The sequence below is a fragment of the Durio zibethinus genome, chromosome 27 (assembly GCF_047325235.1).
Source record: "Durio zibethinus cultivar Kanyao isolate XHJ-2024 chromosome 27, ASM4732523v1, whole genome shotgun sequence".
Classification (NCBI taxonomy): Eukaryota; Viridiplantae; Streptophyta; class Magnoliopsida; order Malvales; family Malvaceae; genus Durio; species Durio zibethinus.
Genome location: NC_143188.1, coordinates 14,480,294 through 14,602,189, shown reverse-complemented (window position 1 = coordinate 14,602,189; position 121,896 = coordinate 14,480,294). Strand labels below are relative to the sequence as shown.

Sequence of the window (121,896 nt, the reverse complement as noted above, 5' to 3'; positions counted from 1 at the left end):
TATTATCAATAATTTTTTTAATGAACAATATGTAAATTTAATATAAATTTACTTTAAAATTTACAAGATATTCTAATTAAAATAATTATAATTTTAACAAATATTTTTTTATTTTTTTTAAATAATAAATAATAAATAATTAAATATGAATAAAAAATAAAATTTAAATCATAAAAAAATTTATTAATATATAAATTGAGTAATAATAATAATAATTTAATTTTTAATACATAATTGTTCAAAAATGGGTTCGAATTCCCCTCCCAAAACCAATATAACTTGGCAATAATGATGGTGCTAAGTAGGGAATAGGCGGTGCGGTCCAACCAGAAGGACAGCTGTTGCTTAGCTAATAATATTTATATATAAAAAATAATAAAGCAAACAACCTACACTGCACCGCAGTTTTTGCCTACCTTGGAAACTTTTTCTTTCTCCTGTCTAAATTTTCCTTTCGTGAATTCTTGTTTCCATGGGTGAGCGCGTTTCATTATTGTTTTTTTTTTTTTAAGTTTTATTTTTATTATATTAATATAATCAATTGAATAATTAATTAATATAATTAAATAATTAAATTTAAATAAAGTAAGACTTACACTTAAAAATTTAAGATTTTGGAATTTCTTTTTTATTTTTCCTTTTAATTGATACATTAATATTTATTTGACTTTATGGATATGAATGAAATAATATATTCAAGATTTTCATCTATTCAAATTGATTTGTTTTTAATTTAGAGTTTCATTCTATTGATTTATAAATTATTCTTAAAGTATGATTTTAAATTTAAATTTAAAATTTAATATTTATAACTTTTTTATTATTAAATTATAATTAAAAAATGATCATCTCTAAATTAAAAGAAATCAATCTCTTACAAAAACCCATAATCCTATTTAAAAGAAAATCAGGCCCACTTGTCATCATATGAATACTTCTTTTGATTACTACTACTTGTTTCTTGCATTGCCATAATGAATAATGGAGAATTTCAGGCTTTTAACATACTTTTTCTGTGCTCATAACTTGGTCAAGTTATATAATCATGTTTCACATTTAAAGTTAAGGTTGACAACCCAATTCAAGTCCAGCGGGTTCTAATTCGACTTGATCTCGTAGGGTCAATTTTTTTAAATCTAGTTTTGGATTAGATTTGATTTTTAGGCAAACTCGACCTGACCCGATATTATATTAAAAATTATTTTTTTAATTTATATATAATTATATAATTATATTTTTAAAAATAATATTTTATTAATTTCGGATCGGGTTGAGTTCGGATATAAAAAATAAAAAAAATTTCGAGTCAATTTCAGGTTTGATGATTATGAAGTCGGGTCGCATTCAAGACGAACAAAAACTCATCTTGACCCGACTTGTTACCAACCCTATTTAAAGTAACTTTCAAAACCCTAAGTTCATGTTCCCGAATTTTGTTTAATTACATACTAATTTATTTTATTTGTTGATTATTTTCTTGATATATATATATATAATTGCTTGGATGTGATTGTAAATTTTTTTTATAAATATAATTCATCAAAGAAAAAAATTTCAAAATACGTAAAATAAGACAACATTTAAATTTTTAATTTAATAGTTAATGCATATCTTTTTATTAAAAAAAAAAAAAGAGTTTGACATGTAAAACTCACACAAAATTTATGTTGTACTTAACAATTTATTGCCATAATTATTCGTATGAATAATCATTCTTTTTCAATTTTTGATTGAATGCAAATTTTTTGAAATAATATTACCCTTTTTTTAATAAGTTTAGTAAAAAATTAAAGAAATCGAATCAATTTTAGATTTTAAATATGCAAATTTGGTACAGTAAATTCAAATATAAATATTGGATCATGGCAATGAATTATTTAATTCAAATTAAATTTAAAAATTTAAAGTAAATTAGCTTAAAAGAGAATATTGTAAATATTTAATTTTATTCGGGTTAATTCAAATTTGTTTGATTTTCATACATGATTTGAACATTTCGATTTAAATTAGTTTAAGTGTTCTAATTCAACTCATTCATATTTTGGTCTGGATTATTCATTTTCGAATCATTTTTGTATTGGTCAAAGCCTAGTCCAATTGAATTTTGATCAATTTAAAATTAAGTCATATGGGCTTAAAAGCCCAATATTGAATTTAAAGCCCAAATTTTGAAAATTTGCAAGAAGAAGCCAAATCCTCCAATTTACTTATGAGGAAAAATAAACTTTACACCAAGCTTTTGCCGGATGTTTTCAGATAAAAAAAGAGATTCGAACAGAAGGAAGAGATCACAAAAAAAAAAAATCCAACAACCAAATGAAACCACCATCACTTCCACCAGAAAAAAAAGATCTAGTACACCTCTGTCTAATTTACATAACATTGCCTTCACAAAAAATTCAAGACCATCCGGCCATCATCAAACTTCGCTTCTCCATCATCAGAGCAAAAAAACCATAAGCCGTTCAATTCATTGTCTTCTTTTTCATTTTTAATAGGAAACACCAATTTTCAAAAGACTCTAAAGTCACATTTGTTTGGATAATTTATTATTTGTGACTATGAAAATTTTATTTTGTGGAGCAATTTGTTGATCATTTTAAAAAATTTTGAATAACCAATTGTGTATTTTTGTGAAAAAAAAAATCATGTTTAGGTGTAAAAAAAAAAAAAGATTGTGAAAACCTTTAAATTGATTTAGATTTAAGAAAGAAAAATGTTTTGATTAAAGAATTAAGAAAAAGCAAAAGTTAAATGAAAAAGATTTTTAAGAGAAACATAGTATTTTGTCTTCTTGGGTTTGCAAACGAATCCATAATGCATGTTGCATATTATATGTTTAAAATGAAAATAAAATAAAAAAAAAACATGTTGAGAAATAAAAGAAAAAAAAATCAAAAGAGCCTGTTTCAAAAGAAAAAAAAACAGAAATTGGCGAAAAAATAAGATGAAAACAAGTGAAGAGATAGGAAAAGGGTAAGTTGGAATCTTTTTAGAAAGAAGTTAGAAGACTTGATTTGATAAGTAATATGGAATGAACAAAATTAGGAAGGAACAATTTTGAAAAAGGATATTTTTAGCATTTGCATCTTTTGACACACATCTGCATCACCATTATTACACATTAGTGTTTGCATCCATGTTGGGGGCATATACATCATGAAAGTTTTTATATTTACATTAGCATTTTTGAAATGAAATTTTATAATTGTAGGCAACAGTCACATTATTGAAAAAACAATTGAATTTGCAACTTTGCGTTTTGTATTTTTTGGGTATCAGTAACATGCATGAATATTGGCATTTGCATTTGTAAGAGGCTTTTGCATTATGAAAACAAAGTTTGCTAGAAGATTTTTTAATTGTGTCTTATTGGGTATGGTTGCACCATGTAAAATAAATTTGTATTTGTATCATTGTAGGGGCATCTGCATGAAAACAACATTAGCATCCTAATAATTGGAATAAGTTTTGCATTTACATCTTTGTTAAGCATTTTTGTTAGGTACATTTGCATTATGAAAAAGATATTTACATCTTAATCACAAGAAAAGAATTTTGCATCTTTGATCATTTGTATTGGTATAGAAATATTTACATTTTTACCATTTATTTTGGGATCAAACATTTGCTTCATAATTGCATTTGTCAAATTTGCAAATAGTGAGAAAAAAAAAAAAGCAATGTGGTGGTTTTTTTTTTTTTTTAGTTGTGAAAAAAATAAAAGTAAAAAAAAAATTATCGAGGAAAAAGTTAGCTAAGAAAAAAAAAAGAGAAAAAAAGTCTAAAAGAAAAGAACAAAAGAGAAATAGTAAAAAAAAAAAAAGCAAAAAAGATAAAAGGAAGTCTATTTTGAGTAAAAAGGGAGAAAAATAAGAAAAAGAGAAATAGTTTAATGAGAGACAAAAATAATGAAAGAGTTTGAAGAGCTGAAAAAGAATATGTAAAAACAAAAAATATTGTTAAAAATGAATGAAAAAGATAAGATATGATATAAGATAAAATTTAAGCCTAGATTAGCTGACACCTTAAGCCCAAAATAATTATCATCCAAGTCCAGATTTAGTTAACATTTTAAACTCAGATTAACTGACATTCAAGCCCGGATTAACTGGCACTCAAATTTTTAGCCTAGTTTAGCACTTTAAGCCTAAATCAGCTGACACTTTAAAACTAAATTAGCTGGCGTTCAAGCTTAGAGTAGTTAGCACTCAAAATTTAACTTAAGTTTAGTTGGTACTTTAAACCCAGATTAGTTGACACCGATAAGATTTAAGCTCAAATTAACTGGCTCTCAAGCTTTAAGCCCAAATTAACTAACACTCAAGCTCAGACTAGCTGACACCAAAGCCCAGACTAGCTGGCACCCAAGCTCAAATTAGCTGGCACCCAAACTTTAAATCCAATTTAGCTAGCATTTTAAATCCATATCAGTTGGCACCGATAACCCAGATTAGCTAGCACCTAAGCACAGATTTAGCTAATACTTTAAGCTTAAATTAGCTAGCACCGATAAGATTTAACCTAATTTAGTTAGTACCTAGATTTTAAACCCAATAAAATTGGCATCAGTTAAGAAAAATATTGTGACTAAGTTTTTTTTTTTTTTTTAAATTACTTGATGGTGATATCAGAATTCCCTTCGATGGTGATATTCGAAATAATTTGCATCTTTACTCGGTGGTGAGATTTGAGTATTCATGTTTGCATATCATTAAAGTTTTCTCAGTGGTGATATCCAAGTAATCATGTTTGATTATCATTTGCATATTCACTTAGTAGTGATATCTAAGTTCTCTTCAGTGGTGATACCCGAAATTTAAGAAGTTTTAAAATTTTAAATGTTTCATTTTTCTTAACAGGCAAAATTTTCAGAAAATGATCCATAAGTCCTCCGGGTAAAATGTTTAAATTTTAAAGTTTTAAGACCTCTTTTTAGAAGACCATTTATAGGTGTTGAGATTTGTAAGACCTACAGGTGTTATATCTAAGTCTTTTGGGTAAGATTTGTAATTTTTTGGATAGAACATTTTAATTTTAAAGTTGTGGAGCCTGTATCTAGAGAAGCATTTCTAAAATTGACACAAAAAAATATAAAAAAAATACTAAAACACTAAAAAAAAAAACTTTTTCAAGAAACCTCGAGTTGGCTTCAGACAAAATTATTGTCTATGTCTTTACCTTAATTCTGATTCTTAATAATATGCAAAGAGGGATAATTGTAAACACCTAATTTTATTTGGGTCAATTTGAGATTGTTTGATTTTCATGCATGATTTGAACATTTCAATTTAAACTAGTTTAAGTGTTTTAATTGGATTTATTTAGATTTTGGTCTGGATTATTTGTTTTTGGATCATTTTTGTATGGGCCAAAGCCCAGTCCAATTTAATTTTGATCAATTTGAAATTAGGCCATATGGGTTTAAAAACCCAAGATTGAATTTAAAGCACAAAATTTGAAAATTCAACATTTGATTTTAAGGTCCAAATTTATTTATTTATTTTTTAATTTAATTATTTTTATTAATTGATAAATTAAAAAAAAAAAAGAAAAAAGTCTGAAACTAGTCTGCCATGGCAGCCAGCTTTCCCTGCTCTCAATTACATACACCATTTCCAATTTTTTTCATTTTTACCCTTTGACCCATTTATACGAATTGTTCAACATTTTAATGTCCTAAAAAATTAAGCATGAAGCCAATCATTGCCACTTGCAGGAAGAAGCCAAAGCCTCCAATTTACTTTTGAGGAAAAATTTTACAACAAGCTTTTACTAGGTGTTTTTGGATTAAAAAAAAAAGGGATTAGAATATAAAGGGGAGAGCAAAAAGAAAAAAACCCAACAGCTAAATGAACCCACCATCACTTTCACCAAAAAAAAAAGACCTAGTCTACTTCTACCTAATTTTCATAACACTACCTTTACAAAAAACATGAAACCATTCGACCATCATAAAAGCTCACTTCCGTATTGCTAGATTGAAAAAACCAGAAAATCAATACCCAAACTGTGACCCATGGCTTTCAATAGCCCACATCTTACCCATATCAACCTCAGACCACCACCGTGAGTTGTCCAACCCATCACAAAAAAAAAAAAAAAAACCAAAATCCACCAACATTAGCCTAAATCTCACCACTAAGCCATCCTTGAAAAAAAAATCAAAAAATCCCTTTCAACCTTTGTTCCAAAGATCACATAAAAAAATAAAAATTATCACAGTCTTTACAAATTGTGAGGAACGTAGCAACAAAAAAAAAGGTTAGAAGAAAAGATGATAGAGTTTCGATTGATGCTATGTTCATAAGAATTTAAGGCTTCAAATCTTGAAGAAAGAAAGAAGAAAAAGCCACTAAAAATGACGAAATAGAAGGTGATAGTGGAAGGGTATTTAGGGTTTCATAGCTTCTACATAGTTTTGGGTCTTAAAATTTGAGGATAAAAAAGGCCAAAGAAGGAGGAAGGGCACTATGGAATATCGAAGCTAATGAAAGGTAGGAGACAGTTGTTTTTGTGGTTGGAACTACCAACTTTAGGTTTATATTTAGGAGAATCTGATGATATTTTGGTGAAACTGAGGCTAGAATGTGAAAATGAGGGTTAAAAAAAAGCTCGGAGCTACTTTCTAAAAGCCAAATGATGCTAGTTGATGGCAAAATACGACAAACGATGATAGTGGCATAAAGATGTTAGAATCTGAGCTACTCTTTTTTAAGGGTAAGGTTTAGTTTGTAAGGAGAAGAAAAAATATATATATTTTTAACAAAGGTATAGGAAATAACTTTTTAAAAAATAAGATTTTGTAGTTAGGATTTAAAAAAAAAAATCAGGTCAACTTGACTCAATTACTGCTAGACCAACCCAGTTGCCCATATGACCCAACCTAGATCTTTTTTTAGGCCATGAAGCTTTAGTTCTTTGCCTTAGTGGATAATTGATCTTGGGACTTGGCATTTAGATCTATTAGGTATAATCTTTTTTGTTTGAGTTTTTTATTACATGTTTTGCTTGTTTATCCTTCTTTTATACATGCATGTATATATATATATATACACACACACATGTATGTGTGTGGTGAAGAAATGTATACTTCAAAGAATTAAAGATTGTGGATGGTTGTGTTAATGTTATATTTTTATATATAATTTTTTTTCAATGAAATAATTATTATTTGGAATAAAAATTAAGGTATTATCTCCTAAAAAAAAAATTGGAAACATTACCTAGATGTTAGAGGGAATCCAAATCATGTTTTTAAAAATTTAGTTTCGCGTAGATATTGAAAAATTAAAGAATTAAAAATTAATTAAAAAAAGAAAAAAAAAGGAAAATTTTCCTTTCGAGATAAATAATAAATAAAGTTGATTTCATTTTTAATTTTTAATTTTTATTTTGAAAAAAAATGAAAGCACATAATATAGGATTAGATATGCATAAGATGGATTAAATTGGTTGTTTCAATTTTTAGTTTGCATTTGCATAATTATTTGCTTCATGTTGCATTAATATAAAACTGTTAAGGAAAACAGGAAATTGTGAAAATTGAATTTATTTTGAAAGTGTGTATAGATGTTAGGGATGATTAAAAAAGTTTAGGTTATCAATAATTTTTATTTTTCTCAACAAAATATATATATATAAAAAAAAACCCTAAACTCTAAAACCTTAAATCTGAAAACCATAACATTGAAACTCTAAAACCTTAAATCCTAAAACCTTAAACCTTGAAACTACAAACCCTTAAATCTTAAAACCCTAAACCTTAAAATCCTAAAACCTTAAAATAAGACCCTAAATCCTAAAAACTCACCAATACCCTAAGTATAATCCAAATCCTAAAACCAATCCACAATTCCAAATTATCTAGACCCTAAAACTATTCAAACCTTAAAAAGCATAGCCTATACCCACACTCAAAACCATCCCAAAATTCTTAGGATTCATATGAAATTCTCATATGAAATAATCTATTCTCAAATGCCTCCGAAGGGATGGGCTATTTAGGAAATGTTATTTCATCAAGCTTTTCATACAATTCCCAAATCCAATAATAATAAGATTAAACAAAAGAGTAAAAAATTAAAAATGAAATTTTAAATATAAATAGTCACATTTAAACTCTACCTAAAAATTGAAAAGTATGGGTGATTTTATTATATTTAAAGACCCAATTTTAAAATTATATCTTATCATCATGCATGGCATCCATTAGCATATATACATCTATTTATTATTGTGTACTCATTCTATATGTTTATGCCCTTTTAATTATTATTTGCTAGCTAATTGTAATATTATTGGCTTTTTTACATAAAAATATTTTTTTAAAAAAATGTGTTATTTAAAATGTAAAATTTTGAAATAAAACTAAAATAATATTTTAAGAAAAATAATTCTTGGTAATCTGCCTAGATGTTGAAGAGTCATAAATAATTATCATTTGCAAAGAATGTTATTTTCATTTTTAAGAAATGTCGTGGTGAATTTTAGGTAAAAAGAGTTATTTTTAAAGTTTTACCTAATTATTGGAGGATTTTAAGGTATTTTTTTACCTAAAGATTTTTACGATATTTCTAAATAAAAATTTTCAATAAAATTGATTTTTTTTAGAAAATGATCAAGGGAAGTATTATTAAATTTCAAATTAAAATCATTCTTATTAAAAAATTATAGATAATGCATTATTAATTGGTACCATTTTTAAACAGGCGTTGTAAGGGTGCTAATCTTTTCTCATATGTAACTATACTTTCAAACCCGACTTTGTTTTCAAAGATCAAAATATCTTTTTGATAAACCTTAAATTTTTTTTTTGTTTTTATTAAAAAGATAAACTTTTTAGGTGACCAATCACACTTAATAAAAAAAATTTGGTGACAACTCCTTATTTTTTTTATTTTCAAAATGTTTATGTCTAACAATCAAGTTTTTGGACGGATACATTATGACAAATATAAATGAAATATTGATCTTTTATACATGGTTAGATTATTTTATAAATTTCATGTCATGTAAAAGAAATAAGCCAAAATGATTGAGGGAGGACTTTATTTTTGTATTATAACTAAAACGAGTTAATTTTTTTAAAAAAAATCTTTTTATTATTTCAATTGTGTGATGTCTCAAATAATTAGTGCATGGTTTTTTTATTCGAATTAAAATAATAATAAGAAAACATATTGTGGATCCAAAACTAAATTGGTAAATTATTATAGACCAAAATTTATTAGTATTAGCCTACTAACTAGTATAATTCTTTACTAAATTTTATATTTGATACATTGTTAATGTTAAAATGTTACACATAATTAATAAAACAAATAATAACACCACATTAAAAAATTAATTTTAACTACATTTTTAAAATTAAGTGTATTTACTTTTTAAAAATTTAAATGTATTTAAAATTAATTTTTTAATGAAGTATTATTGTGTGATTCACTAATGAATATAATGCGCAATATGTAACATTACATTGCACAATTGTGTATCATATAAAAATCTTTATTTTTTTACTACATAAAAACTAGACATGATAATTTAAAATACGTCACGATAACACTATATAAATATGATAAAAAAAATACGAAAATGACATGATTTAAAATTTTAATAATATTATATATGAATTTAATAAAATAAAAAATATTTTATGTTTTAATGTAAATATAAATTATGATATGTAATTTTTATATAAAACAAAAACGATTACACAAATTTCATTATTTTTTATGAAACAAATATAGATATAGCAGGGTCTAATGGAAACATAAGTTGAACTTTATTTGCAACCTTGAGCAACATCAGCCATGAAAGCCTTAAGGTTCGTGTCCAAGGATCCACCTTCCTTGGCAGCCTCCATTGCCAAATCTTTCCATTTTTCTACGTTCCTCCTAACTTCATTCGCTCTCTTTCCATCTCCCATCACTAAATCCAAACATCTATTAATCTCATCATATTCCACTATTCCTTCCTTGTTGGCCGTCACTCTCACCCCTGTCCTCCAAACATCTTCAATGAGCTTCGCATTCGTCCCTTGATCGGTCCATTGAGGGAAAGCCACCACCGGAATGCCCGCAACCAAGCTCTCCAATGTTGAGTTCCAACCACAATGCGTCACGAAGCACCCTAACGATGGATGAGACAAAACTTCCACTTGGGAACACCATGGAACTATCATCCCAAACTGTTCTAATTCTTCCTTATAATCTTCTTCTTTCTGATCTTCCTCTCCAGTTTGTTTCTGAGTATTTCTTATCACCCACAAAAATGGGCGGCCACTAGCCTTTAAAGCTCGAGCGATTTCCTCCTCTTGCTGCTTCGATAACACAGCAATGGTTCCAAATGACACATAAATAACAGTTGATTTTGGTTTTGAGTCTAGCCATTGGACATAATCTTTTGAACCCTGGAAAAGATCAGCTTTGAAGGAACTATCTGATGGATCTTTTTCATCAAGAAAAGAAGATGGGATCAAGGGTCCGATCCCAATCATCTTAAACATTTCAAGAGCCTTTAGTGCCTCGGGTTCCAAAGCATCAAAGGTATTAACAAGGATTTTAGCTTTGGTTTCTCCAGCAAGTACTTCCAATTGCTCTTTAAACAATGACAATGCCAAAGGGTAACCATTTGAAGGGTTTAAAAATGAGGGAAGGTCACGGCTGGAAAGTTGTGGCAGCCCTGGTAAGTCTATTAAACACTCCAAGGGAAGGTCACCAGCTTGGCCCTTAATAGTCTCCTCATATCCATTAAAGTAATAGTAGAAGATGTCCAGAACTGTGGCAGCTTGAATCCAAAGTATTGCAGATGGGATGTGATGTTCACGCGCTACGTCCATAGCCCAAGGAATGAGTAAAGAGTAGACAATGCAAGTGATTGGTTTGCCTTCATTGTCACTACTTACTATAAGGTCAGTGATGGTTTCTTTGCCTCGACGCTTGAATTCAAACATGAAATTGTCTCCGGGCTTGAATCCGTCATCATAGCCATCCGAAAAGGTTAAGAATGATAGGCCATGAGCGCTGGGGACTTTGGTCATACGGCGGCGGGCGGATAGACTGGTGATGAAGGTGACATGTGCACCACTACGAATAAGACGCTTGGCGAATTCGAGGGTAGGGTTTAAGTGGCCTTGTGCAGGGAAGGTTATTAGGAGGAAATGAGGTTGTGCCATGGTGGTGGTGGTGTTGATGGCGGCGCGAGTTAGCACTTGGGAAGAAAAGTTGGTTTGTGTGGAAATTTAAGTAAACGGGGAAAGCATGCTACAGGGTTTTATAAATTATTGGAACCGAAACCATGATGTTTGAGCTGACGATTTTGAAGGATGGAATTGAAGCATTCTATACGATATTTTTGTTTTTTACTTGATACTAAATGATCTATCGACCACAAATTTGTAAAAAAAAAAAAAAAAAAAAGAATTGCAGAATTTGTCTCTTGACGAATCAAATTAAAAGTACATTTTAGAACATATCTAAAACGTGCGTAACTTTCGAACCCTTCCCAGTCAAAGACGTGGTAAACAAGTAACAAGAATAAATCAAAGATCCAAAGCAAAATTCGAATAAGCTTAGTCGTATAAATCTTTGACAAAATGGCCTTAAATCATGTAAGCATGCTATATTACATCATAAAAAATACAAGGTGAAGTAACAAATAATCTAACCTTATGCGTCTTTGTTTTTATTTACTAACAAAGAATTCTTAGGCTCTTAGTACATTCCCTCTTTAAATGGATTTAAACAGATTTATTTATGTTGGATCTAATGAATTTATAAAAAATTATGTTTCCACAATCTTTCAATGAATTCAAACCCATGCTACAAATTGATTAGCTTTTTCCTTCCCAATACCAAGCAATTTTCACTCTCATTACACCCTTCATCTATGTATAAAAAAACCCAATTATTTGTTTCACTCTTGTTAATCTACAAAATATAGTATTTTCTGTTCTTTTTTGAGTAGATAAGAACAATTTAGGTATTCTAAATTTAATAAATTTAGGTAAAAATTAGATTTTGGATATATAGTTTTTATTGAAATTTAATTATTAATGATTTTCATTTCAAAAATTTTAATCAGAATTGTCAAAATGGGAATCATTTTGTAGATTCCTTGGCCAAAATGGGAGTTCATAGAAATAAAGGTTTTATAACATGGTTGTAGTTTTTCCCCAATAATAATATATATAACTCTTTTAATGTTAAAAAAATTATAACAAGAAAAATAATGCATTTCAATTATATATAAAGAAGAAAATGTGTCAAACATAGAATTGTTTCATATTGAAACCTAAGTTAAAGCAATATAAATTTATAATTCATAGTATGTTTTATAATGATGGTTTCAAAATTATGTTTTAACAAAAACAAAATTTGCTTTATTTAAATGTAAATATAATTAGAAATGGAATATACTTTGAATGTCACTATGTATAAAAAGGATATGGTTAAAACCTTGTGTGCTACGATGTTTCGACAAATAGTTTTGGCATGATTATTATGATGCTTGAATTTATAAGGCATATATTTTATGGTATTATGATTAAGTAATTGTTCATAATTAATAAAAAAATTAAGAATTGATTGTCTTAAAGGATAATCATTAAAATGCTTGAAATAATAAAATATGCATAACTAATTTGGTTTATAGTAGATGACTTTTTAACTATTATTATGAAAATATATGTGGGATGATTATTTAAATTAAATATGTAATATATATATTTTATTTTTAGATCATGAGACCGATTATACATATTAAGTGCTTAAGATTAAATAGAAGGAAAATGTTATAAAACATTTATTAGTGATAATCTTAAGAATAGCAATAATTGTTTTATGCATGACTTGATGTGCAATTATTTTTGAATTATTCAATTGCAGTAACATTGGTTAAAATAAGGTACATGGATCCAATAATGTGGAGTCTACTAAAATCACACCATTTTTGTGTGGCATAATGCTTGCTAAAAGATTAACCTAAAAAGGTTAATGATAAACTCTTGGTTAAAATAAGGTCATGAGATAAAGGAATTTATGACACTATGTCATGATTAAATATAGTTCCAAATTTAAAGAAAAAAGGTTGTTCTTATGAACTAAGAAATGAAATCTACGCTTTTGAAAGATTTGAGGACATGGATCCATTGTAAAGTTTTCAAAACATATAAACCAAGAATAAGTGCATTTGATTATGCAGAATAAGGCATATAGATTCAGTTTCTTGAATCTAAATGATTCAATTATAATCAACAAGGAAGGAATGTCAACATTTAAGGCAATTCCTCATGTTGAATTGCTCAAATAAGTTCATATGAACTTGAAAGGAATTCATCAAAATAAATAAATAAATAAATATATAAAGAACTTATTAAAAGAGTTATAAAGTAAAATATGGTTCAAGTTTCTTAACAAAAGAATAAGGGAATCACATAACTTAGATTTCATAAAGATTTTTGTTTAAAGAACAAGAGAGGTTGCAGATAAACCTATGCAATAATGTGTGTTATAAAATCTAATTATAAGAATTATTAAGAGAAATAAAATTTTAATATGTACTATTCAAGAAGAATGTTATAAATGATTTATCAATAATCATAGCAAATAGCATTTGTTATTATTATATGTTAGTAGACATAATCTCTTTGGTGCAAGCCAATATAATGATAATCACGGTAAGAATTATTATATGTTATTATTATTATATGTTATTAGACATAATTTCTTTGGTACAAGCCAATAAAGGTTGTAAATGAAATTTCATAGAATTGATAAGACTATGAACAAAGAATTTAGCCAAAAATGAATTGAGAATTTACATAATATGGAATAATTATATACATCATACTATAATGGCTACAAAAGGAATTTTTATTGCATTCATGACAATTCACCTAAGAAATGTAAAATTCACATATTTCTAAAAAAGGTGAAGTAATTTCAAAGGTGTACATGGAATACCCCTAAAAGGTTATGAATTCCAAGAATATGTATATTAGTTAAGTTCTTAATTGAACTTAAATTTTCAAAAAGTGATAATATTATTTGAAGTTTGGTATATGATATCATTTAAAATATGATATGTTTAAATGTGTCTATAGTAAGTTCAATAAGATGTCATCATTTGAAAATATGAAGATGACATAATAATTTTACTATGGACCAAAAACTTACTAAATTCCAAAAGGTTGTCTATGTAATCAAAAGTTTTGTACATATGATTTGGGAATAGAAGATTGTATTAGTTATTAATTTATTTTATTTGTTGATTTTTTTTTAGTTACATATGTACAAATCATAGTTACAATGGACCAATAAAGATTGACTTTTTTTAGATAAGTTTAGTAAAAAAAAAAGTTAAAGAGATTGAATCAATTATAGATTTAAATATACAAACTTGGAAAAGAAAATTCAAATATAAATATTGCGTCATGGGAATGAATCATTTTCTTCAAATTAAATTTAAAAATCTCAAGGAAATTAGCTTAAAGAGAATATAAAATGAAATACTCATCTTTTGTATATGGTTAGATTGTTTTATAAATTTCATGTCACGTAAAGGACATAAGCCAAAATGATTGAGGGAGGCCTTTATTTTTGTATTTTAATTTAAACAAATTAAGTTTTTTTTAATCCTTTTATATTTTTATTGTATGATGTCTCAAATAATTAGTGCGTGGTTTTTTTATTCGAATTAAAATAATAATAAAAACATATACAGTCGATCCAAAATTAAATTAGTAAATTATTATGAACCAAAATTTAATTCAAAAATTTATTAGTACCAGCATACGTATTTGTATTATTCTTTATTTGATTTTATATTCGATACATTATCAGTGTTAAGATATTACATATGATAATAAAACACATAATAACACCTCATTAAAAATTAATTTTAAATATATTTTTAAGATTAAATATATTTGCTTTTGGGGACCTTAAAATTTTAAATATATTTAAAATTATTTCTTTTAACGAGATATTATTGTGTGGTTTATTACTATGTATAATGCACAATGTATAATATTATACAACCGTACATCAAATATAAATCTTTATTTTTTACTATATACAGATAGGGACAAAGGCTTATAGGGCCTAGTAGAGGCTCAAGCCTCCCTTGAAAAAAAAAATTATGAAATTATAAGTATTCTAAACAAAGTCTAAAAAATTTGTGTCGTAACGATTTTGTATTTGTCTGATAAATTTGAAAACGAAATAAAGAAATAAAAAAATAACGGAATTGCCATCAATATTTTTTAGCTATGTGCAATTGGTTACCCATTAAAACATATCCTTTTAATAAAATCTTAAAATTAATTAAAATTTATTAGAAAGATAATGTTTTAATAAGTGACCAATCGCACCTAGCCAAAAAAGATTGCTGGTGACTTCTTTATTTTTTTTATTTTATTTCTAAATTCGTTAGGCAGACATGAAACCATTACGATAGCTTAGCGACTTCACTAGGAACACATTTTTTTCGAGAGTCAGACCAAAATTAACTATATGTTATCCTCAATTTTGCTTTAAATATTCGTAATCGGTATTTTTTTTCAGTTCGTAGATTTTGATTCTTTAAAAAAATAAAAAATAAAAATAAATCAAAAACCAAAAAAAAATTTCACACGCATTTCTTTAACTATGCCTTTTATGCTTTTTTTGTATCTATTACTCTCAATAAATTATGATACATTTGCACACACGATGCACTTCATACATGAGCTCTATATCTCGACTTCGTCCCTTATAGGAAGAAGTAGAGTACCTATGCCCTCGTGAGGTGATAACCTCCACAATAGCAAGTGAAATACTTCCACTCAGATTGAACTTTTTTTCGTTCATAACCTGTAATAGGTAAAGATTATGATGCCTTATTAGCCCAATATGGACGACAATGAGGAATAATTTGAGAACCTTTAGATGTATGTCAATCCAAATCAAACATGTAATAAGCTATAGGAAGTCAACCTTAAGTAGAGTTTTGCCAACCTTTTTATAGAAAGTACCTAAGTCCAAAACATGTAAGAATACAAAACAAAGCAAAACAAAACAATAAAAATAAAAAATATCATAAATTTTTTTTTTCAAATCACATCCTTACACTAACTAAATTTTATTTTCCTTTCTTTTTCTTTTTGCATAAATCATATCATACAGTTTTGCATCAAGGTATTTGCTCTATGACATCTTTTTCCTGAAAACTTCTTCATGGATCCTATAGAACTATAGATTTGCTCATCCTATTCTAGGATGATAAATCTTATATAACAAAAGTTGTACAAATCAATAAAAATTTCTAGTGCTAAAATTTACCCAAGAGCAAATATCTCCTACTTGCATTCATGCATCATGTGTACCATTTTTGTTTTTTTTCAAAAAAATCATAAAAAATAAAAAATAAAAATTTCAACTCATGACATTTTGATTTTTAAAAATTTATAGTAATAAAGGTTCAAGAATAGCTCGCCCATCAAAAATTTTGACTCAACCTACTCACCATTCATATAACACTAGAGTTCAAATAAGAATCATGGAATAAGAATGGCCTAGTTGATTTGAAATGATGGAGAAGGCTCAAGAAGAACTAAAAAGGGATCTTGTAAGATAATGGACATGCTCAAAAATCTTGACAAAGGAAAAACAGTGAAAAAAAATCTCAGCTTTCAAGAGTAATTACCAGACATGGTGAAACCTATTTACCCTCCAGGGTTTAAGTCATGACCAATCCAACCTTATTAAGAAACCATAGTGTAAATTATTTCTCTTAGAAGATATTCCAAACCTTATCCAAGAATGACATCCACAACTACTCTAAGACAGTTATAAAATTTTGCTAATCTTGTTATGATGAAAAAATCACCTGAGTCAATCTTGGTTCCTAACTTGAATGATTCCAAAAAAAGAGAAAAGCTTAGGATAAAGACACCTGAGAAAGTAAAAGATACCAGTGCCTAACAAAAGATAAAATTATTAAAAGAAAGACTTAGGGTCATGGACGAAATAAATTTTTATGACTCCACTGATGCAGCTGAGCTTTGTTTGATTCCAAATGTGGTCATTTCACCTAAATTCAAGGTCCTTGAATTTGAAAAATATGATGGCACCAAATGTCTAATAACTCATGTCATCATGTATTATCATAAGATAGTAGCACATGCTCATGATAAGAAGTTGTTGATGCATAAATTTCATAATAGCCTTACGAGTTCTGTAGCCAGATAATATATTCAACTAGATAGGACTCATAGTCATTCTTGACGAAAGCTCACAAGGGCATTTTTTATTCAATATCGAGATCTAGCTTCAAATCGTCTATCTTTACAAAACATAAAAAAGAATATAACAAAAAGCTTTAAAAAGTGAGATGGAGAAATATGGTCGCACAAGTACAACCTCATCTCATTAAAAAAAATACAACTTTCCTATTTGTGAAACCTTAAAAGTACTTTACTATGAGAGACTGATAGGTAATGCAATAAAAAACTTTACAAATATAGTGATACCATGTGAGATTATTGAAAAAATCATAAAAAATGATAAGCTCAATGCAAGAGAGACAAGCGAAGTAAAGAAAGGTAAAGCTCCAAAAAAAAAATAATAAAGCCCAAATAGTGAACTATATAAGGCAACAGTTCAAAGGTTTTATGTCATATCCCACATCAGTGTAACAAACCCATTACCCTCCCATAAATAATGTTACATCCATCAATTATCCATATCAGCCATATCAACCACTATAATAGCTAGCTTATCCATCCCATTTTTAGCCATCCTTTCAAACAACCACCTATTCATACAACTATCCTGCTGCACTTACCAGACCAAAATAGAGATCCAATCTAAGTAGTGGTCTAAGGGCCTTAAGAAATACCCAAAAAAAAAAATCACTTTTGACCCTATTCTTATATTTTACATAAAATTATTACCTCAATTTCTCCATAATCAACTTTTGGAGCCTATGCATCTTAAATTCCTTCAACCCTTTACCTAAAATAGTATGATCTAAATGCAAAATGTGATTACCATAAAAAAACTTAAGGTCATTCGATAGAGAACTATCTCGCACTGAAATACAAGATTAGAGATCTCATTAAAGCTGAAAAAATAAAATTTGAAACTAACAGTGATCATTATGTCGTTGAATACTCTCTACCTTATTATATTGAAAAAAAGGTCAACCAAGGGTGTTAAAAGCATTGGTATGAATAATTTGGATGCAACTGATAGATAAAAAATTGAAGAATGGTTCTGTGGCTTTTTTTGGGAAAATGATAGTTTGTTTAGTGTTGCAAAGAGGTGAATTGATTCAAAATAAAAAGTGTGCCCCTTTCTTTTCTTTTTTCACTTCTGTATTATACATGCATACGAACTTCATGACTTATATGAAAGTTGAATCTGAATGCTAATTGACAGAGTCTTTTGTTTGTCTGAAGTTTTTTTATAAAATAATAAAAACATTTTTTCCTTTCATAATAAAAAGTCTCAAAAAATTTAGTGATTGTTATTATGTATTTATCCGAATAAAATATTCTCGTATCCTTTTCATGCCTCAAAATCACTTGAAAAATCTTAATGCTCTAAAGGATACAAGTTTGAACTTTGTGATACCTTTTGTCAAGGCAACAAACACTAAAATGATCAATTTGGAAAAAACTTTTTAAGTTTCTTGAAAATTAGACAAATGTGATACTTTTTTTTATCTAGATATACGTGAGTTGATAGGTGTCAAGACTATGCTTCAAACAAAAAGTCATTTAGATAGCCACGAATACATAAATGCACCTTTTTTTTTTTATCTAGGGGAATATTGACAGAAGAGAATAATTTGCAATTACACCAAAATTACCTATTTCATGCCACTATCCAATTTGGTGATGATGTGCACAATCGAGACCTAAATAAACCCTTTCAACATTATTTTCATTCTCACATAAACTTTGTTGACTTACCAAGATCGGATAAAGATTGACTGTCATATGAGTTGTGAAAACAAAAAAAAAATATTGATGATTACATCACGCACTCTAGATATTCAAATGATCTCAAAAAGAGAAAATAAAAAAAAATAAAAAAAGTGATAAAAATAAAATTTTGATTTTTCAAAGAATCACTCTTTAGCACAAGTGACTAGATTTGAGATGACAAATGGCCATCTTTCTTCATTCTTTCACGAACAAGAAATCATCCATTTGCAACCCCTTTGAGTCTAGTGAATTTTTTCTAAATGAATTTTGATTAAAGATCATCTTCTGCATTATGAAAAAAATACAAAAAAAGATCTATTTGATGAAGTCATGCTTCGACAATAAAGAATGAATACCTTAAGTTGTATGAGTAAATGTCAAACAAATTAAGTTTTAGAAGTTTTAAACATATTCCAGTAAATATTGGAATATGCAATAAAAAGCAAATGTGGAAGTAACCAAAAAAAAGAAAAAAGGAAAGCAAAAAAAAGATGATTGAATGTTACAACTGAAAATAAAGGAGATGAATGCCCAAAAAAAAGTCCTTCAAATGATGTGAAATGATCCTTGGTTTGATCATCTTCAAATATATGTTTTAGGCTTATTTATCTATTTCTTCAAAACCTCAAATCTTGGCCTATGTTACATACCTTGCAAAGTTCATTTCGATCAAACATGGATACTTGAATTGAAGAATTATTCTTTGTAGAAACCTTATGATCAACTTCGCTTCGTCTATTTTCTTTGCAAAATTTTCTTTTTCATAAGAGTACTTGAGTGCAAGATGAAATCGTAAAAAAAAAAACAAAAAAAAAAGAAAAATCCAAAAATGGTCAGTGTAGAGCGAGAATGAGATTGCAACATGAAAACTCATTGCAAGCAATGATTGAGATATGTGCAATGGTTATCATAGAAAATCTTGGCCTTTTCCAATATGATCTTGAATTTATCATAGTTAATCTTGACATATATTAAAATACCACGTTGTGATATTAAAAAGGGTGTCAAATCTGATTTAACCATAAAAGAACCTTCCAAAGGAATTTGTTGTTGCACCTGGATAAAAATTTAATTTCTCATACCAATTTGTAAGGTCCATTTTACTAATGTAGACCTCAATTTGACAATTAATCATCTAAGCCATTTGAAAAGATAGAATTGCCATTCCATTCTGACATGTACATAATAATGATCAATTTTTTTTAAAGACTTATGAGTCACATTGTTTCATAAAAGTTGATTAAGACAATTTTTTGTGAGCATTTTATCATTAAATAAAATGTTTTTAGGGAAGAAAGAAAAAATTTTGAAAAAAAAAACTTTGAGAAAAATAAATGGCACTATGGGAAAAAATTTTTAATACAAAAGTATGTTTAACCAGTTGAGTTTCACTATAGTTCGATGGCTTATTTTCTTCAATTCACTTTCATCAAGTTCGAGTTGATCATATTCATGTTTGATTTGAAGATGAAAAAATGAAAAAAAGTTGAGAAATCTAAATTGGGAAGAAAAAAAGTAAAAATTGATGAAAAATAAGCAGCCAAAAAAGGATTTGGAATTGAAATGAGATGAAAGATTTGGGATTAAAACAAAAAAAACTTTAAAAATTTAAGAAAAAAAGATTTTGGGCAGTTGCATATCTTGACTTGGTTTTTTTTAAGAAAAGAAAATTTTGAGCATTTGAATCTTTTGACTTTGCATTTGCATCATTAGCTTGTCCATCATTAATAGGAATGTATACATTGGTATTTTTGGAAAAGACATTTGAATTTCATGTACATCATTTTAAGAAAAGACATTTGTATTTTATGTGCACTGTTTTAAGAAAAGATATTTGCATTTCATTTACATCATCATTTTAAGAGAAGACATTTGCATCATAGTGGTGTTCACCAATTTTGGAAACATTAAAAAAAAAAAGGGTAAAAACATATTCAAAAGATCAAGAATTTTTTAAGAATTTCAACGAGATGGCATAAGATGAGAGCTTTAAACCCAATCTAACCGGCAGAAAAATTGTTAACCTAGTGAAATTGACATCAGTCAAGAAAAATATTGTGATAAATTATTTTCAAAATATTCGATGGTGATATTCAAATACTAAAGTATGGAATTGCATTTCTCGGTGGTGATATCTTAGCATTAAAGTATGAATTTCATTTTCTTGATGGTGATATTCAAGACATTTTTAAAATAACTTGATAGTGATATCTGAGTTTAAAGTTTAAATTTGTATTCTTTCTCTATATTTGCATTTTCTTAGTAGTGATATCCGAGTATTAAAGTATGAATTTTATTTTTTTGATGATGATATTTGAGTTTTCTTCAGTGGCGATATTCGAAGTCATTTGTATTTTCTCGGTGGTGATATTCGAGCTTAAAGTTTGAATTCACATTTTTTTCTCTACATTTGTATTTTCTCGAAAGTGATATTCGAGTTTCCTTCAGTGGTAATATCCAAAGTTATTTGTATCTTTTCGGTAATGATATCCAAGTGCTAAAACTTGAAGTACATTTTCTTGATGATGATATTCAAGTTTTTTTCGATAGCGATATCATAAGTTATTTGCATATTCTCAGTGGTGATATTTGAGTGTTAAAGTTTGAATTACATTTTCTAAATGGTGATATTCGAGTTTCCTTCGGTGGTGATATCTGAAGTCATTTACATTTTTTCGGTGGTGATATCTGAGTTTAAAGTTTGAATTTGCATTTTTTTTCTACATTTGTATTTTCTCAATAATGATATTCGAGTTTTCTTCGATGGTGATATCCGAAGTCATTTGCATCTTTTCGATGATGATATTCGAGTAAAACTTAAAGTGCATTTTCTCAATGATGATATTCGAGTTTCTTTCGATAATGATATCCGAAGTCATTTTCTTATTGGTAGTGATATCCAAATGTTAAAGCTTCATTGCATTTTTTCAATAGTGATATTCGAGTTTCCTTCGATAGTGATATCCGAAGTAATTTGTATTTTCTCGATGGTGATGTCCAAGTATTAAAGCCAGAATTGTATCTTCTTGATGATGATATCCGAATGTCAAAGCTTGAATTACATTTTCTCGATGGTGATATTCGAGTTTTTTTTAGTGGCGATATTCAAAGTCATTTACATATTTTTAGTGGTGATATCTGAGATCATTTGTCATTTGATGGTGATATTCGAAATTATTTTTTTACTATGAATTTTTAAAGTTATTGAGCCTCTACTCAGATGAGCTTTTTTCAATACGAAAATTTTAAAGTTGTTAAGCTTCTGCTTAGAGAAACTTTTTTTCAAGATAAAATTTTTAAAATTGTTGAGCTTATACTTAGATGAGCTTTTTAAAGTTATTAAGCCTCTATTTAGAAGAGCCTTTTAAGTTTTCAAAAGTCATTGAGCTTTTATTGAGAAAAGCTCTTTTAAATTTAGAAAAAAAAAATTGAGCCTTTGCTTAGAGGAATTTTAAAAAATTTTCATAAAAAAAAACCTTTGGGTTCAATATTCTGTCTTTTGTATGTAATAAAATAGTTATCTTTTAGTCTTTATTTTAATCTTGATTATCAAAAATAGGTAAAAATGGGCAGTTATAGACACCTATTTTATTTTTTTTATTTTTTTTCTTTCTTCATTTTTTAGCACCATTTCTGCCAGTCGCCGGTAGCCACACTGCTAGCGACTCTGATAGCCAAAGGTAATCGCTCTGATAGTTAGAGGCTACCATAATCTTAGGCAACCAAAATCTCAAATTTTTTAAGATTTTGGTTTTCTTTTTTTGCTTTATTTATGGAGCCATCTGAATCTATCCAAAGAGGAAGAAAAACTAAAAAAAAGCTCTGCAAAAAAAAAAAGATAAAAAAATCTGCTAGATAAAAAAAAAAAGACCAAAAACACAACAAAAACAATCTCTGAAATGGAAACCAATAGTGCCAAAAAAATGAAAAACAAAAAAAAAAATTGACCATAACTTTGGGCCTCGATCTATGCAGTTTAAAGCCGTTTCTCACAAAACTAAGCTCAGATCTGTGTTTAGGGGTTTGAGAAGAAGGTTTTTTAAAGTTTTTGGATTTTTCAATAACCGACGACTGGTAACTAATGACTAATGATGGCGATCGATGAACGGCATGGGCACCAATGCCGAATTCTGGGTAGCTTGAATTTTTCGATGGTCTTTTGGTGCTTAAAGAGAAAAGATTTCTCTTAGAGAGAAAGGAAGCAGAAAAAAATGAATTGAAAAAAAATTTTTGGTTTATATAAACTACCTAAAGCTAAAATAATGCCGTTTGGAAAAAAAACCAAAATGATATCGTTTTGAACCCTGAGGATCAGCAAGCTGACTCATGACCCTACCCGAGATCTGCACAATCGACCTACGATCCGTTCCCCTTTAACTGGTATCCGGTCCAATTAAATAGCTGACCTGTCTATACCAAACCAGTAGCTCGTTCAGACCGACGTTGACCAGTTCAATTTAGGTAAAAAAAATTTTAAATTTTTTCAATTTTTTAAAATATTATTTTTATTATTTTAAATTTTGTTATTAATATTTATGCATGTTTAAATTTGTTAGAATAAATTTTTGTTGTAATAAATAATTAATCAATAAATAAGTAAGTAATGAAATACATAATTAAAATTTTTGATAATTTTATTAAAATTTGGAATAAACCTTATAATATATATTGAAAAAAATTAATATAAATAATAAAAATTAGTAAAAATGTAAGAAAAAAAAATTTATCCGACGATAAGATTTAAAAGTATTTCGAGTAGTGATATCTACGAAATCTCTAGATGATAATTTTTTTTAAATTTCCATCGACATATTGGAGTATTTATAAAACGTTTTCAATACAATAATTTTTTTTCTTTTTTTGGCTATAAAGTAATAAATAATAATTAACTAATTTGTTAAAAATAAAAATGAAAAAAGAATGAGGAAAAAAATTTATCCGAAGATAGGATTCTTAAAGTATTTCGAGTAGTGATATTTTACGAAATCCTTAAGTGAGAAGATTTTTTTAAATATTACTAGTGTATTGAAATATTTATAAAAATCTTCAACATGATAAAATTTTCTCTTTTCTTCAATCAAACAATACAAATAATAATTCAATAAATAAAATCAATAAAATTTCTAAAGAAGAGAATAAATTGTGTGCATCAACATATTAACATTTTGCATTGCATGCACGATATAATTTTTTATGAAAAGTAAATCTGAGCCTCCGAAAATAAGATTATAAGGTATTCTGAGAAGCGATGCCTAAGAAATATCTAGATGAGAAATAATTTTTTTAATGTTACCAACGTATTTGAACATTTTAAGAATTATTTCAATAAAAATGTTCTAATTTATTTTTCTTGAATAGAAATAGAACAATAAATAATAAAATAATAAAATTTTAATAAGAAAAATCAATGAAATTATTTTTCAAATACCGAAAATAAGACTATTTTAACAAGATTAATGAATAACATGTAATTAATTGATATCGTTTTAAATAAGCAATGTTGGAGTGCTAATTTTTTTAACACATAACCGATTTTCGAATCTATATTGTTTCATAGACCTTAAAATTATTTTTCTAATAAATTTTAATTAATTTTAAAATTTTATTAAAAAAATATGTTGTAATAGGCAATTAATTGTATCTAATAAAAAAATATTGATGATAATTTTTTTTTTTAAATTCATCGGACAGACACAACTATTTCGATAATTGATTTAGTTTATTTGTTGTTGAGGCTATCACTATTGCTAAGAGAGCATTATGAGTAATAAATATTTTGAATATTCGTCTGAATAGTCAAATAGAAGATCAATAGTTTAATGATAGCTTAATTATGTATATTGAAATAAATATTGTCAAAAGTATTGATAACCAAATTATTGTACAATGTTTTCTAAATATGAAACTGCGTCAAAGACAATTATAAAATTTTGATTAATTATAATTGAATGTAAAATTTTAATTTTTTAATAATATTTATTACTATTGTTTTTTTATTTTTAATATATTTCAACTAAGTTGTGGGATTTGAAGTCAATGAGGAAAGCAAGCTATGGGGTTTTATAAATGATTGGAATTGAAACTATGACGTTTGAGCTGACGATTTTTGAGGATGGAATTTGTCTTACCTACTCAGTTCGATTTTGATTAAAGATATTGGAAATCACAAGTGCTGTTCCATGACTGCAGGCTCTTGGGGGAGGCTGACTTGGTACTTTGTAGCAGACAAAAAGAAACTTAGTATGTTTGAATGTCATTGCATGGTAGCTGCAAAGTTGGGATTCTCTTCTAATTTTTTTTTCCAGAAAATAAAAGTTAAGAACAGGGGATTCGAATCAACTCTTTATTGTAGAGATTTGTTATTCAACCAATTGCATGCATCAAATTTTGTTCTAAATAGGAGAATTTCTATATCTATATTTATTTATTTCTTATATAATATGTATAAAATATAAAAATTATCATATTAATTTTTATTAATATATTTAACACAAAACATAATTTTTAATTTTTATTAAATTATATATAATTTTTATTAAAATTTTACATTATCTCGTTTCATTTTTTTATATTATTTTTTAATCATTTTATTTTATTATATTTAAAATTATCAAATCTATTTTATTCTTTTTATGATGTTATCTATAAGTGATTCCTTGTTATGCTAATCTTGAATTTACAATCCTTTTCTGAAATCAGATATCTTTGTTTTTTGTTGAACACTAAAAAATTTATTTACCCCAAATTTGTAAAAAAAAAAAAAACTAATTGCAGAATTTGTCTCTTGGCAAATCAAATTAAAAGTACATTTTAGAACTTATCCAAAACGTGTCTAACTTTTGAGCCCTGTCCAGTCCAAAAGCCAACGCGATTGAGAACATTTATATGAACGAGCTGATCAAAACGAGCAAGAATTAATATAATGGTAAAGTTCCAAATATCGAAAGATCAGTAAAATATTACACAGACGTGATAAACAAGGAACAATAATAAATCATAGATACAAAGCAAAATCCGAATAGCTTAGTCATGTAAATCTTTGACAAAATGGCCTTAAATCACGTAAGCATTCTATTTTTTTTTTGTTTGGGACTCTCCATATCCGATAACTACTTTGAATTTTGATTATTTTAGAGTTGAGCTAGATTGAACCTCATAAAATAAATAAGTTCTCACAACGTTTATTTTCTTCATTCATAATATTTAAAATCAAGATCTTACTTAAAAAGATCCGAGCTCCTTACCATTCGGATCAATGTGTTGTTAGTAAGCATGCTATTATAGCATAAAAAATAGGAGGTGAAGTAACAAATGATCTAACCCTATGTGTCTTTTTTTTTATTTTTTATTTTTTCGATTTAGTAAGAAGGAATTTTACAATCAGTTCTGCTCTAGCTTCCTTTGAAAAGGCCAAGAAGGGACTGCCAGAGGAGCTAAAGTCAGCTAGGAAGCTGTTTGCCACCTTAAGTCTGAAGGAAGGTTGGGTATCAAAAACACACTAACTTGGAACAAGGCATGCATGATGAGGAATATTTGGTCTATTTTCTCAAAAGCAGGATCTATATGGATAGCTTGGATTGAAGCCTATGTCTTGAAAGGCAAAAGTATATGGCAAGTTGAACCACAGCAGGGTAACAGTTGGGGCTGAAGGAAACTACTTCAACTCCGAACTATTGCACACCAATTAATAAAATAGGAAAATGGTATTGAGGTGTGGCCTGTCCTTAGCAATGGCTATTCTATTGCAACAGTTTGAAATGAGATAAGGTCTAAGCAATGAAAGGTTGAGTGGCATAGACTAATCTAGTTTCATTATCATATCTTGAAACACTTAATGATTGCATGGATGACTATACTAAATAAGCTTCCAACAAAAGATAGATTGAGGAATTGGAGAATGGAGGTGGATGAAAGATACTGCCTATGTCAACATGGGAGGGAATCTAGAGACCACCTATTTTTTGGTTGTGAATATGCAAAAATAGTGTGGAGAAGGGTATTATAATCATGCAAGATTGACAAAGTAGTCGGGGAGTGGATTGAAAAATTGAAATGGGCAGTGACAAAGATAAAAGGCAAGGCACTGATATCAGTAGTATTGTGCATTACTTGAAATGCTCATATATATTATATATGAAGAGAAAAGAACCACAGATTATTCAAGAATAAAGAAGGAACATAAGAACAAGTGTATGAGCTGATTAAGGAAAATGTTAGGACTCAATTACATGGATTGTATTCGATTGCTGCTAACTCAGTCAACAAGATTTTGTGTGATGCGTGAAATATAAATAAAGCTATATTGCATAATAGTTAGAATATGATTTGATTGCATATATGGAGTATATGTATTGTAGCAATTTTATTACTTCTTTTTTATAAATAAAATACAACTTATTCAAAAAAAAAAAAAAAAGAATTTTTAGATTTTACTCCATACATCTCCTTCTTAAACCGGTTTAAGTATGTTTATTTACGTCGGACCTAATAAATTTATGAAAAATTACTTTTCTTCAACCTTTCAACGAATTCGAACCCCATACAATAAATTGATTAACTTTTTCCTTCCCAATACAAAGCAATTTCCCCGCTCATTATCTATGTATAGAAAACCTAATTATTTGTTTCACTCTTGTAGTTAATCTATATAATCTAGTATTTTCAGTTCTTTTTTGAGTAGATAAGAATAATTTAGGTAATCTAAATTAAATAAATTTAAGTAAAAAATTAGATTTTGGACATATAATTTTAATGAAATTTAATTATTCATGATTTTCAATTAAAAAATTTTAATCAAAATTGTCAAAATTGACCCCGAATCCAAAATTTTCACTCAATCCGCCTGAATCCTTATGTGAAACAATAGGAAATTAATGAATTTACACGTTACTTACCAATTTTAATGCACTTTTATGATTATCTCTAACTTTCTTCATAACTTTTTATTTTCTCTAAGTACCTTTTTTTTTTTTTTTTAGCGCAAAGAGTTTTAAGTTTTGTTAGTTTATTTTTTTTGGTCAATTGAAATAGATTTATTTACGAGATCGAGTGGGTGTTGCTCCTTCTCGTGTTGGGTCTTGGACAAAGATTTTCAAGCCCAAATTCTAGATATAATTAAATTATTAATAAATTTTTTAATTAAAATTTTTATTTTAAAATATTAAAATATTAATATTTTAATATATTTTTGAAAGGGAAACGATAAACGTACCCCAACATAAATTTTTTAATTTCACATTTTTTTAATTATTGATTTTAATAAATACAATGGATTTTTTATTTTTTTTATTCGTTTCTTTCGTCCTTTAAATTTATTGAAATTAATGATAAAATTATATGTAAAATTAAAAAGTTTTATATTAATGTATATTGATCCTACCCCTTTTTGAAAAATTCAAATATTTTAAACCCAACAAGCCAAATTAATCCTTAATCAAAACCTTTTAAAAAATTGATGGAACTTAGACTCTATCTATAAACGCCTTTACAATCAACATATCTCATTTATTTAAAAAAAAAAATTGAAATAGTTATTGTATGAAATTTACAACCTTAAACAAAATGGTTATTCCAAGAAAGGATAGAATAAGGTCTATTATCTAATATATAAATTATATTTATAAAGCATAACCTCGTTAAGATTAGAATTAATAATTTAAAATATGATATAATGATATGATATAAAAAATTTTAAATAAAAAAATAATATAATATAATTTAAAATTTTAATAAAAATTATATATGAACTTAATAAAATAAAAAATATATTTTATATTTTTATATCAATATAAATTATAATACGTAATTTTTTTTATAAAATATAATATATTTTATATAAAATATAATAAAAATATATAAATTATTAATATTTTATACAATTAAAATAAAAATCTAATTAATATCTTACAATTGCCGTAAGACAAAGTAAATATTTTTCATTTCGGGTAGCACAAACACTAAGCACGTAATTGTCGGTATGGGTTTGGTCGTCGTCAAAGGTGGTCATAGTTTGTAAAAACGACAGCAACCAACTTCATAGAGAATGCAAAAGCAAAAGCAAAAACGAAAGCGTAAAGAGGAGAGCAAAGATTGAGATTGCCGATTTCATCGTATTTGGAGAACGTATCTATCTGACAGCGGCTCGTGATTGGACAAAGACAATGTTAGTTAACAAATGACTTTTGATTTAGATGTTCAGTCAGGGTTACGTTTCCCATTGTCTGTTGAAATTGATGGGTCACAGTTACGTGAATTTATAGTTTTCTCAAAATTGAAAGAGCATACACGTGCAACCATGGTTTAAATCACCTGCATGTAGTTGTAGTATGTCTGTTTATAATGTGGTACAATCTGCTGTACAAGTTGTACATTCATCATATAGATTTTGGAGCCGAGGAAGTGCATTTGTAAAAATTTACATGTTATCGAGTAGTAATTGGTTTAATGGAATTAAAGATTTAAAAGATGCAAAAAATAATGACATATTTATTTATTATTTAATTATTTTTAATTATTAAATTTATAAATAAAAATTTTAATTTTAGTCAAAGAGATTTATTAAATAGATCTCTTTGATAAATAGAGTAACGCTATTTTTCTATATTGAATCGTTTTATTTTCAAAATTTTAATTTTATATTAATATTAATATGACAAAAAAAAATTGAAATAAAATGAATCAAAGTTACAAATTGAATTAAAGAAAAATTGAATTCACTTAACTAGATTACAATTTGACATGAAAGGAAAGAACTAAAGGTTAACGACAAGTATATAAATATATATTTGTTTAATTTAAAATTTATTTGTTGATTTGGATATAACATAAAAGAATTTAATTAACCTCTAATTTCTTAAAGCATTTCATTTAGTGGTTGGTAAAATTTGAATACCAAAATTTTTTAGCTTATTAAGTAGTTTCTACAAAGAGCAATGCTACTTCATTCTCTTTCTTTTTATTCCCCAATTGCATGGCTATACATGGAATTCAAGAACTCTTAGACTTGTTCTATACCAATTAATATTATCACCAAATCATAGCCACCATCGATACTTTTTTCCTTTTAACAAAGAATTGTTCTATAACAATTATTATTATCACATCACCATTAATACTTTTTTTACAAAGGGTTGTTCTATATCAATTAATATCATTACCAAATCAAATTTAAAATTAAAAAAATAGATGATAACTCTTAAAAATAATAGTATAAATCAACTGAAATTTTTTATCTAAATGCTTTGAATGTTATAGAAGAATTTGGCTAGATAGAACCCTATATAAAGCAACCTCTTATAATTCCCATTCATGGAGTGGTTAGAAAAGGAAAATTTACAAAAAGGATAGTGGCAGGTGATAACATGGACACAAGGGTTAAAGGATAAGCCGTAACCATCCTGTAGAGTCCACAACTGTTCCGTACACTCTCTCCTAAGACCCACCATGGAAAGCGAAACATGCATTATAAAAGAACAAAGCCTTTTCCTTTTCATTTTTTTGCTAACCCATTTTGGTCCTTTTCATTATTGTCACTTAATGTATACTCACTTCGTCAATGTCAGTCTTATCTTTGTTGGTTTTGATTTTCTTTGTAGAAAAGCCATTCATATGGTTTAAAGTGTCACTATCTCTGAATTTTCTCATCTCTGAACACTCTCCAGTATTCTGAATTTTGCTTCATCTTCTTAATCCTTTTAGTTATGGATAATCAAGATCGGGGAAGAAATCATTCCTCAGGTTTTTCTTTTTCTTTTTTTTTTCTCTTTTCTTGTGCATGATTTGGTTTTTATTTTCATGGCTTCGTCATCATTTTTTTAGTTGTTTGGTTTTTCCACTCTTTCTTGGTTAGCCATTTCCCTGGGAAAAAAATAGTTCTGGTTTTTCTTGTTTCTTGAAAAAAACTGTAACTTTTTTCTTCCTTCTGTGTTTAATTTCATTTTATTTCACTTGGGAAATTATTTTTGTTTATATAGTTTTTTTCTTGGTTCTAAAGTAACAATTTTTTTTTTTCATTTTCTTCTGGTTTTCTATTTTGGTTCTAATTTTACACTTTTCTAAAATTTATTATTTCTTCACGTTATGGAAAAAAATTGTCCTTATTTACTATGTTTTCTTCAGTTTTGTATTTTTAAAACTGGTTAATCGGATTTCCTTGATTTTGCAGGGGATGAGAGACATGGAGTTCATTTGTGTCACAAATGTGGATGGCCGTTTCCAAACCCACATCCTAGTGCAAAACACAGGCGTGCTCACAAGAAGATCTGTGGAACCATTGAAGGTTACAAGCTAGTTGACTCAGGGGATATCACCCATACAACTGCTTCTGATGATGAACCATTTTCTGATGAGGATCACAAAACCCCAAGTAAGTAAACATGTTGCATTTCCTAATTATAGTATCTTTCTATAAATATGGGCTAGTTGGGGGGTAATTTGTTGAATTTTAAATAGCATGGGGTAATCATAAGAGTGTTTGTTGAACTAATTAGCTAATGTGTTAATTTTGGTGAATCTGGTTACTCAAGTTCCAAAAGTTATGGAAAGTGATAGTTTGGTGACATGTATTGGTGTAATTGGTGCAATGTCCAATAGATCTGAAGGTGAGTTCTTTTCAGATGTTGCAATGGAATTTCAACGTAGTGGAATCGGTCTGGAAAAGCAGGACAGTTTGCATATTGCCAACAAAGTAGACAAGATTGCTGAGAAGGATCCTACTGTCACCATTTCTTTTACAGATTGTGAAGATACCAGTAAGTTTTTTATTACACAACAATACATTGATGTCGGTTGTTTCGAGTGTGGCATGTGTGCATGTTGATGCCCCAATTAATGGTTTGTCTGACAAATTGAACTATCCCTATATATAAATGATGGAGGTTAGTGCTTACTTCAAGATGACTGAAGTTTCAAAACTGATATTGTTTTTGAACTTTCATCTCTCTGCAAAATGATAGTTCCATGTCTGATTTGTAGATAGCAAGTTACCGATTAGTTCTTGTCTCAAAAGTCTGTAGCAGATGCATGTGTCACGGTCTTGGAGAAGAGCTAAAAATCTAACATCAACTGTGTATTAGAGTTGGTCTTGAGATATAAGGGTTCACACATTTTTCTCCTTATAAGGCGCCTTTTGTAAGATAAAATCATGAGTTCAAGGGGTCGGCACGAGCCTAGAGATTGAGTTTCAACCCGTGACAAGTGGTATCAGAGCCAACTCTGGGGGTACAAACGATGTACCACTGAGGACGGTGGGCCTCCGTTGGAATGGGTGAGGATGTCACTGTCTTGGAGTAGAGCCAGGAATCCCACATCGGCTGTGAATTAGAATTGGTCTTGAGATATAAGAGTTCACACATTCTTTGTTTTGTGAGACACCTTTTGTAAGACAAAACTGTAAGGTCAGAGAGGCTAGAGCGGATAATATCTCATAAAGATGTGAACCATAATAGTTAGATTGATCTAGGACATTGGATGAGTGCATGCCTAGATCCTAAAAACGCACGAGCCTAGAGGTTGAGTCTCGGTCTGTGACACATGCAATGTATGTTCTTTTTACTTTACTAGGTTCTTCTGTTGACTTACTAGTTGCTAGAATTTGAAACATGACACAGTCACATAATTGCCTTGTGTTCCCAAATTCGCTGTGTTGCTCCAAAATGTTCATAAACTTTTAAAATTTAAGATATAAATAACTTAATATTCATAATTTATATTGTTCAGTTCTCTTCTGGTTTTGGATGCTCCTGAACCAATCAGAAGGGGAATTTTTATCTATTTATTTACTTACTATTATTGATTTGAACCTAATCCAAACATATGCTAATGATATCTAAACAGCACTTTAGGATGTATTACATCATACAAGATGAACCAAATAATTCTGCTTTGGGTCACATGTCATGTCATTTGACAGGTGATTGATTTTTCAGGATTCAAGTAACCTATAATTGCAATTTTCTTTTTCATCAACAAATATCAAGTAACTACATCAAACCAAGCAGAAGCTTATAATTCAGTTTGGATTGCAATTTTATCTGAACCAGTTTACATCCTACTTCCCATGAAGTTTTGTATTAGAATTTACTGCTTTGAGTGCTTCAAGGATTTTATATAAACTTCCAACCTGTATCTAAACTCTAGTGTCTATAATAAGTTAAACTTGCCGAACCATAGCACAGATAAAAATACATGCAAATTGCCGTTCCTGTCATTTAAATTTAGAATAAAAGAAATGAAACTCTCACTATATTCACAGTGCTTTTCAGGTGGATAGCATTGATTGAGGTGCTAATTGGTATACTTTCTAGCATAACTGTTGATTTAATTTTAACATTATTTTTTGACAATTTTAACAATTTGGTTTCATTTACTTATGCAGATATCCTTCAACCATCACGGAATTCAGCTGACAGAATCCAAAAGCAAAATCCTGTTCTGCAAAGTATGCCTATTCTGTCAATGGGCGCACCAGAGCACCAAGATGTTGGCTTGAGCTATAGTAAAGATTCCGAGGATAGAAATAGTTCTGCTAGTGATGTGGTCCTAATTGAAACACTAGTAGGTGTCTCTGAAGAGAGTAGGGAAGTTAGTGCTGGTGCTGGGGTAGCAGAATGCTCTGTTGGGCAACTGACTGATGCCAATGAAAATGAAGAAGGTAAGTTAAATAAAAACCTATCAGGTGGCTTGATTCTGCCTAGTGGACATGCTGATGGAATAACTAAAACAGTGTCTATTTCAGAAAAGAGACTGGACGTAACTTCAGATATGGTTTTGACTGATGATATGGTTCAATTGAAGGAAGAGTTTAATGGGAGGATGGCTTCTAAGACATCCATGAGTGAAAATGGTGAGCATGAGAGTGATGTAAAGGGAAATCCTGGAATTAATTTAGAAAGAAATCTAATGGATATTGTGGCATCAAACAGTGACGATGCAAGTCTAACATCTGAAAAGATAGAGGATAAAACTTCAGAGACTGAGTTGGCTGACAAAATTGTTGAGTTATGGAAGAATAGTGACAAATTAGCTCTCACCACAGTCATTGATGATCTTTCCCCTAAAGCTGAATCTGCAAAAGATATGGACGCATCTAAATATACCTTTCAATTACAGACTGATGCGGCACAAGGTACAGATTTGGGCACTGAGGTCTATGACAAAAAGGAAAAGGAAAATGAAACCGTTTATGTGCTTTCGGTTCCCAATGATATTCCCGTTGTAGACAATGCTGAAATCAAGCTAGAGGGTTTTAAAGATAATAGGAGAGTGAAGTTACCCCAATTGGAGGCCTTTGATAAGGAAGATGAAGTCGGAGTCCGTGTTTCACAGGACAAATCTGATACTTTCCTGTCGAATCATCTGGATGAAGACCTCAAGGTAGATGCTTCGTATATGCATGTTGCTGAAGATAGCTATAAACTTGGTGGAAATAAAGAGGCTATGGTTAAAGAAGTGCTTGTTGAGGGGAAAGCTGATGTGCTTCAGATCAATAATGGGTCTGATGCATTGTCTTCCGTTGATGCTGATACAACTGAGAATGAGAAGAACAAGAAAGTCTGTTCTCTTGAAGAACAACAGTCTGTTTATGTCGCTGATGATTTGCATCAGACAGGTTTCTCAGGAAGCATGATAAATGATTTACTTGATGTGAAAACTATGGTTGTGCATGCTGATGTTGAGGCCAGAAAATTAAATAATGTTGATGGCAGTCATGTTATGGTTATTTCTGAAAGGACTGAAACTTCAGTATTTGATATAGCTGGAGGTGACAATATCAGAAGAATTGATGATGAAAATTATGTGAAAAACACAGTAACATCATGTGAAGCTACCCATACTAATCCAGCTTCCAACTTATTTGAAGTCGACAATTCTGATAATATTGGGACAAGAATAACTGAAAAATATGATATCAATGTAGTTGAAAGTGGGGATGGACCAGAGGAGGGATACGGTTCAATAAAGACCAACTCTACATCTGAATCCATTAGCTCTCATCATCAATCCCCAGTTGTCACAGGCGAAGTGAATGAGATTGAAGGCCCGCACTTGGATAGAGTTTCAAACAGTCAAGATGACATAAATGAATCCAAAATAAGTAGGGATGACAAGGTACAAGGAGAATGTGCTGGCGAAGATCTTATGGCTTCTGCAGTAGACAATAGTGGAGGAAATGAGTTTGAGAGAACATCAGTGGACCAATTGAAGAAGGACTTGATACATTCACCTTCATATTCTGAGCCTACCAGTCAAATTTCTGCTGCTGTTGATGATAGCCATACCAGAGAGTCTGGAGTGGCTGCTTCTGGGACTAGCACTGTAATTTTGCAAGGGGAGGCCGATAATGGCTCTGTTAAACCTCAACTTGATACAACCGTCGGTGATGTTTCAATTGAAGCAAGTAGTCAAACTGATAGTTTGGAAGGACATTGGGGATCTGTTACAGGTACATTAGCATCTACTTGCTTATTAAAGATACGGTGAGAACTATTGTGATATAAACTTATCTTAGCATGATGAAGAATTTCTAATCTGACAACTAACCATTGATGAACTTTATGAAGTTTAGAACCAGCTCGATCTGAAGAAGGCTACTTTAGGTTGATAGACAATTATATATTTAGTATAATGTATTCCTGTGTTTGTGCGTGTGGATATTTTTAGGAATAGTTTTGACTTGGATGGCTGAGACTCTATTACTTGTTTTGCTTTGATTAATTAATCAATCATTGCATTTTCTCCCCTTTTTAACTTTGGTTGATGAGCTTCTGTGGTATATTCCTCTGCATCAGTAGATTATGTAAGCTAATCTAGGATGTAACCCTGGCTTTCTATGATATTAATCCATTGATACAACAACACACTAAGCCTTATATCCTATACTCTAAGATCAATTGTATGAAAAAGCAAATAAGAGAATCAAGTTAGGTTGTAGTTTGAATCTTCTTGGGCCACTCATTTCTATCAACAACCATCTTTTCATCTAATTCGTTAACCATCATATCATTTTTTATTACTTGCATCAATATCTTTCGTGGTCTACCTCTAGATGTTTTGATCTCTCCTAAATCTAGAGACTCAATTCTCCTAACCGGTGCACAGCTAGGCCTACGTTTCATTAATAGATACCTTAATTTATTGCTTAGCATAAAAGTGGCGGCATTGTGTTCCAAGAATTAAGTCCATTTCTTGTTTTTGTGTATGGAACAGTTCTTTCAACCCAATCAGATAACCTAGCTGTCATTGACACTGAAACTTTAACATCATCTGGGTCACATGCATTTTCAGAAGCAGAGAAAGCCAACCTAAAGAAGTCAAAAGTTGCATCTGAAGAACAACATTTTGATAAATCAGAAGAATTTGAGCCACAATCTTTCATGACATTAGTTGAACATGGAGGTGGTGACCAAAAGGCTGCTGTTTCTGCTTTCCTGACAGTACACAATGAAGAAAACCCCAGAGCCGCACCTCTGCAAGTGCAAGCTGGCTGGTTTGTTTCTCTTACTCAGGTGGCAAATGGGTCTCAAGAAAGAAAGAATAATGAAGAGATCATAGAAAAGGTAACTAACTGGAATGCAAAGCAGCACACTCCTCTGAAGAACCTACTAGTTGAAGCCAATGACGAAACCAAACCGAAGTCCCCTAACTCAAAAGAAAACCCAGCTGTTGTTATTCCAAGAGAGGAAAAAGTAGCCAAAGATAATGGAGCCTTGGTTACCAAATTTAGCTCAATTATGAGCCCTGAAACACCTGTAGCTGACCCAACCAACATGGAAGCAGGGAAAGAATGGAATTCTCCTGCAAGTTATCCTGCTGATATTAAGAGAGAGAAAAGGAAAATGAAAGGTAGGCCACTATGGGTACAATTTGTATGCTGTTCATCTGTAAATTAGAATTATAAATGCCCATGACTCTGAATCAAGAGACATCATTGAGTGGGGATGCCTTCTCACTGCATTAATTTATAATTCTCCTTTTTAGCCTTAATTTATAATTCACTGTGCACAAGTGAACTATTAAATTCAGGGATTTGCACATATCTTAGCAAATACATGTCATGATCTTTGGTTGTGAGACATGCTTGGGCACTTTTTGGTTATGCAAATAGAGGGTCAAGGGAGAAAATGTGTATTTTATGAGTCATGAGATATTGGCAACATAGTAATAATTAATAAACTTCTTATTATTTATATTTTAATTTATTTTTTCATTGAAGAAATTAAATTGCAAGCTTGGTTTAGTAAGGATCTCTGAATTCTTTGTGATAATCACTAGCTAATACCATTTAAAAATTTAATTTTAAAAAATTTAAAATTCATGCATTGCATCAGAAGTTCAAAGTGTAATATCTGTTCTGAATTTCATCCAAGGCTTTTTTACATCTTTCATGATCATTATCTTCTCATTTGGATTTAATAAAAGCTCTTAAAAATGTAATTAAGTTCTTAGAATTATTGAAAAAAAAAATTCTTGTTACTTGTTCCATCAATTTTATCTGGAATATTTGTACTCTGTTAATATTGAATTTGTTGATCAAAATTTCATCATTACCCTTACAAATACAATAGATTTGTATTAGCAGTCTCTCATTTGGATTTAACATTAACATCAGCAGCTCAAAGAACCAATACAATGGCTGAAATTGAATTACAAATTCTACTAAACTAGAGAGCAACCTCTGAAGGGATTTCAATCTTTCTTGTTTTGATTGGATAAATAATTCTTAAGTGAATCTTGAAATATTTTCATTTAAATTCAAATTCAATCTAATTTTTAAAATTCAGTATAAAGTTTATTCAAATCCAAAAAAATTATTTTGTTCAAATTCAAATTCAAATAAAATGGATTTAATTTAAAAAAATTATATCTAACAATCTAAAACTCATCCAATCCAAAATTATAAAATAATAAATTAGTATGTCTTTCATCTTAAAATAATTTCGTCTTAAAATAATTGCCTTTATTATTTTTTTTATCAAAATAATTTAACTTTTGACTTTGATTTTTTAAAATATTATATTGAATTAAAATTTTAAAATATATATTTTGAGAAAATTGAAACTCAAATTTATAAATTTTAATTTTAAAAATTTTTAATTTTTTAAAAAATAATGATCAAAGTCAAACTAATTAGATAAAAAAAATCAACAAAACCATAATTTTCGGACAGAAGAAAGAAGCATTAAAAATATTAAAAGAAAATTACATCTTTCGCCTTGTCCGTTCATACCAAATACTAGTGAATTATCTCTTCATACTTGCGTTGGAAAGCTGGAGGCTTAGAAGATTTAGAGATGGAGAATGCGGTCACTCTTAATTTAGAATGCAAAATTGCATTCAGATGGCAATCCTCCAGCTTTAAAAACAATCAGATTTTCATTTTCTCTGGAACCCAATTTCCAAAAGCAGCCAACCATTGTTGTCTATCGTCTATCCGCCCATCACCGCCAGCTTCTAATGGCTTTTCTTCCAAATCCCATACAACGCTTCTTGTTGAGACCTATCATCACCATCGGAGGCTCAGGGGCTTACTTGAGAGGCTGGAGAAGGAGGACTCTTGCCCTTTGCAAATACTTGGAGATGATGGAGATTGGACCAAAGACACCTTCTGGGCTGTCATTAGATTTCTCAGGCATGCCTCCAGATCCAATGAAATCCTCCAGGTGCCTTTCTTTTTGGCTCTTTCTCTGGTTTTCTAATCATGTAATCCTTAAAGTTCTGATTTTTACAGAAATTGGCTGTTGTGGTTTTAAGCATGTAATGATTTATTATGATTCTTTCTTTGAACTGAATGAAATGACAATTTGTTTGGTCTCTGAGAAAGTGGATGGAAAAGTTTGGGTTTGAAAATGGGTGGGAAAATACAGTGAAGACTGCTGAACATGAGATGTTTTATCTTTCCCAAATGTCATCATTCTTGTTCATCATTGAATATGCCCTTTGAGGTCTTAAATAGTTATGTATTTGTGGGCAGGTTTTTCATATGTGGAAGAATATAGAGAAATCAAGAATCAATGAATTTAACTATGAAAAGATTATAAGATTGTTAGGTGAAGAGGGAATGATAGAAGAAGCAGTCGAGGCACTACGAGAAATGGAGGGTTATGGTCTTCAACCTTCTTTAGAGATTTACAATTCAATCATCCATGCTTATGCGATGAATGGAAAGTTTGATGATGCTTTGTTTTTCCTCAATGAGATGAAAGAAATCGGTTTAGCACCGGAAACCGACACATATGATGGGCTAATTGAAGCATATGGAAAATATAAAATGTATGATGAAATTGGTGCATGCTTGAAGACAATGGAATTGTATCGGTGTCCACCTGACCATTTTACCTATAACTTGCTTATCCGTGAGTTTTCACGTGGTGGGTTGCTCCAAAAAATGGAACGAATTCATCAAATTGTGCTCTCCAAACAGATGAATTTGCAGTCTTCGTCTTTGGTTGCAATGCTTGAGGCTTATGCAAACTTTGGAATTCTAGATAAGATGGAGAAGGTTTATAGAAAGGTTGTGAACTTGACTACTTTAAAGGAGGATACAATTAGGAAATTGGCCAATGTTTATATAAAAAACTACATGTTTTCAAGATTAGATGATCTTGGTATTGATCTTTCTTCAAAAACTGGTAGAAATCATTTTGTTTGGTGTTTGCGCCTTCTTTCTCATGCTTGTCTTTTGAGTCGAAAAGGGATGGATTCCATTATCCAAGAGATGGACGAGGCAAAAGTTTCATGGAATGTAACAATAGCAAATATTATCTTGCTAGCTTATATGAAGATGAAAGATTTCAAGCGTTTGAGAAATTTACTTTCTGAATTACCAAACCATCAAGTAAGACCTGATATAACCACTTTTGGAATTTTTTTTGATGCTATCAAGATTGGATTTGATGGGGCTGAAGCTTTAAAGACTTGGAGAAGGATGGGGCTTCTTTACAGAGCTGTAGAAATGAACACTGATCCTCTGGTTCTCATTGCATTTGGAAAGGGGCATTTTCTTAGAGATTGTGAAGAGGTATACACCTCCCTTGAACCTAAAGCCAGGGAAGAAAAAAGATGGACATATCACCACCTTATTGATTCAGTAATTAAACACAGAGCAAAGCAGCCACAGTGTAAGGCTGTCCAACCGAGTCCAGATAAGCTAAACTGAAAGATGCATTTTCCAATTTGGAAGCATCATACTTTCTACAATTAAAACCGATAACCTTCTCATTACTAGCCAGAATGCAGACTATTTCTGGTAACATCAGGGAAACCAAACCTGATGTAAATTTTTCATGGGACACAATCTATTTGTTTCTATAGTACTACTTTTCCCATCTGTATCTTATGTAGAAGTAAACCTGCTTCCTTCATAATGAACAAATTTGATTTAGTCCCATTGATTGCATTGCTTTTTGTAGAAAATTTTGCATAAGTAGATATTGGTCTTCGTGTTCCTTGTTACTGTAGTCTATATCTCCATCATTAATCCATTTGGAAGAAAGAAAGAAAGAAAGAAAGGGGTAAGGAAGGAAAACGTTTTAATCTAATGGTTGAGATGCAAAACATGTCTCATTTTGTAGCTCAACCGTTATATTAGCACTTTTTCCTTCCTTACCACTTTCTTTCCTTCCTAAGCTGTCATTATTGGTAGGGTTGTAAACGAACTGAACACGAACAAGATTTGCTATGTTCGTGATTTGTTTGTTTTTTTTTTTTTTTTTAGGGTTTTTTCAGGATCGGTTCTTGTTTGGTAAGGAATTTTAATTCTATGTTTGAGCTTGATTCGTTTAGGTATTAGGATATTCAAGATTGGATTGGGATTGGCTTGTTTTAGTTAAACAAGCTCTTTCCTTAACATTGGATTAGTACTTTTTCTTTCCTTACCTATTTTTTTCCTTCCTACTAAACAAAGCTGATAATTCATTATTTATATATGCTTAATCTGTCATTCTGGCATTTATGTATGCTTTATTTCTTTTTCTATTTGCTCATATATTTTCTTTCAATTCTTTTCTTATGAATTCAAATAAATTAGCTCCCGATTTAGCCTTGCAGTTAGTAATCCTTGCTCGAATTTCATATTACTCAATCGACATCATCTAACAATTGTTCTTGTTACAAGTGAAGGGAACACAAGTAATGCAGACGCTGCACACATTTCGTAAGCTCTAAATTCAAGTAAATTTCTTCTCTTTTTTTTTTGTCTACAAACAGTTGATATAATAGATATATAAGCATGTGCCATCAGTAGTAATCTCTGCAGCAAAATGCTATTAGGAACAGTGGTGCTTTAATTTTGTTATTAGATTAGCTGAACAGTTATGGCAGTATCATAGCTAGTCATAGTGTAGGAAAAGTTGCCATCAGCATTATAGTGAAATTGACCTTAACAGATGTAGCAACATTCTTAGATACAAACCATTAGGTTATGAAACACTAGTTCTGCAGAATTTACTTGCTGGGTTTGAAAAGAGAGACAAGATGGCGATTTGTAGACAGTGTTGTAAGGGTAAATACAAAGATTAAGCATAATGTGCCTGTAATACACTGAGGCGGGATACCAGTTGTGGTGATCCTGGTAGTCCTGCAGAGGTGAGTGGACCGGTGAGGCTACTTCACCAGAGCAAACAGCCTCAAGCCATTAACTTCTTGTTCTTCCTATGATAAGTTGTTTGCTAGATTTTTTATACTTAAAGTTACTAGGATTTGAATCCTAGTCATTGGAATTAAGAATTTAACACCTTTCCAGCATGCCATGTTACTGTTGGCTAAATTTATTAGAGCAATTATACATCCAATTGGATTACTAAGCTATTCTAACTGTTGAATTGTATAGTAAATTGTAAATATAAGCAGAATTTTGGTTTTTGTACATGTTACACACGACAGTTTAAGACAAATTGCATTGTCAGCTATTAGCATCTTAGGTAAGAGGTCCAGAAAATCTAAAAAACATTAAATGAAGACTGAAACAGTATTAAGGCTCAGCTATTACCTTCTAATGTTAAAGTGCTGAAAAACATTTCTATTTCTTCAAACAGTCTTTTGTTCCCAGAATTGGTGTCTGAAGATGACTCGGACATCATCAAGTGAATGAGATACTCACAAACTTCACCCAAATCATCTGACGAGGAGACAATCTTCTGAACATGTTTGTCCTTAATATGTTCTTTACTGTTGTTGTATATGCGTTTTCTGCATGCCTGCAACATGAAAAAGAAAATAAATACATTTTACGGTTTTTAGGTCTTGGCCTGCAAGGGAAATATGCATGAACCCAAGTATTTGGACAATGTAATGTTTATTCTTTCTACTTTTCAACAAACATATTTTTGGAAGATAGAATTTAGTTCAATTAGTTCATGCAGTCATCCTTAAAAATTGGCATCTAGCAAATCTAGAATTTAAATTTCAGTACTTGCAATTTCTTTTGCTGTTTCTAGGCTATGCATCCTTTATAAAAAATATATATTTTTGTTTTTTTTTTTTATGATGGTACATAGTGAAACCAACCATTGTGACAATCAAAAGAAATGAGAACAGAAACTATACATATAATAATTAATGTCACCTGGAGCACATGATTGAGACTGGCTATGTGCTCTGCCTTCAAGAATCCAGAGTTCAGGAGAGCTCTAAATAAAAGCACCATCTCAGGGCTGACATCCATCACTTTAAGGTTATCAATTATACCAGATATGTAAAGGCCATCAAACACGGTTCTCATCCACCTTGGAATTTTCTGAAGTTTTAGCAATGCAACAGTTACATGAACAGCTGGCTTGTGATGATTAGAGAATGATTTTGATGCTAAGTATGGAACTGCCATACGCATTGTCATTTCCTCCACAATTAGCCTGTACCAATTACTTCTCGCAGCTGCTGATTCCTGCATGTCCGGCTGTGCCCACCCTAAAATTATTGATAAGCAAAGGCAACAGTTCATTGCCACCCTAAAGTCATCATAAAATACCAGACCTTCTAATACAGTCATTATGGACATTAGGTAACCCATGCAGCATTGTAACTCCTCATGTTTCCATTTTTTCTGATATGATATTCCTGAAAGAAACTCCAGCAGGCAAGATGAAGCGACAAGCTTCACCATTGGAGATCCGAAATGTATCAGCCTGCACAAATCTTGGCAGTGAATGTTGATTGCAGAAACTGGTTGTATCATATTTGGTGATTTGAGGAAAGTTTGCCAGTCCAGAACCTCTGGTAGAACAGCACGTAAGCTGACAACAAAGAAGTTAATTTTCACGACATGGATTTTTACAGGAGCATTATAAGAAGGTTCTTACCATCTTAAAGAGAAGTAATATAACAAAAGCAAAAATATTAGATTTTCCCCTGAACTTGTTCCCTCGTCATACTCGATTAGAGCAGGTCCCTTTGAAGAGGCAGCCTGGACTATGCTGTTGACGGTAGAGATCAAGGAAGCATTAAAAATTATGCTTTTGGAAGCTTCAATGAGTACTTTTTTGGAAGAATGGTGCAAAATCAAGGAGAGAATGCCCACTAAAAGTAAACCTTCATGATTCCAGCCATACTTTCTGAGTGCAGGAATTAAGTAGTCTATCAACTACAATGAAAATAAAAGACCCATTAATTTCATGAAACCATGAGTACTTGTAAACAAGAAAACTGATACGGTACCTTTGAAGACAATTGAAGCCAAGATTCTCCATCCGAAAGTGTTTCAGCATGCACTGTACTTAAAATGTTAAATAGCAGACGCAAGATGGTCACAAGTAACTCTGAGGAAGAAGAATGACTTGAATTATGATAAACAACCGTTAGTATTGCATTTCCTATGCCATGCAAGCATAGTTGGTCCGAGGCAGCTGGAAAGATGTCAATGATTGTTGATATAAGATTTACTACTGCTATAATGTCATGATTTTGTGCTCCTTCTTCGGTAAGCCGTACCAATAAACACATCAAAAGTTCTGCGGCATAGTTATTTCCTGTTGCAACCAACTCTGCAATTACTCTTACATCTATAATGTGGCTATTATCCTGGTGGATGATTATTTGGTTTCCATCTGAGCAATGTCTTACGCAGAATTTTAGAAGTTGGCAAGATAAAGGCTTGCTGATTTTCTCTTGTTGAAACAACCATATCACTGCCACTGGATGAATCGTTGCAGAAGGCAATTCCCATTCACTTTCAGTCAGTATATGGAACAAGATCCTCTCCGCTTCCAGGCTGTGGGAGACTTGATTGTTCACCTTTGCAAGACCTCTACATAGGCCATAAAGATTCAACACTTGCATCATTGTAAATGAGTCAACACACCCAGAGAGGAAATCTACACTGTTAACAAGAATATATTGCTCCAGAGAAGCTAAAACCGATCTCTCATCTGCAAGCCTGTGGAAGATATCAAGAACAGTAGTAAATATAGGTGAAGAACCAATATTAAAAATGCAACTTGAACGGGACGAAAAAACCAGGCTCTCATTTACCAGTCATCACGTAGGCAACTGACATGTAAAAGCAGCAAAACTGCTGCTTGACAAGAAGATAAATCTGAATTATAGGAGTTCTTCTGCCCGAGCAGAAATAGCAAATCAGTAGGATCAGATGGAAGAAACAAAGCAGCATCTCTAATGGGTTGTCCAGCTTGATTTCCCAAAAGAACATCCACAAGTGAACTGAGCATTAGATATACTCTCCATTTCATCTTTTCAGTGGGAAATAATCCTAGACATCCGAATGACAAACTGAACCAAGAGGATGAAAGTAGGACTTTTGCAAGTTCTGTTGCTTGGATATCAGGACTTTGAAGCAATATAAAATGGAATGTTTCCAATACCCCCAGGACAATTTCCTCATCAATTTCATTAATGGCCATGGCAAGCCAAGGTAATATATGTGATGTACATATGTCCACGGCACAAGTTCGCAGTTGCAAGTTGCTGGACTTGTTTGCAAAAAACTCTTCGTGACTGTAAGAATAGGCTTCTTTAAGTAGGCATAAAGGATGCAAGAGTTGACATGGATCTTTCTCATAGATAGCCAGACAAGCTAAAACAGCATGTTTCAATGATTCTTGAAGTAATGCTGCCAGATTTGAAGCCACTCGAGAAGATGGCAATTTTAAAAGAACTACAAAGGTAGAACAAACCAATAGGAATGTCTCCGGAATCATGCCAATTTCCCCATCTCCATGCCTTTCAAGCATCCTTGACAAAATAAGAGCTAATTCTTCAATGTTAGAGGTTGATGCTATTCCAGGGCAATCATAAACGCAGTTTTGTATGAGCTTTAATATGTGAATTTGAGCAGGGTGGAAAGGAACTTCAGCCACATGACGCAGTACTGGAATCAGAGTTGGAAAACCAATAATAAGCCTTTGTCTGAAGGCTTGCTCAGTACAGGGAAAGAGATTAAGAACCTTAAGACAAGAGTGGACCATTGGATCCTTGCATTCTGTTCAACAATTGTACAATTTCATTACTGCAAAAGCCTCATAGCATGATATCATACATATGTACATAAATATGCAGGCATATTTGTATGTCTGTTAACGAACATAAGCACCATGCACAAATAATAAATACCTGCATAATTTCATGATGAGCACACATGAATTGGGTCATTAGATAATGATAGAATTTGGAAAAAAAAAATGCTGTCATGACTAATTCTCCCGAACAGAACTAGTTAACCATAAATTGAGGTAACATAGTCAATAAAATGCTATAGGAACTTAGTCAATAGAAATAAAATGCTACAAGAACTTAGTCAATAGAATGCTACAAGAACTAGTCAATGTGTAATGACTCGCTGAGGAAACTTGAATGTCTGTTACCAGTTTAGATTTAGTTCACTTACCTGACAATCTTAATATCTCAAACACATAATCCACAATATTTTCTTCTACCAAAATTTGAATCTGTTTGCTGGAAGCATCTCCACATGACAAGTAGTGGAAAATCAGATCCAGTGTGCTGATTTGGACTTGGCTGTCTGATGAAAGCAGTGGACCTTTGATGGCCTCAGCAAACAATACGCTCAATGGGGTTTCATCTAGTCCATCTTCTGTCGTTTGCATGAAGTTGTCTGCTTCATCAGAACTCGTGCTGCTTATTTCATTTCCATGTCCATTTCCAAACAATCCAATTTGTACCAAGAGCGTTAAAAAAGCTACAAAAGTAGGATTAGAAACCTTTAGTTTGAGATTGATCATGATGAACTGCAGCTGCATAGATGAAGACGGCCTACTGTGCGGGATGAGCGATCAATACACATCCGCACCCCTGATATTCCTAATAAAGACCCTAATAGAGACCATGATATGCACAACAGCGAGTTAAACCAAACAGTGAAGTAGACTGGAGGCAATCACTTTTGAATGATGTCAACTGGAGTTACATAATGGAGTTGCCTATCATGGAATGTGACAAAATTTAAACTTCCATGTGGGATTCGCAGAAAGTATCAGTTTTTTTTTACTATTTTGGAATATATATATATATATATATATATACACACACACAAAGTAATTAGACAAACCTAGTCCATTCAATCGTACATCATCTCTTTGGGTTTTCAGAAGGGCTTCCATTGACAGACGCAACAGACTGGGACAAAAAGCCCGAAGAACATCTGCTCCTACACAATCTTTAGGTGCATACCCAAGAACGGATAGTTTATACAGAACAAAAAGAATCTCTCCTTGGATTTCATCACTGCAGTAGGAAACAATCATGTAAATAAGTACTACTAACAACCCATATTTAAAACACCATATTGTAATATCCAGTTTCCTTTTTTTGTTACCTTGGTAATTGAAAACCTGCTACCAAATTGGATATTAGAGCAAATTTGTCTCTGATGTGCATACAGGGATCATCAATTTGACAGTTCAACAGAACTCCCAAGCAGTGAAGCTGGAATTAAGGGTTAACCAGACATAGCAATAGATCAGTTGCCTAAATTTGTTGAGAATATTTCATAAGAGAAAAAGTTTTGCACCTCAAAATTTGCTATATTTTCTTTCATTTTCTCAACCATCATAAAATCGAAAACTCTCGTTCTTTCTCTTATTTTTCCTTGATTTTCTCAGCAACCAAACGCAAACTACGCAAATAACAAGTTCAAACTCACTGAGTCACTACTATACAACAAAGAATAATATCACCCCGTTAAATCACAGACGACAATAAGAATTCTAGCTATTCTTTCTTAGGCTTCATTTTTCTCAGCATCCAAACAGAGCCACGACAAAAACAACTTTCAAAACATATACCTACTTACCATATAAAGCTGCCTCCGGCTCCACACCAACGCGGCCGAAGAGAGTTTTTCGGCAACTTGTGCAACGAAATCGGCAGTTACAGAAGCTTTAGCAGAGGCGCAAAGAGTGGAGATTATATCAATGAGTTGTTGAGCGATGGGATCATCGTCGAAGGAAGAAAGCGCGTGGAGGAGAGGGGAAATAAGGAAGTGAGGGTGGAACGAAAGAAGCGAGTTAAGGAAAAGAGGTTGGGAAATAGCGTTGGAGAGTTGGGAGAGAGCGTAGGAGACGTGGAGAGTGGGAGCGCGTGGGTTGGAGATGAGGTTGGAGAGGCAGAGGAGGCAGATCGAGCCGCCTTGTTCGGTGCGGAGGGAGAGGGTGGTCCGGTGGCCTTGGGAGCATTGGATTATAGCTGGTTCTTGACCGAGAGAGAAAGTGACGTCCGGTTCTTGTGAATCTTCCATCAACATTTTCGGAGAGAGAGAGCAGTTGATTTTTGAATTTTAGCGGGAGCGGGGCCTTAATAATATTTTATATAAATATAATTAATAAAAAAATTAATATTTATTTCATAAAAAAACAAAAATTAAAATATCATAATTCTTGCTAATTCTTTACATACAAAATATTTTTTAATTTTAATTTTTATCATATATAAATTTTATTATAATTTAAATCATATTATTTTTATTTTTAATATTACATTCGTGTTGTATAACCTTTAACTTATTTAAGATTATCAAATTTAATTTTATATTATAATTTCGTTTTATCTTTTTCATTTTTATTTCCTCTATGTTCTTTTTTTTATTTTCTTTTACATTAGCTTTTTCCCGCTATTTTATTTCATTTTTTATTTTCCCCCTCATTTTACATTGTTTCTTCCCTTTTTTTTTAATATAATTTTCTCAGCTCTTCCCTCGCCAAACCTGTTTCTTTATCCACTTAGTTAATTGGTTTGTTATCACTGCCTTTCCAAAAAAATTTTGCAAAAAATAAAAAAGAAAATGAACCATTATGAAACAAAAATCCTGATTCCATCAGCTTATGGCTTACCAAACCAGAAAGGAGTCTTTGAATTTCAACCTAGGTACTTTGACCTTTGACGTGTGGGCTGAGACAAAACAAAAACAAAATGACCCATGTTCTCAACCTAGGCAATGAGTATATGACCTAAATTCAGTACACAAACATATCCAACTGTGACCTGATTGAATTCACAAAAGGAGAAAAAAATTCCTGTCTAAATATATTCCTACTGAAAGCGGGGATCCTCAAACTTACATTCTCATCATCATACACCTTCCTTTCCCTATAAATGTAAAAACTCAGACTGACCTCTTTGTCGCATCCCTTATTCGTTCAAGGAAGCAAATACCTCTCCAACGCAGCGGCGCCCCCAAAGAATGATATTTGCTATCCTTATTTTCCCAAATATCGTGGGGTCTGACCTCTTGTTGATGAAATTTATGGAAAGGAAAAGAACCGAAGGAACCAGATGATGTATAACAGGATACAGAACTCACACTGAGGGGATTGCCCGTACTAGAAACCAAAGTGTTTCAACTATTTTCTACAATCAAGATTGCACAGCCAACCTCTGAAGATGCTCGAAGAAGACTTGTAAGCTTACATCATCCGTAAAGATTATATCTGATCCAACAGCTACATCGGTAGCATTATTGTATGTTGCTGATGGGTTCAACTTTGCTAACAAAAATCTTGCCTGCACAAAGGAAACAAAAATAAGCCACTTGGGTAATGTAAAAAGCCCAATTTATTTTCTTAAAAAAAAAGGGCAACGGTTTTATGCCTCCAAGGTAAAATACAGAATTGGCTTGGTGAGTAACAAAAAATGGAAAGGGAGGGCGGTATTGAATTATTAATATTAGAAACTTTGGTTTCGCAAATCAAGTGCAGAAGCTCGATTAATGGACCCAAAAGTGGCAAAGTCACAATCATGACACCCCTCTTTTTTGTGGATTTGATTAGAGGGATTTGGCATGGTTCAATTCAGACCCAACACTTGTGAATTCATAACATAGAAAACCAGTTACTGGTATCTGTGCAAAACTGTAAAGGAAAACATGCAGCCACATAATATTGCTAAATGGTAAATGATTTCCCCAAGTGCCCTTTAGGTGTACCTAAAAAGGTGATACTCATACTAAGGGGCAAGGATAGCTTAGCTCAAGACAGCCTAGCTTTTCAAAATCATTGTTTGATAGTTAACAAAGGAATATATTTGCATCAGGATATTCCAAACTAGACAGTCAGTAAGGTCACCAAAAAAAGAAAAAATACCGAAACAATTGGTAAGGTCCCCAATCTACTGCTAACCAGTTCAAATTCACTAAAAATGGGAAAAAGCAATGAAATAAGGAAATATTAAGATAGCTCAGCCCAACCGTAACATCAGACTGAAGGAAAAGATCGAGATGAACACGAAACTAGATGAATAGAAGAATATAGCGATCACATCATAGCGGAAAAAAAAGTTATCAACGCTAAACCCACAGAAGGTACCATGAACCAGAAATGCTGAATGATCAAGCTAAATTGTAACAATAAAACAGACTGTGCTTGCTACCTTTATCAAGCTTCTGAGGATTTGTGCAAAGAATTCAGAGCAAATTAGATGTAATTGCACTCTCGGTTTAACCACCATAACAAATATACTTTAGAAAGTGTAAATTTTCTTAAAGATTGTGTTGCTACTACAAAGACAAATCAAGGACACATTTTATATCTCCCAAAATATCAGTTTAAGAAATGTACTGACCTGGGATCCATGCTGATCACATACAACCAATCTAGGGACAGGGAAGCGTTCCTGAATAATCATCCGGGCATCGACATGGGGTGCTTGCAAAAGCTGTACAAATGCCTGTTGAAAAAAAAATTAAGGTTTAGACAACAGAATCATACTGTAGGAACATAGATATTGGGTACTAACCAGTGGAACTTAAGCTGCATTAGAGACTTCATTGAAGAACAGGCAAATTCCCAACAATCTAATATAATATTGCAATTCAGAGCTTAACAAATAATGGACATTGCAAACGAAATATGCCATAACCATATCTCTTACCCCTGGAACAAGTCCCTATGTTCCTCTATCATACAAATTTTAACTCTCCAAAATAACAGAAGTGCAAAAGTACAAGAAGTACATCATATAGAAGAAAATTGAAGTTCAAAACCAGCACCTAGGTTATAAGCCACTATATGACATAGGAGAAAGTCAGTAGCAAATACAAAAATTATCAATGAAAGTTCTTAAACTGGTAAAGATAGAACCAGGTTAAATAAAGCCAATTGCCTGGTAAGGATATCTTATTGGCATCCTCTTCCTATAGCTTAGAGTAAAGCATTGCCAGATGAATATAAAATGAGCAATTATTTAGCTTTAGAAATGAGACATTATAAAGTATGCATAAAACACTTATTAATCATATAAACTGGTCCAATATACGATGCCAGGAGTCATTTCAACAAACACGACTATGCACCAGCCTTATCCACCAAAGCATACTCTATTTTTGAAGAAATTCATAATATTCACTATATTTTAGCATATCATTATAATTAACCTCATAGTTTCCATTTCAGAGCTACAAGGTGGTGGTACAAGGGGTTTTCTTCTGTCAGTAGTTTAGGATAAATATCTCACAAGAATGAGTAATATTATAATAAGAATAATAAAACTTTACTACTGGCTTAGAGAGACCTCAAAATCACCACAGCTCCAGCTTATCTCAAACTGGAAGTGATCAAACATTATTATCTTAATGTAAAAAGAAGACCAGCATCAGGCATGTTTACTGAAAGTCACTTTGGAACATTATGAATGTAATGGTTCTAAAGAAATCTTTATATTAAGCTCTAGATTACGGTAGCATAAACAAAATGAACATACCTGGTGTTCCGGCTGATTCTGGTAGCCCATGTTGCGCCACTGCGCTATTGTCATACCATGGAAAACAACAATACTGAAATATGAATCCAGCAAGAGAATACGATCAGCTGAAATGGAAGCCACATCCAATAATGCTGGTTGGGGCAGCGAGTTGAATGAATATGATATTAATGATGGTTGAATCATAACAGCTGCATTAGTAATATTTTCCCTGTTCAATAACATTCTAAAATAGGCAGTTTCATCTGGACTGTTGTTAAAAACCTGCCACATAAAAGGAAAGAAAATTCATTTATGAACATAGGTCAATTAACTGTTATATAAACAGTAGGAAATTAGAAAAAAGAAACAATTACCTGTACAAATTGTGACCGCCGCAGATTAAACATAAATTGAGGAAACAAAGAAAAGCAAGCGTTTAAGGTAAAAGATGATGGATCATCCTTCTGGTAGTCGCCAAATTTGGAACAAAGTCGAATGAGATTCCGATCTAACCACCGTGTAGCATCAAACCCCTCCTAAATGAAACAAAAAGACATAATAATTAATTAGAAAAAATTATCACAAGCAACATTTAACCATGTTATTGTATTGGCAAGGAGTCAACAAATAATAGATACAAAATATGAAAAAGGGGGCAGGTCAAGGCTAGGAGAAAAGCAAGTAGAGAGAACCACTAAAAAATAGGGCAAAAAGTTAAGAGAGAAAGTTCTTATCCATAATACAAATACAGAAAAAAAGTGGACATTACTTGATAAAAAAATCATAAATAACTAAGCAGAAGGTATCAGCTAAATAAGCTATAGGTTGACAGTGAATACATCCAAACAAGAAATAAAACAAACTTTAGAAAAATGAATAAAAGATGTTTTAAATTACCTCTGTCTCCATTTTCAGGGAAGCTATTCTTGCCATTACAACAGCCGCAGTCTCTTGATCAAAACCTTGTACTAGTTCCTAGAAAGGAGATATTATTGAAAGTAAGCATAAATTAATTCCAACAAATTCTCCAACGAAAATAATCAATCATATATACAAACAAAACGCATATGGCAGTGACATTTATATGCATCAGAAAACATACCATGTCTATACCCCCCAGCATAAATTAATTCCAACAAAAATAATCAATCATATATACGGACCAAGATGCATATGGCAGTGACATTTATACACATCAGACAACATACCATGTCTAAATTCAACACCCCCTATAACACCCCCCCCCCAAAAAAAAAAAGAAATAAAACTATTAAATATGGCCAAATGGGACATATTTAACAAAACACAAAAATGGATGAAATGGAAAAAATGAAAATGATACACTTAGATGTTTTAGACAATGTAAACAACCAAAAGTACAAAAATATCTATCTAAACTAACCTCTGCACTAACAGCACTGTCTACCCATTGTCTTGTCACAGTCGTAACTCGAAGCATCATTTTACCTTCAGGGTCCTGATAACTACAATTAGATAAACAACATCACAATCAAATCCAGTGTTGTCAAGGGAACAAGATGGGCACTAGGCACTTGAACCCTTATATTGCCGGAGAGACAAGGTGCAAAAAAAGCCCTCGCCCGAGTGAAATAAGGCGCAATATGTCTAAGCGTGTGTTTTTGTACATGTGCATGTGCATGTGCATCTGTGTATATAATATGCTTAAGATTCTGATAATAAACTCTTAAGGGTGATCCAGTTATCCGACGAAACATGCAAAATTTTCCTGTTCTTTTTTTGGCCAATATGCATGATTTCGTTATGATCCCATGTTTATTGTTGAATACTCAAACATTGAGAAGTAGAGAGCTCGATATTGTCCTTTTTTTTTCACTACTAAAGGTAGAGTTTACGAAAAAATTAAAAATTAAAGAAATTAAAGAGAACTTCAACAAGGCAGGCTTTTTTGCGCCTACTGCCTTAAAAAAAGTGCACCAGGTGTGCACCTGATCAAAAGCACCTAGAGGCACTTTTGTTATCTGGCACCAAAGCGCAACACCTGGGCACTTGCCTTGACAACACTGATCAAATTACTAAAGGAACAAAGTAAAGAAACAATCAAATATATTTAACATTAAGGTAAATAAAAAGACCCTTTTGGGTGGTTCATGCAGCAAACCTAGTAAGAAATTGCAAATAGAGCTGTGGATTTGCAGCGCCTGGAACATTTGATCGCTCAGTTGATGAAAGATCAAATAAAACTGTCAAGCAAGTACTCCTGTTGAGGCCACACATTTTCCATGCTGTAGTGTTCCCCTCCCCAACAACTGTGTCAGCGACATTAGGTCCTTTCTGCAACACTCATGGCAATCAGCTTAAATGCCCATAAATATAAGTAAATCCAGTCTACAGTTTAGAGTGTGTATCTATATAGAGAGACCAAGAGATGTTATTAAATTGTTAAATCATCCAACCTTCTCCAAAGATGTGCAAGGTCCAATGACCCCCTGAATCTTGATGTCTTTTGAACAGTTAATCTCGAGCATGCCACTAAAAAGAAAAATTAAAAAAAAAAAAAAGTAGCTTATAATAAGTTTGAAATTTTATACTACAGCTAAAATAGTTGAAATTTCTGGGTGCTCCAAACCATGCCATAGCCAATCATAAATTACAGATAATGCATGTGGATAAAAAAACTTAAGCTAAAGCAATTGCAAAATTAAAGCTAATGCCGGACCAAATAAATTAATTTCATGGGTAACCACATGGTAGCGAGAGTTCATTTCTGGCAATCAGCATTAAATTTAAAATCAGGATTTTAACAGAAATCAACAATAACACTCCCACTGCAGCGTCATAATACTGACACCTCTTTCAACAATACAAGCACAGGCATTGGCAACATTTAGAAAACCTATGAAGCCAAAAGAGTAACGCCAATATAGAATACCAGTGTATAGTCATTTTCATATACCAATTTGATAAACTTGTGCTCTGCTTCCAGCAGAATAGCAAGGTCAGCAAGCTATGTCAAAAATTTACATTCTCTAACAGCAGCATCACCTAGTGCTGAATGGTGTCACAACTAAGTTAAAGGCACACGGGGTGGTTGGCACATCTAGAACTCAAACAAATAATACAAGGACAACTAGAACTGGAATAAAAATGTAAGTTCACCAATTAAGAATGCAACTATATAGTTATCAACAACATGGATAAGAGAAGAGAAAAGTAAACTTAAAAAGTTGAAAAAGAACAAGAAGCTTTGGTGTGGTGACAAGAACTAACTTAAAACATAGGCCAAGAGACTGTTCTCCATCCTCAAAGACACGCTTGAAAGAGTCTTTGAATACAGAATGACCAAAACTTTCAGCTAGAACAACAAGGCCACCTGTCCTTTCAACTGCAACTTTCATTTCAGCAACTCCAACCTGACAACACACAAAAAAACCATAACATATTTATGTACAGTTAACATTTTGAAGATTATTAATGTCTGAAATTATTGACATTCATTTAAAATAAAAGGTTTGTACCCATGGTAAATGCAATAACTATTAGAATCCAGTCATCCACAGTTTTCTACACAATAAAACATTTACATCACAGGCCACAAATGGAAGAAGCATGGCAAAAATCAAGCCTTAATGTCCTCATATTTCCACTGTGTCTTAAATAATTGGTAAATTATAAATGAGAGAGAGAGAGTTTTGTAAAGTAAGAATTAAATATTAGGTAGTTCAAGTTTCCAAATAAAATTAGGGTCCTTGTATCCTATCAGCTTCAGCAGGTTCTTCAATCCATCGGACCGATTAAGAAGGCAGGAAAGAACCAAAAAGTTTTGTCTAATGAATCCATCCTTATTAATAGAGTGATACAACTTCTAACTAGGTTGGACAGAAGATGAAAGCCAACACATTACAGGTATGACATAAGTGCATTGAAGCAAATCAACCTAGTTCAGGCATAGAGACAGATTCATGAACAAAAAAGAGTTTAAATATAAATATAGAACCTAAAAGGTGGCCAAACAGACCTGATCAAGTGCAGATGCAAAAAGGTCTAGTACATGACCCTGGCTGACCAGCTGTTTTGCAAGACTATCATAAAATTTGACCGCTTTCTTAAAATATGGTGCAGCATCCTTATCCAGATCTTTATGTGAACGTACAGGTTCTGACAAGTCTTTCGATACAATCTGCAAAAATCATATAAATCAGTATCATCTTGATGACAACCAAGAATGTTAATACAAATTAAACAAGAAGCAATGCTCAAATGAAGATTATTTGCTTAATCTCCATTTTCTCAATTAAATCATTGTTGCGTATGAATTATTCCTACAACTACAATGTAATTAAGAACGACACTTGTCTTGCACAAAGAAACAGTAAACATTAAGGCAACAAGCCAACAAGCTATATGAAACTATAGGGTAACATGAAAGTTTGACAAAAACGTTGGAGACATAATGGAGCTAACAGGAATAATCTTTATGAAATAAAATTTCTCTTTTTAACCAATTGTACAAAGTAAATGCACCAACATTCAAAGCTAATCAAACAAAGATGGAGCCTCTAAACATAGCCATGTTTCATATTACAATGGGCTCCAGTTGTTGTGATCTGTCTACAAATTCATTTTGCTTCTGTATGGATTGCCTGCAGCTTTTATCAAATATCATCCCCAAAAAAACTTGGGACAGAAACTTTACATTATTTACACAAAAAAAAAAAAAAGTTGTAACCATAGAGAAAAGTAAAATGCAAAAATATATTATTGAAACAACAGCAAATGGAACATTCAGGATTGCAGCAAAAATAAAGTTCATACTAATTACAACATACCATATCCGTCTCAACCATCACATATTATTTGCGTTAGATCCCATAAACTACATACAGTTCATGAGAAAACAAATGATAAATGCCTCACTAATGATTGCATCACTTAATTGTAGAATAGCTACGAATTCAGAATCTAAACAGAGACTTTAATGGCATTACCGTGCCTGGCCCTTCAGTACATGGACCACCAACCAAAGCAACAATCCTAGCACCAGTACCAGGCAAGCAGGCTCCAAGCAATCCTACCGCAACACTTAAGGCCACTCCGGTGCACCTCAACGCCCGGTGTCCCGCTTGTACAGGCCATTGATCCGTTTGCAACTCATCCAACAACTACATTAAAATCAACCAACCACTTAATAAAAAAATTCAAACATTTAAAAAATTAATTCCCACGACAAAAACAAAAATCAAAACGCACCGAATTGAGAGTGTATTCGCAATCTGAAGCAGGCAATAAAAACCGGTTAACGCCGGTATTTGTATATCCATTTTGCAGGCCTTTCGGATACCCAGCGGTTGGCCGCCGCCCAGCAGCACCGAGGCCCAACTGCTCCAACACTTGCTCCTTGGAAATCTCCTTACTACCCCTGAAAACATAGACCTTCGACATATCCGAGAACCCCAATTCATGGACCTGTGCCTGAGTCCCAAAAGAAACGAAACCGACAAGCGCGTGTTCTGGCAACAATCCAATAGCCTGCTTCATCGCCGATTTAACAAACCCAAGCTCCTCCTCGATCATGCACGTGTCCAACACGAACACAAACACTGGTGGCAATTGAGGAGCATTGGAAGGGTTGTTTGGATCGGGATTCGGTTGGAGCGTGTACTGCACAGTGGTGTATTGCGGGTAGAGTTCGCATGGCAGGTTCGTTTCGGAGATCATAGCATAGTGAGGCGGAAAATGGTTACGCTGGTAACAGAACGGGCAGATCCAGATCTTGGCCGTGAAGTCAACGCGCGAGTAGGCGTTGAGGACGGCGGAACACGTCTTGCATCGTAGAGGAGCGTAAGGGAGCGTTGGGATATCCGGGTGTGAACGGATCGGAGTAATTGAAGCCGCTAACGGAATCACACACTTGCTGGCTTCGACTTTGGTGCGCGGCCAAACGTTCCACGTCATCCGTACGGCGTCTATCCCTTCAGGATCCGCGTTCGCCATTTCCGACAAAGTTGAAAATTAATTGAAAAAACTGAAAACAAATTGTTTTTAATTTGATTTGAATATCAATTTAGGAATTGAATGAGAAAATTATGTTATTTTTTTCTTTTTTTTATTTTTTTTTCTGATTTTGGGCGACCCCCAGGAGAAACTGGAGAGAAAGGGGTCACCGAGAGACAGAGAGAACGGAGGAGCTGTGTTTTGAAAAGCGAGAAATGAACTTGCACTAAAAAGTGGGTATTTATAGGGAAGATTTGTAATTAGGGGAGGTTATGTGCTTTCCATTCTTGTACCGATGCATTAGGATTTGGATTTCTTTTGGATTATTTTAGTACAATAAAATCCCTCAAATTTTGCTTCAAGATTCAACAATCACGTTCTAGTTTGCTTTACATTAGTTTTTTTTTTTTTTTTTTTTTTTGAAATACATTAATATTAATTTTAAACATTAAAAATCAATCTAATTAATCAATTAAATATTCTTTTAATTAATCATTATCAAAATCGTACTGAACTTACTTGACGAAGTTCAATTGGTTTCGGTTCATTAAATTGATTAAAATTGATTTTGCATATTCCATTGTTATTGAATAGTTATTTAAGTTTATGATCCGTTTCGATAAATAGTAAAATTAAAAAAATAAAGATTGAATTAGTTATTATTTGATATTACGGATATATATTTGGATGTAAAAATAATTTGATCTTGAGATGAATTATAATTAAATAAAAAATAATTATTAAAGATATTAAATGAAAATTTATATGTAATAAAAAATTTTAAATTATTTAACATTTATAAGATTTTATTAAATTATTTTATATCAAATATTAATTTTGTTAATAAATAATTAAAATTAATAATTTGATCTTGTTAAAAAAAACCATTTGAAAACTTTTAAATAAAAAATTTAAAGGAAGACAAACGAATGACAAATTTTGAAAAAATAAAATAAAATGAGGTTAAATTTGAAAGGCTAAATTACTAAAAAAAAAAAAAATCTTGAACGATTCTAATTTTTTAAATAAATTTTTGTATTTTTATTATATCTAGATAAATTTTTATCATTTAATTTGTATCATAATTAGCATCTCTAATCACAACTCATTGAGGCTATTTTTAAATCCAAATCAAGTCTTAGGGAATTTTGTTATTTTAAATTAATAAAATTAAGCATAAAATTAGAATAAATTCACTTAAAATAAGATTTGAACTCAAAACTAAATATCCCAAATTTTAAAACTTTCAAATTATTTTTGAATCTTAAATGGGCTAAGTTCATTTCTAAGACAAAATGCTTTCCTGATTGGACATCCTACCACCTTCTGTCGGGCATCCAACTGCCCAAATGTATTTTTATAATAGAAGTTATTGAATCTTAAATAAATTTATTAGATATTATTTTATAAAATAATTAAATTAAATCTTGAATTTACTTAAGTAATAACTTTGTTAAACATAATAATAAACCCCCTCAAAAAAAAAAAAAATTAGCATGGTTGAAATGAGAATATTAGGTTAGATATATAAACATGACTTTAGAAGATAGTATTATGAAGCATTATAGAAAGAGATGGGTGGTCAAACTTATTAAAAACAAAATCAAAAGTGATTTGGACATTATGAGACAAAGAATTAAATTTATTACAAGTTGTGACTTAATGAATAACATGTTGTCTCAAGCTTTAGACAAAACCAACTTTTGTTTCAAAAGAGTTCCATGCTTTTGTAATGATTTGCTCCAAATTTACTAAAAAACCAATGAATTTTTCTTTTTTTTGTCTAAGATTTTTTATGTCAAGTAACTATTTTAAATGTTGACTAATTTAGAGTTGAGTTAAGACGGATCTCATAAAAAAATAAATATTTTTAATATTTATTTTTTTATTTATAAGATTTAAAATCAAAATTTTATGTAAAAAAATTAAATTTTTTAATCACTCGAATCAATAAATACTAGTTAAAAGCCAATGAAATTAGCAAAGAGTTAAAGTAGAAATATCCAATGGAGGCAATTGATTTGGCTTAGAGATTCTATGACTTCGAACGTTGCAATGAATATTATGGCATGGGCATTTGAATGTTTTTTATAGAAAATTTAAAAATTTTGTTGTTTCGTTTCAAAAGTGATGATTATTCATGAATTAAGACATGTTTATTTATAAAATGGTATATTTAATATCGATTGAGACTTATAAATGATTTTTTAAATATTTATTTTCTTTTACATGAAAGTTATCTTGTATTTTATTATTTATTGTATTATATATAAGATTTTAAAATATTATGTAAATTATATTGTATTTATATTATATTTAAAAATAAATTAATAAATTTGATTTATTTGATTTATTCCATTATAAATTTTAAAAATCGGTAACTGATTAAAGTAATTGAATAAAAACAATTTTCTAATAGATTCATATCAAAATTAAATAAAACGAATGAAATTATTTAAATTAAGTTATTTTAAAATTATAATTATAATTAAGTATTATATTCATATAAATAGTCAAATAATCAATTATTCTATTTTAATAAGTTACAATCACTAAATAATCAACTAATAATTTAAAATATAATTAAATAATTAAATTTACATGTAATAAGATTCGAAGCTTATAGCTTTTGTTTGAACTTATTTGAATGAAAAATTATTAAATACATTGAAAAATAAAATTTTTTAATTTCATAAACAAAATTAAAATAATAACACATATTTTAGTATATATTTAAAAAAATAAAATATATATTCTTATCTTATCTTTGATTATACAATTAAAAAATTTTATTACATCAAATAATTTATCTTACTCGAATTATATATAAAAAAATAATCAATCAATTAATTTTTTGAATTAATTTATATATTATTAAAATTGATATTTAAATATTACATGATCGAAAAAAATTTAAACGCATAATATTTTCTTTAATAAATTATGTTGTTAGATAAGGTGTTTAAAAGTAATTTAAGAGCTTAAAAAAAAATCAAATTATTTAAATGCCATGTCACGTACCAGTAGATCCTAAAGCGCCCTCATAGAAGCGCGAAGATCTCAACGACAGTGTCAAAGGCTCTAAAAAGAGAAGGGAGAATTCTGGAACTATCTTCAGACTGTTAGCTTTTAGAACCTCTGGACTCTCTCCGTCTTCACCTTTAAATTCCTGTAGTTTCAGATCACTTTGCATTAATCAGAGAAAGACCTACAACCATGTGCTAATTTGTTTAACTCAAAAGCTCAAATTTTCCTCTCAGCTAATCTCGCAAACCATGAAAGACGATTTCGAGTTCCCAACCGCCAACAACATGGATGAAGAAGAAGAAAATATGGACATCCCACAAGATGACCCCGTTAACCCAATCCTCAAAGTTGGTGAGGAGAAAGAGATTGGGAAAAATGGACTGAAGAAAAAGCTGCTTAAGGAAGGTGAAGGATGGGAGGCCCTTCAATGTTGATGAAGTTGAAGGTAATGGCTCTCTTTCTTCTTCTTCCTTCATTGCTTTGGTTGTTCCTTTTTCCTTTAGGATTTTTTTTTTGGGATAAATTATATTTTATTTATCCAAAAGAAACAATAAAATTGCTACAGTACATACACTCCATAGATACAATTAAATCATATTCTAATTATTATGCAATATAACTTTATTTATATTTCAAGCATCACACAAAACTTTGTTCATTGGATCAGCAGCAATTGAATGCAATTTATGTAATCGAGTCCTCACAGCTTTTTTAATCAGCTCATACATTTATTCTTCTATTCCTTCTTTGTTCTTGAATTTTTTAAGTTTATGGGTTTGTTGGTTTTTTTGCAGTGCATTATACTGGAACTGTGCTTGATGGAACCAAGTTTGATTCCAGCCGGGATAGGGAGACTCCTTTTAAGTTCAAGCTTGGCCTAGGTGAATAATTTTATTCATCTAATTTTCTTTTTATTTTAAATGCATGTTCAGCTTCATTTCTTAATGAATTTAGTTACCTCTCTGTTAAAGCTGGTGTTCTTATCAAGGAAGTGTAAATCACTAATTCTTAAGTTCGATATTTAACTCCTTATTTGTTTTCAGAAATCACTGTTCCGAGTTCCGAGTTCTGATTTTCAAGTGTTTCTGTCATACATTTATATATTTATTATTGTAAAGGGTTAATGTGTGATTTAACTCTTGAATTCTATCACTTTTCACAATTTAGTACCTATAAAAGTTAGAGACTCGAATTTTGTTTTCATCAAACATCACATTTTTATTGGTTAGTATTTGTGATATCAACATTTGACTAACATCCTAAGTCAAAGGTGTAAAATGCTTGATGAAAACAAGTACGATTAGAATGAAATTTTTTTATGGGTACTAAATTGTTGAAGTAGTATATTTTAGGTGCCAAATTACTTACTAACATATTGTAAAGTCATATCGCTAGTATGGTGACTCCTCATATCTTCTTGAAACTGCCTAGCATTTCTGAATAGTCCTAGCAACTTACCCTTTTGATAATAACAGTGTAATAACTTAATAAAGTCCGATGAATTTTGTGATAATCATAGAATAATGAGTTGGATGATATATGGAATACTTAATGAATGCTTGTTTTTTAAAAAAATTGTTGGCATCAACTATATTCTTCTTATCAAATCTGAATTTAGATAGGACTAAGTTTTAAGATCTTTTTCATGTCTGATGCCTAAGATCTGTGTTCGATTGAAGCGTGTAAAATATATTGCTGTCTGGTATGATATTTGGATGTCTGTCTTTCCTGGAAGCATTGAGAGAACAAGTGAAATCTTTCAAATTTCAACAGTTTAACGGAGATTTTCGTTGACTGTTTTGGTTGTGGAGTGTCTGTCTGTAACAGCTTGAACTGCATATGCTCACTCGTTTCTCTCCTTAAATTGCACGACAAGTAATCAAGGGCTGGGATGAGGGTATCAAAACAATGAAGAAGGGTGAAAATGGGACAAGTAACGTGCAATCTTAATAATGCTGCTTGCAAGTTGAAACTCAAAGATTACAAGCAGGCTGAGCATCTGTGCACTAAGGTTGTTAGCTTTATTGGCATTTAGAATTTGTCTTGATGAAATGTCAATGTTAATTCACTCATGCTGACAGTTAGGCATGTGTGATTTTATAGGTGTTAGAACTTGATAATAGGAACGTGAAAGCAGTATATATAAGGGCTCAAGCATATATTCAACCTGTTGATTTGGATTTGGCAGAGGTGGATATCAAAAGGGCCCTCGAGACTGACCCTGATAACAGGTTTTTCTCTACTGCAAACTGTTTGTTATATCTGAATATGGTTACTTTAGTGATTTATCGGAGCTAAAGTCACTACATCCTGCCTTGTATGATTGTGAGCTGGATGGGAATGTATCTTGCATAAATGTTCTGGGGGAATATTTGCTTTGCCGCTTTTGGCAAATACTAGATACAAGGACTATAAAACTGAAGTGGAAAGTACATGTAGGATAAGAAATCTGGTTCCATCATCTTTGGCCTCATGTTTTCACCAGTAAGTTGTTTTATTCCAATTGTTGTGAACTTGTGACTACAGTTGAAGTTAATTTATGTTTGCGTTGATACCAGAGATGTGAAACTGGAGTACCGAGTCCTAAAGGAGAAAATCGGGGAGCACAACAAGGATTCGCAATTTTATGGCAACATATTTGCAAAGGTGAACAAGTTAGAGCAAGCAAAGGCAGCAAAACAGGAGCCAGCACCAATGGCCATAGACAGCAAGGCATGAAGGCATTTGCCTCAAATCCCCCTTCCCCTCCATCCTGCCTCCCTTTCTTCCTTCCCAATGTTATAGAAGAGTGAAGGTGGAGTATTTGTTCTAAAATATATTACCATAGAATAGTAAAAGGTTCAGATAGTGCTAATCACTTGGCGTGCAAAGTCATGCATGAAGTTCTTCTAATGCATCTAAGCAGGTTTGTAGATTGATCAAATATCTTAACCGCTTTGTATAAGAATGTTCAAGTTAAAGATAACAATTGTATTATCTAATATTGTATTATGACCCCGGAATTTGTTTGGTTTATCTTTGTTAATTTTTGTTTCAGGAAGTTGGTTTCTCAAGGAGGGAAGACGATTGCATTGTTTAACGTTTTTCTTTTTTAATTATAAGTTACTTGGTGTATCCTGACACAAGTAACTACTTTTACATATGTAATTTTTTTTTTTTTTTGAGCTTTATAGAATACATATAAGCAATATATATCATTGTAAACAAATTGCATGTGAACCAATTTTTTTATATATATTTGTAATTTATTTGTTTAATTAATAAATTTAAAAATATTATTTATGGTTGTTTGTTAAATTTAATAAATAAATATAAATTTAAAATTAATTTGTAGTTTTTTTTAAGGTCGAGAAAATAAAAAATTAATTTGAAATTAAAGTATTTAGATTGATTTAAATTTAATTTTTTGATTCAAATAAATGTTTTAATTAAATTCAAATCGATTTTAAATGACGAAATAAAAAAATTAAAAATATTTTAATCAAATAGAATTATATTTTTATTAATTTTTATATAAATTTAAATTTTATAAAATAAAAATAATTTTTCATATTTAAATAAATTTAAATATATTTAAAAAATATAAAAAAATAATAGAATATTTAAAAAGTTAATTTAAAAAACTGATAAACCAGATTGAATTTGGATCAATTTGATTTAAAAAAAGATGGATTCAAATTTGAATCCTTTTTTGAAATTATAAAATATTATACAATATCGGAGAAAATAAAAGGAAAAAAAAAAAAACGAATTCGATCCTTTATCATCTACAACTATCCTTGAATGATAAGACCATTTCTTTGAACTTTTTGGAATCAGAGAATCGAAAGCTGATGTATACATGATCCTGACAGCACAAATCACAATCCTTCTCTTTCCCAGAAAAGATATATAGATTATTTGTAAAACAAATAGTTGATTAGCATTATTTATTCCTTTTTTGCACGTTCAAAGACTTATTATACATGAAAATCACAGGTTAAAACCCACCCTCAAACACAAAAATCCAAACCAAAAATGCCATAAAACACAAAACAAACTTGGGAATGACCATTACAACGCTACAGATTCAACACAAGCAAACCCCTAACCTTTTTGAGAATAAGGGGAAAAGCTGAGCAATTCCCTGGAATGAACCCAAGGTTTCACCACAACCACCGATTCAAACGTCCTGGAAAGCCCATTCTGCATGGCCTCAATCTTCAGATAGTACTTGATCCCAGATACCACCTGTTTCTGAGCCTCCACAACCTGAGAAAAAACCAACTCCGTCCCTCTATTACTCCTCAAACGCCCCTGCATCCTGTTATATTCTTCCACGGAAAACCTCCCAAGCTTTTGCACCTCCTTGTTCGTCTTCACGTCGCTTATCTTCGTTTTCCCTCCCACCACCGTTCCATAACCGTTAACCAACGTGAAAGACAATGTTATTACGAACAACAAAGAGAGAGTTATCAGCTCAGTTTTCGCCATCTTTTGGTGCTTCAGTTTTTTTATGTAATATGATTGTGACGGTGGGGTATTGTGGTTATGGTGTTATATAGAGAGAAAACCGAAAAAGAAAGCGTTTCGTCACGCAAATTAAGGTGGTGAAATGGGCTGACAGGGGTGGCAAGCGAGGCAGAAGAGAGCATCGACGTCGTGCGGCGTATTTTAGACGCAAGGGAAAACGACATGACAGGGCCGTCATTTATGGGACAATAGTGAGCTAGCGTTTTCCGACGGAATTGTTCTTTTTTTGTCAAATTGTGCTAAGGTTTTTTGTTACGTACTGCTTTTTCTGCTGGTTTTTGACGCAAAAAAACATCACATGAAATCATGAATGAAGGCCTTGATTCTTATCGTCTCGGGCATTGTTTCATTGCAGTTAGGTACTTGGTGAGTGGCAATGGCATTACGTATTTGTGATAGTGGACTCAAGGACACCTGTATAAATAGACGGACAAGTGCCCTTTGCGTCCTGCCTTCAACCGTTACATCTTTCGATAATATTAAAATTCGAATATTTATATTATTTAATATTATTACCTTTTGTTTTATATTATGTTTATATTATATTGTCATATTATAAGAAGGATGGGTGAGTGTGAGAAAAAATAAAGGAAATGAAACAAATAATGAAGAAAGAAATGGAAGGCAATTACAAAACAATTACTTATACTAATTTTTAGATTTTTTTTTCCTTGTCCTGCCATTTGAATTGAATTGACATCTGGCTATCTCACTCTAACAATAATTTAAGTATAGACCAATTTAAAAAATTGGCTTAATTGACCACTTGACAATAATGTAATGGCTTAATTGAAAAGAATAAAAGTACAATGGTTGAATCTCAAATTTAATAACAGTAAAGTGGCTAATTGACTTAAAAGGAAAAGAAAAAGCAGCCCAAGAATCTGGGCCGTCAAAGAAAAACAGTGTCGTATCAAAAGTGGGCTCATGAATGGGTCCACGTAGGTTTATTTAATTATTAAAAAAAACGCTCCAGATCCAACATAATTTCAAAATAAATAAAAATAAAAATAAAAATCCCGGAATTCAAACTCTTTTGTTCCCTCTAACGGCTACTTTTCTCTCACTTCCACTCTTCTGTCTTTCTCTCCATCTCTCACGCTTTCTTGCCCTAATCTTCCCCTTTCTCTCCCTTTTTCCTCTCTTTTCCTTTCTGTCCAAACAAACAAAAAAATGAAGCATTTCATGTTACCAAGAAACACGGTCTTGAGAGAGCAGATGGAGAACCCTTCTTCCCCAAACCTTACCCCTTCTAAATCCAAACGGAAACACCAAAAATCATCCAAAGAAAACGCACCGCCGCCAGATCCCAACTCCCAACCTTCCCCCGCCGCAACCGCAACGGCCAAGATCAAGTGTCCATTGCCACCTCGCCCGCCGTCCTCCAACCCTCTCAAGCGCAAACTTTATCCGGAAACCCTCCCCGAAAACGCCGTCTCAGGAATCTCCGATTCCGGTGTCAAGGTATTTCCTTTTTTTTTTTTTCTGAATTATGGAATTTATTAGATTTCAAATATTGACTCCCTTTTATTATTATTCTTTAGGTGGTTGTACGGATGCGGCCGCCAATTAAAGAAGAGGAAGAAGGGGAAACAATAGTTCAGAAAATTAGTAATGAATCTTTGAGTATCACTGGACAAACCTTCACGTTTGACTCAGTGGCCAACACGGATGCAACTCAGGCACTGATGGGCTTACTTTTTATTTATTTCCCTCTGTTTAATTATTTCTGTAAAACCCTAAATTTTGTTTCTTTTTTAACTGCAGCTAGATATCTTCCAGCTCGTAGGAGCACCTCTCGTCGAAAATTGTCTTGCTGGGTTTAACAGCTCGGTGTTTGCTTATGGCCAGGTACTTGCTTCTTCATTGAATTACTTTTGAACTGGTTTATAACTTTTCAATTTGTGTGTCTGAATAAAATGGTTTTCGCTAGACTGGAAGTGGAAAGACTTATACGATTTGGGGTCCAGCCAACGCCTTGTTGGAAGAAAATTTATCAAGTGATCAACAAGGCTTAACTCCCCGTGTGTTTGATCGACTCTTTGCTCGTATAAATGAGGTAAAGGTTTCAATATATGTTCGTCAATGAATGCACTGAATGTTTATGTTATGAGTGGACCATTTTCAATGGTTTGTTGTGCTTCAACCTTCTATTTTGTAGGAGCAAATCAAGCATGCTGATAAACAACTCAAGTACCAATGTCGCTGTTCTTTTCTTGAGGTAGAGTTGATTGACTTATTGTGGTACTAGATTTTGATATAATTGGACTGTTTATCTTTGTTTTATTCTTATTCCTTACCACTTGCTTTTCAATTTCCTTTTGCAGATCTATAATGAGCAAATCACGGATTTGTTGGATCCAAATCAAAGAAACCTGCAGGTAGAATGAATAATTATAATTAACTTTTCAATTCTTTCTTTTTGGGATGAAAATTTTTGGTTTTCTTAGACTGTTTTATGATTTTCATCCAGATAAGAGAAGATGTAAAATCTGGCGTCTACGTTGAGAATTTGACGGAGGAGTATGTAAGTTCGATGAAGGACGTGACTCAGCTGTTGATAAAGGTTTGTTTTTATTTTTATTTTTATTTTGCCAATGCTTTGAATGCTAACATTCAACTTTTCTTGATAGAAAAGGAACACTTTTATGCATGATTTCTTATTAGCTTGATCCATTTATTCCAGTTTGGTAAAAGTGGATTTGAAACTTAACTAAGTTTGATTCAAATAATTAAATTTAGAAGCTTCACACAAATGATGCAGGGATTATCAAATAGAAGGACAGGTGCGACTACTATCAATGCCGAAAGTTCCCGTTCACATTGTGTTTTTACTTGTGTTGTTGAGTCTCGATGTAAGGTAATAATGGTTTGAATTTCATGTGCTTTATTTATTTGTTTCTAATATTTATGTTTGAGCTAGCATATTTCTTGTTGGATTACAAGTTTTTCAAAACCAAATCGTGGCATCAAATCACTAACTTGGGCAGCTTTGCAAACCAGAATTTTCTTAAATTCCATGTCCTTTTTTATTTGTCACATTTTGTAAATAATAAAATCACAAGGATCATGATCTGCAGAACAACTGGAAAATATATCATATTTTCACGAGTTTTTCTCTCCCAATTATACTTGAGGATTCTGAAGTACTCTCTGTTCTTACAGAGTGTGGCCGATGGTGTAAGTAGCTTTAAAACAAGCCGAATAAATCTCGTTGATCTAGCCGGTTCGGAGAGACAAAAACTAACTGGTGCTGCAGGGGATCGCTTAAAGGAGGCAGGGAATATTAATCGTTCACTCTCACAACTTGGGTATGCTTTTCGTATCTTTTCTTTCATATGCATGTCTTATTTCACGTGCATCTTATATTGAATCTCTAGATTCAACTTTTGGTTGTTACTTTATTGTTCAAAAAGTAGATCTTCCAACTTTGACTACAATGTGATACATCTGCAATTCGGAATCTTTTTAGATTTCAATAGTTCGCAAATGTGGTATGGAGCATTGTTGAGCTCCAAAATGTGAGAATACAATAAAAAATGAGTTAATGTAATAGAGCAAATGCGTGTCCAAACCTTTAAAGAAAACTACTTTTAGCATATTTGTCTAAAAGGTGATTGTCTTCCTAGCTGGAAAAAAAAGTGATTTAGCCAATTACAGTTTCAGAAGAAGGTGATACAGAAAAAAGAAGCTACAGAAAATAAAAAAGGCTATGTAATACAAGTGATGGAGACAATTGCTCAATTCAGATTCAATTCTACCATGTTTTCTTGCCTCTTTGTTGCTTCAGCATGTTTTCATGGATGTGTCAAGAGCACACACTGCTAGATTTTTCCTAATTTTACTTATTATTTGGAGTTCAGGAACTTGATAAACATTCTTGCTGAAGTATCCCAAACCGGAAAGCAAAGGCATATCCCCTACAGAGACTCCAAGTTGACATTTTTATTACAGGAATCTCTTGGTGGCAATGCAAAATTAGCAATGGTCTGTGCAATCTCTCCAGCACAAAGGTAACAAGACAACAACTGCCCTTATTTTGTTTAAGATTTTCTTCCCCCCCCCCCCCCCCCCCCCAGGCAAGGGAAGTTTACTTGAGTCAGTAATGCAGCTGTAAGAGCGAAACATTCAGCACACTACGATTTGCTCAGCGTACAAAGGCAATCAAGAACAAGGCAGTCATTAATGAAGTGATGCAGGATGATGTAAATTTTCTGCGTGAAGTGATTCGGCAGTTGAAGGTATATTCTAATTATCAGTTTTTTTTTTTCCATGAGTTATGCAATGAAATGTGTGAATATGAAAATTGTGGAGGGAACCATGCAGGATGAACTCCAACGAATGAAAGCTAATGGAAACAACCAAACTGATCCAAATGGAAGTTACTCAACTGGATGGAATGCCCGTAGGAGCTTGAATTTGTTAAAATTTAGCCTCAATCATCCAAGGACATTACCTCATATTGATGAAGATGGTGATGAGGAGATGGAAATTGATGAGGAAGCTGTCGAGAGTCTTTGTGCTCAAGTAGGCCTGCAATCAGCAGATATATATCGCTGTTCAAATGAAGTGACCAAACCAGAGATAATTGAATCAGATTCAGGAAATACCACCTCTGAAAATGGATGTGCTCATGATCTATTGCCTAACACATTTGAATGTGTCAAAGCACAAGACACTGAGGATACTGATGTAAACATGGAGGAAGAAATATCTGAAGAGACTAAAACCTCTGAAATTATGATTGTTGGTTCAGTTGAACCTGCTACAAACATGCCAAACGTTGTTGATGCTCATGAAAGTGTCAAAGAGAATCCGGGCGGACCAGGCCAGCTAACTGTTGAAACAACTGATGGGGATTCTTCTGTGATTCTTAAATCCCCAACACCAAGTGTCTCACCTAGAGTGAACCAGAGTAGGAAGAGTCTGAGGACATCATCAATGTTCACTGCTTCGCAGAAAGATCTTAAGGATGATGGCCCAGAGGCTATGCGTGTACCTTTCACACCAACTGAACATTTGGCAGCTAGCCTCCATCGTGGTCTTGAGATTATTGATAGTCACCATCGAAGTTTAGCATTGAGGAGATCATCATTCCGTTTTTCATTAAAACCTGCTGACTCTAAGCCAATCCTTGCAGCTCATAAAGTCGATGCCGGAGTTCAAACTTTTCTTCCAGATTATGAGATTCAAGAAGAAGAGCCAGTAGCATTTCTATGTGGTAATTGTAAAAAGAGAACAAACATGGAGGGGAAAGAGGACAATGAAAGCTCTAACATGCAGTTAGTCCCTGTTGATGAGTCAGAGTCTGCTGAGAAAACCAAGAAGCAAGTTCCAAAGGTAACAAGTCTCAAGTTCTAGCTTTTCATATTATAGCTTCTACATGATTGACCTTTTTCTTACCTTGTATTGCACAGGCAGTGGAGAAGGTTTTGGCTGGATCTATCAGGAGAGAAATGGCTCTTGAAGATTTCTGTGCCAAGCAAGCTTCTGAGATAATGCAGTTAAACCGTTTGGTAGGTTTCTTAGTAATTTTACTCGCAGCTAATGGTGGCTATTGTCATTGCGAATTGTTGATGTTATAGTTATTGGCTATTATTTACAGGTGCAACAGTACAAACATGAGAGAGAGTGCAACGCCATTATAGGGCAGACAAGGGAGGATAAAATTCTTCGCCTTGAGAGCCTTATGGATGGTGTTTTACCTACGGAGGAATTCATGGAAGAAGAGCTAGCTTCCCTCACACATGAGCACAAGGTGTTTGTTTGTTCTTTTAAGGTTTTTTAGATTAACGTTTTTATTTGCATCTGTATCTCACCTATTGCCTACAGCTTCTGAAGGAGAAATATGAGAACCATCCTGAGGTTTTAAGAACAAAGATTGAGTTGAAAAGAGTTCAGGATGAGCTGGAGCGCTTTCGAAATTTTCATGATTTTGGTGAGAGGGAAGTGTTGCTAGAAGAAATTCAGGATTTAAGAAACCAGTTACAATATTATATAGACTCTTCTTCCACATCAGCTCGAAGACAAAATTCTTTACTGCAGTTGACATATTCATGTGAGCCCAATATGCCTCCACCTCTAAGTGCAATACCAGAGACAAATGAGGAGAGTACTGAAGAGAAATTTGAACAAGAGAGAATTCGGTGGACTGAGGCAGAGAGCAAATGGATTTCTCTTGTAGAGGAATTAAGGACTGAACTTGATGCTAGCCAATTGCTGGCTGAAAAAAGGAAGCAGGAACTAGATATGGAGAAGAAATGTGCAGAAGAATTGAAGGAAGCAATGCAGATGGCTATGGTGGGACATGCAACAATGCTTGAACAGTATGCAGATCTTGAAGAAAAACACATGCAATTGCTTGCAAGGCATAGGAAGATTCAAGAGGGAATAGATGATGTTAAAAAGGCAGCTGCTAGGGCAGGGGTCAGGGGTGCTGAATCTAAGTTCATAAATGCCCTTGCTGCTGAAATTTCTGCACTGAAAGTGGAAAGGGAAAAGGAGAGGCAATATCTTAGGGATGAGAATAGAGGACTCCAGGCTCAATTGAGGGATACTGCTGAAGCAGTCCAGGCTGCAGGCGAATTGCTTGTACGGTTAAAAGAAGCAGAAGAAGCTGTGGCTGCTGCTCAAGTAAGTAAAGTTACTTATATGTTTTCATCAACTTTAACTTCTCTGCTTGATATTAAGATTTTTGTTACATATTAAGTTTTCATCCCAAAATGAAAACTGGTAGCTAAGCTGGGATAACTATTGGATTGGAATTTTAGATGTTAAAGTGTCTGTTCAGTCTGTCATGTTACTTTTAATGGTTATGATGCAAGAGTAAAGTAGCAAACATTGTCGTTCAATTTTTTTATTTTCAAATTAAAATTTTGATGGGACAATATCAGAGTTCAAAAGTGACAAGATGAGTGGATAGAGGGAGTGTGATTAGTTTTGTTGTGAAAATTATTTGCTTTCCTTCATTTTACAAATAAGCACTCTCAGTGTAGTCTCTCATATATCTGTATTTATGTATTGATATATGTTCTTTATACATTGCCTCGTGATAAATAAATTTTGTTGTAAACCCTGCTAGTCAACTATAACAAACATATATTATTATTAGTATTTGCCAATGCAAAGCCCCTTAAACCATGCTGCCTTTGACAAAACATCCATTTATGAGGCTCATGAGGTCTCAATTAACTTTTGGATATAAATTATGATTCAGAGATCTAACCTCAAGTTTAGAATGCACAAGCTAATATGTCAAGAAGTTGCTTTTAAAGCTGAGATGCGTTTATATCTTACATGTTTACCTCATATAATAGTTGCTCAGAGAACTTCTTGGTGACGCTTGTGTCATCATCTGGTTACTCTTTGGTTCTTTTATTGGAAAGGTAAACAAATTGATGAAAAGGTAAATGGACATTTTATGTACACATTTTGTACAGAAAAAGTACTAAAAATTGAGGACTTCAACATTCCATTTAGTCAATTTCATCTGTATGTAATGCATAAAATTATTTTTTTCCTCTTTGGTGAAGGCTAGGAATTTCCAGATGAAATGCTTGTAATTTAAAATGCCGAGAATTCATAAATAACATAATGCTGTTAGACTAATCTTCCTCAATATCTCATAGTTTTCCATTCTCCCTCAAATACTTTTTCGGCATGCTGTGCAAGAGTGTACTTTAGATGACCAAAAGTCTTAAAACATACTACTGTCTTTTGCAGCAAATCATCTGTGTTAGATATTGTTTGGTTCAAAATTGTAGGGTGTTGGAACATATTACCGCTTTTTAGGGCTTTTGATTAATTTTTCCCTTAGTCTTGTATGTGGTAGGGAACACTTCACTTTGCTGGTCTAACTAGCAAAGCTACTTTGGGACTTGGGAGTGAATGTGAAGCTTTTAGCATTGTTCTCATTTCCTCCTGTTTTAAAATAATTGCAGAAGCGAGCAATGGAAACAGAACAAGAAACTGAGAAGGCTCGCAGACAGATTGATAAATTAAAGCGAAAACATGAACATGAGATCAGCACTCTTAATGAGCTACTTACAGAATCACGTCTACCTAAAAAAGCAATACAACCTGCTTATGATAATTTTGACATTGCCAAGTATGATGCAGGTGAGATCCGCGATGCCTGCGATCAGCAATGGCTAGAAGAATTTAAACCATTCTATAACGGTGAAGATGGTGAGTTATCAAAGCTTGCAGAAAACTCATCTTGGTTCTCTGGATATGATCGTTGCAATATATAAATCACATTTAACTGCAGAATAGTGTATGTATTTTTACTAATAGTTTCTGTCATATAGCTTAAAAGTAGACTTGGCAATTCGTGTATTCTTCCCAAGTTTTACACAAAAATCATGTTATAATTTGTGTCAACATAGAAAACACAAAATGCATTTTTTGTTTTTGTTAAACCCATACATCTTTTGCTAAAATTTTAACCCATATCACCTTCGTCTCTTTTTTAATATATCATATTTGTGTACTGCTTCCATGTCGTGTTTTAAATGGTAAACTTTACTCCAAAGTTCTTTAAATTGCCAAGTCTACTCCAAAGTTAGACTAGTTCTCTTGCCAATCAAGGGGACCATTTTCCTGGTTCCCTTATTTGTTCTTTGTAATCAAATTCAAATTCTTTCATTTCTTAAGAGTTGAATGAATGATTTATTTCTTTTTACCATCTCTTGGCAACAAAATGTAACACAAATACGAGTAATGTGTACACATTCAAGCACATAAACAAACATCATGGATCATATGTTTACTATCCATATTTCTTCCACATTCCACAATATGGCATTGCAGAGACAGAGAAATATAGATTTTTTTTTCCTTTTTGGGTGGAAAATTTAATGTGAACTATCTAATAAGATTGTCAATTTTAGTACAATAATAAAAAAGAAGCAAAGAAAAAAATTAAGACACATTAACAGAAACATGTTTGTAATCTTGCAACAAAATTGTAAGTGTAAAAACTTTTAGCGGTGTTTGGTTCTCGAATTTATATTTCAAGAGAAAAAGTAATTCTTAGGAAGTGTGAATTCCGGGGAAAAAGTGATTTTTCTATCATGAGAATATTAGATTCGTATGTTTAATTCGTAGAATTCATATTACATAATAAATGTTTTTTACTATAATATTTTTCATTACATATGAATAACACGAGATAAATATTTTAATTGCCTATTATATTATCAATATTAAACATGTGACAACTATTAAACAACAAAAATAAAGAAAATTTTCTTTTTTATTATGTTAAAAATAAAGTGGTATATTATGAACAATATATATATATATATATAATAAAATTCAAAGACGACCTTTTTTTCATTATAATCACATTCTTTGACAAATAAAAAAAATTCATTATAAACAACTATAACATTTTTGTTATATAAATGCAGTGTTTAATAACAAACATGACGTTCTATCACAATAAACGCAATGTTTGGTAAAAAAATCAAGCACTACGTTTTGGTTTATAAACAAGCACACAAATACCATATTTTGATTTTGTAGATACGTAATTTTGTTCAAAGCAACTTGGTCATGTTCGATTGCAATTAAGATTTGGATGTATCAATTTTAACCAATTTGAATGTTTTGATTTAGTTTTAAAAATTCGAGCTCATTTTTACATTAATTAAGATTTGATTTAATTTGATTTTAAGCTAGTAGGATTTAAAGGCCCAACATAAATAAATATCAGTTCTTTTTTGGAGCCCACAATGTGGCCCATTTAAAAGTTTAGAAAAAAAACCCAAACATCGCCCTTTTTAAATGGCCCAAAACACGGTCCTTTTGGACAAGCCCAAAACAAACAAAAAAGAAAGAGAACAGTGAAGAGGGTTTTGCATGGGATATTATTGAAACAAGAGGAAGGGAACACGTGAATTTTAATAAAAGGCAAGGTTAGAAGTTGATAAAAAAAAGGTGATAGGGGAGGCGGCCAAAATAGAAAAAAGTTGAGGATTTTTAGCAGCTAAAAAAAAAAAAAGACACTTGACAAAGAGAAAGGTTGTGAGTCTATGATAAAAATAAAAAGATGATCTGCTATAAAGAGATTAGTAGAAAGATGATAAAAAAAAAAAAAAAAGAGACTTGGGAAAGAATGAGCAGGATGAGTTTTTAAGTAAAAAAAAAAAAAAGAGGTTTTTTATAGGGGAGTTGGTTGAAAACAAAAAGTAAGAAAAGAAGGAAGTTGGAACAAAAAAAAAAAATAAAAGGAAGAAAGCTTTGTAAAAAAAAATGATTTACATGCTAATCGTGTAAGACTAGAGAGTTAAAACATGAGTTTTCAATAATTAAGGGTGGGGGAGTTGAAAAAGGGTTTTTGAGGGAAAAAAAAAGAGAAAAAGATAACAACTAAAAATAGAAATAAGTTTTGTAAGGGAAAAAGAAAAGTTTTGGTAGTTAAAGAAAAATAGGTCTACTAGCGAAAAAAAGAAAAGCTTGAGAGGGGAAAAAAAGAACACAAAAAAAAAAGCTTTGCAGAGGAGAAATGTAAGAGCTTTCTTAAAAGTAAGAAGCCAACCCTAAAGAATTAAAATGAAGGTAACCTTTTACTCTTTTCAATTGATGTACCAGCATATAAAAAAAATTGACATATTTCTATATGGGGTTTACAGCATAACGTTACATTCATGTTTTACATTTGTAGTTTATAAGTATAAAAAAAAATTGCTTGCTTTCCATGAAAAACAATCCATAAACATGGTTTGGTTATTGCATATGGGAACATTAAGGCTTCCTTCTTTTTTTTCATATTTTTCAGTTGCTGTGTTAAAAATATGGTCATTTCATCCTAAACTTTCCAAGATAAAAGAAATGAAAAAGTTAATGTTGCTCTTAAAAGATGAGCTTTCAAAAATATAAAACCTTACCTATGAGTTCTTTGTTGAGTCTGGTTTAGTTGATAGTTTTTTGAAGACTTATAAAAATGAAAGTTGACCATTTAAAGGTCATGGCATTATGCAATGAAAATGAGTATTTTTTTTTAACAGTAGCATATAGTAGCAACGCATCCAAAACAGGGAAAGAAGTAATCTATGCTGGGGATTTTCTTTACCTTATCATAGCTTGTATTTGTCATTTGTTCATAGTTGCTGCTTATGACTATTATCTCGTTCTTCATTCATAGTTTGTATCTAGAACCTTAAAGGTCTATCTTCCCATGTTTGTTGTTTTGTTCCTGATGTGTGAGTTATGTATATAGACATGAGATTCATTTCTTTTCATGTTTGTTAGGTCGGTTGTGATAGGTTTGTTGCAAAAGTTTCATTTTTCATTTTATAAAAGCTTAGATTCTCATATTGAATGCATGCTTCTGAGTTGAGATAACAAAGGAAAAATCTTTTCTAAAAAATTTTTTGCCTATATGAAATAATAGGTAAAGGATAGCCTTTTTTCTTTTTCTTCTTAGACTTCGTGTATAACATTTCAAAGCCCCATTTTCAAATGTCAGGATCGATAGAGATCATTTGGACAAGTGGTGAGATTAGTTTATATGAGATTAAAAATAATAGTAAAATGAGATTAATTATTGTAGCTGTGAGATTGATTACTATAATGGTAAGATTAAAATTAATGGTGGGATATGTTTTTGAATGTAAAAACAGTGATCACAGTAAGGTGAAATATAATAAAAATATAAAATTACTATTAAAGACATTAGATTAAAATTGTATTAATAAATTTTATAATATATTTTATATTTATAAATTTAACAAATAATTAATAATTAATAAAATTATTTTTTATCAAATTATAAATTTGTTAAAAATTAATAATAATATATTTGTCCGTAAATATACATATATATAAGTGTAAATATATATTTATCCATTATTATAATTTTAAAAGTAAAAGAGGAAGAAAAAATGAAAAAGTTAGGATAATATTGGAAAAGAGAACTGTAAAGGACAAAAAACTTTCATTGGAAAAGGTAATGTTCGGTATGAAAATGAGGTTTCGATGTGAATTTTTTGTAATAATTGCACTACAATTTGATACCAAAATATCTTATTACAGCACGATTACACAAAAAAATTATGATAATCATGTAGAAATGTGGCTCTAGTAACATCTAAATTTGTCCTTAGTGCTAAAAATGGATGCTTTACTTTAAAAATGGAAACTTTCAAAATGAAAAAGAAAAAAAAAAAGAGGTTTTGGGTTTCAGAATCAGTTTGGTGTTTTTTCAATGAAAAACTTAGATTTTTTTTTTTTTTGTTTTTTAGGATTCATATGTTGTTTTGGCTATAAAGTAATAAGCTTTGTTTAAAAGTTACAAACTTTTTAAAGTTGAAGAAAGGGAAAATGTTTCATAGGGTCTTACGGTTTCAAAATTTGATTCACTAAGGTTATGATGTAGTTTTTGAAAGATTGAAACTTTGTTTTAAGGCTTACTATCCTCAAAGATAAAAAACCAAAAAAATCTCAAAATTTTTCAAGCTATGAAGGAAAATAAGGTTTCAAAAAGTTTTAGGTTTCAATAATTATCCCAATGTTTGGATTTGATTGTGTCCGTTTAGCATTACTGTTTGATGTTGTGTGATTAAAATTTTTTTTTTTAGCTATAATATATGAATGCAATAGATGGATTTACTTTGGTAATTTTTAATATTTGAATTATCTTATGTTTACTTAAATCTTCATTAGTTTAAGAAAAATGATTTTGACAATCATGCTGGAGGGAATTCAAATCATATTTTAAAAGATTAATTTTTTCAAATTCTGCCTAAATGTTGGAGAATTCAAAAAAAAAATCTTCACAAAATAAATAAAATAATAAAAAATAATAATAACATCTTTATCATTGTTTATATTTGCCTTTTGTTTGTTTAATAACTTGTTACATACATTAGTAATTTAAATTATCATATACATTATCATATTTAATTATATTCGTGCATTTATATTTGACATTTGCATTTTTGAATGTTCCTCCAAAAAATCAATAAACATCCAATTTTTAGAAAAATTATGAAAATCGAGCTTGTTTAGAAAGTTTGCCTAAATATTAGGATTTTTGGAGAGGTTCGTAAAAATTATGAAAAACCTTAAACCCTAACCCAAAACCTTAAAACTATCTTTTAATCCTAAATCTATCCAAACTTGAAATCCAATCCAAACACCTGAAGCCATCTCAAATTTTAAAGGATTCATATGACAGCCTTATATGAAGTAATTTGTTCTTGCCGCCTAGACGATGGAGTATTTGAAAATTTTTATTTCATTAAGTTTTTCATATAATTTCTTAACCCAAAGAAAATAATAAAATAAAACAAAAAAAGTAAAAATGGGATCTTAAATATAAATAATCGTATCTAAATTCTGCCTAGAGTTTAAGGAGTTTGAGTGGTCTCTTTATATTTAAGTATTTGATTCCAAAATTGCATTTCATCATCTTGCATGACATTCATTTGCACATTTTATTTTTAGATTATTGTATGCATCATTTTACATGCTCCTATTTTTAATTGTTACTATTGTTTCTTGATTAACTGTGGCATCATCCTTGTTTGCATAAAAATATTTTTTTCATGAAAAATTTAGCTAAAAAATATGAATTTGAAAATAAAACTAAAATAGCATTCTAAGAGAAATAATTCTTAGTTCTCTGCCTATATATTAGAAAGTCAAAACAATTTTCATCTGTAAAGAAAATTATTTTTATTTTTAATAAACGTTGTGGCAAATTTTAGGTAGAAAGAGTTATCTTTAAATTCTGCATAGATGTTGCATAGATGTTGAAGAATTTTAAGGTAATTCTTTAGCTTAAAGATTTTCACAATATTTTCAAATAAAGGTTTTTAATAAAATGTTTTTTTTTTAAGTGAAGAGAATTATCATTAAATTTCAAATTAAAATCACTTTTATCTAACACCAAGGATAACGGATAATTAATTGGTACATTTTTTTAAAACGGGAGTTGTGTGGGTATTAATTTTTCTCCACACGTAATTATAATTTCGAAAGCAGCTCTATTTTCAAAAACCAAATTTTTTTTTTGATAAATCTTGGATTCATATTTCTTGTTTTATTAAAAAGATAAACTTTTGAAGTGGTCAACCATACTTAACAATGATGGTGATTTCTTATTTTTTGATTCTCAAAAATTTTATATCTTGCCATCGGGTTCATAGCCTTACATGTTATGATAGGTTTTATAAACATAGTCTTTTAATTAAACATGATATTTGTGAAATTATAAAACATAGTGTTTGATAATTAAACAAGCATGAGGTTTTGAAATTATAAATGCAGTTTATGTATACCAACGATATTTATGCCATTATAAATGTAATGTTTGATAAATTATAAAAAAATTTTGATTTAACAAGCACGACATTTATCAAATAATAAACATAGTGTTTGATATTCTTTATAAACTTTTTTTTCAAAATCAAATTACGACTCTCTCAACATCTCTCGATATTCTTTATACCTTAAAACTTATGCTATTGAATCATCTCATTGCTGTCATTGTTGTCATTGCCATCACCGTCATTTCAGGTCATAAGTCATTTTTTCATTGTTCTTGTTTTATGAAACAATGTAAATAATAAGGTATTCGAAGATTGTTTTTGTTTTATTTGTCTTTTTCTCAATGTTCTTAATTTATTTATCTTTTTCCCATTCCATAATTATTTGTATAGATAAATTTATATAATGGATTCTGAAGAACATATGTCTATCTTAACCAAATATGAAGAAGAACATTTGGTTGACACATCATGTTTGAAGAACATTGATAAGCTAAAATGGATTTCACAATGATGAAATCACAACATTGAAAGTGATGTTGTGTAAAACAAAAAGGATGAGATTTAGGGTTTAACTATAGCTTTTGCGATGTTTAAAAAGGAAATGTGATTTATATCATGTTCAAATGTCAATTTATTTTGTTATTTTTACCTATTATCAACAAAGTTGTGAAACTAAAAAACATGATCATTGTTAGTTATTATACTTTTAGGTGATCAATTACTACATTTATCAATTACTACATTTTTATATATAAAAAAAGTAGTTATTGATATTAAAAAAATTTTATATTTATCAAACACTATGTTTTGACATAAAAAACTTAATTAAAAATATCTAAATATTCTATTATAAATATTATATCTATTACTATGTCTCTATTCTAAGATATACTGTTAATATTGAAAATATCAAATTTCTTTTTTAAATGATTAACTACGCTTTATATATAAAAAATGTAGTGCTTATAAAAATAAAAAACTATAGTTTATCAATGATTGATTTTATAATAAAAAACGTAGTTATTAATATATAAAAAAAATTTTATTTATAAAATATTACATTTTTATATAAAAAATGTAGTTAAAAGTATCATCAATATTCTATTATAATATTATATTTATTACTACATTTGGTGAAACGTCATCAACATTGAAAATATCTAATTTATTTTGTTATTATTTTAGTTGATCAACTACGTCTCATATATTAAAAACGTAGTACTTTTGAAAATAAAAAAAATTCAAAATCTTAAATTTATAGTAATTCACTACATTTGTTCTTTTATAAACATTATTTTTATTATATATAATTTACTACGTATCCAATTTTCAATCATATGACTTTGAATGCAACTTTCCATCCATAATGTATCTCGATTTATCATGTAATTATGTTAATTTTTAATGATAAAATAGATAAAAAAATTTATTATTGAGATCAAAAGTGAGATAAAATTTACTTTTCTCTAAAAATTTATAAAATTTACTTTCTTCTAAGAATCTTAAAAAATTCAAAGAAAAGTGGATTTCTTATTTCGGGTATTTTAACGTTGTTGGGAATCTTAAAATCTTCTTAAGAATTAGATACTGTGAACCAAATTAAAAAATTAGATTATGAAAAATAAAATTTCAAAAGGTAAACTAACTTTCTCCTGAACCAAACGTCATCTTAAAGAAAATGAATTGTTTAGCACATTTTATTTGGCTTACTTATTTATTGTTTTATTGCTTTTATGCTTCCTCAAATTTCACTATATAGTAAAAGCAACCAATGAAAAGTAAAATCATATTTATTGAAATGAATAAAATGAGTCTTATTTTTTAAATGATTTGTAAATTTAGTGAAAAATTTTTTTACAACCTATAGTTTGCTATGAACTTGGAATGAAAAAGTTTCCTCTCATCCTAAATTTTTTATATATAAGAAAAAAAATGAGTAAATGATTAAAAAGTAAAGTTAATTAAAAAATATCGACTTCATAAAGTAAGTCATGCCTTTGGTTATCCATTAGTTTGTTACTCTAACTACACTTGAGTTAATAAGTTAATCTGTTTTAATTAGTAAAAAACTTCATCTTTCAAATTTTAATAAAAAAAAGTTAAACATAAATATAATTTTCATGCATTACATAGTTTGTTTTATACAATAAGTATATTACATATAAAATAAAAATATTTTAAATGCATTACTTGATCTTAGTTAAGCATAATTTTATGCTTTGATTTGTTTTTATAATATAAAATAGTAGTATAAATAAAATCTTTTTATTATATGTTTTATTAAAATAAATTTATAAACTTTGGTAAAAAAAATTTATAAATTATTTTTTAAAAAAATCCAAAATTTGATGACCTAAAAATACTAAATCTTATCAAAATCTCATTTAAAATTTTTTGAATCGAGTCAAATCAATCACAACTCACCAGATCAATGGTTTTTTTTTCTTTTCACCTAAAAGGCAATCTTTTTCTTGTTTCATTTTTCCTTTTTTTCTCTCACTAAAATTTTAACTTCTCTTTAAGTGATTTTCAATTATCAAAAATTGTGTGTCAATCTCTTTTTCATCCCAAAATTTTACCATAAACTCTTTTTAATATTTCCGTTATTGTTCTAACCTCGAGCTTTTCAAAATAAGTGCCTAAAAGTCTAGATTTATAACCCAAGCTGCGATCTAAAAATCTTTAAAACACCTACTTCCATTGGTCCAAATAGCCACACTTTCTACTATATTTATCCATATCCCTTGCCATTTTTTTCTTTTAATTTTCAAGCCCCGAAGCATCCCTAATCTCCTAAAAACCAAAACTCCTTGTATCTATTTTGTTTTGTTTTTCTTATGGTTGTTTTTTCTTTTTTTTTTTTGCTCGTGTGATTTCTTTTATTAAGGGAATGATGCTGGTTATTGGTTTTTTCGTTATGTTTTACCTGTGTTTTTTTCTTAGCTAGGTATTAGGTCTTGGTCTAACTTTCTTCTATGATGGTCGCACTTTTTAATTGACTGCTTAAGTTAGTGTGGTAGTGGCTGATGGTTGTGAGAGTCATTGAGGGTTTGGATGATGAGACTTTGGTAGATTTTTTTTTTTTTTTGTTTTTAGTACTGTGATTGATGGTGGTTAGGGTAATGGGATTTTTTAGGCTTTTTTTATTTTTGCTTTATTTTTCATATGTTGTTTTTAATATTTTATTATTTACGTTTTAAATTATTTTGATTTTGATAAAGGGTGAAATAATCAATTTATAATATTCAAGAATTTTTTAATTTTTAATTATTTATATTTTAATAAGAAGTACAATGATCAACTCATAATATTCAAAGGATTAAATGATTATTATATAATATAAAAGAGATAAAATAGTTATTACCATAATTAGACACATGTCAACAAATAAATGCTTATATATCTAGAAAAAGCATTATAGTGCGTTAATATCCATTGGTAGCTTCTATTTGCATCCAATTTTTTTTTTCATACTTTTTTTTAAAAAAATTATTTTTAAATAAAATTATTTAATTACCTTTTCTTAAACTCTTTTTCATTTTTAAGTTTTCAAAATTACAATTTTGAAAGCTTTTAAAAGCTTTTGGATTTGCAAATTCATAAGTTTTTAAAAGTTTCTATATTAGATCGTTGAAATTAAAAAGAAATCTAATGACTCACATACATAATTTTTTTTATCAATTTATAAATGAGTTTACAATTAATTAAAACAAATTGTGTTTTTTCTTTGCAATATTGTGAAAATTCTTCAAGATATGAGATTTTTTTTCTCAACTAAAATTTTTCTTAAAGCCTAAATATAACTTTTTTTAATTTATTGTATAAGAAAATTAGATAATCTGATAAGTTACTAAATGTACATATTCGATAAGTTATAAAATTTACTAAACATACATATTTAAAGACTTTAAAATTGAGAAAAAAATAATTAAGTAATTTTATATAAAGACAATTTTGAAAAAAAAAAAGGTTGGATGTGAGGAGAAAAAATGGGAGTGCAAATAGAAGCACCCAAAAGCATTTTATGTTTTGCTTTGAATAACTTTTCAACCTTGTATTTTCCTACGTAAAGGATATTAATTATAGATAAAAAAAACTCCATGGTCCTCATCATCCTCTAGTTTAATAATAGTTTCAATATTGCTTTGTCCCAATATCAAGTCTATGAAACCACTCAAATCTCATTGCTTATTATCAAGGTAGGATTGTCGTAATTTTTTTTAATACTTAGAAGTTATAGGATTCAAATTCTAATCATTAAAATTAAAAGTTTAATACTTTACTAACATAATTCGTAATTGGTCGTTATAAGGTTTTCACACAATTGCAATCATTAGATATTAGTGCATTGGGTTCTTACATCAAAAGTCTTCATCCTTAGATGACTTAGATTGTCTGCCTACATTTTTTAACTTCTCTTTAAATTCATCACCTGCAATTCAGGTCATAAAACACTAAGAATGTAAACTTCAAAAAACCAAAAGGAACTTAAGCTGATAACAACAATAAAGTCGATTGAATAACATTAAATTTAAATATATCAAAATAGAAGATAAATAAAATCAAAGAAAAAAATAAAAAAGGAATTAGTATTTATACACACTTTATGTAAATGTGAGCAAAGCTTGTTTTTTACTTAATTATTTTTCTCTACAATTACATTGAAAATTTAAAAACCAATTTTTACTTAATACACTTACCAATAATTACAAACTTCCCTAAACATCCTTTTACCTCTCACCCCACATCTCTTAAACACCCACACATATTTCTTTCTCCCTAAATTGATTATCCCTTAGCACTCAAATCCTACAATTCAACCATTCAGAGTTAATCAAATCATCAAACTTCAATTTGAAGATAATATGTTTTTGATTTTGATTTAGTTCTTAGATTTCATGAAGATTTTTTTTTCATGAAATCGTGTGTTATGGAAATGAATTTTCATAAATTCAAAAGGTTTTATGGATTTTTTTATATAAATTTAAAAGGCTTTATAGATTTTTATTTCTCTAAGTTTTTAGAAATTTACAGAAATACAAATCCATAAACTTTTAAAAACTTATGAAAATCCAAAATTCATAAGCTTTTAAAGGCTTATAAAAATGCAAATCTGTAAACCTTTAAATTCGTAAAATTTAGGTTGAATTCATCGTTCATATAACTTACCTCATTGTTTATTTCACAAATTTTCATTCCCATTGATTTTCTTTTTCATGTTGCTATCCATTTTGACAAGGTATAAAATAAAAATATTATTTTTAATGATTTAAGGGTTTTATAAAAAAAATATAAATTAAAAAAAAGAAAACAGACAAACAAAAACGGGTTTATGAAGGGTTAAAAGATAATTTATTAAAAAGTAATTAAGTAATTTTATTTAAAGCTAATTTTGTAATAAAGAAATTTATATGCAAAAAAAATGGATGCTTTTATTTGCACCTAATTTTTTTTTCTCTTCACACTTTTCTTTTAAAACCATTCTTAAATGAAATTACTTAATTATTTTTTTTAAACTCATCTCTACGTTTAAGCTTCCAATACACATATTCAAAAGCTTTTAACAAATCATTTAAATCAAGAAAACACATCTAAAAACTCACATGTATAGTTTTTGTCTATCGATTTGTAAATGAATTTATAATTATTTAAAATAAATTATGTTTTTATTTACAATGTTGTTAACAAATTTTCAAGATATAAAAATTTTCTCAATTGATTTTTTTTTTAAACTTTAAGTATAATTTTTTTGATATAAAAATTCAATAAATTGTATAATTTATTGAATATGATATATCCGATAAGTTATAAAATTTATTGGATATATATATTCAAAAATTTTAAAATTGAGAAATGAAAAGATTATTAAATAATTTTATCTAATTTAAAAAATATTGGTATAAAAAAAAAGGGTGCACTTATAAGTAACTTTTTGAGATATAATTAGAAGCTTTGATTCTCAAAAAGTTAAATATTTGGATTTCTAGTTTAAATTTAGGGTATAATTAGTAAATTATGGGGTGTAAATAGAAGTTCTTGTTTTTTTATTAGAAAAAAAAAAAAAAAGGAGAAATGGAAAAGAGAGACCGGAGGAGACCAGATGTCGTTGAACTCAAAACTAAGTCGTTTTACTTCACAGGCATGTTAATTGAAGCAACAAGCCAAAACCCCAGAAAGAAAAGTGGAACTGGAAATTGGAAGAATGTCTCCTCCTCCCAAAGTTCTCATGGTAAACAATCAAACAAACCCTTTTAAAAATTTTAATTTCTTATTCTTTTTTTTATTTAAATTAAATATAAAATAATTTTCTTCGTTTTTAAGTTGATTTTCTCACTGTTTTTGCAGGTTGCGGAGAAGCCTAGCATCGCTCTCTCCATTGCTTCTGTACTCTCTCATGGCCAAGTATGCTTAAACTCTCTCTTATTTTGAGAAAAGCCCTCGTAGTTTTGTTGGTATTGCAATTTTTTACTTTGAAAATTTTAATTTTTTACATTTTAAACCTTAAAAAGATTCATCTTTGCGTTATTGATGTTATTGACCATTGGCTTTATGACTATCTATGTGCCAAAACAAGGTGAAAGCAGACATTGCTAAAAAAAAAAAGAATTTTAGAGAAAAAAAATCTTTCAACGTTTATGAAACATTAATTGCTTCAATTAATGTTTATTTTAAGCTACTCAAGTTACTGCAAAGTCTTAAACTTTATGAATTTGGGTTTAGCTCAGATTCATGTAATCACTCTTAAGAGGTAGTTTCTACCATATCTGGGATTTAAATCTCAGTACTTGCAACCCCTTCTCCTAGTCTCCTATGGCTAGGCTGCAGGATCGATTGTGTCAAAAAAGTCTTGAACTGTATCAAAAAAGTGTTGAACTTTATTAATCTTCCAAACACAAAAGTGTATATAAATTAGAATGTCTCTGAAGAAAAGGTTGGATTTGGCTAGATTTGAATTATAGCAATTCAAAATTTTAATGCTTGGTTCGCCCTAGTAAGTTTTTTTTCTCTTTTTTGGTTTGATTCTCCTTTTTCTTTTTATTTCTTAAACTACCTTTGTAATGGCTTCTGTACTGAATAAACGGTAATCTGTTTGGAAAATTTAGTACCCCTTTGTCGGTCTTGGATTTGGTCTAACATAACATTTAGTTGAAGTAACACCTTTTGCAGTTACCAAATTACATGCATAGTGTGGTTATGTGATGGAGACAATGCTGAATCCCTCTTCTTTTCCATTCTCTTTGTTATATCAATTTCATTTTAGAACTAATCGTGAAGCATTTTCGTGTTTTGGTTCATGCACAATTGTCCTTTTAGTGAATTCCATGACAAATTTTCAGTTTTCAATATTGAATACTTGTTAGTTACTTACAAGTTGTATTACGTTTGTCAGATGACGACAAGGAGGGGCAGTACAGATGTCCATGAGTTCAACGGGCCTTTTCTTGGCTTTCATGCTCATTTCAAAGTGACTTCAGTTATTGGACATGTATTCAGGTCCTTATTCTCCTTGATACGTTGAAAACAAAAAATGTGATCATTTTATTTTGGTTCCTTTTCTTATGCTTAGCTCTACTACTTGAGGATTTGTTGTATTTAGGTGCTTATAATGCTGATATGTTCTAGTTAGAAAATAGTATTGTTCACGTGGCAAGTTTGAAAACGCTTGATTGAATATTTTGATATAGGGAAAGACACTACAATAAAGTTTGGCTCTCTTCATTGAGGAAAGAATATATTCAACTATATATTTCCATTGAACTTTAGCATAAGCAACATTGCAATTTACTCTATAACAAAATGGCTTGTAGAAGATATTAGCAAACTGCTAATTTAATTTGGTACTTGCTGTGTTTACCTGCCATAGCTTTATCCTTTATAACTTATTAGCTTGATTTCTCATTATAATGTTTTTTCCTTCTTTTTTTTTTTTTTTTTTTCTCTTGTGCAAATCTAGTGTAGATTTTCCAGCTTCTTATCAAGACTGGAATGCCACTAATCCTCTAGACCTATTTCAAGCATCAGTTATCAAGACAGAATCAAACCCAAAGGTATATATTGTCTATGTGGCTTCCTATCAGTTTATAGTTCTTCTATAATTTTTCCATTTTCATTCTTTTTAGTGATTTTTTTGAGTCAACATTGTATTACTGAAGCAATTGTGTTTCTGTTATCATAATCTCCCAACTAAGTTCTGTGGGTGATGGCAGTAGTTGACAAATCCGTCTGAATTCTGGGATGTATGCCAGCTATTTAATGATGATATTAAGAGCTGTCTCTCTTCCCGCAGTGGAAATGCCTATGCAAATTCATAAATTAGTTGATAATTATCAGATATATTTGCCTTATGCACTCAAGGAATGAATGAAATTTTGTACTTAATTAAGTTGCCATTGTAAAATAATTTCATACTTTAGTTCTCCAAAATTCATGTTCATGAGGATATTGCTGTAGTTTAACATGGAATGTTGACCTACTTAAACTCACCAACCTGCACTAGTGACAATGAACTGTGACTGCTGGAGTTGGTAGATAAATACAAGTTTTGCCTCCCTATCACATTGTGATCAAATCTGCATTTTATTTCTTGGTGTATGAGTATGTATAACTCCTTGTTCTGATGCAATAGTCTAAGCTATAATTCCGTTTCAAATATAAATTTCTGATATATTTTTGGGGTAATCAGGCCCATATTTCTAGACATTTAAGTCAAGAGGCTCGTGGTTGTGGTCATTTGGTATTATGGTTGGATTGTGATCGTGAAGGAGAAAACATTTGTTTTGAAGGTATATTTTTTTTCCGCTTTTTATGGTTCTATGTACATCACTGTGAAGCATCAATACATGCTGCTCCATGAACTTATCAAATGATTAAGCAAATTTGTGACAGGATAAATGGTTCCATTTTTTATTCCATGTAAATGAATCTGCATTACTGTTTTATAATTGCTTTGATTCTTTGATGCGCAAAAAGAGAAAAAAAAAGTTATATTTGTTTCCCAATTGTGATTCTATAAGGCATTACTCTGAATAGGTGATGTAGCCTCCTTCAATGGGGTTCCAAACTTCTGAACTTTAACCTTTGGAATGTCTTGAAAGGTAATCTAATCTGAAATAAATTGGAATGTTGCTTTACTCTCAACCTCTCAGAATATTGTAACCATCAATTCCAATTGATAGCTTTTGTTTTAAAGCATCTGAAGTCATTTCTGCTCTACTCAGGTTCAGCTCTTCATTGGCCATTTTTCTTACGATTTCTTTTTTAATAAATTTGAAAATTATTTAAATGCATACTATTCTCTTTCATATAGTCCCCCTATTTAGTTACGTGCTTGAAATTATATGTAGATCTTTTCTAAATTACAGATTTACATGTTTTCTCATTTTAATTGTTATTATCACTATAAATTTCTTGCAGTCATTGAGTGTACGGGATTTCCTGTGAATGAGGCAAAGAAAAGGGTTTATCGTGCTAGGTTTTCTTCTGTGACTGAGAAAGACATCTTGAAGGCTATGGACAATCTAGTGGAACCGAACAGACACGAGGCACTGGCTGTGGATGCTCGGCAAGAGATAGATTTGAAAGTTGGTGTTGCATTTACCCGATTTCAAACTAGTTATTTTCAAGGAAAATATGGGAATCTTGACTCCAGGGTTATCTCGTTGGTTCTTTCATCTCTCTTCCCTAGCATTTTGTAGTTCATTATGCATTTTTCTTTGGGGTTTTCATGCATCCTTTGTTTCTGTTGCATTTATTTGCTTAATTATGATATCCTTATCAAGGATGTGGGAAGTTTGTGCAATTCTCATATGCTTATACCAGGAGTCTAGGTTACATTGTAGTTCTGTTGGCAATAATATTCTACTGACATTGAAATTCATTGTTGCACTAGGTTTGTAGCCTTGCTAGTTTGATAACTTAATTAACTATACAGTCTCTGAGTGGTAGGGTCAGGTATGTTATTCCTATGTTCTATCTTCTCATATCCCCTTCTTATATGTTGTATTGTTAATTTTTCTTTCAGCTCTCACCCATGTTTCTTTGACCATTAATTAACAATTGTTGCTTTAATATGCTTCATCATCAAAAGCGTCTATTTTAAACTCAAGCTTGATTGATTTACCATATCATATGCCATGCATGCTGGCATGTCATTCTTGGTGGTGTTTTTACCTTTGCTTATTCACAATTTGGTTTTCTGGATATTGATCTAGTGAGCTTCATCTCTAGGTTTCTCTTTCTAACCAACTATATGAAAGTTTAGGGCCTTACTTGTCTGCCGACATAATTTTATGCTTTTAGCTTTACCTTTTACTTTTAGCCTAGGCAATGTTGATTTTTTGCTCTTAATTCATTCTCATTCTCTAGAGTTATTCTGACTATTTCATAAAAACGGTTTTGTTTATTTTCAGCTCGGGCGCAACTATTTAATCTGCTAATTAATTGCTTATTTCAGCTATGGACCATGTCAAACCCCTACACTTGGGTTTTGTGTGCAGCGATATTTGCAAATTAATACTTTTAAGCCTGAAAAGTTTTGGGCATTACATCCCTATATTATTCAGAATGGTTATGAGCTTCATCTAGAATGGAAACGTCAAAAGTTGTTTGACTTAGATGTGAGCCCTACTAACATAAACATTTATTGATGTTGCTCTTTTAGTTTTAATGAGCTATGCTAATTCATGCTTTTCCATATATTTTCAGGTTGCAACAATGTTCCAAAAGTTGGTGACAGAGGATGGAATTCTTGAAGTAATTGATGTATCAGAAAAACAGGAAAGCAAAGGTCGACCTTCTGGTCTCAACACAGTGAATCTTTTGAAGGTTAGAAGAATTATGAATCACTTTTTCTAATATTTTACTTATAAAAATTAATTTGTTCTTGATTCTCTTGATTCTCGAATAGCTGCTTAAAAGAACTATATATTACTTTGGACATGATGGGTGGACCATGGATGGGTATGAAATCTTTGCTTGGCATGGCTAGTTGTTACCTGAATAGCCTATTGATGTATCCAACAAGGAAGAGGAGTTAATACATCAGATTGCTTTCAATTATATAACATTCTTTTTGTAAGATGTTCTATTGTTGCATGGCCGATTCTGTATGGAAAAGTTAATCTTGCTGAATTTACTGTTTGAGAACTTTAACTCCTAGTTTGATATTGCTGTTGTGGTTGAAAATCATGGTGAAAAATGTAGTTTGAAAGGCATGGAGGAAAATTGTGGTTGCAATATGGGCATTTGACATTGCTATGATAAAAGTGTTTGTTTGAGATAAACTGTCCAAAATTGACACAAATTATTAATTTAAAAAAAAAGAAAAAAGAAACTAAATAGGGCACAAAAGTGAATAATGGCCAAAAGCAGGTCTATCAGCCTTTGCTTTTGCTGGTCCTGAAAATAGCTTTCATGTTAAAATGATTGAATTTTCAAATTTGTAACCCCAACCTTTTGGACCTATGCAAGTCAATTTTGAAAAATCTTACATACTTTAGTTTCTAAATACCATAAGTTAACAAAATATATCATGATAACCCTCTTAACTTTGTTCAGGTTGCTTCAAGTGCATTAGGCTTTGGACCTCAGATGGCCATGCAAATTGCTGAACGCTTATATACACAAGGTTTCATAAGGTCCTTTTCTCTCACTGTTTTGGATTACAATTAGTTTCTTTGTATCTTTCTGTGCTAATTCTGTTATCCCATTGCAATATTTTATGATGAAAAAGCATATAGATTCTCTACCCATATTCTTGGATAAGTACTACTATGTGACCCTAGCACAATGTTTTCTGTACCAGCCAAATGTCTTCAATATTGGCAGCTTAATGCCACCTAATCCTATTTTTGGGGTCTTTAAATAAACTTTGGAGGATCAGTTAAACAAGTTGAGTACTAAATCATTTTTAATGTGTACCTAGGCATTTGGCTCAATGATACATGTATCCTCCTCTTTCATATTCTACGCATTGGATAATGCATTTGAAAATGTGTGAAACAAAAGCCAGTCAAAAGAAATATCATAAATAACTTAATACTCGATGCTGATAATGCATAGCAATAAGATTTACATAGATTATTTAATAATTTAGGGACTAATTAGGTTACTTTATATTTTCTTGGCTGAGGTATAGGTTACATGTATTTTTGCTTAATTAGTTTTTACTTATTTACTAAGGATTTGGGTTGAGAGAGTAATCTATAAGGGTTTTATTTAAGCTTCCTGTTGGCTATTGCTTTTGGTATGATGGACTATTCACAGTCAGGCTGTTAGAATTTCCGTACTTGTTCTTTTCCCTTGTTTCTCTCTAGTTCCTGTCCCCTATTTTTTTCTATCTTTCCCTCTACTTCCCCTGTTTTCTTCTCTGATATCTCTTCCTTGTTCTACATCAGCTGGAACATAAATAAGTTTGTCGAATATTAAAATAACTTTCGTTACAATCAGTTAAAGATGCCATCAGATTATCTAGTTAGATTTGCTGACCTGTTGGGTCTCTGGAACTGATGTTATTGTTGCTAAAGAGCTAGTTATTCACATGACTCCTTTTGTTTTTAAAGGATTGGTATTAGTTTTACCTAGACTTGACATGAAGTTTGTTTAGCTATTGGGAAATTTTCTACACAAAGGTTTCTACTAGAAATGATAAGCTGGATGATTTAGCACTTGTTGTTGCTTTTATCTTTATTTTGATGATAAAAGTTCAGTTCTAAACTCTGTTTTGTGGTGAACATAAGAGGATTTGCTCTGGATCATTTTTTCTTTTTGGGGTGGTGGGGAGAGAGGAAGAGTTGTGTGTGTGTGTTGGAGGGGTGTTGTGTCCCTGTGATGGAAGTGTACAATACACACATACATACATGCATATTTTTCTTGTATTGTTATACTATACAATAATCAATTAAAAATTATATGTGATTGGTCTTTATGTACCTGATATTTGCAATTGCTTCCTTAATTGATAATTTAAATCCTTGAGCCATGGAAATTAAGGATTATTGTTCAGATTCATTAATTGCAAATCCTGGTTCTAATAAGGATGGTTAAGAATGAGCCTTGTGATAATTTGCTACAGTGTTGCTTTATACTTCACATATAATAGCATACTATTTGATATTTTCATTATTGTTTTCAGTAGTAATTTTTTTTCTATTTTCTTTTTGGAATTTTGGCGGTTTAGCTATCCACGAACCGAAAGTACAGCATATCCTTCATCGTTTGACTTCAAAAGCACACTTAAGGTACTAGAAAACAATCCACTGTGGAGTGACTATGTCCAAAGACTGCTTGCTGAAGGTTATCATAAACCACGCTCAGGAACAGATGCTGGTGATCATCCTCCTATAACTCCAATGCGACCAGCAACTGAGGATATTCTTGGAAGCGATGCTTGGAGATTGTATCAGTATGTCTGTCAACATTTTATAGGAACTGTGTCTCCTGACTGCAAATATGTGAGGTAATAGCCTAATGCTTAATACTCTTGTTTATTTAGTTTAGTTATTTTCCCGCAGTTTCTCATCTTCTACTTTGGTAAAAGGTGTGACCTTGATGGCATCTGGCTGCACACTTTTTGTGTTTGCAACTTGCTTTTATAATACTTAGATGCTCCATATCACGTTCAAATTATGATGGTGGGAAGGATATCTCATATAATTGAATGACATTGTTTGATGCTTTAACATACGTGAACTTCAATATAGAATGCCTAGGTTGTTACTTAATGGATCATGTCAAAAGGGGGCAAGACCAAAAAAGACTTAGGTGGTCAGTGGGTTGGGAAGGTGTGGGTAGGTGGGCAGGCTACTGAGAAGGGCCTTGTTTTTGTTGAGCTTCTTGATGGTATGATTCTAATTACAGCACCATAGTGCAGTGTGATCTATGGTTCTGATCTCACCTGGTGGAAAAAGTAATGTTTGTTGTTGTTGTTGTTGTTTTGCCATGATTCTCTTACTTTTTATTTGCTCAGTGAAACTTTTTGATTTTAGACTATATATTATTGGTTAATTACGCAATAGTAGTTTCTCTTTTCTTTTATAAAATTTATTATTGGTGTCTATTTCAGGACAAAAGTAGAATTTTCAATTGGTGGAGAATTCTTCCATTGCATTGGGCAGCACGTCACAACACAAGGATTTACATATATTATGCCATGGTTGGCCATAAATGAGAAAAATCTTCCTCAGTTTACAAAAGGGGAGAAAATTGAAGTTTCAAAAGTGGAGTTATATGAGGTAAATAAATATTCACCTCCATTTAATGAATCATCAAGTGTCCAAATATTGTTCCTGATGCCCGATTTTCTAAATTGTTTAGGGTGAGACTTCACCCCCTGATTATCTCAGTGAGAGTGAGCTCATTTCTCTGATGGAGAGGAACGGAATAGGCACAGATGCATCAATACCTGTGCATATAAACAACATATGTGAGCGGAACTATGTGCAGGTTTATAAATTCTTATTCAAAAAATTGAAGTTTATCCTTGTGATATGTAGCTTTTGTATGCAAAATGTTATCTTTGTATGAGATGGATATTTCATTCTTACTTAAAATGCAGGTACAAGTTGGTAGGAAGTTGGTTCCAACTACTTTAGGCATAACACTGATACGAGGCTATCAATGCATTGATCCAGATCTTTGTTTGCCAGACATTCGCAGTTTCATTGAGCATCAGATTACTTTGGTTGCTAAGGGTCAGGCAAATCATTCTTATGTTGTGCAGCACGTACTACAGCAATTCAAGCAAAAATTCAGTTATTTTATTCAGCAGGTTAGAGAATTATATGTTGTACTTGCATGCTTAAACAGCATCTTGGATAAAGTACATGAAAAGCATAGAACAATTGTGGTACGTTTTCGGTTTGTCATTTGATTTGGGTTGCTTACCATAGAACTTATTCCTAGTAGTCTTACCCAATAGATGGTTAATTGTAGTAAGTTTTATTGTTGCTGTTGTTACCACATACCCACTTTTCTGGATGCTCATGTGTATACATTTCATGGATGAAGATTCGACTTGTTCTTATGATTTCTTTTAGATATTATAGCTTGGAATTATTTGTTTATCACTTAACTCCCCCTTCTTTTTCCAGATTGAGAACATGGATGCCTTGTTTGAAGCCCAATTCTCCCCATTATCTGACTCAGGACGTGCTCTTAGTAAATGTGGTAAATGTTTGCGGTACATGAAGTACATCTCTACACAACCACAACGTTTGTTTTGTGGCACATGTGAGGAGGTTTACTACCTTCCTCAAAAGGGAACAATCAAGGTAATACCAAAATGCTGGACCTTTTGCAAAATTCATAGTTTTAGTGGAACAATTATCATATGGAATGTTGTACCTTGCATATAAGCCGTACATAACTTCTTATGTCTTTGCAAAATCCATGGATTCGAAGGAAAAGTAGTTAAGCACTCTGATAAATCTGTTTCCTTAGCTTGCCATTTTCTTCTCCCCCCACCCACCTTTTTTTTTTCTTTCATTTCCTCCTGTCCTTCGATCAATCCTAGAATCTATTACTCCATCCATCCTATTATGTATGTCAAACTAATTCAAGTTTGATTATTATTTTTAGTAAAATAATAAAATTTTAGTAAATTTTTAAAAAATAAGATTTACAAATTTTGAATTTCAAAAATTTCAAAACATTTATAAAATTTTTTAATTCAACATATTTAAAAAAAATGGTCAAAGTTGAGTTTGTCTTATCAAAAAAGTTAAGCAAGGATAAACAAAATGGGACGGAAGGAGTAATATGTAAAAACTTTAGGTGGCTGATTCCACTTCTTTTTCTTCTTGTTCTTGTAAAGAAACCTATCTGAATTGAGGTTGGGGCAACCTGGGGACCTGACTGGATGTAAATAAGTTGTCATCTCTAGCCATGCTGATACCCTGAGTGTAGGAATAGTGATTTTTGTTCGATTTGTTTTTAAAGAATTAATCTTGAAGAAAATTAGAGTCAATTGAAACTTATGCTGCAAATGCTTTTCAATGGCATGCATCTACTTCATTCAATAGCTTGATGTGCTGTAAAAATTGCACGGATGATAGTACTCAATATGTGGCAATCTTTTGGATCTTATGAGTTGTTTTGAAAGTTGATGGTTGGAAAAGCCCCAACCCGGGGGGGGGGGGGGGGTTGGGAGGGGGCAGCGTTCCCTTGTCAGCATATCTGTATCAATGGCTGCACTTTAACACCGCCTGTTGTGACATTTTAATTTTTCTACAGCTGTACAAAGAACTTACATGTCCTTTGGATAATTTTGAGCTTTTGATCTTCTCCATGCCTGGTCCGGAAGGCAAGTCATTCCCTCTCTGCCCATATTGCTATAATAGTCCTCCATTCGAAGGAATAGACACTCTCTTTGGTTCCACAAAGATAGGTAGTACAGGGAAGTTGGGGAAGGGAGCAGGCATGCCATGCTTCCTCTGCCCACATCCCACATGCCGACATTCTCTGGTGGCACAGGGAGTCTGTGCTTGCCCCGAATGCAGTGGAACCCTTGTTTTAGACCCAGTAAGTGCTCCGAAATGGAGACTTTATTGCAATAAATGCAACTGCCTTGTCTTACTCCCTGAGGGTGCTCACCGGATTGCTACTACCCGAGAACGCTGTGCTGAATGTGACTCCACAATCATAGAGGTAGACTTTAATAAGAAAACAACTCCTTTGGAAGATGGAGCTACATTGCATACTGGTTGCATTCTTTGTGATGAGCTGCTTCATTCCCTTGTGGAGGTGAAGCATGGTAAATCATTTAACAGAGGCTTCGGAGCAAGAGGAAGAGGAACGAGCAGAGGCGGGTATAGGGGAAGGGGACGTGCAACTGGAAAAAGGGTTGACCCTAAAATGAGTTTCAGAGATTTTTGAAACTTATTTTCTATAAACTTTTCCTTTCAAGTTAGCTGGATAAATGGTCTGTATGATTTGAGCTATAACTGGATTTCTTTTTCTTGGTAAGGAGCTATAACTGGATTTGAGGAATGGTCTGTATAATTGATGAGGAGCTTGGGAATTACCAGAAGAGCTAAGTTAGCAATGCTATAGCTAAGGCAGCAGCTGGAGAACAAAATCATGGCGGTCATGTATAAATGCAATGAAAATTTTATGTTAAGAGATACAGTAACTTGAAACAATAAATTCAACTTTGCTATTTTAATATAGAAAACGAATGTTTGATTACTGGAATAGAATGATGAAGTAAAATTATGAAATGATCATGAAAATATAATCAATTTTAATAGGAATAAAATGTTATTTAATGGTTTACTTCAGAAAATATCATTTATTAGAATATTAAAGGAATATAAAAGGAATAATTACAAAACAAAACAAAAATATTATTCATAATTAGTTTGAGAAACATTGATTATGAGAAATAAAAAGGTTTTGATTTTTTATTTATCTAACTCATTTAAGGAGCATATTACACGTATAACTTTTCTTAAACTTAGAATGTTCAAAAATTAAATCAGCATATGTGCGCCTAATTAAATGAACTCTTATTATTTATATGTTTGATTATTAGAATAATATGAAATATAAAATAATAAATACAAAAGTACTCATTAGTATTTGGTAGAACTGCATCTATATGCTAAAGAAAATGGAGACAAAATGTTGAAGAATATTCCTGAAACAGCAACCAGCCCCAAAAATAGCAATCCGCCTAAAGCGTTTTGTATGATTTATGTCATGTTTACCTGTATTTCGGTTAGGCCAAACCCGAACTCTCAAGCCTTAAAAATACTAGTACACGTTAATGTCACTTCCACCACTTCCTCTGGCTGTCCTAGCTCGCTGTCCTAACTTCTAAGTTTCTATTACTAAGGCAAGTCAAGTATTTTAGTAATCTTTTCTGTAATTCAATCTACTCCTTCTCTGGGTTCTTTTTAGTTGCTTTGGTGGTGTTCAATTTGCATCTCAACACCCTTTTCTCCTCTTTTTGAAGCAAGTGGTTTTTTTTTTTTTTTTTTTGTGCTTGGATTTGTGAAGGCAAAAAAGGGTTTATTTTGCTTTCTGTTTATGATAGTTTTATGTGTTCTTCTTCTTCATGTTGATAAACTACAATTAACCATTTCTTGATTTTGCTTATTTGCAACAGCTGCAGTTGAATTGGGTCATAAAGATCTGAACTTTGGGTTATTGGTTTTGAAGAAAATGAGTCTCTGTGGCAGTGTTGCTGCTGTGCACTTAAACTTTAAAAGCAATTCAATAAGCATGGGAAGTGTCTTAGCTTTTAGAAGTGGTGAATCCATGGGAAATACCTTGAGAATTCCCTTTAAAAAGATGTCAAGTAAGGGTGCTTGTCCTTTGCAGGTTGGTTGTTGTTGATGAATGTTTGGATAACCTTACCCTTTTGTAATAGTGAGAGTTACTTGTTTTATTATTATGAGCCAGGTAGTTTGCATAGATTATCTAAGACCAGAGCTTGAGAGTACTGTTAATTTTTGGAGGCTGCTTCTTTTTCTGCTTCTTTTCATTCTGCTCCCCGTCCAGCTAAGCCATTGAAAGTCATAATTGCTGGTGCAGGAATGAATTTTCTCTTAATTCTGATATTTGTTTTCTTTGTCCTTTAGGAAATCCATTTTCTATACCTTTTGAATTTTTGGTGGCTTCTTTGTGCCATTGCTGTAGCTAAATTTCTTAAGTTTTTATTTTTATTTTTTATTTTTTTCATACGGATGAACTGAATTTTTGCCTAGACTTCATTCTGCCTTGGTTTTTAGCTAAATTTATTAACATTTTTCCAGTCGAGAGTCTCATACTCTGTCATTGGATTGTGACTTTGTGTTCAAAATGTTCCTATTTTACATTTTATTTGCTGATGTGACCATATCTAGTTTTATTAGAAGGCTGTGCCAATTTAGGGCCCTGTACTTTGTGAGAATTGGATGGTTTGCATGCAAGAATAATTAGGTAATAATTTGGTATTCTTCTGTCATAGGAGTCTGTGAATGTAAACATGTTGTTTGTTTCCTTTTACTAATTCCAAGGGTTAACTTTCCAGTATGAATATGCTTTTGTTTGATAGATAAAGAAGAATCTGCTTGCTTAAAAGCTATTGTTAGAATGTAAATATAGCCCTTTGGCCTTGGGTTGATATTGGTTTAATACCTAAAATTTTGTTCCTTTTGTGTTTTCTGCATGCCTTTGCCATGTATATCTTTTTGGGAATTAGTCTTATGAATGACATCTTAGTTCATTACAGGGTTCTAGATTTAATGTATGATCCATCACTTGAGTTTGTTTTTGCTACTAGACTAGACTTGCCACTTTTGAATTTTTGCAGGTTTGGCTGGTTTGTCAACTGGAAAGTATTTAGCGGATGCAGGTCACAAACCTCTGTTATTAGAAGCAAGAGATGTTCTAGGTGGAAAGGTTTTGGCACTATTTTTCATAGAAATTTACACCTATTATATTATTGTATCATCTTCTCATTTCTAAAATCTTATCGCGCATAATATGAGGAGATATCTTACACTTCATCTTTGATGAAGACAACACAATTTTAACTGCAAGATTTATTCAAGGAAGCTTTAGTTATTTTGCTGAATTATGGCATGCAGCATAAATTAAATAATGTTTACCAGTGAAACTAAACTGCATTAATGACTAACTTGAGTTTCTGTGGATAATTTCTTTTCTCAAGCCTCCAGTCACATGCAAAAGAAAAAAAAAAACTTTTGGTTTAAACTAAATTGATGATTTTTTATCAATTAAAATACCTTTAAATGGCTTCTTGTAAAAATTTTAAGCTTTTACCATGGCATGCATACCTATGTGGTTTAAGGTGTTCTTTTCCCTTATCCTTGTCTTCTGTGAGAGATTAGAGTTTGGTCTTATTTTAAACAGGTGGCTGCATGGAGAGATGATGATGGAGATTGGTATGAGACAGGCCTACATATATTCTGTAAGTATAGATACATTTTTTTGTTTTCTCAACCTTCCCCATCTGGACTTCCTCTTTACATTTTTGAAGGATCTACCCTTGTATTTGAAATTTCTTGTTCAGTAATTGATTTGATTCTTTATTTTGTTTTATTTTATCATCCTCCTTTTTAGTACTTGAAAGTTGTAAAGACATAGGTTTGTGGAAATTTTGGACAATATTTCCACCTATTGTTTTCTTCTTCATCTCCTGACTGTTTTATTGTGCCGAACTATCTGATACATTTCAACATCTTTTTTATTTATTTTTTCTTTTCATTTGGCAAGTCGGAGCTTATCCAAATGTGCAAAACTTGTTTGGAGAACTTGGCATCAATGATCGGCTGCAATGGAAGGAGCATTCTATGATATTGCAATGCCAAATAAACCTGGAGAGTTCAGCCGATTTGATTTTCCAGAAGCTCTACCTGCACCCATAAACGGTAAACAACTTAAATACATGGTAACTAAAGTTTGTATATGTTTGCACAAATCTATGAAAATGTGTTTTGCTTTTACAAACAGTAGGAAAATAGAACTGCCTGTTTGTGTACCTGTTTTGATTTAATTGGTTGGCTGTGGACAACACCTTGTTCTAAATGATTAATTAATAGTTGGAACAAGTTTTTCGCTCTTGTTGCCATTCTATCTTATAGGTTAGTCAATATATTCCAGTTTACTATTGATGCTTGTTCTTTCCATTTATGTGTACTTATTGTCAGTCACCCAAATTGCTCATCGCCTTTCCCTTAGTTTCCTTTAATTGTTTGTCATAGTAGAAAACATAAGACTGAAGCATTAGTTGTCCTTATTAGGTCCTGGTAATCCAAGATTGTTTAATTTGGGGCTTCTTAGGACCAACCTCATATTCAAGACAGGTTTCTCCACTTATTGCTAATTGATGTTAAGTTGTATGCCTTTTAATTGAAGATTATTGTTTTGCTTTCTTGAAATCTTGAACTATGAGAGTTGGGCCACTTTTGGAACTACACTAGCTTGTGGCAGAATGTTGACTTCCTCGGTTTATCAAGTTTTCATTTATCAAATTGGCTCTGTTTCATTATATTCAATCCAAAACGGATTCTAATGAACCCACTCTTTTGCGTATGAACTTTCCAGGCTCTTCATATAGGAAATGAGTCTTTTGGTGTTTCTAAGTCTACCAATGAGCATGTGAATCAGAACAGCTCATAACGGTTGGGTGTAAGGGGTTTTGGGAGGATGACCAATTATAATTTCTTGATCTTTCAACGGTGGGTTTTCTTCTTGTTGTGGCCATGGTAGCCATGGTAGGAAATTCGCAAAAGCTCTTCATATCTTATTTCTCTATGTTTGCTTGTTCCCTGTTTCAATTCTTTAATCTTTTTTTCTGGTGTGATTGATACAAATCCCTAGATTGTTTGCTTGAATTTTCGTTCTGTAAGGTTTTGATCTAGGAATGGATCTCAGCTTTTGTTATTATTATTTTTTTTTTGCCTTGTCCATGTATGTAGGAAGCCATACCTTGTTGGGGGCTGAATTACATTCCTCTTTTAGAATGTGTCTGATCCATATTACTGTTGGACCCATCGGGGTGATTGGGAAACTTTGTTTTGCCCTTATCATTTAAATTTATGTGGAATTTTTTCTACAGATGCTGAATGCCAGGACTAACACCTATGAAAGTAAAAAATTACAATTTGCATCTACTTTGCTTATATCTCCTATCAATGTAAACTGAAAGGGATATGGGCCATTTTGAAGAACAATGAAATGCTGACTTGGCCTGAGAAAGTAAAGTTTGCAATAGGACTTTTACCAGCAATGCTTGGTGGACAACCTTATGTTGAAGCCCAAGATGGTTTAACTGTTAAAGAGTGGATGAAAAAGCAGGTATGCCGGTTATTTTTTTGACAAAATTCTCCTTTCAAGGCTATTAGCACATACATAAATGGTATGGCTTCAAGTTTGGCTGGTGTCTGAGTGGTGAGCTTAGTTCATCCTGATAAAAACTTCCCAAAAAGAGCCTTGTCAACTTTAAGCTTTGCTCATATAATGGCGCAATTAATTTGCTGTCATGTGGTTGCATGCATGTATGGGTATGATACAGAGTTTTAAGCCTTTACCAAATACATGATACTTTTCTTGCTTGAGAAAGGTGCATAAGAGTACAAGTATAATAGAGCAACAATCCTTACGCCTGGATTTGTTTGAAGTCACTCGGGGTCCCTGAGGAGTCTCATTTCTGTGCCATATTCATAGTATTAAATGTGTGCATGACTGTCCATTGATTTTAGTGCTGGTGCTTCATTTTATATGAGTGAAACATGAAATATCATGATGCTAAACTTTTAGATGGGAGAAAAGTATTGCCGAAGGCCTCTAAGAAAATGGAAAAAGGAAGAGGGAGAGGGAGAGGTGTGAATTTATGAAATTGTGTAAGAAAAGAAACTTTAGAAACCAAGTTGCCTTGTGTGGAGTTATATTTAGTAGAGTGAACTTTTGTAGGTGATGCAAAGTCTATCAGTTAATGCATGCATTACCCTCCACATTCATTTAAACAATGCCCATGCACATTCATTTAAACAATGCCCATGTGTCATTGTCAATGAATCTGCTATGAATTGCTTTAAGTAGCAAAAACTTGTTAAATGATTAAAAATAAAGAAAACTGGTTTCATCATTTTCTTTTTCAGGGCATACCTGATCGTGTGACTGATGAGGTGTTTATTGCCATGTCAAAGGCACTGAACTTCATTAACCCCGATGAACTTTCAATGCAATGTATATTGATTGCTTTGAATCGATTTCTTCAGGTATAGTTCCCTTGTTTGCCTGCCCCACTGGTTTTATATTTATAACTTGATTATGTTGGATACAGAATCAGCAACAAAATAACAGAAAACTTATGCCATATGTCCATATGTCAATGGTAGTGACATTATTTGTGTCACAAAGGAATCTATAAATATGAAACTTGGACACCTCGATTAATACATCATTGTTAGATTAACAGACAGGTAATTTTAATTTTGGCGCACTGGATGTTCTCCAATCACTTTGAGATTGCATGTTTTCGTGTACTCTGATATTCTAGAATCTAGAAGCATCTACAGGTGGTGATGCTTTTGTAATTTGTACTGCAAGTAAGGTTCATTGAATATACATTTATTGGATAGTCATGTTCATTCATTTTTATACAGTCAAGGTTATACAAAATAGAAGGAAAACAAGCTGTTACAACATTACACTAGCTTGCTAAGAATGTATGAAAATCCAACAACAGGAGAAAAATGGATCAAAGATGGCATTCTTGGATGGACACCCTACTGAGAGGCTTTGCGTGCCTATTGTTAATCATATTGAATCACTGGGTGGTGAGGTCCGGCTTAATTCATGAATAAAGAAAATAGAGCTCAATGATGATGGAACTGTGAAGAGTTTTCTTCAATACAATTGAAGGAGATGCTTACGTAATTGCAACTCCAGGTATACTCTGTTTCCTATTGAATAGTACTATTTAGCTTTACTAGATTACCAGCTTTTCTAATAATAGCTGATGGATGTAGAACAGCTGATGGATGTAGAACTTGTCAGTTGATATCCTCAAGCTACTTTTGCCTGAAGATTGGAGAGAGATTTCATACTTCAAGAAATTAGATAAATTAGTTGGAGTTCCAGTTCTCAATGTTCACATATGATTAGTGTGAGAAAACACTTATTTACAGCTGATTGTAATATTGTAATCTGTATATTTATATTTGTATCTCTAAAATTAAGTATTTGTATCCCTAGAATTAAGGATAAAAAATTAGGATAGACAATCCCTCAATTATAGGATCAGTTTTTTAAGAAGATTTAGTTTTCTAGTTTAACCTCTAGTTAGTTGTATATAAACCTAAGGTTCTTGTATAATTCTTTATGAGCAGTTTTTCAATATACATTCAGTTTTTTCTTAGTTTTTCACACATTTTAATTTTTTAGTTTTTCCACATGGTATCAGAGTTTTAGGCTCTTCTTGGGAAGCAAAATTTTTAGCCTTCATTGCTGACTTCTATTTTAGATCTTCATTGTCGAACCCTGTTTAGGACTTCATTGTCGAACCTTGTTAAGGCTTTCATAGCTATTCTATTTTTCCCTTCTTTAGCCTTCATTGCTAAGAGTCATTTTTGGTTATATCTTAAGACTTGTTTCAGTTTAAAAAAAGATATCACTACCACCCAATTTGAGGAAATGTCAACTGGGAAAATCACCGGAGTACTATAGATGTCTCAGAAACAAGGAGAGTTCGACAGAGAAGAGATTGAAAAGCTGAGAAACCTATTGAAAACCATTGAAAAGCCTACTGTGGTATGTTCCTTGGGTAAGGTCTCTAGTTCAGGTAAAGCTTCTGGTTCTTATGGATTAAATGTTGCGGTTAAACCTATTACGAGTTCTTGGGTCATTGACTCAGGAGTCACAGACCATATGACACATTCCTCATAGAAGTTTAGTACATATACCCTGTATACTAGTAATAAGAAAATTGTTGTTGCAGATGGTTCACTTACTACAGTGGCAAGATTAGGAGATGTTGAAGTTAATCCCTCATTTGTTCTAAAAAATGTTTTTCATGTTCCTAGATTGTCTACTAATCTGATAACTATACAAAACTTACCAGAGATATGAATTGCAAAGTGACTTTTTATCCCTCTTATTGTGAATTTCAGGACCGGAGTCCGGGGAAGAGGATTGGACTTGCTAAGGGGAAGGATGGACTATACTATCTTGAGACATCAAATAACACAAGTAATATCAAGAATAGTTTACCTTTGTCATTTCTTTATGAAAAATCTTCCAATAAAGATAAAATTTGGCTTTATCATTTTCGTCTTGGACATCTTTCTTTTGAAACTTTGAGAAACAAGTTTCCTTCTTTGTTCAAAGGATTAAGTGAAGAAGATTTTCATTGTGATGTTTGTGAACTTGCAAAGCACAGACGTGTGTCTTTTCCAATTAGTAACAAAAGAAGTTTTACTCCCTTTTACTTGATTCACAGTGATATTTGGGGTCCCTCTATAATTCTTAACATTTCTGGTGCAAGATGGTTTGTTTCATTCATAGATGATTGTACCAGGGTCTCTTGGATTTTTTTACTTAAATCCAAATCACACGTGAATAATGTGTTTTTAAACTTTCAAAACATGATCCAAAATCAATTTGGAGTGAGAATCAAGAGATTTAGGTCTGATAATGCAAGAGACTATTTCAACCAGAGTCTAATCCACTTATTTCCAAAAGGAGGGGATATCTATGAGTCATCTTGTGTTAATACTCCACAATAGAATACAGTAGTAGAGAGTAAAAATAGCCATTTACTAGCCACAACCCGAGCCTTCCTTTTTCAAGCAAATGTACTCAAATCTTACTGGGGGAAAGTTGTTCTCACTGCCACACACATTATAAATAGGTTACCTTCAAGGGTTTTGGGATTTAAAACTCCTATAGAATTACTCTCACAATTCTATCACAACCTTAATACCACAAATAACTTCACACCTAGGATATTTGGTTATACGTTATTTGTTCATGTTCACAGTCATAATAGGGGAAAGTTGGATCCAAGAGCGATTAAGTGTATCTTTGTGAGGTATTCATCAACTCAAAAAGGGTATAAGTGTTATCATCCTCTTACCAAAAAATTTTATGTGTCTACAGATGTCACTTTTGAAGAAAGTAAACTATTTTTTACTCAATCTTATCTTCATGGGAGACTTCATTCATGGAAGATAAGGATAAAGACTTCTTTTTGCTTGATTTGTCCTCTTCCTTGACATTTTCACCCATTAATTCTTCTGAGTCAAAGCCTGTTTTTGCTGAGCCCAAGTCAAATATTGAATTTGAGTCTGAACTCATTCCAAATACAGAAGATGTGACAAAGGATAATATTGTTCTTGATTCTATGAAGGAATTACAAGTGTACTCAAGAAGGAAAGTTCCAAATCTTGAACCAATGGTAGTCCAAGAACCTGATCCTAACTCTGGAAAGAAGGTAACTACAGTTTTTGACTCTGTCTCTCAAAATGAGCATGAATTTCCTAAAATTATAGCTAGTGATTATGATCTATCTATTGCCATTAAGAAAGGAACCCGAGAATGTATTAAGCATCCACTATACCCAATCTCTAATTTTGTGTCATTTGAAAAATTCTCACTATCCCACAAAAATTTTCTTGTGAGCCTAAATACTATTTCTGTTCAAACTACATTATCTGAGGCATTATTCAGTGAGAAATGGAAGCAAGCCATGAAAATAAAAATGGAGGCCTTAGAGAAAAATAAGACATAGGAACTGGTAGAGTTGCCTAAAGGAAAAAATCCAGTGGGTTGTAAATGGTTTTCATTGTAAAATACAAGGTGGATGGTACTGTTGAAAGGTATAAAGCCAGGTTAGTGGCTAAGGGCTACACTCAAACCTATCGAGTGGAGTATCAGGAAACCTTTGCTTCAATTGCCAAGATGAATACAATTAGGATTTTATTATCATTGGCTGCAAATTACAATTGGTAGCTTCAACAATTTGATGTAAAGAATGCTTTTCTACATGGTGATTTGGAAGAAGAAATATATATGAAGGTTCCACCGGGATTTGGAGGTCATCTAGAAGCAAACAAAGTATGCAAGCTGAAAAAAGCTTTATATGGCCTTAATAATCTCCTAGGGCTTGGTTCGGGAGATTTGCCAAAGTGATGCTAGCGATGGGATATAAACAGAGTCAATGAGATCACACATTGTGTATCAAGCACTTTGATTCAGGGAGTCACAGTTCTATTAGTGTATGTTGATGATATAATTGTAATTGGGGATGATGAAAAAGAGAGAGAATCTCTAAAACAGTGTTTGGCTAGAGAATTTGAGATAAAAGAGCTAGGGAGATTGAAGTACTTCCTAAGAATTGAAGTAGCTCACTTACGGCATGGTATTTTTATCTCACAACAGAAATATGTGATGTATCTTTTGAAGGAAACTGGGAAGCTCACATGTAAACTTGCAAATACCCCTATAGATCCTAATCATAAAATTGGAGAAGCTAATGAAGATGCTGCTATAGATAGAGAGATGTACTAAAGGTTAGTTGGAAGACTCATTTATCTCTCACATACTAGACCTGATATAGCATATGCTATGAGTGTGGTAAGTCAATTTATGCATAGTCTTAAAGAAGTGCACCTATAGGCTGTCTACCTTATATTGCACTATTTGAAGGCCAATCCTGGGAAATGTATCTTATTCAAAAGAAATTCAGGACTAGTTCTAGAAGTATATACAGATGCTGATTATGCAGGTTCAGTAATTGATAGAAGATCCACCTCAGGCTACTGTACTTTCTTAGGTGGTAATCTTGTGACTTGGAGGAGTAAAAAACAAAATATGGTAGCAAGATCAAGTGCTGAAGCAGAGTTCAGAGCAATGGCTCAAGGAATTTGTGAACTATTATGGTTAAAGATTATCCTAGAAGACTTGAAGATCAAGTGGGATGGACCAATAAGAGTCTACTATGATAACAAGTCTGCAATAAGCATTGCATACAATCCTGTGCAACATGACAGAACAAAACACATTGAAGTAGATCAGCATTTCATAAAGGAGAAACTAGACAGTGGGTTGATTTGTACACCTTATGTATCAACCAAGGGTCAACTTGTAGATGTGTTGACTAAAGGTCTCAGCAGTGCAATATTTCAAGAAATTATTTCCAAGCTGGGAATGGAAAACACCTATTCACCAGCTTGAGGGGGAGCGTGGAAAAACACTTATTTACAGCTGGTTGTAATATTGTAATCTGTATATTTATATTTGTATCTCTAAAATTAAGTATTTGTATCTCTAGAATTAAGGATAAAAAATTAGGATAGATAATCCTTCAATTATGGGATCAGTTTTTTAAAAAGATTTAGTTTCCTAGTTTAACCCCTGGTTAGTTGTATATAAACCTAAGGTTCTTGTATAATTGTTTATGAGCAGTTTTTTAATATATATTCAGTTTTTTCTCTTAGTTTTTCACACAGTTTAATTTCTTAGTTTTTCCACAGTTAGTAACAAATTCTATTGTTTATTCAAACAATTCATTGGTATTGTTATTGGTCTGTCTCATTCCCCCAAACCTTTTCTAAATCTTTGCACTTCATACAGATGTTGTTTGAAGTAAGTACATCCTGTTGACTTCTATTGATATCTTTTCAACTGATTTAACATGGAAACTTAAAAGAAGTGTTAGGGGAAGAAACTATAATATGTGGGTATTGATCTTGACCATGAGCTGAATGGTTGAGTGCTGATGCAGCATATTATAATCCAGTTGAGAGCACCTAGGGTATAGAGTCCCACATCGGAACAGTGCTGGAGAAATGAAGGACTGGTATATGTTTTTCAGCCCTTCACAAAAGATATTGCTCATCATTTACATTATGTCCTTCATTTGAAATGCCCTCTAAGCAAAAAGCAGGAGTGTTGGCCATGTGCTATGACTCTCTAGGTTGCATAGACTTTTAAGAGTAGTTTAGAAGAGCATGCATGTGTTTCCAATTGTTGTTATGTGGTGCAATTTTATTATTTTCATGTCAGCATCTTTAAGCTGTATTAATAAGCTTTGGGCTTTTGGTTGAATATCCCATGGTTTTCTCTTATTTTCCCATTGAAAATGGGACAAACAAAGGGTGATTTATTTGAGGTTATACAGAAAAAGGGTAGTTCATTTGAGGTTATATTGTGGCCAATGGTGTGCAGAGTCACAATGAGAGGGCAAAATTGTGGAGTACTTTTCAGTGCTCATAAGCAGGGTGGAGCTAAACTCAAAGCCCAATATGGACAAAATTCACATGCGAGGGGTAATTGTTCAGTGGAGATGGCTGGGAGCTGTTTCCTACTTCAACGAGCAGCCAGAAAAATGAAGGATTCATGCATCACAAGTTTAGACCAATGTTAAAACCTTTAGGTTTTACATTGTCCCCAACACCGTTCACCGATCTCCCTTCAGAATGCAGCCTTATTTTTGTTCAGAGTTATTGTAGCAAGCATTTTTGTCCCTAATTTCTTATTAATTCACTGCACTTCACTGATGAAATGAATTTAGTGATACATGTGTGCTATTCCCTTATAAACAGATGCATTATTATCTATAGTGCTATGATATTCAGATCTTTTTTGCGTTTCAAGACTGCAATATGTATATATTTATACCTTTCCCACCAAAATTTAATATGAGAACCCATGGTTGAGTGATATAGATTATCTCCATTTGCAGGTTTGATAGGAAATTGAGGAACACCTATGATCATCTACTCTTCAGCAGGTCTTCCTCCTTAATCTATCAGCCCTTTAATTTTCCCCCTCTTTGCTATATTCAGCTCTCATGCTTGTTATCTGCCTGCCGCATCGTAGCTTTATGAATTTTTGCTAAACGTCTTTCTAAATTCATGATATTCATGTAGAAATGGAACTAGAATAAATTTTGAGGAAGAAAGTTATTTGCTTATAAGAATGTGGAAACCAGAGTGTAGGGATATTATTACTTCCAGTCTATGGTCTCTGCTATTGATAGCCAAGCAATGCCTGAAACAAATGGCGGTAATCAGGTGTCCAATAGTCATCAAACTCCTGTTTCCCAATCTAAGGCAGAAGGTAAGCAACCTATTGAAGTCACTGGTATTGATGAACATGGGAAAATTACTTACAAAAATTGACTTAGCCTTGGATGGGGAACCTATTAATTATTGGCAACTGTCAAATCCAAAGAACGCTTGGATATAGAAGTGTAATTTTAACTCAACCTTCCATGAGAATTGAGAAAAGGAAAGTTTGAGAAAGTAATAATTATAAAAGAATAAAATGATAGGTGCAGAGACATTACTGTTACTCCCCCTTTTAATAATTTTTTTGGTTATATAAAAGAGGTTTACTGAATTAGCTTTTTGTCTCCTCATTCATGCATGCAACCACTACTTAATGATTTATTGTTTTATGCAGGAATATTACAATCCAAACCAATCCATGCTGGAGTTAGCTTTTGCCCCTGCAGAAGAATGGATTGCACGAAGTGACTCAGAAATTATTGATGCCACAATGAAGGAACTTGCAAAGCCCTTTCCTGATGAAATTTCTGCAGATCAGAGCAAAGCAAAAGTCATAAAGTATCATATTGTTAAAACACCAAGGTTAGATTGAGTGCATTCTTTCAGAATCTTTATTAGTACTTTTTTTTAAAATCAAATCCAAGCCATTTCTTGAAATGTTATGCCATGGCTGAAAAATGCATGGCCGGTGATGGCTTCCCCTTATATTCATATAGTGATGCATCAAAGAGTATAATTGCGCTAGAAACATGTGAGAAATATTTATTTCAAATTTTTCATGGAAGCTTTTAATGCTATCTTGGACAAACTTTCATACGATCTCTAAACAGGATTTCAGTAGCATTTCATACATATGTTTGCACATGCATGCATGAATGCATTTATCTATATGTGGAACTGTACACTTATATTAAATGGATTGCAGGCCTTAAATCAATTTACATTTGTACCTTGGTCACTAGATTCCTACTGAAACTAAAAGCTAATTATCATTTCAGATCTTTATATAAAACTGTTCCAAATTGTGAACCCTGCTGCCCCTTGCAAAGATCTCTGATAGAGGGGTTCTATCTAGCAGGTGGTTACACAAAGCAAAAGTATTTAGCTTCAATGGAAGGTGCTGTTCTCTCAGGGAAGCTTTGTGCACAGTCTATTGTACAGGTACTTTTTGCATTATTTTGCTCTGCCATGTTGCTATAACTGAGCCGGTTAAGTTTCACTTTTTTCCTGCATAAAGTTCAATTACTAGTTGTCTAAGATGCCAAACCTCTTGCTATACACTATGCCAGGAGAGTTTTGTAAAGGTGACAATAAGTCCATACAATAGGACGGTGAAATGAAATTATCTGTTGTGCTTGTTTCAGCACTTCTAATGTATCGAAATATGCAGGATTACAAGTTGCTTCTTACTTTGGGACAAAGAAAGTTGACAGGAGCAAACATTCACTGATGGCTTTTATGTTGGAAGGCAAAAATTCACAAGTTCCATTGTTCAAGGCCAGTAGGTTAGTGGTCTCTCAGCGGTACACACACACACACACACACACACACATATATATATATATATGTATCATATACCCCTATAAAATCTGTAACATGTGCAAAGACAGCATCACAAACTGCATGTAAAATTCTTTTGGTGGAATCTATATGATCTTCAATTATCCTGTTAAAAGAAAAAGAAAGAAAAAGAAAAGGAATCTATATAATCTTCATCATTCTAGCAACTTCTAAGTTTTTGAGGAATCATCGTCATAAATAATCATAATCACAATTATGCTGTAGAATACATTATTCATCTTTAAGTCAACAAATTAAGATAGAAACACTGAGTTCATTGACATTGCAACCCCACTAGATTGAGTGGTAACCTGTAAGTTAGAAATTGAGGCTTCCCTTTTGTAGAAAGATTAAAGTGCAAGAATGGAAGGGGAAAAGGAGAAACAAAAAATATTTTTACTAGTGTTTAATTCGGTAGCTGAGAGAAGAACATGTAGAGTAAGGATAGAGTTATGTTTCAGGCTATTTATTTAGGAACACTTATAGTATATCCTCACTTAATCTCTTTATTTCTTGTATATTTGCTACTTAATTTTAGAGAATTATTACTCACATAGCAATGCTTTGTTTTGTAACAACTAGTTATGGCCCTTTGTTACCCGAGTAAATTTTTTCTTCTCGCTATTGGCATGAAGAGGAGGACACAATCGGGAGATAACTGCTTCCTGCATGAACACGACAAATTGGTCCTTTCCCCTCTATTAGATTTCTCCGAATCTCTTCATTGACCTTCTTTCCAACAATAATCCTGAAAGCAAAAAACGAAGTACTGAACAATAGATAGAATCCAAAACTTAGAAGAACGTTACACTACAATGATAGTTGTTGTTGTTGTTGTTGTTTTTCTTTTTTTGTTTTTTTTTTTTGCCCCTTTTGGTTATAACTAACATTACATAGGTAACAAATATCAAAGTGAGTGCTTCTGGTTGAAATTGGAGGCAAGAGTAGTGAAAGTGATAGTAGCAGGAAGAACAGGGGAAATCTTACAGGACGTGTTTGCAAAAAAAAAATACTGGGTTCTGGTTGAAACCAATGGCAGCTATATCGGATTAGGTTGTGATATTTTGGAGAAGAAAGAGGAATTTAGTAGTCAATTTTCTTGCTGAAAGGAATGCATATATTGTTACCGGTGATAAACAACTGCATATAAAATAAGAATGTTTGGGGTTCATGCTTCATAGATGGGTTAATTCGTATTCGTATAATGTTTGTTTCATATAAAACATGTATAAAATATAAAAATTATTATGTTATAATTTGTGTCGATACGAAAACATAAATTATAATATTTTATTTTGTCAAATTCATATGATTTTTATCAAAATTTTAAACCATACAATTTTTATATTGGGTCCGAAGTTACCATGTTTAGTTGTTCTATGATAGAGAGTCTTGTCCATTAGGTATTCATTCTGAAGTCTTCTTTTTCCTTTTTGATAATTCCTTTATGAACGCTTGGCAGCCTCGTTTTTCTCGTTCATTTTCTGAAAATTTCAAAATGATGGCAGTGATGGCATATGTTAGATCTCAACAATTATGGTCACTAGGGCACCTATTCTACTTAAAAATCAATGGAAAGAAACAAGTAAAAAAGAAATGGTATCTTCTTTTACATGTACGAAATAATATGAACTTCGTCTTCACATGTAGGTATACCAAGATCAACAGGTGGAAGTCAACAATGCTAAATATATATATATATATATATATATATTCATATTTATGTTTAACCATCGTCAAAAGATTATTCTAATCAATCATGACATTTGAAAAGGAGATGGTCTTAGACATGCATTTGAAACCTTCCATAAGGGGTGAGCAGAAAGTAAAGAGAGGAAGAAAAAATGAAGTAAGAAAGAGTTTGAAATTAAAACAAGGATGAGCTAAACCACACAGGCAAATATATTACAAAGAAAAGACACCAAAGGAAGAAAGTTTAACAAGTACCGCTGGAAACCAACTAGGAGTATGTATCCATTGGCAGAGTTACACTATCGTTTATGATTGACCTAGACGTTGAACAAGAAGCAATAGCGGGAGGTTCGATCATGTCATCTATATCAGAATATTCATCCACACTTTGTTCAATAGCATTAGCTTCTTCTGATGCTCTAATCCTCTCCAGCTCCTTTGCAACTTGTTTCATCGTGGGCCTTTTCTTTCCATTAAGATTCAAGCTTCTTTTCGCTAGCTTTGCAACTGCTATAATCTCTTCTTCTGTACCATTATTCCCTACCATTGGATCAAGAATGTCAAATAGGGAATTCTCCTTCATTGTAAGCAGAAAAAAGTTTACCAAGCTTCTCACTTCCTCTGATTGTATCGAGGAGATAGGTTTTTGTCCGGTCAGAAGTTCAACAAGAACAACCCCAAAACTATAAACATCACTCTTCTCTGTAAATTGATTCGACCGAAAATACTCTGGATCCAAGTATCCGAATGTTCCTTGCACTTGAGTAGTTAGATGAGTTTGCTCAAGTGCAATTGATCTTGAAATTCCAAAATCTGACACTTTTGCTCTGTATTTATCATCCAACAGTATGTTGCCAGATTTGATGTCTCGATGATAAATAGGGACAGAAGCAGCTGAATGCAAATAGGATAGAGCATCGGCGATTTCAATTGCAATTCGTAAACGCATTTCCCATGTCAATGGGAATTCTTCATTTTGGTCATGTATGAGTTGATAGAGTGTTCCATTGGGGATGAACTCATACACTAGTAAAGGAACCTTTGTCTCCAGGCAACATCCTAAAAGCTTAACAACATTTCTATGGTTAATCTGTGATAAAAGTATCACCTCATTGATGAACTGTTCAAGCTGCTTTTCATCAACTTTCTTCTCTTCCACCATTTTAGACTTCTTGATTGCCACAATGCTTCCATCCGTTACCATTCCCTTATAAACAGTTCCTTGGCCGCCTTGACCGAGGATTCGATTCTCGCTGTAGTAATCTGTCGCCTTTTCCAACTCCTTTGATGTAAACAACCTTATTTTTTCAACATTACCTTCATTGTTGGACAATTGTTGTTGCAGTAGTAAACCTCCATTCCTTCTAAAATATTTTTGCTTCATCTTGATGGTTTTTCTCCTTTTTAGTACTTTGTACAGATACCATGTACCTAGTAGCACAAATACTGTCCCAATACTAGTGCTGCAACCTGTATAGGAAACATAATTTATTAATGCACAAGATAAATTTGCAAATTAGTATATATTAAGAAAAACCGTACACGCATTTCAACATGATTCATATTTTCTGTCTTTAAGAAAGAGAATTTATCAGCACTTAGCTTTAACTCAGTGGTAAGAGTGGGTACTGCAATTTTAGTATAGATCTTTTGTTCAATGAACAAGTAGTACTTCCCCGTTAAAGAAAACTTAAAAAAATGTTAATATAATAATCTTTATATTACAGTAAAATATTCAATGTGACAATAAAATCTTTACTTTAATATATGAATTATGAATCTATTAATTAATGTGATATTTACTTCTGGTATAATTAATTATAAATGATAATATGTGAGAATAAATAATTTTTTAAATATTATATTAAATATTTCGTTATAATTCAAAAAATATTTCGTAACATTAACTTAAAAAAAAATTAATGCATACCTATAATGATCGGCAAATTCCGAGACTTTGTAGGCTCCTCCATCGAGAACGCTGGTAAACCATTAAAATTTTTTGGTGAACTAGGAGTTGAATCTACGCGATTGCACGAATCGTCCGCACTTGAGTATTGATATGAATAAGGGCACGGCGACGAGCAGTAATCGTCCGGAGCATTTAAACAAAGCATATCGCAGTACCTATATTTAAGAAGCCCACATTTGCCTATTTCTGCCATTTATGAAACGAATAAATAAAGTTATGTTCATATAAAAGTATGTTAATTAAGAAATGCCAAAACAAATAAAAGTTTCATTTTCCTTTTTATATTGTGCAAATTTTCAACATACGAGCCCACACAAAATATTCTTATGGTCAACAATTTATCGGGTTCAAATTCAGATACCTTTTATATATATATATATATATATATATATATATATATATATTCTATTAGTACGATACCTTGGCATACATGACTATCATAATAATTGTTGTCCGAATTGACATCCGCGCTGCAAACACATAGATGGCTGACGCTCAATCTTGCCCAACAATATTGACCACTGGAGCTACAAAAGGTCTCTAAACCATCTTTCAGCTCACACTGCCCAGCTATTGGCCTGCCCCATTGCAGTGCTGTAGGAACGTGTCCATCTTTTGGTGAACCCCAGTCCCAGTGCAGTGTTGTAGGAATGAGTCCAAATTCCGGTGTTCCGGGAACGTTGTCCAACAAACTTACGTCCACCACGAAAGCAGATCCACATGATTTCTTGCTGCCATTACTCGGATAGATCTCTGTCATGTTTACAGCAAGGGAACTGAGACCCGGAGGAATTTTCGCAAGGCAGCTACCATTGGAGGTCACAATATTGCTACAACGAGGTTGCAGGCAGCCAGCAACAGGATAATCAGTTAGATTACGAAGAATAGTAGCCACACTACCGCAACCTACAGACACGAATCTGTTGAAGATATCTGAGAAGAAAAAGGGGCTGCCTGTTAAGTTGACACTGACCCCATTATTATCTTCACTTTTATTGCGGCAATTGAAATAAGTTACTGAATTGTTAACGATAACTCTGCCTAGGGAAAATGAAACACTGAGTAGTTGCATGTTGATGCTACGTATGAAAGGCTTTGGCCCATCATCGGTTTCTTTGCAACTTATTCTGAACCACTCATTCATGTAACACCCGACTTTAATTCCAAATGGGTATGTAATATTAACCTTCCCACATCTTTCAGTACAGACATGCTTGGGAGGTACAGGTACTGGGCCAACTTGTTCTGGTTGTTGGCAAAGTGCCGCTGCTTAGCAAGAACAGAAGCATCAATTAATAATAATAATAATGATGATAAAATTAATTTTGATAAAACTAAAATAGTGATAGTGATGAAATTAATACATGTAATAGTAATATTAAAATTAACGGATATGTATTTGAATGCAAAATTATTAGTGAAAATAATATTATAATGAAAAAATAAAATAATCATTAATAGTATTAGATTAAAAATTATATGTAATAAAAAATTTAAATTATTTAATATTTATAAAATTAATAAATTATTTAAAATTTATTAATTATTTTTATGACAAATAATAAATTTTAAGTAAATAATTAAAAATAAAAAAATAATATATCAAATAATATTTTTAGTAAATTAAATTAAAAAATTATTTCAAAATTTTTTAAATAAAAAAATAAAAGAAAAATTAACAAAGTAAAAAAAAATTGTTAGGTATTTTTGTGTTTATAATAATTATTAAAAAAAAAAAAACCAAATGAATCTCCGATGAAACATTAGATTAACAACGACTAGTAAAAAATCGACATCAATGGCACCGTCCAATTAAAACCAAATGCAAATTTTCACACTGTTCAACGTAATTAGCACAATCTTCCACTGCAATGGCACCCGATTAAATCTACAAGCAGCCTTATTCATAAATAATTTATATTGTGCTTAAAATTTAAAAATTTATTGAAAAATATCGAGAAGAATTTAAAAAGGAAAGAGAAGAAAAAATGCTAATGGATTTACAGGAGACAGAAGTGGGTGTGGTTTGTCTCTGTTAAAGCTGGTATTTTTTTTTTCACAATGCTAAAGCTGATACGATGAAAAAAATTGGGTAAAACCTACATGTATGTATCTCATGTAGTTTGTCTCACATTTTCTGTGATGCGCCACTTTCCAATTTATATTTTTTATTTATAATTTTGAAATTTACTTTCGTTGTTAAAAAGGACATAACCATAAAAAATTAATTAAATTTTAATGAAAATTTAAAATTATCCTTATTTTTATTTTTGACATTTTTATTTTTTTTTATAATAAAACAAACCCAAAAATTGTAATGTAAAAGTAAAAAAATTCCACAAACACTGTGAATAGAAAAGTAGCAAATCACCTATGATGCATATAGGGTTTGCCCCAAAAAATATTATCTAATTATTTCTAATATTAATTTAATAAAATAAGAAAGCAATAATAAAGTGATCACGATTAATGCCAACCTCCCAAATCGCAATTGACGGAGTTCCATTCCAGCGTTGCAGGAACATGCGTCGTATCAATGCTTATGCTGTCGGGGAATTGGAGATCTGGACCCGATGAGTTTAACTTGCTTAAGTCAAATATGAAAGCAGATGCGCATCTCTTGCTGTATTCTTGCTTCCCAGGATTAATGATCTCTGTCATGGTTGCAGTGTAGGAAGTGAGATTTTCAGAAATTACGGCATAGCAGCCACCAAATTTAGAAGCTAGGTGGTCACATCGTTGTTGTACGCAGCTAGCGAGGGGATCAGTTTGAATTTCGCGAGAAACAATGGCCAAATTCCCGCAACCTACTGACCCGAATATGTTGAATCTACTTGAGAAGAAAAATGGACTGCCTTCTAGGTTGACAATAGCACGACAAATGGTGCCATTGGTTCCTTTATTGCCGCAATTGAGATAAGTTACCGGATTGTTGACGGCCACAGCGCCATCTGACCAAAAGGAATCGAGAAGCTCCAGATTGATGCGACTGATGAAAGGCTTTAGCCCATTAGCGGTTTTGTTGCAAGTTACTCTAAACCACGAATTTTTATAGCAACCAGTTGCTATTCCAAATGGGGATGGAATAACAACATCCCCACATGTTTCATTACAAACAAACTCGTTTGTTTCTTTCGATGTTGCTGCTTGAATAAGCCATAGTAGCAGGATGAAGTAAATGCCCATTTTCTCTTAATTTCTCCCACCCTCGATTGTTAATTTCTTTCTATGAGGGAAATTGATGAAGATTTTGCTGGCAGCTTAAGTCAATTAGATAAAGGCCGGCGTATATTCAGAGGCTCCAAGAAAGTTCTTGGTTTTTGCGCTCCAGTTTTCTGCATTTGACCATCACCGGTTTCTTTGCAGTTTACTCTGAACCAATCATTCATGCAACATCCGACTTTAATTCGAAATGGGTATGTAATATTAACTTTCCCATATCATGCAATATAGTCAGCCTTGAAAGGTACAAGTACTGGGTCAGCTGGCTCTGAATTTTTCAAGATTTTTTAAATAAAAAAATAAAATTTTTTTTTTGCATTTATAATAAGAATTAAGGAGAAAAAAAAAACAAATAAATCTCTAATAAAATATTGGACCAATAATGACAAGCGAAAACTCGACATCAATGACACCGCCTGATTAAAACCAAATAAAAATTTTCACACTGTACAACGTAATTGGCACAATCTTCATTGCAATGGCACCCCGATTAAATCTAAAAGCAGCCTTACTCATAAAAATACGAAAGTAAGAGAAGTTATAGATGCAAAATTTTAAATTTAAATTTATTAAATATTATATTTTAAAAATAATTATATAAACAAATGAAATTCAGTTATCATAAAATTTTAATATCTATATTCGTATTATAATTCAGAATTTTACCAAAACATCAATGCATCAATGTGAAAGGTTTTATGATTGATAGAGATGTTTTTTTTTTCCCCTAAACATGGTTAGTGCTTTGTTGGGGGTCAAGTATAGGAAACTGGGGCCAGAGCTAAGAAATTTCTTCGAAATTTTTGAGTTTACGCCCGGCCTATTACATGCACCCAGCTAAATTTTCATTGATTTTCTTGATAGAAAGAAATTAACAATCAAAGGTGGGTGAAATTAACAGAAAATGGGCGTTTACTTGGTGTTTTGCTTCAGCCTGCTACTTCGGCTTATTCAACCAGCAACATCGCAAGGAGCAGACGAGTCTGGTTGTCATTTTTTTTTTCTTTTTCCATTGCAATATCCTTAGGTAATTAAAGCTCTTAAAATTGGTCAATGCATTTACACTTAATTTTTCATACTCAATGTTTGCTTTTCTCTCAAAGTTGCTGTGAAAACTCACTTTACATGAATTTTTTGGATTTGTCTACAATAAAGTCGCAATATATGGACCTTAGTTTAAGGTTATGAGGTATAATGATATATCATGATAAATTATAAAAATAATATAATTTAAAAAAAAAAAACATGTTAACAGATAAATATTAAAAAAAAGGTATACATAATTTTATTTAATATATTAATTTAACAAATAAAAAATCATATATTTTTTAATTTTATAATTTCAATTTATTTTGAGAAATCAACTTTATTAATTACGTTTAATAATTTATTTTTATACTTTTTTATCAATACATTTATAATTATTAAATTTTTTTTCAAGGATAAGACATTTCAAACTCATTTTACATCTAATGATATGAATTTTAAGATTATTTTTATCTTTTTACATTAACAATTTTTTTTATTTAGAATATTTTAATTTAAAAATATCAATTCTTTTATATTGTCCAGTTAATTATTTACTTTAATGTTTTGTTACGCTTGTCCTTACTTTTTGTTTTGTTTAAAATTATCACAACTCTTTCTTAAGGTATTATGATATCATATGATATCAATTTTATCATTATTTTCACTTTTTTTTAAAGTTTTTATGTTAACACTTATTTTTTAGTTTGGAATTACTTTTATTTATAATAATAATTTTTTGTTTACCAATTTAATTACTTACATTATAATAATATGTTTTTATACTTGTTCTTATCTTTTATTATATTTAAAATTATCAAAATTTTTTTTAAAGGTATTACAATACTTCTAATGTACTTTATGCCAAATGATATAAGTTTTATGATTATTCTCGCATTTTTATATAAACACTTATTTTTTGATCGAGTTATTTTTTTATTTATAATGATAATTCTTTTATATTGTCAACTTAATTACTTACATTAAAATAAATTTTTTTTTTTTTTATGTTTGCTCTTATATTCATTATGTTTAGAATTATTACAACTTTTCTTTAGGATGTTACAATTGTTTTAACTTCTTTTACACCAAATAATACTAATTTTATGGTTATTCTCACATTTTTACATTACGATAGTTTTAACACATTTTTACATTAAATTATATTAATTTTACGATCATTCTCACCTTTTTTATGTTAGCACTTATTTTTAGGTTTAGAATTTTTTTATTTATAATATTAATAAATTTGACTTTAAAAGTCAATGTTTGGTTTTCTCTAAAAGTTGTTGTGGAAACTCTTTTTGTATGAATTTTCCTTATCTAAACTCACTTTACATGATTTTTCAACATGTTTTCTTTGATTTTTTTTTAACTTTCTTCAATTAATTCAATAAATTTTTAATTGCAAAAATAACTTATAATATAATTATAATGAAAAAAAAAACGAGATCAGATGAGTTTGTTTTTGTTTATATAAAAAAAAGAGAAAAAGAAAAAAGAAATTGAGAGAATAAATATTTTATTCAAGCTTGAACATTTTATTTTCAAGTAATGGGAGTAAATTGCATCATTAGTATGTGGTCATTTCTCAACTTACATTTTATTAGTATTTAATTTTTTTTAGTTTTTAATATTTTGAATTTACTTCAAATTCATTCATATTTAATCAATTTTCACACATATTTTCCTAGTTCTCAATTTATACATTTTTTTATTTCATTCTCAAATAACTTTACTAATTTACCATGAGTAAATTGCATATTAATCATCAATTTAATATTTTCTTAATGTTTTATTTTTATTTGTAGCATAAAAAAGCTCAATATTTTCATTTGTGACATTTTCAATTTGTTTCAAATCCATCAATCTGTTAATACTATGCTAAAATATGAACAAAATTTGTCACACGATACTTCAAACAAAATACACTCAAAAGTTTCATCCATATATTCTACCAATATATCTAATAAATACCGATTTAGTAGGTTGATATATGCTGGGATTAGTAAATTCACAATAAATTATTTTTCATAAATTTTCAACAAATTCAAATTTAAACAATCAAGGAAAACACAAATTATCTTATCATTTAAATCAACATCCGTTCATAATCTCTTTTGTAATTTAACTTGCTATTAAGCCAACTATATATAGAATCAGAAACAATGTGAGACTCGTTGTAATATTAGCATTATCTTTGCTTGTTTGAGCCTTATCTCTTCATGTGCTTTTATCTCCATGGATTGATCTAGTATTACACCTTTTTTTTTTTTTTTTATTTCTTTTAACCAAACACATGGTAAATTAAAGGGCAATAACATATAGCAAAATTACTTGTAATTATTCAAGATTGGTGGGCTGAATATTTTATCACAAGCATGCAAATTATGTTGAAGAGTGATCCAAAATTGAGTTCATGTTTGGGCTCAATGTCTTGGTTTTTAGGATACAGTTAGTAGTAGTTGTTATATGTGACTGGGTGATTTCTAATATTCAGCCACTTTCTCTAATTTTTCATTATCTGTTAACTGTTTAAGTTTTTTATTCTATTAAAAGGCTGATTAAATTTAATAGAAATGTAAAGTAATTTATTTACAATTATTCAAAATTAGTTATTTCTTTTGTGTCAGTAATTTAATTTAAAAAAACCTATCTCCTTTTCCAATAAATTTCGGTATCAGAGCCTTAAGATCTTTACCCATTGTTTGTATCCGCTGAATTATCAACAATGGCAGTGAATGGTAGTTCAAATGTAGCACAACCTCTCATTCCAGTGTTTGATGAAAAACGTTATGACTTCTAGAGTATTAAGATGAAAACACTTTTCAAATCTCAAGATCTTTGTGATTTTGTAAAAATCGGATACGATGAGAATGATAACTATAAAGGATGGCTGAAAGACAATAATAAGAAGGATTTCGAAGCTTTATTTATCATTTAGCAGGCAGTTCATAAGACACTTTTCTCCAGGATTGTAGTAGTCAACACTTCAAAAGAAGCTTGAAAAACCTTATAAAAAGAGTTTCAAGGTTTTTCAAAAGTTATTGCTGTGAAACTCAAAGTCTTTGACATGAGTTTGAAACTTTGATGATGACAACTAAGGAAATAGTGCAAGATTTTTTTTCTAGAGTAATTTCTATTGTTACTCAACTAAGATCTTATGATGATAAAATTACTGACGAGACTATTGTTTTCAAAGTTTTATGAAGCCTAACTCTAAAGTTTGATCATATAGTTATTGCAATAAAAGAGTCTATGAATTTGTCTATTTTTTTTTTGATGAACTAATGGGTTCTTTGCAAGCTCATGAGGTAAAGCTTAACAGATCACACGAAAAGACTAATGAAAAATCATTTCAAATGAAAAGGGAAAAACTAGAAAAGATGTGTTTGTTGGCAAAGGACGTGGAAAATAAGGCTTTTGTGGAAGAGGATGTGCAAAGGTACAGGAAGAGGCCATTATGATGGATAAGAGAAATAGTTTATTTGTGAGCAAAAAGAAAATAGAATGCTTTCCAGTGTTATAATTATAAAAAATTTGGGCATGTAAAGGCAAATTGTTAGAACCAAGTGAGCTATGTGGAGGGAAAAAACAAAGAAAGTAAGTTATTTTGACCTATTTACCTACTAATGAAGTTCCAAATGATGTTTGGTTTGTGGATAGTGGGTGTTCGAACCATATAACCTCTAATAGATTACTGTTTAAGGATTTTGATGAGTCACAAAAGTTGTAAGTCAGACTTAGGGATAACAAGCAAATGCAAGTTGAAGAAAAAAGTACTGTTACAGTGAAGGCAAGAAATGGTAAAATAAAATTACTTTCTAATGTCTTATTTGTTCCTAATTTGGCACATAGTTTGTTGAGTGTTGGACAACTAATGGTTGGTGGATGTGCAATTGTGTTTGAAAATAGAGTATGTGTGATTAAAGATAAATTTGGGTAACCTATGGGTGAATGTGCATGTGAGAAAAAACAATGTTTCCACTGAAAAATTCT

The 121,896-nt window shown here is 31.4% G+C and overlaps 9 protein-coding genes, 1 long non-coding RNA gene and 1 pseudogene across 21 annotated transcripts; 6 read left to right on the top strand and 5 right to left on the bottom strand.

Annotated features, from left to right (window-relative positions):
* Nucleotides 1-9,600: 9,600 nt before the first annotated feature.
* Nucleotides 9,601-11,389, bottom strand: LOC149511000 (phloretin 4'-O-glucosyltransferase-like). Its single transcript, XM_089756666.1, has one exon. It carries the CDS (start codon nucleotides 11,174-11,176, stop codon nucleotides 9,785-9,787), a length of 1,392 nt encoding a protein of 463 aa, XP_089612792.1. The 5' UTR covers nucleotides 11,177-11,389; the 3' UTR covers nucleotides 9,601-9,784.
* Nucleotides 11,390-30,355: 18,966 nt separating this feature from the next.
* On the top strand, nucleotides 30,356-37,166 carry LOC111307821 (Pentatricopeptide repeat (PPR) superfamily protein). 3 transcript variants are annotated; one of them, XM_089756067.1, is made up of 6 exons: nucleotides 30,356-30,709; nucleotides 31,137-31,337; nucleotides 31,588-31,722; nucleotides 33,348-33,623; nucleotides 33,708-35,414; nucleotides 36,179-36,954. In XM_089756067.1, the coding sequence occupies exons 1-6, from the start codon at nucleotides 30,673-30,675 to the stop codon at nucleotides 36,859-36,861; spliced, it is 3,039 nt and encodes a 1,012-aa protein (XP_089612193.1). In that variant the 5' UTR covers nucleotides 30,356-30,672; the 3' UTR covers nucleotides 36,862-36,954. The 3 variants fall into 3 exon arrangements, with proteins under 3 accessions (XP_089612193.1, XP_089612191.1, XP_089612192.1); XM_089756065.1 differs by having other exon boundaries at nucleotides 30,361-30,709; nucleotides 33,348-35,414; nucleotides 36,179-37,166; XM_089756066.1 differs by having other exon boundaries at nucleotides 30,475-30,709; nucleotides 33,348-35,414; nucleotides 36,257-36,954.
* On the bottom strand, nucleotides 35,271-47,821 carry PRD1 (putative recombination initiation defect 1). Of its 3 annotated transcripts, XM_089756064.1 has the most exons (11): nucleotides 47,232-47,365; nucleotides 46,950-47,054; nucleotides 46,755-46,864; nucleotides 46,488-46,663; nucleotides 45,807-46,118; nucleotides 44,435-45,401; nucleotides 43,622-44,339; nucleotides 43,267-43,547; nucleotides 42,534-43,200; nucleotides 41,958-42,165; nucleotides 35,271-35,405 (listed from the first exon to the last, which is right to left on the bottom strand). In XM_089756064.1, exons 2-11 carry the CDS (start codon nucleotides 46,989-46,991, stop codon nucleotides 35,374-35,376), a joined length of 3,513 nt encoding a protein of 1,170 aa, XP_089612190.1. In that variant the 5' UTR covers nucleotides 46,992-47,054; nucleotides 47,232-47,365; the 3' UTR covers nucleotides 35,271-35,373. The 3 variants fall into 3 exon arrangements, with proteins under 3 accessions (XP_089612190.1, XP_022722511.2, XP_089612189.1); XM_022866776.2 differs by lacking the exon at nucleotides 46,950-47,054 and having other exon boundaries at nucleotides 47,232-47,821; XM_089756063.1 differs by lacking the exons at nucleotides 35,271-35,405; nucleotides 46,950-47,054 and having other exon boundaries at nucleotides 41,764-42,165; nucleotides 47,232-47,821.
* Nucleotides 38,182-42,320, top strand: LOC111279755 (Pentatricopeptide repeat (PPR) superfamily protein). 4 transcript variants are annotated; one of them, XR_016334525.1, is made up of 4 exons: nucleotides 38,182-38,631; nucleotides 38,943-39,989; nucleotides 41,085-41,140; nucleotides 42,004-42,320. XR_016334525.1 is itself a non-coding variant. In XM_022866782.2 (4 exons), exons 1-3 carry the CDS (start codon nucleotides 38,263-38,265, stop codon nucleotides 41,132-41,134), a joined length of 1,461 nt encoding a protein of 486 aa, XP_022722517.2. In that variant the 5' UTR covers nucleotides 38,208-38,262; the 3' UTR covers nucleotides 41,135-41,140; nucleotides 42,004-42,320. The 4 variants fall into 4 exon arrangements, 3 of the variants coding, with proteins under 3 accessions (XP_022722517.2, XP_022722518.2, XP_022722516.2); XM_022866782.2 differs by having other exon boundaries at nucleotides 38,208-38,631; nucleotides 41,090-41,140; XM_022866783.2 differs by lacking the exons at nucleotides 41,085-41,140; nucleotides 42,004-42,320 and adding an exon at nucleotides 41,010-41,036 and having other exon boundaries at nucleotides 38,208-38,631.
* A 405-nt stretch (nucleotides 47,822-48,226) lies between the features above and the next one.
* On the bottom strand, nucleotides 48,227-57,295 carry LOC111279754 (protein transport protein SEC23 E-like). The gene is made up of 12 exons (XM_022866779.2): nucleotides 56,342-57,295; nucleotides 56,080-56,253; nucleotides 55,110-55,271; nucleotides 54,362-54,504; nucleotides 53,548-53,623; nucleotides 53,253-53,425; nucleotides 52,515-52,596; nucleotides 52,010-52,087; nucleotides 51,487-51,648; nucleotides 51,131-51,394; nucleotides 49,994-50,098; nucleotides 48,227-48,937 (listed from the first exon to the last, which is right to left on the bottom strand). The coding sequence occupies exons 1-12, from the start codon at nucleotides 57,083-57,085 to the stop codon at nucleotides 48,791-48,793; spliced, it is 2,310 nt and encodes a 769-aa protein (XP_022722514.2). The 5' UTR covers nucleotides 57,086-57,295; the 3' UTR covers nucleotides 48,227-48,790.
* A 4,912-nt stretch (nucleotides 57,296-62,207) lies between these two features.
* Nucleotides 62,208-63,333, top strand: LOC111279748 (uncharacterized). The gene is made up of 3 exons (XR_016334524.1): nucleotides 62,208-62,343; nucleotides 62,671-63,017; nucleotides 63,150-63,333. It is a non-coding gene; the product is annotated as an uncharacterized LOC111279748 (long non-coding RNA).
* Nucleotides 63,334-64,008: 675 nt separating this feature from the next.
* CYS2 (PHYTOCYSTATIN 2) lies at nucleotides 64,009-64,728 on the bottom strand. The gene has a single exon (XM_022866594.2). The coding sequence runs from the start codon at nucleotides 64,583-64,585 to the stop codon at nucleotides 64,199-64,201; it is 387 nt and encodes a 128-aa protein (XP_022722329.2). The 5' UTR covers nucleotides 64,586-64,728; the 3' UTR covers nucleotides 64,009-64,198.
* A 923-nt stretch (nucleotides 64,729-65,651) lies between these two features.
* On the top strand, nucleotides 65,652-73,310 carry LOC111279739 (kinesin-like protein KIN-12B). The gene is made up of 16 exons (XM_022866762.2): nucleotides 65,652-66,088; nucleotides 66,169-66,306; nucleotides 66,392-66,475; nucleotides 66,558-66,683; nucleotides 66,786-66,845; nucleotides 66,952-67,005; nucleotides 67,098-67,190; nucleotides 67,389-67,484; nucleotides 67,790-67,935; nucleotides 68,488-68,637; nucleotides 68,736-68,865; nucleotides 68,951-69,964; nucleotides 70,042-70,140; nucleotides 70,230-70,382; nucleotides 70,457-71,257; nucleotides 72,565-73,310. The coding sequence occupies exons 1-16, from the start codon at nucleotides 65,798-65,800 to the stop codon at nucleotides 72,874-72,876; spliced, it is 3,747 nt and encodes a 1,248-aa protein (XP_022722497.2). The 5' UTR covers nucleotides 65,652-65,797; the 3' UTR covers nucleotides 72,877-73,310.
* An 11,765-nt stretch (nucleotides 73,311-85,075) lies between these two features.
* Nucleotides 85,076-96,085, top strand: LOC111279741 (DNA topoisomerase, type IA, core). Of its 4 annotated transcripts, none has more exons than XM_089756182.1 (15): nucleotides 85,076-85,132; nucleotides 85,249-85,305; nucleotides 86,294-86,397; nucleotides 86,863-86,951; nucleotides 87,587-87,686; nucleotides 88,318-88,561; nucleotides 89,357-89,519; nucleotides 89,608-89,727; nucleotides 90,460-90,539; nucleotides 92,081-92,359; nucleotides 92,966-93,134; nucleotides 93,217-93,345; nucleotides 93,458-93,670; nucleotides 93,993-94,172; nucleotides 95,134-96,085. In XM_089756182.1, the coding sequence occupies exons 3-15, from the start codon at nucleotides 86,388-86,390 to the stop codon at nucleotides 95,773-95,775; spliced, it is 2,418 nt and encodes an 805-aa protein (XP_089612308.1). In that variant the 5' UTR covers nucleotides 85,076-85,132; nucleotides 85,249-85,305; nucleotides 86,294-86,387; the 3' UTR covers nucleotides 95,776-96,085. The 4 variants fall into 4 exon arrangements, with proteins under 4 accessions (XP_089612308.1, XP_089612307.1, XP_089612306.1 ...); XM_089756181.1 differs by having other exon boundaries at nucleotides 93,458-93,748; XM_089756180.1 differs by having other exon boundaries at nucleotides 86,858-86,951.
* A 403-nt stretch (nucleotides 96,086-96,488) lies between these two features.
* On the top strand, nucleotides 96,489-111,307 carry LOC111279750 (15-cis-phytoene desaturase, chloroplastic/chromoplastic-like; annotated as a pseudogene). Its single transcript, XR_016334534.1, has 13 exons — nucleotides 96,489-96,736; nucleotides 97,010-97,201; nucleotides 98,198-98,286; nucleotides 98,761-98,818; nucleotides 99,124-99,278; nucleotides 100,559-100,707; nucleotides 101,511-101,630; nucleotides 102,101-102,303; nucleotides 102,412-102,513; nucleotides 108,097-108,158; nucleotides 108,796-109,007; nucleotides 109,424-109,586; nucleotides 109,816-111,307. The product of XR_016334534.1 is annotated as a 15-cis-phytoene desaturase, chloroplastic/chromoplastic-like (transcript).
* Nucleotides 111,308-111,698: 391 nt separating this feature from the next.
* Nucleotides 111,699-116,940, bottom strand: LOC111279740 (wall-associated receptor kinase-like 1). The gene is made up of 4 exons (XM_022866765.2): nucleotides 116,127-116,940; nucleotides 114,070-114,915; nucleotides 113,608-113,835; nucleotides 111,699-113,147 (listed from the first exon to the last, which is right to left on the bottom strand). The coding sequence occupies exons 1-4, from the start codon at nucleotides 116,833-116,835 to the stop codon at nucleotides 111,946-111,948; spliced, it is 2,985 nt and encodes a 994-aa protein (XP_022722500.2). The 5' UTR covers nucleotides 116,836-116,940; the 3' UTR covers nucleotides 111,699-111,945.
* Nucleotides 116,941-121,896: the final 4,956 nt, after the last annotated feature.

Excerpts from the sequence above, each read along its gene's own strand:
- LOC111279754 (XM_022866779.2), bottom strand. The coding sequence starts at position 57,085 with ATGGCGAACGCGGATCCTGAAGGGATAGACGCCGTACGGATGACGTGG. Across the intron at positions 54,505-55,109 it reads TTGCATCTGCACTTGATCAG|GTTGGAGTTGCTGAAATGAA; the intron begins GTCTGTTTGGCC and ends GTGTGTTGTCAG. Across the intron at positions 53,624-54,361 it reads TCTCTTGGCCTATGTTTTAA|TGGCATGCTCGAGATTAACT; the intron begins GTTAGTTCTTGT and ends TTTTCTTTTTAG.
- LOC111279740 (XM_022866765.2), bottom strand. The coding sequence starts at position 116,835 with ATGGGCATTTACTTCATCCTGCTACTATGGCTTATTCAAGCAGCAACA. Across the intron at positions 114,916-116,126 it reads CGTCAATTGCGATTTGGGAG|CGGCACTTTGCCAACAACCA; the intron begins GTTGGCATTAAT and ends CTTGCTAAGCAG. Across the intron at positions 113,148-113,607 it reads GAATTTGCCGATCATTATAG|GTTGCAGCACTAGTATTGGG; the intron begins GTATGCATTAAT and ends TTTCCTATACAG.
- LOC111307821 (XM_089756065.1), top strand. The coding sequence starts at position 30,673 with ATGGATAATCAAGATCGGGGAAGAAATCATTCCTCAG. Across the intron at positions 30,710-31,136 it reads GGGAAGAAATCATTCCTCAG|GGGATGAGAGACATGGAGTT; the intron begins GTTTTTCTTTTT and ends TTGATTTTGCAG. Across the intron at positions 31,723-33,347 it reads TACAGATTGTGAAGATACCA|ATATCCTTCAACCATCACGG; the intron begins GTAAGTTTTTTA and ends TTACTTATGCAG.
- LOC111279741 (XM_089756179.1), top strand. The coding sequence starts at position 85,106 with ATGTCTCCTCCTCCCAAAGTTCTCATG. Across the intron at positions 88,562-89,356 it reads CTTGACTCCAGGGTTATCTC|CTATGGACCATGTCAAACCC; the intron begins GTTGGTTCTTTC and ends TGCTTATTTCAG. Across the intron at positions 92,360-92,965 it reads CCTGACTGCAAATATGTGAG|GACAAAAGTAGAATTTTCAA; the intron begins GTAATAGCCTAA and ends TGTCTATTTCAG.
- LOC111279739 (XM_022866762.2), top strand. The coding sequence starts at position 65,798 with ATGAAGCATTTCATGTTACCAAGAAACACGGTCTTGAGAGAGCAGATG. Across the intron at positions 67,485-67,789 it reads TTGTTGAGTCTCGATGTAAG|AGTGTGGCCGATGGTGTAAG; the intron begins GTAATAATGGTT and ends CTGTTCTTACAG. Across the intron at positions 71,258-72,564 it reads AAGCTGTGGCTGCTGCTCAA|AAGCGAGCAATGGAAACAGA; the intron begins GTAAGTAAAGTT and ends AAATAATTGCAG.
- CYS2 (XM_022866594.2), bottom strand. The coding sequence starts at position 64,585 with ATGGCGAAAACTGAGCTGATAACTCTCTCTTTGTTGTTCGTAATAACA.
- LOC111279755 (XM_022866781.2), top strand. The coding sequence starts at position 38,263 with ATGGAGAATGCGGTCACTCTTAATTTAGAATGCAAAATTGCATTCAGA. Across the intron at positions 38,632-38,942 it reads GATCCAATGAAATCCTCCAG|GTTTTTCATATGTGGAAGAA; the intron begins GTGCCTTTCTTT and ends ATTTGTGGGCAG.
- PRD1 (XM_022866776.2), bottom strand. The coding sequence starts at position 47,681 with ATGTTGATGGAAGATTCACAAGAACCGGACGTCACTTTCTCTCTCGGT. Across the intron at positions 44,340-44,434 it reads AGTTGCCTACGTGATGACTG|GCTTGCAGATGAGAGATCGG; the intron begins GTAAATGAGAGC and ends TATCTTCCACAG. Across the intron at positions 35,406-41,957 it reads CAGCACTTTAACATTAGAAG|ATCCCCAATGTCCTTCCAAA; the intron begins GTAATAGCTGAG and ends TACCTGTAACAG.
- LOC149511000 (XM_089756666.1), bottom strand. The coding sequence starts at position 11,176 with ATGGCACAACCTCATTTCCTCCTAATAACCTTCCCTGCACAAGGCCAC.